Source organism: Zonotrichia leucophrys, chromosome 8 (genome assembly GCF_028769735.1).
Source record: "Zonotrichia leucophrys gambelii isolate GWCS_2022_RI chromosome 8, RI_Zleu_2.0, whole genome shotgun sequence".
NCBI lineage: Eukaryota > Metazoa > Chordata > Aves > Passeriformes > Passerellidae > Zonotrichia > Zonotrichia leucophrys.
The window spans coordinates 8,119,786-8,263,964 of NC_088178.1; the positions used below are offsets into that span (position 1 = coordinate 8,119,786).

General features: G+C 39.4%; 1 long non-coding RNA gene across 2 annotated transcripts; it reads left to right on the plus strand.

The window, feature by feature from the left end:
- The first annotated feature begins 6,171 nt into the window (after positions 1–6,171).
- On the plus strand, positions 6,172–75,815 carry LOC135451232 (uncharacterized). 2 transcript variants are annotated; one of them, XR_010441245.1, is made up of 4 exons: positions 6,172–6,364; positions 49,762–49,902; positions 71,296–71,456; positions 75,583–75,815. It is a non-coding gene; the product is annotated as an uncharacterized LOC135451232 (long non-coding RNA). The 2 variants fall into 2 exon arrangements; XR_010441246.1 differs by lacking the exons at positions 71,296–71,456; positions 75,583–75,815 and adding an exon at positions 50,139–51,078.
- The last annotated feature ends 68,364 nt before the right edge of the window (positions 75,816–144,179 follow it).

Sequence of the window (144,179 nt, forward strand, 5' to 3'; positions counted from 1 at the left end):
CTTCCATTCAGAGACAAAGCTGAACTTCCTGTTTGCTTTACACAGCCCAAGATTCTCACCTGCTCCTTTTGTCTAGTTTTGTTATTTCATTTTAGCAGGTTTCTGTGTGCCATAGGGAAGTCTGTCTTTTTCTTATCCTTACAAAGTGCCCCCACATTCCTGCTGGGCTTTTGTCCCTCTTGAAAAAAAGAAAAAGCAGAAAACCAAAACAGTTCCTAAAGGATTTCCTGACTGAAGGAATGAAGACTGCGAACAGTTTTGTTGTGGGGTCACAAGAGGCAGAATACAAAGGATACACTAATAAAGATTTATGTGAGCTTGCAAGGGCTTCTCTTTCTAAGTGCAACTTGCTCTGTTTGTGCTCTGTCAGAGTGGGGAGAAGAATGCCCTGGTGTTACAGCAGGTTGTGCTGTGCACTTTAGTACAAGCTGTGTTGTTTCACATTGTGGTAAGCAAGAGTGCTTTGCAGTGCTTGTAAGAGACAAGGATTTTTTTCTTTCTTAGAGCCTTGCCATTTCATTTCAAGTGCTGTTCTCTTTTCTGAGGCACATCTAAAATGGCACTGGGAGATTTTGTATTTTCTGTTTTACAGGGAGTTTAGTGTAACATGAAACTTTTCCTTATTGTGGGCTCTTGGGATAAAGAAGGTTCTTCTGATTTGGTCAAATGAGATCACTGTTGGCAGCACTAATTCCCTGGTCTGCACATTATCCATGATCCTATCTTATTTCATGATTCTAAGCCGATCTAAGATAATTAATGAATAAATAAAGAGGAAAATGCTGTACTTATGCAACAGAACTATTTGTCTGCATCTGTCAAATTGCATAAGAGTGTGAACTTATTGCTCAAATCAGTTTTCAGAGTTAGAATTACCCCCAGATATTAGCTGATAACCTTCTATGTGTGTCCTGATCTGTCATGAACCTGTAGCAGCCATGTATCATTTTTGTGTGGAGATGGAATTGATGGAAAAATATCAATATCCATTCAGTCAGGTCTGGAGAGGGAAAAAAAGGATCACTAAACTTCTCATACTCTCTAGTTTTCCTATTATTTTGATGATGGTGGACTCATAAAAGACAGATAGTTGGCAAATTCACTGGCTTTTTTCCAGGAGTGAGGTGTTGATGTGAATTGGAGTAGAAAAATAAAGTCATGCAAGAAAGTAGCGAATTGAAATTTTACAGGATGTGCATTAGAAGAGCCCTGTTTATGGGTACTGGAAAGCTAGAAGTGTGATTGGAACAGTCAAGGCCTGTGGTTTGTGACAGTTGTCTTTTTGTTAAAGTAACATGCAAACTTTTCAATTAGTGGGAAGAAAATGCAGGAAGGAGTTGGTAGTCTATAAACCGAAAACTTTCAAGGTTGTGTTCAGGTATTCAAATCAATGATTACAACAGATACACCAATGCAGTCTAGCAAAAATTAATAACACAAATAGATCATGGTACTGAAAGTTATGTGATTGCCAATTAAGTAAATAAATGAGCACAATGAGATGTTGTCAATGAGAGATCTGGAAAGGAAATAAAAATGACTGAGGTGGGAGAATGTGCATTATAGGAAAAAGGCAAGAACTTTGTAACACTGTCACACTGACTGATAATCATGGCACACTGGGATAAAGAAACAGCAGAGAGGACTACAAATCTGCAGCCAAATCCAGACTGCTCCAAAAGATATCTTTAGAAGTTAATTTATGCAGGTGATTGATACTTGAATTTTTAAATGACATCAAGTATTAAACATTATTTACAGGATGATTGTGACTCAGGTTGTCACTGGGGAGAATGATAAGCAGAAAAAATATTAATGTAGGAAGAAGGACATTTCAGTGAGGCAGAAATAAACACAATGGTAAAACACAAGAGGTTCAGTCTAAAATGTCATCTTGAGATGTTTCTGAGGGAAGTGGAAAAGGAATGCTTGAAACTTGAATACTTCTGCCTTTGTTCCCTGCTAGATTTCTGTCAGTTATCTAGAGATAACATCTGATTTGGCTGCAGCTTAACAGAGCTATTCTGGGTTCTGCCCCTGTGCCTGCCCCTCCTTGCCTTTCTTAGAATTTCTGCATTTTTCTGAGTGTCATAATCATTATGTTTTTACCCTCTGAATGCAGTTCCATAGGAGGTGTGCATGACTGAGAACTTCCTGTTTTCCTAATCCTTTTTTTCTCTCTTTTCTTTTTCTTCTGGCATCTTTATTCCCTCTCTATTTTGCGGAGCCTTCATTTCGTGTCTGTAGATCCAAATCTGGCAATCTGAGTAAATGTAATTCTGATCAATTATATTTTTCCCTTTTCTGTGGAGATGACTTGTTACCCACTTGTTTCATTGGTGAGCAGTGGATTAGGAGAGCTTTTACAGAAAAAATTCAAGAAGGTCTTACTACTTTTAACTGAAGCAATCTTCCTCATGAGCAAGCACCAGAAAATGTGCCATGTCAAACAGCTCTCTCCATTCACTTTGGAGAGAGCCACTTCTCCATTTCAGCAAAATCCCATCATTCAAATACAAAACATAAAGTAGAGCCTGGAATTTTTGAGTACCTGAACCACTTACAGAACAGTATTTGGGAAATGTAACTTTGCAATTGCTTATTAATTTTCTCTCTAAAGTCTTTTGCTGCTTGCTCAGTGTACTATTTTTAATTTACTTCTGGACTTACTCCCAAGTACAGTTTGTGTAATGCAAATACAGATTATCAAAAATACTTTGGTTTTGCTACTGTGGTATAAGTGATACCTCTTTTAGTCTTCTGACTTGTGTAAATTTTATTCAAATGTTGTAAAAAGACCATGAAAAATTCTTGACTTTGAAACCATATCAAAAAGACCTTTTGCAAAGTCACAATTTTATATATAATATCTTACATTTACATGGTAAAAAAAGGTATCTTAGATGTCTTTCCTTCCATCTACATTTTCATCATTTAATGATTAAAGGGTCACAGAGTTCCTGGCAGAATTTTAGGAGAATGTTAATTTCTGAACATATATTTTGAGCAAAGAAATGTAGTGTGTTCTTATGTTGTACAGGAAATCTGTCTCTCAGCAAGGCTGGAGAGACCTGGAAAGTTCCATCTGAGTGATCCAAAAGTAGCATTCAAAAGCTATTTTAGCATTCCAGAAAGATGAAAGTGCTTTTTACTCGCTTGCTACTATTATAATTTCAGAGTGACAAGTGATTAAAGCAGCAATGGGCTGAGAGCCTCCCACAGTGTTTAACAGCATATATGAACCATATGTAACACTCACCTCTGCACTCATCTCAATAAGGAAAGATGTCCATGCTATAAACAATGGATTTGTGGAGATTATGTTTGTGTGTGCAGCCTGATGTGCACAAAGAACACAGCAATTAGCTGTGCAGATACTGATAACAGAGATCCCTTTACTCACAGCTGCTGCAATGCCACTTAGTTAGAACAGATAAACAAAGATAATGATGAACTGTCAGCTGAAGTGTTTAGGAGAGCAAGCAGTGTGACAGAAGATGACAAGGAAGGCAGGAAATGAGCTAAAGCACATGGAGGAAAAAAGACTTATTAAAAAAAAAGCCTCTCATGTACTGACACCAGCTGACTTTGAAGTACATTTTGAAGAGGAGAGTTGCACAAGGAATATATGGAACAAAGCCACAGAATTTATAAAAGCATTAAAATGCTTCCATAGAAGTATCTGAAATAAATTTCTGCCCCAGTTTTAGAGGCTTAGCATCCTCTTTGTTTTTCCTCTGAAGTATTGTATACCATCTGCTATTGTTTGTCCCTTTGTTTATAAGACCTACTGATAAATCAGATCTTATACACAGTTCTATTCTTAAATAACGACTTTAAAATTCTCATCCACATTTTGTGAAATAAAACAGATTTCCTCAGTTGGTAGGATAAACAAGATATGGTGTTTTAGTGTTATCTCAAAGTGTGTGGTTTTGGGCTCCAGGACTGAATTTAATAATTAATCCAGAGGTTCCTTCTTTTGACACTCAGAGTGCTTTGAATGTGCTTACATGATTTTACCTTCTTTACAAGTGATTTCGAAGGTATCAACCCCTATAAGAGAAAAAGTTACGTTTATCAGTATTAAAAGTTTTTGCCTTTTGGGGCGAAAAAATCCACACTTCTCTTAGTTACCATAGATAATTTTCTGTCTTTGGAATAATTTTCTTCCTTTGTCCTAACTTGGAATTGTCCACAGAACAAAAATTCCAAGTTTCTCTCAGCTTTGTTAACTCTTCCTTTTATCTGCTTCACTCAGGAAATGGCAGATTCATCTGAAGTCTCTATTGAAGTATATTGTTATGGAGGTGTGACTTTGCTGCTTTCTTCTTGTGATAGTTTTGCCATTTCTTGGGAGCATCATGGTGTTAAAACAAGATTTTCAGAAATACTACATTATATTATTTAAGGCAGGGTAAAAGGAAAAAAAAATCCAAACCACCAATACTTCTATTTCTTTGATGTATTTCAGTTTTACATAGGAATAAGAATTTAAGTTGAAGTGTAATCCATTCCCTAAGTGCTAGGTTTAAGAGTTTTATAGCTATACTTCCATTACACTCATTTAAGTCTGAAATTTTGCTGAATAATTTGATGTAACATTGTAAAAATTATATAAGCTCCAAGTGAATATCATGCAGATTTATTTGTTAATGTCAGATATAATTGCTCATCTCATTTCCATCCATCACAATTTATTTTAAGAATGGAACATCAATTATTTCTTTTTATAGAAAGTTTTTAGCAAGCTATTAAAACACACTGGAAAGGGAAACATTTATTTATTCACATAGAAGAGGAAGACATGAGGTGAGGATGGGGACACTGGCAAATGTTAAAAGACTGAAGTGCAGGTGAAACTGACCCAGCACATGATGCCTGTGTTTAACAGTGCTTAGTGCTGGGCAAATATTGGGTGTTTCAACAGTCAGGCTTCTCTGTGAAGCTCCCTGCTCTTTATGGGAAATGGGATAATTCAAGTGCCTCCAGCTCAACTCTGCTGGCTCAGTAAATTTCTGGAGAAAAGTTCCTCTGGTGGCAGTGTAAAGCTGACAAGCATTCTGGGGACGAGGGTGACAGTCCCCTCCTGCCTCATGACAGTAAAGCCACACAGAAACAGCCCATGAAAGTTCATGTAACATTTTGGATACATTCCCTGATGGGGCAAAATTAGTCCTGTAATTAAAGAAAACTCCTCAAGACTGTACATCAGTTTATTTAAAAGGCAGGTATTGTTTTGTTACTTCTTGTTACCAAATGGATTTTTTTTAATTGTCTTGTGGTGCTCAAATGAAACAACAGCTCTGAAGGAGATACAGGTTGTAGGTGCTTTTCCAGCTGCCCAACTACAGCGTCACTGCTCAGAGTTCAAATTATTTCCAATACTATCAGTGAAATGCATTTCCACGGAAGGCAAAGACAAAACACCAGTGGGTTCAAAAAAAGGTTTCATTGCATAATTAGCAATATTGGAAACTGATTACAACCAGTCTTTCCTGAGTAAATATGTGTCCTGTTAAATTAGGAGCACTTGCACAACAGATGCTTTTTGTAGATTTCAGGTATGTTATGACAGCAATTCATAATTATCCATGCTGTCTTTGTGCCAAAAAATCATGCTGAGGAGATCCACTTAAATGTAATGAAGTCTTTGGGAAAAAAAGCCAGAGAATATCAGTTACACTTTTTCATACTGTTGCTACAGCATAGTAATAACTATTTTATGATCTTGCTAAATAGTAATTAAAACTCCTAGTATCTGTCAGGGATGATTAGAGTCATTAAGAGGCTTCCTTTCAAATTATCTTTGCAGCTTTCTTCTACCGCTGAGAACCAAACAAAGTTTGTTTTTATGGTCCAGTTCCAGAGCTGTTGAAGCTGGATAAGCTTTTCCATGCGTGCATTCTCATTTTCACGAAAGTTCTAGCCAGGTGCCTAGCCAGGTGCCTCACAGGAACTTTTCCAGCTTTATCTAAGACGTTATTTGAAAGGTGCAGGGCTCTGTCGCAGCCTGGCCCGTGTTTGGTGGGCAGTCGGAGGTCAGGCCCAGCTGGGGCAGGCCGGGCGGTGCGGGCACAGCTGCGGCGGCTCCGCTCATCAGTGCCCCGCACACCTGCGAGGGACCGCGGCAGGATTCACCCCGCCCAGCCGGGCATCTCCCGCCCCAGCACGGCTTTGGGCTGGATCCCGGGCAGCGCGAAGGGGCTCACAGGCACCCTCCAGGCGCTGTGCCCGTGTTGGGGACCCGGCAGCCCCGCGGGCTCCTCATCCTCCTGCTCGTCCTCCGGCTGCAGCCGCCGGCCGGGTGGGCTCACCTGCGCACCCGCCGAGCCTCAGGTGCCCGCCAGCATCGCTCCTGGGGGTGAGTGAGGTGTAAATTCCCATCGTGTTTCTGGGCGTGCTGGAGATTTTTGTAAGTTTTGCAAATTTTTTTAATGAGGTTTGCAAGTTTTTGAAGTTTTTTAAGCTTTGCCAGTTTTGGAGCCCGGTGCGCCCGGAGGGTCCGAGCCCTCAGGGCCCGCAGCAGCAGCAGGTGAGGGGATGCCGGTGCTGCCCTCACCTCTGACGCACTTAGAGAAACAAAGCAGAATCCCCAAATTTCGTACGTAATACTCGAAATAGCGGGAGTTCAGTTTTCTCCCTTTCAAAATAAGAATAGGCAAGTGGAAGTTTTTGTAATTCCTCCTTTTGCAAGGAAGGCAAGAAGAATGGATGGTGTCTCATGGGTATCTCCTGGGCGTGTGAAACTGAGGGTGTGGGAGCTCCCCGTGATGGGCCCGGGGGGTGCAAGGAGCGTCCTCCTTGGAACTCTGTTGTGTTTATTCTTAAAAAAAAAGATGCTTGTTGTCAATACACTCCTGTCTGGATTTTCTTATTTTATTTGTTTTATCTGGTGACTCCTTTCAAACTTGTTGCTTTCATATTGCAAGGGTTTTAGTGTATTTGTTCCGTTCTGTTCTGCAAAGCAGGCTTTGTTAGTATGAGCCGTTGTAACTCAGTATCTTTTTAAATCAAATGTCGGGTATTTGTTTGTTTGGGGTTTTTAAACATCTTTATCTTGTTGAAGTTGAGCATTGGATTTGTGTTGGTACTTGTTTTGAAAGACAAACTAAAGTAGCATATAGCCAAAACATTTCTTTCCTCCCTCAGAATGGCTCCTGCAGGTGTTGGGACCATAAGGCTGAATTTCAGTCGGAATTAAAGCAGTAAAGCCATTGACTGCTAGACAGCCTTTACTGCTGTCACCTGGATGCTGTCTGAGCTGAGAGAAAGAACGTGGCTGTGTAAATCAACCTGGTTGCTAGTGGATGTTTTAGAAAAAAATAGCTTTTCCTATTTTTTATTTCAGGTTTATAGCTTTTTAAAAGTGGATATCAAATTTCTCTTGACCTAAGTCGTGTGTTCATGTGTCTTACCTTGTGTTCTGCACCTTGCTAACTTCCAAAATTTCAAATGTGCCTTGAGTTTGCAGATGTGTTATTTGCATTTATTTGTAAAATGCATTGAGACAGAAGGGTCATCAGGTAACCTGAGTCTCCCAGATTCTGAGCTTTAACAATTGCTACCATTTCTATGTATCATATTTGGTATACCAATGATTCCTACATTTTTCCAGAGGTCATTGTTTTCCTTTTTGGGGGAATCCTCCACCCCACCCAGGTACATGCAGTATTGATATAAAGAAATATATGCATAGCTGCATTTTAAATATGATGGGGGGGAAAAGGTATTTTCTACTTTTTAAACTGTTTCTTTAACTTCTGGGAAGTGGGCAAATCCAGGGTATGAGAGAGGATTTTTCTAATGATTCACAATGAAGGTGAAAGGATGGCTCTGAGCAGAATTATTTGATCTCCACTTTCTGTTTTATAAATAAAATTATTTTGAGGAATCAGTTGCAAAACAATCACTGATGCTGTGAAGTGAATTTGGCTCCTGTGAAAGTTCCACTTGACCACTTAATGTGAGTAAAGCAGAAAATAAATGGATGATTTTGTGCTGCCTTTTAAACATTTTTTTTGTGTCTATTATTTAAAATACTTTCAGCTGTGAGACTGTGAATTGTACTTATTTACCAGGAATGATCTGTGCTTTTCCAGTACACAAAAGATACGTGCACATGTGGAAATTAAGGCATTTAAGACTGATTGTACCTAGACTGTATGCTAGCCAAATGTGTAAATGATATCAATGATTAAGTCTCACTTGAGAAATTAATAATGACTCCTGACAAATTACCGATTATTTTCTTAAACCAAAGTAGTGTTTTCACTATCTGTACCTGCCTTGTGTTCAACTTTGTGTTACTGTACCTTAAAAACTATGAAAAATATTTGTGCTTGGAAGCGGTAGGCAATTTTTTTAAAATCTCATTTCATTCAGAGAATCACAAGACACATGAGGAAATAGGATGGCTGCCTACATGTGTCTCTCTTTCACCTCAAATTTTCCTTTAGGCCTTTTTTGTTGCTTGCTTTTTCCCTCTGAATAATTGTTTTGTCCATCTGCTCCAGTGTGTTCATCTGGGGGCAGTACAGTATTTTCTTAAAAAACTCTGATCAGTTCCTTAAACTTAACTTAAACCAAGTAAGACTGACTAATACAAGAACTTCTGATTTTTTTTTTTTCCAAGAGCAAAACCAATCAGAGGCAGAAGTTATTTTGCTTTCCTGTCTCAGGAAAAATAGGAGCTTTGTTCTCACTTGCTTTATTATTATTTTATTCCAGTCATTAGTGTACAAAATGATGTTAATGAATCTGTTAACTTTTATGCCTACCTGCAACATTAGTCTAAATCATAATTCAGCTTTGCCAGTGCTTGTCACCACTTCCTTTTTTTTTTCCTGTTGGGCAGATGGGAATAAATTGTAATTTTTGGTATTGTGTCTATATTAGAGTATTCATTTTCTAGACTGCTCCTGCTTATGTCTGCATAAATAGTCACTGTGGTGTCAGGTTTCATTGGTTTTGTTCTATTTTCTAGTGCTTAATTTCTAAGCAAAAATGGTTGTTTATTTTCTGAAGATTTCAGGAAATTGAATGCCTGATTAAAGTTACTACCATGTGTGATTTCCTTTTCATGGCACAAGTGCACTACTGAGAAATGCACTATGTGGGCTCTCTTTCCTGATCTGCAGGAGCCTTAAAAATTCTTAAATACACAGGAAATTTTTAGTTAGCTCAGCTGAAGTCTTAATATTTGTGTTAGCTTCTTACTGGCAGACATTAAATGATATTTGTCTTTATTGCCCTTTTCAAAGCCTTGTGTTTTTTCACTGATGTCATTGAAGTGATTGTAAAAACAGCTTCTGCATGCAGGCCTAGCCAAAACTGCAGGATAATTCTGTAGGTGATCCTTTGCAAGGTATCTTGTCTGTGGTGTTGCCAGCTGGGACATGTGTGAGTGCTGTTTGTGAGAACAGTCTGTAGGAATTCAGACTCAGGTTAAACTGCTTTCTGCCTGTCAGTCTGTCTGACTGATGGCTCACAGCAAAATGTTTAAGGGCTGCTGTGGCCCCACCCCACTGGCAGCTGAGCCCCACACAGCCCCTCACTTCTGCCCCATGGCAGCCCACCCTGCAGCCATGTGGGACAGGGGACACAGCTGGAGAGGTGAGACAAGTGGCAGATGTAGATAAAAACAGTTTAGTGGGTAAAACAAAAGCTGTGCCCACAAGCAAAGCAAAATCAGGAACCCACTCCATGTCCCCAGGGAAGCAGGGCTCCACCATGCCCAACAGTGACTTGGGAAGACAAACACCCATCATCACTCTGAGCATCCCTGGTCCTTCCTCCCCAGATTTCCATGCAGGCCTGATGCTGGGCATTGTGGAATGGGTCACCTGTCCATGCTGGTGTGATGCTGGGCAGTGTGGAATGGTCACCTGTCCATGCTGGCCTGATGCTGGGCAGTGTGGAATGGTCACCTGTCCATGCTGGTGTGATGCTGGGCAGTATGCAATGTCCCCTGGGTCGCCTGTCCATGCTGGTGTGATGCTGGGCAGTGTGCAATGTCCCCTGGGTCACCTGTCCATGCTGGTGTGATGCTGGGCAGTGTGCAATGTCCCCTGGGTCACCTGTCCATGCTGGTGTGATGCTGGGCAGTGTGCAATGTCCCCTGGGTCACCTGTCCATGCTGGTGTGATGCTGGGCAGTGTGCAATGTCCCCTGGGTCTCCTGTCCCAGCTGGGTCCCCTCCCGGTTTCCTGAGCACCCCCAGTTCCTCACTGCTGTGATAAGCAGGGAAGGCCTCGGCTGAGTGTCAGGGCTGCAGCAATGGGAACAGCCCTGTGTGCAATCCCATCCTACAGATGGGGAGTTCTAGAGGAAACCCTTCAGTGTGCATTATCACTGCCCAGCCTATAGATTACATCAGCTGCTTCTAATGATATTTTCATTGGCATAAAGTTTGTGTTGTCTGAACAGATTAAGGTTCTTTTTAAACTTTTTCATCCCCTGAGGGCTCTTTGTGTTTGTAGTCAGCAGCTGCACCATTTTTGTAATTCTGTTTAATTATGTGCAATTAATTGGGTCATAGCTCTGCATGTTGGAGAAATGTTGGAAATAATGTTTGTACAGAAAATCTAGTATGGATATAGTGAGTTGCAGCACTTTTATTGTGCTTAATATCTGTTTCTGGCAGAACTGGGAGTACTCACTAGTTAAGTGTTGATGGATTTTTCATTGGTGTTCTGCTGCTTAATTTCAAAGATGGGATGTGTTTTTATCAAATTCAGTTTGCCAAAGCAAACATATGCACACTTTAATTGAAATAAAGCAATAATAACTTTATGGGCTACTAGAAATATGGCTGCTCTGCATTTATGGAAAATATGTCAGAACAAAGATGTGCATTATGGAGGATGCACAAAAACACACAGTGCAGTCCTGCTGTTGAACACTCATGATCTTAGCTATAAAATGTTGAGAAATAAAATGAAGCTTACCTGTCTCTTTGAAACATATTGTTAATATTTCTGCCATTATTAGATAAGGCCTATAAGCATCATCTTGAGTGAGTCAGAATTTAAATTTTTAAGGAGCTGAGAAATTGCAGCAGCCTACAGAGCTGCAGCATGGTGTACTCAGTTTGGATGAGCAATCACTGCTGGGAATGCATCTCAGGTTTGTAGTGGTGCTTGCAGCTGGAATGTGGCTCATGTTAGGGTAGAGGGATGCTCACTAGGTGAATGCCATCTCTAAGAAACCTGAAAGGGCTCCTGGAAGGTCTTTATGTGCTCCTGCTAAGGCCAGTGCCAAGGCATGGTGCAGAACCTGGCTGTGTTCAATGCTGACTGCAGAGGTGCAATGTGCATTAATCCCTAGTTTGCAGCCCAGAGTGAATGACTATGAGAGATTGCAGTCCCAGCACAGGGCAGTGTCCTGAAGTATCAGTTGTCACTCAGTGATTATTTTGTGCACACATCATTGTTTGGGCTTTTCCCAAATGAACATTTAAACAAGAAATTGTCAAGTTTAGGAATTTAGTTTGTTATGATGGCATAAAAACTGGCATATGCCTCTCACGGCTCCCCTCAACTCTAGGCTGGGGAGCCAAGCTTCTGTGTCTTATTTTTGCTGCAAGAACCATCATGACATTCAGACTGGGATGGCTGTTTGGACAGCTGCTCCCTGTTCCATAGCAGTCTCCAAACAGGGGACCAGATGGATTTAGTCTCTGTAAAAGAGACCTTTGGGAGGCTGTGACAATGAAAGCTTGTAGTGATACAGGCAAAACCTTATGAGGACAAATGTTTATCACTTACTCATCGGATGTGTAGCAGGATCTTTCTTTGGTATGAACTCAATCAGAACCTTACAGAGAGTTTGATGCCTGGGTGTTGTAGCCACAGACTTCAGCCAAATAATATAAAAGGGTGGTGGTGTGCTATTAAATCTTAGCCCTTTTTTGAGGGTAATTTTGTATGTATGTCTTTTTAATGTGAATCTGTGAGGGAACGCACAGTGCTTATGAATCAGCAAGGATTGATGCAGTGCTGTAGTTAGTAACTATTGCTGCTGTCCACACTTGGGCAGGAGATGATGCTGCCAAGGTACCCAGCACTATGCCCCCAAACGTAATTAACTGTAATTAACCAAGGTGATGGAGGAGACCAATTCCACAACCAGCACAGTTGGCTATTTATAGCTCCAGTGCCATCTCTGGTGTTTAATCACTGCCATGGCCAAGCTGCTAAGTGCTGCTTGGGCATTTTGTGACTGCATGGGAGTGGATGCACAGAGAATTTAATTGTTAGATCTAATATAAATTTTAGCAAACAGCACAGCATGTGAGTAGAACCGTGTAAATTTATGCTGCTCTAAGTAACAGAATGCATTCACAAAAATGCTAGTGTTTGTAAATTTGGAAGAAAAAGCTGAAAAGCTGTTTTGAGGAATCACTTTCCAGCTTGTGTCCAGAGGGAAAAAAGCCCACTTTTATTTGACTGTTAGCTAAAATGCGAAAGGTACTGCCCTTAATTGCTAAATGCTTGATAAGTTGAATTTTGGAGAGAGGAACAGTGAAAAATTCAGCAAAAGGTGATGCATCTTGATTTTAGTGACCCTTGCATTGTGTAATAACACACATCCTCTTCTGGCAATTAAAACCAAAATATGTTTTCCCAACAGTTAATATGCCTTAACCTACAAAATAAAATTTGTGAATATTTGCAGCTATATTGTCTGTTTAATTTTAATTAAAAAGCTTCTTTTATCACCTCCTTGAGGGATTATTTGGGCAATTGTAACTAGGTATGTGACTGCTGGTAGTTTAAATCTGTCCTTTACACTCCTGCATTTGTACTTTTGTGTGTCTTTAATTATGAAGGAAAAATATTTTCGTTTGTCCAAGATATTACTTGAAAAAGCTGCTTTTCCATAAAATCTGCAGCTGCTTTTCTCTTTTCCTATTAAAAGTTTCCCATTTAATATTCTGCCTCTGCATAAATTCTGGTATTTTGAAAAAAGGAAGATAATCCTTTCTTTACCAGTCTTGCAACTGGAAAATTAATTTTTAAGCTAAAGCTTCCTGTTTCAACACTCTACCAAAATGTCAATAACAATAGTCAAATATCTTTCCAAGACTTGCTTTTAAAGGCCAGAGGTTATCATTAGATCACCTAATTTGAGTAATATGTAGCAACCAAATGATTTCCTGTCAGAAAAATTGGCTCTTGGCTATGTCCAAGTACAGAAATTATTAGGAGTCAGGCAAACATAATTTGAGTTTATTTGAAATAATTTGGAGATTCCAGGCTGATTGTCCAGATGCTGGCATCTCCTTTCCTTCCCAGCAGTTTCCAGTTCAGTATAAAAAGCTGTTCCTGTAGGAACCAGTGCCCATGGCTGGTGACTGTGCCATGATGAGACAAATTTTGGTTTTAAGGAAGAGAGGGGGGGAAATACAGAAGTAAGTTGTGGAACTGATATGAGGGCTCTAATATTTCACCTTCTAGTTTTGGGTTGACTTTAGACCTGATATTTACAGGGAAAATATTGACAGTTTGACTTCCAAGACGTTAGTAGGTGTTGCAGCTTATTTCCTGGTTGATTGGTGAGCTGCTCTAGCTGTGTTTGTGGTGCTCTTATGAAGAATGTCCTAATTTTATGATGTGCAGTATGTGTAGCAATGTTATCCAGCAAAAAGTGGAGAAAAATAGATGTATACATTAGGAATAACATAAAAGATGTATACATTAGGTGGCACATAAAGACCATTATAGTTTGGTTTTAGTGTAAGTAATGCATTTATGCCAACCTCAGTTTTCTTTGCCCTGTGAAATCTTTTCACATTCCTGAGTAAGTTTTGTTTTGTTTGGTTGGGGTTTTTTGTGTTTGTTTTTACTGAGTGTGTTGTTAATGCCAGGAGTGGTCCTCTAGCTATGAGATTCACCATTGTCTAACAGGAGGCCTAAAAACTCTGACAGTAAACTACAGATTCGGAACATGTATTCAACAGAGGCTTCTTCCCAGGCAGAGGGGGTTTATTTCAAAATCTGCAAAGAAAACTGAGCCTTCTGAAAGGCTGTTGTTATTCCATCTGTAGAGCCACGATAGGGCTGGGGATTCTCTTTCATGTCAGATTTTTGTCTCTGCAGATATGAATGCTATAATCAATGCATGAGGGAGCAGCATTTCATTTTCTCCTCTAGCTGAGCTCTGTATGATTGCTTCCAGACAGATGTGTGCAGTTCCAGTGCAAAAAATGCTCTATGCAGCCATTAGGATAACTTTTTTTTCTTTTAGTAGCAGCTTGTGCTTGAAGGCTGTCTTTTCAATCTGCTTCTGTGAATTTCCCTCCACCTTTATTCATTCTTCCAATATGGACATAATTTCAGTGTCATGGAATTGCTGCTGTGGGCTGCTATCAAGGGGATATGTGAAGACCTGTGGAAAAAAGGGAGTGAGGAAACATGAATTCATATTTAACTTGGTCTGCAGCTTTTTATCCCCCAGAAAAAGAGATGAAATTTGCTGAATTTTGCAAGTCTGGGAGCCAAAGTGGGAGATGAGTGAAGCTGGACCCCTCTCTGTGTAGTTTGTCTTGGGACAGTTCTTAGCTAATTCTTTAGTCTTTCCCATTCTGCCCCTAATCTGCCTGTCTGGTTTCGGAGGTAGCTGATTCTGTTTGTTGATTCTGTTTCTTTTTACGAGATGCTTCTGAGGAGACGAGCACACCCTCCTCCATTCCCCCTGCTGACACGTATTTGTACTTCAGTGAGAAAACAGGGGAATGACGTTGTGTTCTCCCTGGTTTTGCTGCGTCCTGTGATTCCATGTGCTGCCTTTGCTGCACTGTGGTTGAGCCCTCCTGCTCCTCCTAAGCCCAGTTCACCTTCTCTGCCTGTCCTGCTCGGGCTGCTCAGCAAGTCCCCAGTGCTGCTCACTGGGTTCATCTGCCTTCATGCTTTGCATGAGCAGATGGAGGCTGTTACCACTTTCCTTGTTGTGCACAAGCAAAGGCAGCCCAGCAGAGCAGAGATTTGCTCTGGTCTGAGCTCTCCCTTCCCACAGCACAGCCAGTGCAGCTCTCTTGCCCCCAGCCCTGCATTAATGCATTAACTCAGAGGCAGGCACTCGGTGAGAGGCACTAGACTTGCTCAGAGCTGTTCAGTGCAGCAGATTCATTATCTGTGCTCAACTCCCTCCACTTGGAAAAATGAAAAATTCTCCTTTGGAATGACAACGTGCTCTAGCTAACAAAACTTTAAAGCTCTCTCAGAAATATGTTTTGATGCAGAGGAAAGGAATTGGCAGCAGAACGTTCTGTTTAAAAGTGCAGCTTGCTTTTTTGGCTGGATCAGCCGCTGTCTCTTTCTGTGCCCTCTCTTGCTTCACTGCTCCTGCTATTGTCTTCTGACACAGTTTAAAAAAGTCTGATCACTAATGATAGGGAATTGTGAAGACATCAGGAAAAAATCTGGACGTATATATTTGGCTATACCAAATTATTTTTTCCACAGGTGACAAAAAAAATGTGTCCTTCTGTCCCTGGCTGCCCAGCAGCTTGAAATTAGCAGCTGGATGTCCTTTGGTCATCCTTTCATTGGTAATGTGTTGTACTGTGCTTGCCATTGCCAGTCCTAGGTCAGCCCAAAACCTTTGCTGTGGGGCAGTAATAGCTGTTTGTCTGTGCTTAATGTGTGTCCCTGTTTAGGGAGTAAAGTTTATGGTTTTCTGTTGGGTAAGGAAACATTTCTGTGAGAACTGATTATGAAAGTATTATGTTATAAAGATTGATTTTAACCCTGGTAAGGACCAACCATTAAGAGGAATTCTTTGCAGGCTTGTGAAGCCTCCCAACACTGACCATTAGTTTCCCTTCATTCTGTTCTAATTAAAGAAGAAGAATTTAGCAAAACCCCTTTTCATTGTTTCTTGCACAGCTCCTCTCTGGTTGGCCCTGGCAAGGGGAGCTGTTTGTCACAGAGCAGTTCTGGCTCACAGAGTTCCTGTTCTTGCCTGTTTGTTGCTGCCTCTGCTCTACAATGTTTTACAGGTGTACTAAACAAATGTTTTCTGCAGATCTGGCAGGGACTGAATCAGGGTACCCATGTGGATAAAGAATAGGCTCTTTTCTTTTTATTTTGTCCAGACCCTGGTGTGTTTCTCAATTCAGCCTTACAAACAATTTTATTGGCACAAGATGAGGTGGCAGAGTGCTGCAGAATCTGTAACTGCAGATAAGAAAAGACAATTTCTTACTCTGGCAAAGCTGCCAAAACCTTGTTTTGTGAAACTTCTCCCTCTGGTTATCTTTTCATCAGGCAACTGAGGAAATTGGGTTGTAGGCCTTAAAGACAAAAACCAATAAAACATCAAAGTCCACAACTTTGGGAAGGTCTCATGTGCAGCTTGATTAAGTCCAGACCATCCTACTGGAATCACTCATCATGCTTTCAGAGCCAGCTTTACTTGGCTGGTAGGCTGCTAATTTTTGGAAGTACATCATCTCTAATGATAAAGAAGTGAGTCTGTCTGCATTTTTGTCCTTTCACAAAGCAAAATAACAACTATGAACTTCAGGGCACAAGTTTAGATTGCTAGATAATACTTGCCTTGGAGGGATTTTAAAAATATGTGTGTATTTATTTTTAATATGTCTTGAAAGCGGTGTAGAGTTAAAAACAGAAGTCTAGGGTTGGAAAACCTGAGCAATTCCCCAACTTTATTTAACTTCACTAATTCCTGGATTATAGAAACTAAATACTGCCCTCTTGACATGAGTTAGTCACTACCATTGATGCTGCTGCCAGCTGTTGGTATTTATTAGCTGCTGCACAACCATCTAGAGTACAACAGACTAGAACAGTGGTGAGGAGTCCTGGAAAAGTGCCCAACATAGGTTTAAATATTAATCACATTACCTGGATATTGAATTAGTTGCTCTTGAAGAAATGTACTGTCCAGCTGAAACTTTTAATCAAGGCATTCTCATTCTGGAGTTATAATTGTTTGAATAAAAGGAAATACTAAGGAAACACTTTGTTTGCAGTTATGGCTGTTTATATCTTGAGATGGTTTTTTCTTTTAATATAATTCTTGGTGGTAGTTGAGAAAAAATACAGTAATGTTAGTGGAAATTTCCTCTTGGTAAGAAATTCTAAATGGCATTGATACCTTTCTCATATTGAAATGACAGGTCACTTAAAAACCTCTCTGTAATTTCTTTAGTTATATGCAGAATTTTAAATTTAGAGCAAGATACCCAACAACTACTTTGAAGGTGTTCCAGTAACATTACATTTGCTGGGACAGAATGTATTTAATTCCTTAATGCATGCAAGAAATCCCCAACCCATAATCTTTTTTAAATGTATGAAAGAAGCAGCTTTGCTTATTTCTGTGGCTTATTTCTATGTCTCAGCTGAAGTGCTGAGGAAAGAAGCATAAAGTTGAGGTTCTAGACACAGTTCCCCAGTCAGCAGAGCCACTTCTTCTTGCATGTAGTTGTTCATGTCTCAAGTTGTCTTAGTCATGCTGTGTTACCTTTAAGGACATTTAAAACAATCTTCTAAAAGTTGAAAAAAGATTAATTTTTCTCTATTTTACAGCCAAAGTGTAAATTCACAGACCTGTTCTAACTTTTTATTGTCCTAGATGTATTTTAAATGTGATTATTCCAAGGTGGTTTTAATTACTAATTATGTAATCACTGAGCTTTTGATTAACTCACAGGCACTATTAAACAAATTGAATTGCTGTTGTAAAGCTAGTTACAATGAAAAATTACTTCAGAGGAAGTTAAAGTAGACATATATTTATGTGTTTGTATTTATAAATGGTACAGATTTGCTGCTACTTCAGTGAGTAGGTCCAGGTAGATAGCCAGGAAATCAACAAAATTGGCATGTCAGAGGGAAAGATAATGAGTTTTCCAAACTGGGGCTATCATTACAGTTATTAGCAGTGTCTGATGATTCAGTGCCTATCTTTGTTCTTCCTGACAAAGCTGGATGATTTTTAGATTTCCCTTGAGCAGCTCTGTTATCTTCAATTGACTTTTTGGTTTGTTGTGCAGTTCTGCCTGGGAGAACCCAGTTTCTGGTAGGGAGAGTGAAATGGTCCTGAGGGGAGCTGAAGGTGGCTGCAGCTCTCCCTGGCAGGGAGAGTGAAATGGTCCTGAGGGGAGCTGAAGGTGGCTGCAGCTCTCCTTGGTAGGGAGAGTGAAATGGTCCTGAGGGGAGCTGAAGGTGGCTGCAGCTCTCCTTGGTAGGGAGAGTGAAATGGTCCTGAGGGGAGCTGAAGGTGGCTGCAGCTCTCCCTGGTAGGGAGAGTGAAATGGTCCTGAGGGGAGCTGAAGGTGGCTGCAGCTCTCCCCAGCTCCTTCAATTCCTGTGCTGTGCGAACATTGCTGGGTGAAATTTGCTCTGCAGTCCTGGAGCCGAATTGTGCATTCCAAAGACTATTGGGGAATAAAAGTGGGTGTTTTAATCTCCTAAAAAATGTTATGTTTGAGGTACAGCAGCAGAGTGACCTGAACTTGGAGGTGCAGTTTTGCCTGATGTGCCCTAGATCTTGGCTGGCCCTCTGTACCCCTCCAGAGCTCAGCTTTCCTCATGACTCCTCCTGTCAATGAGATGTGGAACCAGTTTGTTTTAGGGTAGGGGATGGCTCTGACTAGCAGTTATCTCTGCAGGCATTGCTCACCTCCCCTGTTTGTAACTTACACATTCTATTGCCAACAACTTTCAGGCTGCTCTTTTGCACAAAACCAACCAGCTCATTGTATGCTTATTTTACTCACTGAGAACCTTATTAAAAAAAAAAAAATAAAGAGTAATTAATTAGGAGTACAAATATGAGTAGGTGATACAGGTAAGTCTTAGTTTCCTTTTTTTCTCATGTTTGATGTATCTCTGCAGAAAGGAAAGCGAGCTCCTCTAAAGAATGTGTAGCTATGGATAAAAAATTTTGGGGTTTTGCATGCTTCAAAACAATGACATGACAAAAGCAGCTTTGAAGCTATTGAGTAATATGGCTGTACTTAGTGTGCACTATACCAGTGGCCATAAAAGTTGAATGATTTTTAAGTAGTAATATCTATTTCACTTGCTTCTTGGGCTGTGGGACATGTGTCTCTTATCCAGTGTGTTAAGATGAGATGTGTTGGTGTCAAACTAATTCCTGAAGTTGTATGTACAGACTGTGACCAAGAAAAACATTCTCATGATGCTCCCCAGTGCACTATTTGATGTCTGTTTGCTTTTTGCTGCAAGGAGATGTGAAATAATTTACTTTGCATTTGTAAGCCACTGTGTGCACATTGCCTTCCTAAGGGTCTAAGTGCTCTAGGCTGAGCCTTGCTGCTTGTGTATTCCAAACTGGGATATAAATGCTGGGAGAGCTGAAGGGGAATATAAAACTGGAGAAGAACTAGCAAGTGGAAAATGGAACAGGAGCCTTGTCATCACAGCATGGTGGCACTTGAAATGAACCCAAATACTGCACTTGGCCTTTGGATGTGGATAAAGTTTTTTGTCTTAGAAACCAGCTATTCCACTTAGTATCCACCCCTAGATAAAAGACTTCTCCTTTGATTTGAACAAAAGTTTTGCCTGCTTATTGGAAACAGCATTCCTGGGAGAGAATGTTTCCTGGCTGTCAGGAAAAGCTGTGACAGATGCAGTTGCTTTCACTTTTGTACCTGTTCACTCATATTGTCTCTCTCTTTGATCTCACTGAGGTTTAAAAATACCTCTAATTGTGGGATAGAAATTCCATAGTTGTGGGAAGTTCTGGGTTGGTGTGGGGATGAGGGGAAAAGAGATTGAGAAGCAGCAGAGTTTTCATCTGCTGAGCAATGTTGGGATTTCTTATTGACTGCTGAAGGGTCTCCGGGAAATGACCAGGTACAAAAGGGACCTGATGAGGGTGATTCCATTGCTTATACTGCAGAAATGGTGTGAACACTGCTCTGCAGTGATTGCTTTTGAGTGGCTTGAGAAATTCAGACTTCCTTTCAGAACTCTGTAAAATGCATCCGAAGGTAATTACTGTCATTTCTCCTGGAAAGACATTTCTGCTCCATGGTACAATTGTTGGGTTTATGGTATCCATGCCTGCCTCATGTCAGTCAGGGTTAGGCTGTGTTGCCTTGTCCTGGTGATATCCAGGTTTGACACCATGTGTTGTTAGCAGGACTGTTTCATTCAGTGCACATAAACTGACCCCCGTGTACAGCTCAGGAAGCCTCTGCAATTCTCTGGAATGAAGGGTGCTGGGTAAATATCAAACATCGAATCTATGCCATTTCTGTAGCTCTTATGTGTAACTGTTATTTTCTAATATGTATGTTTATTGCTATATTTCTACATACGGGTGTGTGTTTTTTAAAATTTGATTTCTAGATGGAAATACTGGCTCTTTTCTCACTGTAAAAGAAGGTCTCCCAGTTGGTAGTGTTGGTCTCCTGGTTTAGAGTGTAAAACACAATCTGAATACTCTGTAGTTCAGAATACATCCAAAACTCAAGTGATTAGCACACCAGCTAAATCCATTAACAAATTGAGAACTTGGTAGGGACAAGATGCTGCTCTTCATTTCAGTCATTCTTTATCCATCAGTACAAAGCGAGAAATTCACTGATGAATTATCCATTTCTGTGTTAGCAGCTGACTGGGGCAAAAGCAAGATCCTCAGGTTTTAGAGCTGTATGATTTAGTATGCAGCCAAAAGTATAGTACAGCTAGCAGTTGTGAAGCAATTGAACTTAATATTTTAATAGAAGGGCTAAAAATAATCTTTATGTAGTCAACATTATTCTAAATCGAGTAGCTGAGATCTATTTGGCAGGAAACACATTTCTAATTGTATGATATATGAGCATTTTTATTTATATAAATAATAGTATGTAGTGCACAGTTCCTCCTAAATATTTGCTAAATAGAAAAGGATTTCTTAAATTAGGTGTTGCTACATGATGATTTGCAACCACTGGAAAGAGGAAAAGGAAGGCTAAGGCCCTGAGATATTTGTTATTTCAGGTGTGATGAATCAGTGTTGAAACCTGTGGGTGGAACCTTTTTTTGGGAGCCAAATGTGCGTGAGGAAGGTGGTGAAAAGTTACAGAGGAGAAGAGGAGCTGCAGCAGAATTCCTGCTGAATTTCCATTGAGTTCCAGGTTTTAAGTGTGTGCTAAATGCCGACTTTGGTGAATCAGAGCCTAAAGTTTGGCCATTTGTTTTGGGGGAAATCAATACAATAGAGACAGGGCAGCTTCTGGTGTTATTTGGAGGCAGCCAGCTTGAGTCATGGCAGTAAACAAATTAATTTTTTATGGGAATTAGGACCTATAATCCTTTTTCAAATGAAATATAAGGAGCTCTGACAAAAAAGTGCTCCTAAGGCAGCTGTAATTTTCATAACAATAAATCTGTAATTTTCATAACAATAAATAAGAAAATCAAATATATCAGACTCTGTTACCTTTGAAAACATTGACTTTTTTCCCACCTAAAACTTTGATCAAACACCCTTCCTTTTTTATTTCATTCCTGCAACTTTTAATTACCTGCTGTCCCCCACATGACCTTTGCTTCAAGTAGAGCAAGTTACAGATTCCTAAATTTCCCTAAAGGGCTATAATTGTTATGCTACATGTGGGATAGAAATATTTGAATTGTTGATATGAAATGTCAAAAAATAAGTCTTCAATAGATTTGAACATTGAATTTGGTCCTGCTGGCATTGTAATCTACACAAGCACTTAGAAAATGGCAGCACAAAAATTAGGCTGAATTATATTCTGAAACTTATGCTTTTTTTGTTCAAAGAATGCCTCATTCTATGGAAAGAGTTGAGTCACCTGAGTCTTCATTGCAAAGCTGTTTTGCTGTAGATGTTTTGCACAGCATTTAACATGAACAGACAAATACAGGTTTAAAACTCAACATTTCTCATGTTATGTGGTGAAACAAAATGCTTAAAGCTCATGACATGCCAGTGTGCAAAGTAAAGCTTGCAGGGAGGCATTTGAGGGTATGGAGTGTCTGTTTTTAAAGTATTAAGATTAATCATTGATCTTTACCCCTAGCCTGACACAGGGTCAAATTTGGATAATAAGGAAGCTGTTAATGTTACAGAGCATCATTATGTGATTGATTTCTAAAAGCAGGAGTGTTCATGAATGTCATCAAGTTGTCCCATCTATATGAGTTGTATGAAATACCTGTAACTATATAATATTGGCAAGAACATAAACAGGCTACATATGTGATACTCATTCTAAATAATTATATTTCTCTGTAATTCTATCCTATTTTCTGACTTTGCCTAGAATGAATAAGCAGTCACATCTTCACTTGTCCAGCAAAGTTGTTTCTTAAATGCTCTATCTTCAAACGTGATGAATTCAGAAAACTTCTGTATTAAATTCATATTGTTATAACCTAAAAAATACAGCCATGTTATCTTTAAACATTTTCTTGGCTCCAAAATTGGAAGAACTTTTTGTAAGAAATCCTTATATCAGGAGTAATAATTGTTGGATTTTTAAAATATATTTTGATGAGGTTCATTAAATGATTCTTGTGTCTTAAATTCATCTCTGTTATTAGCTGATGTAAATCCTCATCAGTAAGTGGATGTTAATTGGTGTAGTGTAACTCTGGACCTCCCAGGAGATTTCTGTGTGCTCATTACACATTCATACCCGTACCCACAGACACATGATTGATGCTGCTCCACTCTCCATTCCTGACGGTTATCCAGCACTGACAAATGTCTCCACGTTTAGCAGTAAAGAGGTACCATGACTGTCTGAAGGGACACTTCACACAGAATTAACTCTTTCTGAAGTTCTTCCCCTTCAAGTTCTATTTCCTTTGAACCCAGGAGTGTAAAACAGATGGGAAGATGAGCACTTTGTTAACAATGGTCAGCAAGTTCAGACCTTAGGACGTATTCTTTTGGTTAAGAAGTGTTTTTTCTATGCAAACTAATTCAGTAACATTTTTGCAATGATTATGGTAAAGCTTGTTAAAAAACCACCAAGTTATGTATTAAAAGCATTTTATGCCTGGTGAAGGATTGTAGGAGCTGACACTCTTGGGGGCATGAGTAGAGAATCTCTAACAGTAAAAATAACTTGGGAAAAGTTGTAGATTATTCTCTGGAAGTTGTCACTTCTGTGTAAGCACCTTGTACATTCCAGTATGACAAGTTAACAAAAAGGCTGGTGTACTGGAAACTGTGGCCTATACAGAACCTTTTATCTGTGTTTAGTTTGTGGTGAAATGCTACAATGATGAATGACTTTCAATTCCCACACTTTCCCTCCTGGCACTAACAAATTTTCATTTGGTGCCACGCTTTCAAGTCAGACAGATTATACTTCTCAAAGTGGAAAGTCCCATTATGGAACTATTTGAAAACTGTGCTGACACCTGTAAACCTGAATAGATCATTATTTGCTTACTCCCTCAGCTTTTCCTTTGGGCTTTCTGCTCCTACAATTAAGTCTCCTGCTATAAGGAAGTCAGCAATATTTCTAGTTTTCTTGCTAGATCATGGGTACCTTTGTCTGTGCTCATATCCATATGAGTCACATACCCATATCACTCCTAACATGTTCTTGCACCAGACAGTAAATTCTCTGTCACACTAATAAAACTTAAGTGGTGCTTCAACTTAAGAACCACAAAGGGCAATGATTATTGTGGAAGCCCAGCAACTTAAAATACAACTTACACAGCTTAAATACAAATTCACACTGAACATTACTAAGTAATGGTATGAAAAAACCCTTTAGGATAGCAAAAAAGAACAAGAGGGAAAGTTGTCCTGAGTAAACATCTGGTTACATAGAATTTGTGCGCAAGTACGTTTAAAATTTCTTAAATCATGATGTGAAGTGTCTTAAAAAATTAAATATTGAAATGTGAAATTAATTTTGCAATTATAAATGAGATTTTTAAAAAACCCATCTGGAATCTCCTGTTTATTTACTGCATAGAGGGCTGTACCGTCTATTTTTATACCAGCAGAGTCTTACCCCATTTCTTGAGGCATGAGGTTCATTTTCTAAGTAGCTTTTTATTCCATCCAACTACTGCGAGTTGTTTTTCCTGCCTCTTTGTACTCTTCAAGAGGTAAGATGTGATTCTGTTGTCCTCTGCCCTGACTGCATTTCTGTGGCTCTTTGCTCTTCTATAAAAAGATCCTTGGAGCAGATGCAGTTTCTTCTTGAAGGGTCTCACCATCTTGTGAGAACATTGATAAATAAGTAGCTCTTCCTTGCTGGAGGTGTGAATGGACCTCAGTGCTCTGACAGGAAAACTGGAACCCAACCCAGGCTGGGCCACAATGGGACACCTGCTCTGCCTGAGATACTGTCCCTGCAAGAAAACAGATCATGTTGTGCCATTAAGCACTTGGAAAATTAAAAAATACTGGTAGTTTATTTTTATGCAGTGCTAGTTTAGTCCTTTTACAAGTTTATCACAGGTCTGTGGCACTGTATGAAGCAAAACCTTGCATAAGGAAGTGTGTTTGTCCAATCAATTCAGACTAAGTGGATACATACACATAAATTTATGTGAGCGTTAATTCAGCCCTGTGTAAATGGTCATTAGGATAATGGTGTGATTTCTGCCCTTCTCTGATGAAGTCTAGTGGAATATTCAACTCTTTAATGCCTAAATTTTTCTGGAGCTCTATCAGAAGTGATGCTATTATGTGATTTCTTTCACACAGTAAGGAAGATATCGAAGTATAAAATAATAACCTTGGAGGTTTTTGGTGGTCGTGGCAGGTGTTATGTTATAGGAATTGTATCCTACAGGTTTCCAAGTAACAAGAGAGTTCATAAGTATCCATAGTTTCACTAATTCCAAGGCACAAACCCAAATTGTTTTCAATATTAAAGCAATTGCCTGCTTTATTTTCCTGATATTTCCTTTGGGGACTTTCATTCAGGTAATTTACATTGCTGCCTTCTTTCAAGTTTTCCATAGCAGTTGACACAATCTATGAAACTACAATAGGTTTAGAGGCCAGCATATTCATCACAAGTCAGATTCAAGGTGAATAAAGCTATATATTTTTTGGTTTGTGGGATGGCATATGAGTGGCAGTAATTTTTTCTTGTGTTTATGAATTTTCTTGTGCACTGGAAAGCACTATCAATTCAAAGTAAGCTTAGCAATTATTAAGTAACATTTCTCTTGATAAGAAACTGAATTTTTTCTTTTTTTGAGCCACTGTTTGATTTGCAGGACTTCATGGCTGTAGGAGATTTTAACAGCCCAGAAACTTGCTGATGAGGAGGTGAAACAGAACACAATTCCTGAAATGTGTTCAGTGGATATTTCCTACAAAGAAAAAAGCATTTTAGGCATAGACTTTTGGGGATTTAATTGAGACTGGCAAGGAAAAAAAAAGTGTTAAAAATGTCAAGGTGAGGGAATACTGAGAGCAGCTGTCAGCAGTGCAAGAGGCGATCTCTGAGATAGGAAGGAGGAAAAATAGCAAAATAAAAACAATACATTTCAGTATGACAGACTCACTTAAACTCCTAGAATTGGTCAGTAAAATCCTCTGAGGGGCTTCCTAGAGGCACTAAAGCAAACTGCAGTCTCTCCAATTAATTATATCGGAGGTAAAAATGCATTTCCACGATGGAGGGAAAAGCAGGAGCCATGTGAAGGCAGTTGGTGAAGCTGAAGGTTTGTACTGATGGCTGAAAAGCAGCTGCAGCCCAGAGGGGCTCTCATTACCCCCCTGGACTCCCTGCCTCAAATGCTTCTGGTGCTCTGCAGCAGACAGTGAGCAGGCTTGGGGAGCTGGACTTGGTGAGAACTCCTGGGCTTTCTGTGGGCTCCTTAACAGCAGCTCACTGCTAATTCAGAAATTATGTGCAGTTCTGTCATGACGAGTGTGCGGATACCAGGCATGGCTTGCGGTGTCAGACTGCACAGGGAGTGCACACAAGGTCATCCTGCTAGAAAAGATGGTGAAGCCTGGCCTTAATCTGTGAAGGAAAAAATATTCTAAATGAAGTAATATGAAATGGTACAGAACCGGTCAGAAAGCTGTAAGGAGAAGCTCTTAATATTTTAATGGAAAATGTGTGGAGATCTCCTCATCTCAGTATATACTCAATTCCTTTTCATCAGTGATGGTATATATAGTCTTCAGTCAAAGCCAAGCTGAAAGAAACCTTCAGAGTAGAAAATATTGGAGGATATAATAAGAATTCAAAATTCAAAGCAAATACCTTGTTAAATGGTGAGTAACAATGGGGAAAGAAGGGAAGTTGAAAATTGTTCATCTGAATGTAGGGCTGGTGCATGAGAAGGAACAGCTAACTGGGTACTTGTTTTGCAAAAAAAAAAGATTTATTTTGTAAATAGTTAACTCATCAGTGATAAGACCTCTGAACTGCATCCCTAAGTTGTATAGAGTAAATGTAAAATCAACTAACTTAACAGTCTTCAAGTACTTGGCTGCTGCTGTGAGGAGGGAGGAAACCTGGTCACTGTGGTAGTTAGTCTACTGTTTCTCAGGCCTGAGCAAGGAAAACTAGATTGCATTTTAAAAAGAGATTAAAAGTAGGTGCAGTAGGGGAAAAATATCAGAGTATTGCGTAGTTAACTCATCCATTATCTTAAATACTCTGAGGAAGCTTAAGGAGAGGAGTGCAATAATGCATATGTATGCATTTGCAGCAAAGCAGGCCATTACCATGGGACTGTCTCTAATGCAGCCCTGTTGCCATCAAAGTGAGCACAGCTGTGCCTGTTCCTGCTCTGATAGGAAATGCTGTGAATGCCAATGGAGGAAATGCACAGAGTGAATCCTCATCCATCACTTTAACGCACTGTACCAGGGCTGAGCTGTGATAAGGGATCCTTGTCACACTGCAATTTCCAGCTTCCTGAAATACTTCTTTGTACTCTGCCTTTTAGGGGGGTGATAGAGGCTGAGGGAAGCACAACATGGACATTTGTGGAAACTTGAATGAAATTGCTGTGAAGCTGCTTTTGATGTAGCTCTTTGGACTGCACTTGATGTTCTTCAATGAGAGGACAAGCTTTATTTAAAACACAGCTTTTAAAAGTTTACGCCTCTATTTAGTTTTTTAATTTGCTATTTGATTGGTGGAATCTTTTGCATTTTCAGTGACTCTGTACCATTTTTTATGCAGAAGAGCAGTTCTGGGCAATTCAGGCTCTATTATGCAAAATGCTGCTTGCTGTTTACTGTTAATAATAAGCCAAAAACTTTGCTGTCCTTTTTTAGTAGCTGAGTATTTTATGCTGCAATCTGGCAAGTGAAATTAGAGAGCAGTATCTCAAAAAACCTTAATGTCTATGTATGCTGTGAATTTTTTTAATGGTATTTTTTGTAAAAATTAGTTTGAGAATGGAAGTGAGTATTTACATTCAGTTAGTGGGAGGATTGAATTTGTGCTATGTGATAGTTGCCCTGTTAGTGTTCTCAATTAGACAGTGAAACAAAACTCACTTAACTTGTATTTTGTATTAAGGGTGCTTGATTTAAATCTGTAATTCTTCATTTCTAAGAAGGTTAGGATAAGCAGGGTATTTTGCTCAGTTACTTCACTTGGAAGCCTTTTTCACTAAGTAAGTTTCAATACCTGAATCTAGAACGAATTTTTAGAAAATGGTCTGGAAGACTGAGAATGCAGGTACCTTGAGGTAAAGGTAACATATGAACTCCCCTGTGGCAAAACTCTTTTGGAGCAATTGTACTGTGTTCCTTACTGCTGTGTGTGTGTATTTAATACACTTTAGTGTTCTTCATCCCAGAACTCTGGGAGTGTTTTATTTCCTGTGTCTGAGCTCTGTCCTCCATGTGCTGCACCATGGGACAGGATGCTGGGGTGCAGCTGGCTGTGCACACACAGCCCTGGATGTGTCCTCTTCAGCTCCTGGAACAGAGGTGGCTTTAATTAATTTTCCACACCTTCACATCTGCTGCTAAAAAATCATCCCGCAATACTCCATATTTCCCTAGATGCTCTTAAATGCTTGTCCTGGGGTAGGAGAAAGGCTGATTTCACCAAGTGTCTGCCTGGGGTGTGTGTGTTACTCATTTATCAGTTCTTTGGTTTCTTTAGCTTCCAGAGTATCTTCCTAGCTTCCAGCTAATATCCTGCATTGGAAGTTATGTTTTATTTAACAGGAAAATACTGTGCTTGAAGTGCCTCCAGTGCTTCACCCAAGTGTGTTTGTGTGTGTGTGTATATATATCATATATATATGTATCATATATATAGATACGATTTTCTGGCCTTGCTTATACTGCATAATATTCTAAAATAGTCTTAATCCTTCTCTCACATCACTGATGATATTCTTTTGTTAACTATGTGGAACATATTGCCACTAAGCATTGTTGATAATTACGCTCCTAAAGCTCATTTCTGTAGGAGAGCCATATGGCATACATAATGATACATAACACTGATGTGGCCTTCAGTTACTCATAAGTGAATTACGGTTGGAGCTGAGACTGATGTTTTATTCATCCCTTTCAGGAAAAAAAAAAAAAAGAAAATTGTATATTTCAAGAAATGAAACATGGGGGGGAAAAAATCTCATTTTCTTGAAAAAGAATGTAGCATTTTTGCTCCTTATAGTGACTGGGAGTTACTTAGTGTTCAGTAAAGCTGAACAGAAAGTAATCTACAGCAAAGAAGTAAAAATCTCCTTTGAATCTCTGCTGAAATTGTCTGGAAGTGAGGCTGCTTGGCAAGAAGCTATCAGGACTGAGAGATGGATAAACCCCTTGTGATGAGGAAAAGGTGGGGCATGAACTCCTCTTGCCTGTTTGCTCCAGGCTTGAGCATGCAGAATTGATTGAACTTGGCACTCATACAGATGTTGGCACTAACAGATTGTCTTGTGCCTTAGGGGCTGGGAGGGGATCCTGCCTCGCTCACAAGCTGCAGATGTGCAGTCCCTGGTCACAATAACCCAGCTGCAGGGTGAGCACAGTCAGTGCAAACTGGGATTGACACGCTTTCATGTGGTAAAGCATACATATACACACACAAGCAGCAAGAAAAATACCCCCCAACTAAACAGATGAGGAAAAACAGCTCTGACTGACCTTCAGCCTTCTTTATTGGGACAGTGACTGTGGCCATTGCCTGGCTGCTCGTGCTAATGGCAGCACACACAGGAAGGAGATACTGGTATGAATTTCCCTGTTCACTTCCTCTTCACTCTATTTCACTGTAATCTGTCCATCCTAATGTGATGTATTCCAGATGAACGGAGCAGGAAAGTCATTAATTATTGTGAAAAAGGAGGGAGTTGAGTTAAAAGCCCAATTTGTCAAGTAAATGAAAATTGTCTTTATTCTGATCGCTTGCTTTTGGTGAAACACAGACAATTTCAGAATCCCTTTTTCAAAGAAAAGAAAAAAGGTTCACTGTTCCAATTAGAGCTCTTTGGGAAGCACTAATTATTGTCCTTTGCAGGAGACAAAAAAGTAATGAGCATTTCCATATTGTCCCTACTAACCTTGATTAGTCCTTCAGATAAAATTCCAAGAAATGCATTTTACATTGCTGTAATACAATATTCATTATACTTCTAATTGGCAGATTTTAATAATTTAGAGCTGATTAGTACCTTTAAAATTTTCTTTATTCAAGTATTACTGCCAAAACTGTCTTTGGCTCAGAGAAGGTCCAGTATAGAGATCTTTACACTCCAAGGGATAGAGTGTTCTCCTCTCTGTGTATTTGCTTGCCACAAAAGAAGCATTCCAAGGAAGAATCCCTAAATTCAAGTTTTGAAATAAGTGCCCTAATATGGGACTTGCCTGTCTCCTTGGGAATGCTCATCTGCACAGACATTCAGGAAAATTCCTCACAAGATTCCTGTTATCTGCAACTAAAGGGACCAAGTTTTCTTTGTTCTGCTGTAAGTGAACTTGCAGAACCTAATTTAAGCTTACTTGATTTTTAAAAGTATTTATTTCAGTATTTGGGGACAATCTACCCAGCAGAAGAGCCCAATACCGCTTTAAAAGTACTGTATGTAGCACATCCACAGAAATTGGGGCACAATAATCAGAACAGAAATTACCTTTTTTTTGGACAAGATAACTCCAATTTGGTGAGTTCTGCAACTGCTGGGAAAAATGTGGGCAATTTTGACATCCTTTCAGGAAGAAAATTGATTTTTTTCGAGGTTCGGTGTTTGTTAGATCTTGTTATTACTCTGTAATAGTAGTAATTTTTGGCACACGTGCACAATGCATAATTTTTAATATTACAATAGAAACAAACTGCTATTGATGCAAGATTGCCAAAATTTCCATAAAAGCATGCACTGAAAGAAAAGAGAACGATGAATAGAGAAGCTGGATGCCCTTATTGCATGCAAGAAAACTTGCTTAAGTAAAACCAGCTAAACTAATCAATTCTGAACTTTGTTTAATTCAAGCAGCATAACTATAATGCCAAGATTTTATCCACACCTGGTCTGAAAGTTGATAATGCTGTTAAGACACTTCAGTTAACTACAAAAGTAATTAAGCACTCATTACCCAACTTTATTCAAAGTGTTATAGGTTTTATGTGGTTTTGACTTGTTTCATGAACTTCAGTTTTCAAGTAATTTTCCACTGACTGCTTCTTCTGTTCTTCTATGACTTGGTGGTTTTACATCCTCTTGTATTTGCTTTAGCAAGCACACTCATTTAGGGTCTGTAAATGGAGTATACATTGCCTCATCTTTTCTCTTCACTGTTATTAGGTTTTACTTGAGAGAACAGAACCATTAAGCTATTTCCAAGGCATAATTTCTGTTTCAAGAAATGGGATGGAGGGAGATGGAAAGCTGGGCAGAACCTAAGATCAGGGAGTTAAATGCTTCTGATGTTTTATTTTCAGCTTTTAAGGTGCCAGCAGAAGCCCTGAGCTTCAGTACTCCTTTTAGACTGATGCAGGCAGTGATCCCATCAGCATTCTGAGATGAAATGGTGACCTTGCCTCCTGTAAAGGAGTGGGCTTGCCTTTGTTGCGTCCCTGTAATTTCAAGAAAAAGTTAAAAACCCCTGTGAAGTGCCACTAGATTCTAAATTATCTTCTGCCTGAAATGTGCTTTTATTTAAATCTAGTGTCTAAGCCTATCAAAGCAGATATGTTTGTGCTAGTGCACCCTCTATTTAATGCATAACCTGCAACTTGAACCAACAACTTCTGAGAGGCTGATTTGATATGTGTTATCTGGAAACAGCCTGGTACAGAACAGTACAAGAGATGGCCCAGTAGAGTGTTTAAAAATGTACAGAAAATCCATATCATCTCATTGATATTTTTTGTTTGTTTTTCTATGTTTGGGGGGTATCAGATATGTAAATCTTCTTCTTCCCCCCTGTATTTTCTTTCAGTAGACAAGCTCCATAACCAATAATAAACTTTTTTGATAGAAAAATTATATCTCTTCAATCATACATATACTAACTAATAAATAAGATGAAATGTATTTAATATTTCTGAAGGGAAGAAATAGCAGTTCAACATCCCTGCTGAGCTCACATATTTACATAATATATTGTCTGTGAGACTCCTGTGATGCAATGCCCATGGTTCAGTCACCAGTTCTCTGAAAATCACAATTTCACCACTTCTCATTTCTGATTTATCCCAACTTTGGAATTAACCATTGAAGCTAGTTACTCTTGAGAGTTCAAACCTCATTTATGAGGGGAAATAAAAATATATCTACTACAGACTTGACCCATGTTTAAGATCTTATCGAAGGACTAATCAGTCTTGATTTGCATGGAGTATTTTGCTCCTTTAAAGGCAGAGCAGCATGGGAAGGCTTGAGGTGGAACTTGGGGTGTTCCATGGCTCAGCAATAACTCCTGTGTTGGGCTTGTCTCAGGGATTATTCTTATTTTCCGCCCATCCTCCCTTCATGGAGTTCACCATTGCTGTTGGGAGTAGATTTCAAATTTAAATGTAGAATTCTCTTTGAAACTTTGAATTCTTGCTGGAATTTGGACTTCTGAGTTGATTCCTTTTTGTGGCAAAAAGACCTGAAAGGCACAACGTGGTTTGCCAGTCTGCTTTAAACAGTGTTTTATGAGAAGTGGAGGCTTTCAGCAATTCTTAAGGAACAAGGCACCCCTGAAACCTGAACTTACTAGACTGTACAGATAAAGCTATTGATATTTTTTGGACTTTCAAACAAAGTGCAGGTAAAGTATTCTCAATTGAAGGGGATTGTGCTTTTGAAGTTCCTTTCATTTCCTGTATAAATGAGTACAACATGCCCTCTTGAGCACAGGCATGGGGAGCAGAAATAAAATGATCAAAAGGATCTCCAGCTCTCAGATGGCTAATTCTTCTTTTTCTGCATGAAAATCTCTAATAAATTCAAGTTTCTGAGGAATCTGTAGACCTGTAATCTCTAAAAGTTATCTATGTCTGTTACATATTTGGTTTGTGCCTTGATACCCAACTTGTTTTTCTGGAAAATGAAGGGTAAATGAAGCACTGTGTGTCTTATGCACAACATAGGCTGCTGAGGAATAAAATAAGACATAGTTGAGCCAGTCAAGAGAAATAATAGCCAGTCTAGGTTTAATTTCTAATTCAGTTCTATTCCTATAATTAATTTGTAAGTGATTATATCAAGGAAGTGAAAGAATGATACTTACAGAATTAATCAGAAATTCTCCTTTCAAGTATTATTAGCAAATAAAGATTTCAGACCTGGTGCTTACGTGTCTGGTTGCACAGCTTTGAAGATGGGGAATATGAGAAGATAATTGTGCCTTTGCCCTCCAGAGCCAGGGGATTGCCTACCCAGGGAGGATACAAACACTAGCAGTAACTTTAAACAGGTTTTTAACCTTGCAGTAGTATAAAAGTTACTTTGAAAATGTGAATTTCAGGCATCATGTATTTGTGAAAAATCGGACTATAGAAGAATGCAAGAATTGTTTAAACTGTTTTTCAGCCACTGTGGGACCTGTTTGGATATTTGGGTCGGCTCAAATTTCTTTTGTGGTGCCATAAGAATCTGAAAGGAACAGTTGGTTTTTAAACCTGTGGTTCATTTTCATTTGGATTCTTGAGCATAAAACTCCTTAAAGGGACTCAGAACACCTCCAAACGTATTTCTCTGGTCTTCAATCTTTCTTACAAAATAGAATGAGTTCTAAGTCTTTAATTAAATTCTGGAACAAAAAGCATTGTCTAAACCAGAGCTCCTACTGTGAAGCCTTAAAAGACTGTATTTATTATGTACTTAATAAAAAAGATAATGATTGGATATGCTAGTCTCTAATTGTGATCTTAATCATGAGTTTTCTATCCTTCCAAAAGTCATTCTTTTGAATTATATTACCAACATCATATGCACACACCATTTGAAGGTAGAAAGGATTTAAAATCTGACTTTTTTTGGTATTTTATCTTGTAAGGAAGTTAATTTCATCTGAATAGGAGCCAGACCTCCACAGTATATACAGAAACACTCAGCTGCCTTGTCAGACTAATAAAAACATCTGGGGTTTAATGTATGCAATGTGAAATGCCAATACATGGAAATACAGCAGGCTCTCTGTGAAATATGAGTGTTGCCAGATTTATTTCTTCAGTATTTCTTTTCTTTTTTCCTGTGTTTATTTTGGTATTGATTTTTGCTTTTATTTCAATCTTTGCATCATAGAACTGACTTCAGTAATTCTGTTTAGATGATGCACTTCTGGTAGAATTCTTGGAATCAGACTTACCAAATTGCTTTTTTAATGATGGTTTTCCTCTGGGATGTTAGCTGGTGAGTTTGTGCAATATGTTTTAGAAACTATATTGCTTTCTCTGGGAAATGGTTTATTCATACAGCAATAACCCAAACACATTTTATTGTCAGAAATTGCATAAAATTCAGTTGTGGTGCCTCTGCAAATTTTCTTCTCTAAAATGAATGAAAATATCTTGCTGTGAAAGAACATGACTCACTGGCATTGGTGATTACACAGCTCTTTTAAGTTTAAATATTAAAACTATTGTCTACTACCTAAAAATGACATTTTTTTCATTTTATCTCACAGTAAAAAAGAGAGCTTCAGTAGTTTAGGAGGATGATGATGATGAAATTCTGCCAAATTTGTAGACATTGAGAAAATTCTTCCTCTGTTTGTTCTGGTATTTAAGAGAGTGTGGTCATATCAGATAATACATGGTCATTCCATTGAGAATATGAACAGGGTAAAAGACCCAAAAACTCAGTTATTATTGATGCTTGCCAGCTAATAGTACTGCCATATATAATATTGTAAGATGATTTGATGAACAATGCCTATTTTTGTGCCTCAGACTTTTTACACATCTATTTGGAAAGGTCATTGGAAAAATCTGATTACTTTGATTCACTGCCATTTCAACAAATACAGAGCTCATTTTATTATAGTATTTATTATTTATTATTCAGTTTGTTTTTTTCTCTAATGCTCTCTCTACATTGACAGAATCTACCTTAGCCTGACACCTTACAGCAACTCCTCTATTTTCAAAAATATTCATTTTAATTTGAAAATGCCACTGGTAAATGAAAAATTGTCTTATTATATTACCTGAATGTTTTATACTTATAGTGATGTTCCAGTAATAATAATAATAATCTCAAACTATTCCTATGACTTTCTTACCTTGGTGTATTTGCCGGAATGCAAAATCAGTGGGAGATTGCTGTCCTTGATGCGTGTGTAAAGACTTGCTAAGAGATTCTTACTGGGAGTCTTTAACCTTTGCTTTTTTGGCTTTCCCACCAGCCTGTGGGTTAGGGGCTGTAGGGAGCAGCAGCATCGGGAGAGCTGCAGCAACCACAGCTGCCAGGAATGTGTGGGAATGGGGAACCTGCCCCTCTGCGAGAGTGGGGCAGTGCCCCATGGCTGCCTTTAACTTGAGGGGATTGCAGGTTTTGGGGATTAGCTCGTGAAGAGTGCTTAGAAAATGAGTAGGTGTGTGTTAATACCTTGTGAAGCTGAGGTTTACGTGTGTGATTGCTGATATTGATTCTGGACATTTCCTGCCTGTGCTGCTGATTGTGCTGCTAATAAATCAGACTGCTTTGATCGTGAATTGATTGGTAGGTTTTGAATTGAGTAGCTTTCCTCCAGACAAGGTACTTAATATTGATTAGTGCATTCAAAAATTTTAGGGGTAATCCAGCAGCAGTTTAAGTTCAGTTAAACCAGTTTGCTGATCCTTCTCTACCATTACTCTGTGTGGCTGCTCCTAACTGGTTTTGTATCACACCTAAAAACCACCCTAACCTCAACTTCATTAGTGACCCCCAAGGCATACAAGGCAAATTTCAGATCTTCATCATAAGCATTCAGTTAAGCAGTCATTGTCCATAAATCAGCTAAGTGTTATTGCCTTTATATGTACTTCTGTCACGTGCAATTTGTGTTAAATAAACCAAAATAAAACCACACACACACACTCTTCCCCTGCAGCATTACTGAAAATATTTTCTAGGTAGCAAACTTGGGGGAAAATATAACCATAACCCCACCCAGCTGCTTGCTTTGGGCAGCTGCTTCTCATTGTGTCAGGAATTGCCTGCATGGAGGTGCTGCTCTCAGGGCTGCAGTGAAATTGCATGCAGAAGGCCTGACTAAGTGGTCACAAGGGTCTATTCTGGCTTTAAAACCTAGGAAACTACTGACTCCTGAAGGTTGCTAAGCCCATTCAGTTTCTATTGAATGAACTGGAATTGAATGTACTGAGTTCTTTGCAAGGAAGCACTTTTTATAAAGAAGCCTTCAAAGATTTAATAAGCTATAAAAGGTGAGATTGAATCTGCTCTGATTAGCACCTGTAAATGAGCTTGAACTGACTACAGTGATCAGATGCTGACAGCCCCCTTCTGCATAAAAGTAAAGATAATTACCCAAGAAGTAATTTCCTGGATGGGTTTAGCCTTTCAGAGTGTGGTTTTTCTGCATGTATTGCTGGCTGGAAGTTCCTGTCATGCTGAAACTCAGCATTTGGCTTTGTCTCTTAATTTTCTACCTACAGAAGGCAGCAGGAAAATTTCCAATGACTGCAGTGAGTTTTGAGTTGGGATCTGATCAAATATTCTGTGGTATTTTTTTATCACTAATGGCAAGTACATGATTTGGTTTTCAAGTCTGTGTGAAGGGTGGTGGATGGGGGAAAGGGAGCAGATGGCTTTAAATTTTTTAATCTGTTTAGAAAGTTTCAGGTTCAGGGTGTCTTGGAGCCCCTGGGATGTTTACAGCTCATGAACTCATTTCCAATCAGTTTTCCAGGATTTTTTAAGCAATACCACAACACCCTGTAGCTTGTGGTTATTTTCCAATTGATGAACTGGTGCTGGAACATGGAGAGTGTAATTCTGAGTCTGTAATTGAACATAAAAGTATTTGTAAGGAGTGAGGGAAGGAAAGAAGCTTCCTAATGGTTCTCTCCACTGTAAGCCTCCAACTGGTAAGACAGAGCAGGGCAGCTTGCTAGGAATGTCTCTCACCAGGGTTTCCCGGCCAGCCAGCCCCTCTGCACTCCCCAGAGAGCAAGCAGGCCGCTTGTGTCCCCACTGTGCTCTCTTACAAGTCCAAAATCCTTTCTGAAACACAAACCTCAATAACATTGTGGCAACACGATTGCAGGGAAAATGATTTCCTCATGGCCATGATGGGTGTGATTCAACACAGGCTCTCCAGAGTGGCACCACAGGTCTTGAGTTCTGACACACTGGCAAGTCTTCCTCAAAGAGCCCTGTAGCAAGAGCAAGCTGAAAAATGGTTCCTGTCTATTGAAAACAAAAAGTGTGTGTTGCTTTTTTTCCCTCAGATTATAAAGCTGCTTGTATTTTTTTTTTTTGTGACAGTAGTACTTTAATGGCAAAGGCCTGAGTAAAGTGAACTGTTTCAGGCATATCTCTGTATATCAGAAGATGTGGCTTCTAATAATTTCCAATATATCTGCACAAATTAAGTAATAAACTCTTGCCTTGAGGTTACTTGAATTAGATTTAGTGTTGCTTTGGATGGTGGATAAAAGCTGCTTGGACCTGAGCTATTTTCAGAGAATGTCTGTAATCAACTTCTAAACTTCTCTCTTAGGATTGTGTTGGACTAACAAAGCTTTAGAACTGGTAAAATAATTTACTCATTGAGGGTTGAACTTTCTGTACTTAGATCTTTATATCAGTCTTTTCTGAAATATATATTTTTTTAAACTTTTAAGAACTAAAAAATATTTTTTCTTTCAGGAATGTTTCCCACTAGGATATTTTTCCTGTTTGACAGTGGTTCTTCTAACTGATGACAGAATTCAAAATTATTTGTATACAAAGAAAGAATTTGGAATTTATTTACTGATTATATGGAGACAATTTTCAAAAGCAAGTGTTATCTGATATTTGTTTTCCCTAATAATTGTGTAAAGTTATTGCTTCTTATTGAGTAAACTCTGTTACTAGAATAGCTTTGAAAAGTGTGCCAAAAAAGAACTGCAATCTTGTTGAACTACATTCTGTATAGAATTTAAATGAATCCAAATTTGAGAGTCATCTATTTTAAATTGTCTTTCATTGGGGCAGAACAAACAACTGAGTTTTGAATGTGACACAGCTGCAGAATCTCTCAAACCACAAAAAAAAGCCCCAGACAAAAAGCTCTGTAATGCTGCATTTGGAACATTGGATGGTTATCTGAGCCACCCTCAAATAAAGGAGAAGTAAGGTTTATTTACATAAAACAAAGAATAATAATATTAAAAAATACTAAAAGGGAAGTGTTTCCTCAAGGGTCAAGCAATGAAATAAAGTAATAATAGGCTAGTGGATGAAAAAGTTCCAGTACAAAGCATTGCCTGTGCTTTGGCTCTATTTTCACTGGGATTTTCCTAGAAAATTGGAGGTCAATCTAAAACTATATAGTGAGAAAGCATCCTTTGCTCTTCCTCCTTGCAACTTTGCCAGGTGAAAGGAGCCTATAAAAACTGCACATATTTCTGCACTCTATAGTAGAATATATGAATTGAAACTTGTTTTTGAAAAAAAAAAACAAACCTAGAAAGCTAGTGGGATAATAATAACTGAGTTCTTTGGATCCTTGTTTTACTGTTTTCAGCTTTGGAACATGGATATAGTGGTGGGGGATGTGTGTCCTTTTAAATATAATTCCTTAAATTCCTGATCCTAATTAATTTTCTTAAAATCTTTTCCATAAAATAAAAAGTAATATGTACAATAGGATCTATTTGTGATCAGGATTTATGGTACTAGGAGCTAATAGACATATTATCAATAAATGAAATAATTAGTATTCTTTAGAGGGTGTACCTTTGATCATAGTTTGAACTACTGACTTAATTATGGGTTGGAAGATATTTGATTAATTTATTCTTCTTGTGAGGTTGAATTTCACTTGGAGAAAGTGAAAGTTATTGCAGCTTTAAAGAAGTTTCAGGTGAATGTCTTCAGGCATTCAGGTGTAATGCACCCTGAATTAACTCTTTTAATGCTGGGAGGCCAAAATGCTGCCATGGGAGCAGGGTGTAGGTGGCCCTTGGAGGGTGCTGCTGTCCCCTGAGGTGATGAAGCCACTGCCAGCACCTCCCCACCACATCAGCCCTGACAGCCTGGGAGCCAAGGAACAGCTTGGACTTTGACTGACTGTTCTACCACTTGTAAGGAATAGGGGAATCTGGCTTAAACAGCTCCTTTTCCTGCACTGATGGGCTGGGAATGGTGAGAAGGCAAAGTGGTTTAGCAATGAGAGCTGAGCCTTGTCATGCATGCACTCAGTGTTGGAGATTTCAGTCCAAAGGTTAGTTTAAGGCAACTGTGAAGTTTAATTTTAGAAATGAATTTAGAATTTAAACTAATTTTAGAACTTAGTTTAGCAGTAGCACTTGTTGGTGCTAGAGCTGGGACAGAACCTGAGCCTTGCTGCTTCTCTGCTGAGTTCTGGATCTCTCTGCGCTCTGAATCTCTGCCTCACCCATGAGGAACCTTTACATCACACACATAAGGCAAATATGAACTCCTGTCTATTGTCCTGATGCTAAAACCCACTGGATTGATATAATCACACCAGTCAGAGATAAGTTAGGCTCATGATTTACTTCAGATGATTCCATGAACCTTTTGTTCGTCTGCACACATAATTGAAAGCCAGGCCCCTTTGTAAATGACATTTTAAAGAATCTGACATTTAGTCAAGGTGACCACCAGCCGGTAACTTTTGGAAAAATCAATAATGCAAATAGTGGTCTGTTAGGAGAAATACCACTGTGAGGTCATTTCTAGAATAAAGCTCATTCTGCTTGCCTCACTGTCCCCCTACCTTTGCAAAAAGGGAAAAACTCTCTGCTTTAATTACTCTGTGTGCTGTGTGACTGCAGTGAGTGCCTGTACAGGCAGCCTACCAGAAATGCTGTTCTTTGGCCATGTTAATGCAGGGGAACAGTCTGGTTTTAAGCTGCACACTCGTGTTTTGTGACCAGCAAAACTGTCAGGATAATAAATGAAAGCAAGACTGATGATTTTGAAATGTATGCTCTGAATCATGTATCAGCAGGCGTTCTGGTAATACAGTTATGCTATTTAACAAGACTGCCTCTAGTCTAACAAAGAAGAATATGTTGCTTTTGTTTCCAAAAGTTAAATCCTAGATAAGACTATATTTAATCAATGAAGAAGACTAAAAAAGACTATGGAGTGTATGAATAATTTTTTTTTCCTGCTGAGAAATTACTTGGTCTTTGAGTAGAAGTGATGCTTGAATTGCAGTTTGTATTTTTGCAATAACATATTTTAATGCCACTACAATGTTAAATGTAAGTTTGTTCTATACCATCTATAGGAAGCCCCTTTCTGAAAGGAAGGAAGCTTTTCCAGACTTGCATGAGGCAATGCATCTGTGCTAAGTTCTTCAGCAGCACCTGACAATTCTAGTCATGGTAAAGAAACATGGAGCTGAGAGTGACATAATACACTAAGGATGAAGCCAACAAGTATAGGAAATATTGTCTCGTGTCTCAGGCTCCATGAAGAGGAGCGCTGTAAGAAAGGAAATATCACATTTAATATTCATGTACATGTAATACCTGCATGCAGGAATATGGCAGCAGGAGAGGGTTGAGCAGGAAGATGCCCTGTAGGATGCCCACCTTTTCTGAGAAGGGAATAAAATGGAACTTGATCAAACCCAAGAGATTCTAGAGGTGTCCTGGAAAGACAGAAAGCAGTTCAGCAAACACCTGGCCTGTCCTGGTCACCTGGCTGGCTTTGCCTTCTGCAGGCTCTGCAGTCACAGGGGGAGAGCTGGTCCCAGCACCACCTGTGAACTTACTCCTGCCCTTGGGAATGGGTCTGGGCATTGCACATACACACAGCACAACATGAAACACACAAGTGCTCCTAACCATTTGTTGGCTGGTTTTTTTCACTGCTGGTTTTATTTCCAGATCTTTGTTTGTTTGTTTGGGTTTTATTTGTTGTGTATTTTTCCATCTATGTAGTGCTGAAAAGGCTTCACAATGGCCCTGATTTTGGCATCTCTTTTTCTGGAGGTCATAAAGACAGGGAACTTGGTTATTTTGCAAGCTGCTGCTTCTCAGAAAAAAGAAATCTGACATTAATATCTGATGACTAATCTTGAAGGATGAGAGAAATCATATAAATATTCATTGTAATACTATAGTAGCTGGGTTCACTGTGTTGGATGATCATGTTCCTGCAGGAGCATGTTTACTTCTATTTGGAGATATTAAGATACATATAAAAATAGCAAACAGTCAAGCAATCTCTTAGCACAGCAGGCAGGCTCTCACTCTGTGAAAATGCAGCTTCAGGACCTGCTTACATTGTCTTGGCTCACGTAAGCCAGGAGGAAAAGACATTTGGCCAGATTTTGCCATGGCCAGACCAACAGTCTGCTCAAGTGCACGAATGTCTTCTGGGGAGTGTTGTCACTTCTCAGAATTGGACTGGAAATTATAGAATATGACTTCCTCAGTAGATGGACGCCCTGGAGGGGGTTCCGCTTGTCACACCAGATGAGATGTGTCCTTTGCCTTTGTATTAAAGTTCATCTATATTTATTCAACTCAGATAAAATTAGGCAAGGGAAGTTTTAAAAAACACATCAAACTCAAACAACTCAGCCTAAATGAAGAGCTCTGTCATATGCCACAGGAGATAACAATATTTGATATCCATGTCAAAATCCTTATTTTGAAATTTTAAAAGAAAATATTAATATAAATGCAGTGGTAAAGGCAGTAAGTTTATTTTCCTATAGTGTTTAGTATTGTAGCACGGCTCTTGTTCTGTGATAGTCTCTAAATAGTTGATAGTAATTCCCTTTCCTGGTAATTCAATTTTTTATTGAAAGCAGAAGTGAGCCTTGTATTACTACTTTTCCCTTCTCATTTTACATTTGTACCAACAATGTTTAGGAGCTGAGGTTTGCTCTAAGAGTTTTGAATAATACAGTCTTGTTTCTTTTTCTACCAAAAAATGGCAAATACCTTTCTCTAAGCATCCTGTAGATTTGGTAATCTTTTTCTTAACGCTTGTGCCCTGCCTTAGATCAGTGTATGCTGATTTCTGCATTCCTTTAGCAATCTTTTGTGTTTCCCAAGTTCTTTTTCACTGTGAATTGGAGTTCAGCAAGTGCATTGTGGGGTCTGATATTTTTATGAGCAGAAGTTTATTGCACCACTTGTCCCTTCTCTTCAGCATTAGTGGCTCTAACAGGGTCAGGCTGTTCTTTGGTCTGTGCCCCTGTCTGGTTTTCCTCACACATTTCATTTGTGCATTCAGGTGTCACAGTGAGCAGTTCATGCCTCAGCACTGACACTGGCTGGTGCTCATGTGGGTTTTGTACCACATGTCCAGCTGCAGGCAGTTCCAAAGGAAAAATGCCCAGTACATGATAATTAGTGATACACACAGGAACAGGTCTTTTATTCTTTGAAGAATGGTTGAGTGAGAGTGAAGCCTTTGTGGCCTTCCAGGTGAAGGAAGGCATTTTCATCAATAACATTCTGCTTGTGCCACCCCTTCTGATAGCTGGATTTGGACACCTCTATAAATAATAATGATTAGATGGTGCTCATCACCCAAACCATTCCATGTTTCTGTGATGAAGTGCAATTTGCTGGGTAATCTTCAGTGTCCTTTTTAAACATACAGCTGAGGGCTGTTGGGAGGTAGATTGTTTACTCAACTTTTTCTCCTCAGCACTGTATAATTATTTTTCCATTGGCACTCTGAGTCACAAACTGCTGTGTTTGGTGGTGCTCTGTCATCAGAAGGATCAGCCCTCCTCCAGAAAGCCTGATGTGAATGGAAGTGATTACTATTTCCTAGAATACATTGCAGACAAAAGAAGATGTAATTGCTTCAGACTGGAAAGTTAACCATAACAAATGTTGTCATCTTTTATCAATGATAACAACAGGTGAAATAAAGAAGGATGGGAAGAATTTTCTTGAGATTATGCAGGGTGTGTTGTAATTGTCTGTGACAGGCTGAACCCGAGGCTGGTCCTGACCCTTTTAAAATCTATTTATTCTTAGGAGACTAGAAAATAAAAGCCATGACTTTGCCAAAGTGCTACCACGTGCTTTGGGGCAGTCTGGTTTTGTTTGCCTTGTTTCATGAATAAATTTTCATCAGGAAATATCTCTGTTGGGTTCAGACACAAACATTTATTTGCTGATGATCTAGTCTACTACTGTATAAAATTCATCTTATATTAGTCTGCAGAAAAATATATTTATATGGTAAAATAATTATGGTCACATAGAGATATAGTATACAAAGGGCTATTTTTTTGTGCTTTTCTAAGGATAGCTGGGTGATGGGAAAGAGATGATTTATGAGCTTGCTGCACTAAGCAGTAGCTTGAAGGCTTAAGAGACTAAATAATGCATACAGGATGCAAAATTTTTATTTGAGGGGAGAAGGACAAGAAATTACTTTTTGTGTAACTTCCAGTAACACAGTAATCTTGCATAACTCTTTTACTAACTTGTCAAATGTATAAATTAAAGAAAACAGTTGGAGAAATTCCCTAGCAACACTGCTGTGCTTTCTTCCATTCTTCCTTATTAAAAAGTGTCGGATCTCAAAATCTCAGCCCTGAGATGCTGAGCCTCCGAGACCAGCTTGGGGGTCTCGGGAGTCCTGGAATGTTGCCAGAAGTGTCTGGTAGCTGGACTTTAACCCTACACAGGAGACGACAAGGATGAGGGCTTCACAGGGCCTCACCGGGGTGAAGGGTGGAAAGATTAGTTAATTAGAGGGTGAGACACAAGGTTTAGGATTTATGTACAGGGGGGTTTAGAGGAGTAAGATGGAGGAATTGGGGTGTGTCCTGTCCTCCTCCTTCTTCCTCCTCTCCTCCATCTTCTTTGGCCACGGTGGCACCTTTCTATTGGTTATTACTAAGAGTACACCGAGTTATAAGAATAGATGGTATTGGGGAAAAATGATAAATATTGTATACGTAGCAAAGGGTATAAAGATAGGTGCCTGCCCCGGAGGGGGACGGAGTGTGCCCATGGCTGACTGCTGTGCGGATCTCTGTCTGGCTGAAAGAACATCTTTTAGATAAACAATTAATAAACATAAAACCAGAAAGAAGAACTGAAGCCTCTTCTCGTTCCTTGAACACGCGGGTGCCCCAAGGCCACCTCCGGGCTCTCCAGGCCCTTCAAACAGCCGAGATAAACCCAGACTTGGCGTCCCTGGGTGGGCCACGAACCACCACAACCTTTCGGGGGAAGATAAACCGGACATTTGGCTTCCACTGGGTGAGCTCTGCCACCACCACCTTCAAAGCCCTGAAGAAAAAGAGAGAGAAGAAGAGAAAAAAAGCCAACAGAGACTGCAAAAAAAAAACCAGCAGCCACTGAGAATTCCACCTCTCAGTTTCTGCCGAAGAATATTCGTAGCAGAACAGCCCGGACTGGAACCAGAAGGCGCCCTGGGTCCACCTCTCGTGATCTGCTGGACAGATCGAGACGTCCAGACTGCTCTGGCGACAGATTTGGTAAGAAAGCCTGAAAATAAGAACATGGGAGGCACACCTTCCCAGGAACAACGGGAAATTTTGTCCACCTTATAAGGTGTGACACAAACATACAAAAATTAATTAGCTCTGGCCTTAAAAGGCCAGGAAGACCCCCGAGACGCACCAGACGTCCGGGGGGGGGGCCCTCAAAAGAGGGGGGAGCAATGCAAGACTCCGGAAAAAATTAGCTCTGGCCTTAAAAGGCCAGGAAGAAATAACCCCGAGACGCACCAGACGTCCGGGGGGGGGACTCTCTGAAAGAGAGAGGGGAGCAAGGCTCCAGGAAAAAAAAAAAAAAAGACGCGTGTTCAGATACGGCTTTGCTAAGCTCAGGGCCGGGGGGTGCAGCGGCCCCGGGGGCCGGCAAGGTAGCAGAAACGCGCGCGGCAGGCAAAACTCGCAAGAACCCGGGGCAGAAGTCACATGCCAGCGCAGCCGGGGCGTCTGACCCATGCAGCGAAATTAGGGGAATTGCGCAATCCCAGAAAAGCTGCGGGAGACGCAGAGGGCGCGCGGTTGTGACGCAAAAAAACCCGGTGCGAGTCGCGGCGGGCGCGGGTGCCGGCGGGACGGCCGCACACGCTGACGAAAGGCCACACACACACACAGCGTCGGAGGAGGAGGAGACAGTCAGGGGCAGACCGAGGGGGGAAAATTCAGAGGCGGAATAAAAAGGGAGAGAAAAAAATTACCTCGGGAGAGACACAGAGCAGCTCGGAAAGCACGCATGCGCCGAGCGCGGGCGGGGGCGGGCCAGACCCCCGGTGACGTCTCAGGCGAGGAGGGGCCCTCTCCAGACTTGGTGCCTTTGGTAAAAACCCTCGGGGTCCCAAGCCTCTCCCCTCCTGGGGAGGCTTGTGTGTTTTCTAACCCTATTGTCAGTTGAATCAAAAACTAGGTAACCCCTGAGTGCACGACATGCCAGATCGGTTCAGCAGAGCTACAGCATCATTTCGTAACAAGTCTGCAACTATCCAGCGATTTTCCTCAACAAGATGTAAGAAGAAACGAATACTCAGACAAAAGTCGGGACCCAGACTGCAAAGGACAACTCAGAAGAGAAACAAGAGGAACGGAAAGACTCTGGGGGGATTTTTTTCTCTTTGGGGTCTTGAATATTTCTGTATAAGAACGAAAGACTAGGGAGTTTTCTCCTTAGGGTCTTGAATTGCAATAGGCAATAGAGTAAATTTACCTATTATAGGGAAAACTGACAAAGGATCATATATTGATCAGCTGGTAGATTTCTTTGACACTTCTCCCATTTGGAGAGGAATTTTAAGGGTAGATTTCTTTGACACTTCTCTCATTTGGAGAGGAATTTTAAGGGCAGATTTCTTTGACATTTCTCCCATTTGGAGAAGAATTTTAAGGGTAGGATTTCTTTGACATGTCTCCCATTTGGAGAGGAATTTTAAGGGCAGATTTCTTTGACATTTCTCCTATTTGGAGAAGAATTTTAAGGGTAGGATTTTATGTTTTAATAGTTTAGGATTTTATATTGTAATAGCTTTCCTAGTCCTCATCCATGTCGTCCCAGATGCCATGAATCGGATTGTAAAAGAGGTTTTCTTGGGGCAAACAGAAGGGGGAGATGTCGGATCTCAAAATCTCAGCCCTGAGATGCTGAGCCTCCGAGACCAGCTTGGGGGTCTCGGGAGTCCTGGAATGTTGCCAGAAGTGTCTGGTAGCTGGACTTTAACCCTACACAGGAGACGACAAGGATGAGGGCTTCACAGGGCCTCACCGGGGTGAAGGGTGGAAAGATTAGTTAATTAGAGGGTGAGACACAAGGTTTAGGATTTATGTACAGGGGGGTTTAGAGGAGTAAGATGGAGGAATTGGGGTGTGTCCTGTCCTCCTCCTTCTTCCTCCTCTCCTCCATCTTCTTTGGCCACGGTGGCACCTTTCTATTGGTTATTACTGAGAGTACACCGAGTTATAAGAATAGATGGTATTGGGGAAAAATGATAAATATTGTATACGTAGCAAAGGGTATAAAGATAGGTGCCTGCCCCGGAGGGGGACGGAGTGTGCCCATGGCTGACTGCTGTGCGGATCTCTGTCTGGCTGAAAGAACATCTTTTAGATAAACAATTAATAAACATAAAACCAGAAAGAAGAACTGAAGCCTCTTCTCGTCCCTTAACACCCGGGGGCCCCCAAGGCCTCCTCCGGGCTCTCCAGGCCCTTCAAACAGCCGAGATAAACCCAGAAAAAAGCATCTGTGGAATTTTTTAAATTCTTAATGGGGTAGCTGAAGTTTTATGCAGCTGTCTTGTTTAGCCTCTATTTATATTAGACAAATATCAGATGTTCTAGATACCAACCACCTCTTGTGGGCTAAATTAGTGTTGTATTTTCATTTCTGAAATCAGTTACTGTATTCTTAATTATTTGACTTCTTAGATGAACATTTTTGAACTGTCAGCCACTTTCTGAAATGGAAAATATTTAAGATGTTATTTTGCTTACATCATCTTTTGCCATCAGTGTTATGTTATGCTTAATTAGAGATCATGGAAACCAGGTTTTCATCATTTATGGCATCCTTTTGATGGACTTCTACACTGCTTTTCAATTTCTGCATATTTCTGATTATTGCAAGCACAATTCTAATGGTTTGATGGTGTTTTCATTTTCCAATAATTTTCACAGAATCACAGAATGGTTTGGTTGGGAAGGGATCTTTCAGTATCATCTCATTCCAACTTCCCAGCCAGTGCATGACTTTTGTTACCATCATAATGGTCATGGTCTTTAGGGACACAGTTTATTAAACTCATTAACCAACAGACCTGCAAGCTTTATCCCAGGCAGTATTTTAGGTGTTGAAGGGGGAATGTAAATTTAAGAAAATGTAATGTTGCTCTGTAGCCATAATTTAAAACAAGTAATTACTTTTACACTGGTTTAAGTTTTCTTCTTCAAAAATCAAAAATGAGAACTAGTGTATGTAGAATAATAGTAGTATGAGTAAAAATTATATTAATCTGTAGATATACATTTAGACTTATCCTCCATAACTGATCAGGATCTCATGAGGTGCTCCACTATGCACAAGAATTTAAACAGACCATTTGTGTTAAATGAGATAATACTGACTGGAGGACATGCATGGCGTTTTAGGTAGCCTACTCAGGAATTTCTGGTATTTATGTTCAGTCAAAATTCCCAAATTTTTAGGAGAAAAGCTCAGAATTTCACAGGAAGTCTTACCAGAATTCAGTGCCAAACAGAAGTCTCTATCTGTGGAGCAGTTAGAATGCTTTCTTTTAGATTTCTTGTCTGATGTTATTGAAATCAGAGAGACTAGAGTTTATAGCATTGAGATTTAGGGGCCAAGCCCTGCTGGGCCTCCCCCTTTTTATCAGGTGAATCATGTCCAAGATGAGGCACAGCTTTCCCTCCCACTGAATTAGCTTTACATTGCTGTGAGGGGCTGGGACGTTGTTGCAGCACCCTGCCAGAGTGGCTTATCCCACTGCAGTGTAATGTTACCAGCAGAACACTCAGGTAATTTTCTCTAATGCACAAAAAATGTCCCATTTGCTGGTCAGCTGGGGCATTTTGCAGCAGATTGTTTTGGGAGTTTTTCTTCCCCTCAGATTCAGGGTTTTTCCTCCCCTCAAATTCAGTTTATTTTTGATAGAACGGCTTCATGCATAGGAGATAATTTGAAGAGTGCTATGAATGCTTATTCAGTCAGAGACAATAAAAGTGCAGAGAGAAGTATAAAATAGACAAATTTCATTTTCAAATTCATACCACTGATAAATTTCAACAGCATGAAAATGATTTGTAGATTTTCTGTTGAAATTCAAGCAAATGAAGTTATGTGTGAAGATTTTGGGGAAGACAGACCTGGATACATGCAGAGGAACTTCCAAAACACTAAAGTGCGTGACTTGAGGAATTTGTGCTCTGATTCTGATGCACTTGCTGCTGTCTCACTTCTTGAACTTTCCTCCTCTGACTGGAACAGATGTATCCAGTCCAGGACTAAGATATTATTGCTAATATTTAATCCTGAGTGTATACCCATGTATTATTTGAAACAGGCTTGACACGTGGCCAAGGGTAAGCACCAAGCACAAGTGTGTGGATGCTCTCTAGGTGCCTTTGTGGGACCATTTGTGTTCAACAGGGGGGGAACTACAAAGAAAAAGCAGCATTTTCCAGAGTTAAAATGTGTCTGCTCCACAGTATTTGACAGGAGAAAAGATTCCTAGAAATGAATTAATAGTAGATTGAGGAAATAAAGCAGTTTTTGCTTGGAAGCCGAGGTACCTGCAGGCTGTTTAGGGCCACATGCTTTTCCTGTAGGTGCACAGTGAACCAGGAAAGAATGAAAATATTGATAATGCAGTTTGCTGCCTCCCTTGCTGGTTAGTCAAAGCTGATGCTATCTGCAGCTGCAGGATAATTTCTAACAGTGTGAGATGGGGAAATAATATGAAACATTAAATTTGAAATTCATGTCACAGTGAGACAGGCTGCAAAAACAGCTCTAATTTACAGGCTAAACTGAGGAAATAATTTAGACAATTTTAGCTCACTTAGCAGCAATAAAATAGACAGGGAAATATTGGGGAAACACTTCACTAGAAGCAGTGCTAGATGCTAATGGGAACTGCACAATGTATTTAAGAAAGTTTGTCCAAATATGACAAGACTGTATTTTGAAGTCCCTTTTTCTTGATAAACTGTCCAGGAAGAACCATCTACCCATGGAAACTTTGTCAATGGTTTTTTTACTGATACAAATGTAGAAGGTATTTCTACTTATCTCTTGGCTAAGCTCACATTCTCCACTCTGAACTGTGAAAATATCAGAAGAAAAATTACTCAAACACACAACATGGCCCAAAGCTGGGTAACCATCTTTTCTGGTAATGTCTAAAGTGAAAAAACGAAGTAAAATATGTCTTGTTGGCACATAAAAGATACTACTCTAACTGGGTTGCTGCTGCAAGGAAAGAAAAGTGGTTTGGATTTGCACTGAAGTGTTTTTTCTCTTCTTTAATGGAAAAAAACATATTGGTTTAGGGTTCTAGAAGACACTTCTGTCCTTCACACAATATCCTGTGATACTTTGCTTGTCAATGGTTGTGCTGCTTGCTTGGCAGTGAAATGGCTCCTGACTTCTCTTCCTTTGCCATTACAATGGTTTTTGCCTTTTCATATTTTTAAATGAGAAAATAAATTATAAAATGAAAAAGGGTGTGTATAACTCAGACATCAGACTTAGCACATTGAGCATGAGTGAGTACTTCATATATGAGGAATAGAACTCTCTGAAGTTCAACCTTCCCTCTTCCTTCCTGCCAAGGCTGCTACACAGTATTTTGCTCTTTTAATGTTAATCAAGATGAGGTTTAAAAAATTACTGAGAATATAATTAAGTGTTCTTAAGAAATGAAAATATATAATGAAAGCTAAAACTAAACTAAACTAAAATTAAAAAGTGAAAAAGGAGTTTAATATGGAAATAATTTCCAAAAAGCAAGAACAATTTTTTCTTAAAAGCAGGATCTCTGCTATTCAGCTGTTCTAATGGTGTGCTTTTAAATATATTAAGGAACTGAACTAAATAATGCCTATACTTCTAAACCTTTTCCAGTAAACTCACACTGGTGCTTCAAGATCCTCAAGAAGAGCTCCAGACTAATGATAGTGTGCTAAATCTTGTTTCAGTAAAAGCCAGAAGATAGCCAGCCTGAACAGAAGAGTAGAATGAGGTGCGGAGTGCAGGTGAAGCACAGAAAGGTGTCTCATTTCTGCATGTACATCCTGCAGTGCTGAGCTCCCCTCCAGGGACCTGCTGGTTCTGCCATGGTAAGGGGCTGCTTTCTTCTGGCCAAATGGAAGAGCTGGGGCTGCTGGTATTGGGTAATGGGCACACAGTGTAGGAGGATCAGCATTCTGTGTATTGCAAAAGTTGTGAGATTTGGTTTTAGTGACATAGTGCTGACCTCACAGTTCTCATTGTAACGCCACTGCAAGGTACTTCACCGATATTTCTGTATCTTTACTGTGATATTTCTGTATCTTTGTTGCTTTCTTGCTTCTAGTGTGGAACTCACCTGCCTCATATGTCTCTGCTGACCCCTGTTCTACTCCTCAGACCACTTCATGACCACTTGCACACTTGTGTCAGCCACAAAGTGGATAATACACAGAAAGCCTTGCTGCACATTGATTTGCTGTATGGCAGCAGCATTACAGGAGTTGATTTGTTTCAGCTTATCAGTGAAGAAATCCTATAAATCACTGGCTGAGGATAAAAAAGAGCATAAAGAAGAAATAATTGTATAGGGTAAAAAAGTGTGCAGAGCAAACCCTTACTTTGCAAAAGTATGGTAACACTTTGACCTATAGTGAGCTGGTTAGGTGTAAAAGAACCTGGGGAAAACTGGCCTTACATATTTATGACTTGAGAAAACACTGGCTCTCCCAGTGAATATAAATGTGAATGTAAGTCAGAACCTTAAGTTCCATTATGTTTAATCCATTTTCGCTTCAAGGCAGGGTCTTTTTTAAATGTTGGCCACAACAGACAATTCTATCTATAACTTCTTGCAGATCTAAAGAATAAAAAGCTTTCAGAAAAACAACTGAAAACCCCTAGCAAACTGATAAATGTCCAGTCCTAAATTAATGCCTAGCGCAGTATTTTAGACTAAAGAAGGAAAAAGCACCCTAATGTTTTCCAAACTTGTTCTCAGCCGTCATCTAAAACTTTTGTATAAGTTCTGTGCATAGTTTGCCAGATGGCAAGAGTTGATTGTAATTTAATTGTGAAATGTAAAAACTGTCTAGAAAATTTTCCACTTCTTGCAATATTGTTCTCATCCAGGTAGGGCCAGATCCCTCAAACTCAGCTCTTCCCTCAGGAAGGAGAAAGAAAATAGAGAAATTTCTTCCTCTATTGTACTGTACTCTTTAGTCATCAAAGCAATGCTGTAATACAAATTCATAGTGATTTTAGACCCTGTACCTCTTCATGTTCCTGTATTTAATTTGTTTGTTTCTTTACTCCCTCTGAAACCAGCTATAAAAGGCAATTTCTCAGTGTCTGTGGGATTCAGCAATATTCATGTCTAGAACTGGTCATGTATTTCTTTTACCATCCTGTGGTGGCCTTATTGTTGGTTTCTAAAAAAGAGTGGCTTCATGGGCAAATTTTCCATGTTAGATGTGTAAGAATTATACTAGGGAACTCGTGGACATTGAAAAAGTAATTTCCTAATAGTCACTAGTTCAATGAGGATTTAAATGTATTTAAAACATTTGCATGCTTTAATCTCCTTAGTTCTTTAGGAAATTTGGTCTTGTACCCTCCCTTTTTGAGTAATTTTTGGCAGAGCTGAATGCATCTGGAAAAAGAGAATCTGTGAGCAGAAAATGCATAATTTGGATACAAAACACTTGCCTTTTGGATGTGCTAGCCAATGAATAGCTGGGATTTAATGATCTCCTAAGCTGAGCATTAGTGCGCTCCCTGCTTTGGATAAGGTGCCCAAAGAGGCTTTGCTGGCAGGCATCACTCACGAGTGGAAATGTTGGCTCTCCTGCTTTCTGAAATAGATTTGTGATGTTGGTGACTTACCACATTCTACTCTTGTCTCTTAATTCATTAGGACTTCTATACCTCACCCATGTTGCTGTTGTTTTTCCCTGCTGAAGCCCAGAGCAGGTACCAATGTCCACTTAAGCAGTTCTGCCTGTGAAGGGGATTTTACCCTTTTTTTGAGTGTTGCTCTGCCCCTCAGGCTGCCACACAGCTTTCTGACAGCACAAGGGTTTCTGTGGGTGTCCCAGAGAAAATCCCAGATGGGGGTTTGGATCCTTGGAAAAGGGGCAGTACTGCAGCATGTGCAGCTGCCTCATGCAGGACTCTCCCATCAGTAGTCTGATCTCTTATCTGAAGTGCACTAAATCAAGATGTTGGAAAACCTGCAAGTTTTCATGTTTCTCAGACAGACTGTTTAGAAATTAAATTAAGGTTATGGAAATGGATAGAAAACGGTTCTTTTCACTTTCACAGATATGATCATGTGTAGTATTTGGTATTCAGAAACTGCAGAACAGCTGGTGTCTTGTAATGTGCTTGTTGTGTTTTACCTGATTTTGAAAAATTTACCTGAACTTTCTGGAAACAGCCTTGGCTTGTAAGGCAGTTTATTTTCCTTTCTATTTGAATAAAATTCTGAAACTCTTTAAAGGTGTTATTCAAATTTAAGACTCTTTAACTGCTGTTAATTATTGCCTATGTTTTAGAAGTTTAGGAGAGCTCTAAGTCAGAGATGTTAAAACCCATAATTGGCATGTAGTCAGGCATCAAATGTGCCATGTTCTGTTACAGGTGGTTGCTGATTAGTTGTAGTAATAAAATGAAATTCTGGTATTTTGTGGTTGAAAGTTAATGATTCAGAACTGACTGAATCATTGAAGGATGATGCTTTCAGATCAGCTTGATTTAGTAAAGGTGTTTAGGCCAGAAGACTCTATAAATACATGGTCAGAGTAGCCAGCCCCAGGTCTTAGGATAGAGTAGAGTTTTCCCTGTTTGAGACTTGAAGGAAAAGGTCCTGAGATCTCAAAGTTGCACTGAATCCATATTCTCACTCTGGTTGGGTGTCTTTGGCTTTTAGCTGTTGCCGTTTAGCCTGTTTTGTCTTGTGCTGCACCTGACCTTCTCTCTTTGTTATATTCTGCAAGCTTCAAAATCTCTGTAACATCCCTCTATTAATTTTATACATGAAAGTTTTGCAGTTCTTTTATATGCATATTATCAATTTCATAGAGGTCATTTAAATCCCAAATTTCCCACATTGATTAAATAGCAGTTGTTCCAAATATGTGCAGCTCTACTTGCTTTTGACTGCAGATATGTGGTAGGAGCTGTAATGTGAATTTCTGGGAAAGCAACACTGGCTGTTCTGAGCTAACTTGGTAAAACTGTTCCTTTGAGGTGACTCTTGGATTTGGTCAGTACTTTTTAGTCATTATAGCTATAAAAGAGCCTTTTATTTAGAAGAACAATTCAATTGACCAATGGCAGATAAAAGAACCACACTGCTGAATGTTGATTCCCTTCAGCATGTTTAAAAACAGCCTTCCCTGGAGATGTAATTGCTGAGTCATGGAGAAAAGCTGCGAGGAGACTGATACAAAGCAGGGAAAATCAGGCAGCAGGTAGGAGCAATCAAAGCAAAGATGTACCATCGAACAAAGAATAAGAGGAAAAGTAACAGATAAATTTGTTTTTTAGAGAATTGAGTGGGAAATTAATAAGTATATACAGTGCAATTAGATGTACTGGTGTGTGTACTCTGTTACCTCTGGAAAACAACCTTTTCAGTTGAGAAGATGCAACTAATGGAGGCTTCCCTTCTTGCTTTGATTTCAAGATAATTATTATGTGTTCAAGTCCAAAGACCCAGTGCTGAGTCAGGAAGTCTACAACTTTCAAATACAACCATCGTTGCTAACAGTTTATTGTTTTATATCCTGTCATCGTTACAATGAGCTTGTGAGCATTTGTTCTTACCTCTTCTTCCCTCTGATGGTAGCCTTCTTTGAGTCCCATCACTCAAAGTGGGAGTGATATTGTCTACTTAAAATTGTCTTCAGTCTTTTCTCTATATCCAAGTACAATATTCTTCTTTCTCTTCTCTATATAATGATCTGTAACAAGTTCAGTGCAAGGAAGAGCGACAGAGACAATGCAGAAGAATGTTTTTGGATGCACTTAAAGACTTGAAGAAAATCCCCCAAACCATTTTATTTTCTCTTAGGTACTGAACAGGATGCAGAATCTCTAAGTCAGCAGCCCCCATAAAGTAGAATTTACCAAGATTGTGATATCTGCTGACCTCTGTTTCTATTTTGCATAATTAATAGACCAAACTATTGAGAACATGTGATTGTAGAGTATAAGGGACCCACGTTTCCTCAGATAAATAAGGTCATAGCCCTGGAGAATGTTCTGTACACGAATAAACATTTTTATGAAACTAGAATTTAAAGGAAAATTTGAGACGTCAGCATGGACTTCAAAGAAGGGGCAGCACGGCAGCAGCTTTTTTCTGTTGGTGATTAATTTTGCTGCAGGCATTCTGTATCAGCTGGAGTTTTCCCAGTGTGTTCTGAAGGAAATGGAGGTCTACACTGCAGCTCCTGAAGTGACAAACAGTCCCTAAAATATGTGTATAATGATCTTCATCTCATATGAAAACAATTTGTTTTTTCTTGAAAACTTTGGAGAAAAAATTTTGAATCTGGTGCAGGTCAGTAATGAAGCTGTCATTACTTGGTTTTTTGAGGAGGGCATTATATCAGTATCTGAAAAGCATTCTAGTGTTATGTGACTAATAATTGGGTAAAGTTAATGAGTAGCATCTGTTCTGCTGGCACAGCAGCTTAATAAAGCTGTCCACTCTTGAAGATGAAGGATGTTTGCAGAGGAGTGGCATGGTAGCTGTTGAGGGCTGAACCAGCTATTAGTTTCTTAAAAGGGGTAACCAGGGTTCAGCAAGGGCTTCAGGGTAACCAGCAAGGTTCACTGATTAAGAGTAGATTCTGTCATTGCCCTATCCTAATGTCTCAGCACATCAGGTTGGCACTCTACGCTTCTGTGGATGCCATGGGACAGAGAGAGAAATGGCAAGCATTTCTCACAGTGGCTTGTGAGAAGTTTTAGGGAGCTGGAAAGACGTGATAACCTGTTGCCTATAACCAATTTGCAGATGGTGTTTTTCTACTTTATATTTCTGTTCCTGTCTAGGACAGTGTGTGAAAAAGATGTTTCTGTTAGTTAGCCAATAGAATAGAATCTATCGTACCGCTATAAAAACCGCGCAGCTCTTTTGAATAAAGCTTTCTTTGCCTTTCCTGCAATCCTGCCTCTCGCCTGTTCCTGCCCCGACCTCGGCACAAGAGCGACATGCTTCGATCTCGACTCACACAAAATGAATGAGCAGGACTTGCTGTTCATTGTAAGCTGGGTGGATCAACTTGGATATTTGCCAGGTCAGATCACTTGGCATTTTACACGGGGTGACCCCGCAGTTAACAGAGAGCGCCATCGGTCCGTGCTGTTCCAGCAGCGCCGTGAGCGGGGTTTCCCCAGCAGCTCCCGGTGCGTTCCCGCTGTGCCCGGCTCCGGCAGCGCTGGCTCCGAGCGGGGCCGGGCCCAGGGGCCGAGGGCAGCGCGGCGGGCACATCCTGCCGCTGAGCGGTGACGGGCGTGTGCTGCAGCCTCAGCGCTGGAATCTGTGCTTCTCCAGCACAGGAGAGCTGCGGCTGTCCCTGATTACCGCTTCTGCCTTTGCAATCGCTGCTTTTGGCACACAGTGCCTAACTGCTCTGGCTCTCTCCGCCCTGCATTTCTTGTATCTCCTGTCCGTATCCAGATGAACTGATTTGATTCTCTTCATGCACCTTGGAACCTGCAGAAGGGTGACCAGCAGTGACTCAGGGTGATTTCCTTTCACATCACACAATAGCCATGTTCTTCTTTGCATAAGATGTTGGTTCTTGCTTACCCATCTTAGAAGCCAGTTGCTTCTCTTTGTTTTTATCCTATCTCTTTCAGAAGAACACCAGAGTAGTTCATCACAAAATTCCTGTAGCAGTAAGTGGGTAGCACCTTCTGAGGCAATGCAGATGGGAGCCCTGTGCATCTGGAAATGGCTGCTGCAGCCAGAGCACCCATCCACACAAGGAGCCATTTCTGTGGAGTGCTGTGCTGGCGGAGAAGCCTTTGCTCTAAAAAGGAGATGGCTCTGGAACTGTGGCCTGTCATTCTAATATCAACTATTGCAAGTATTTAGTGTAAATATTTTTTAATGCTCCAGTGATGTAAGATTCATCTTAGGTTTGAGTATGACAACAGTCCTCTTTTCTTTATTTGCTGGTCCTCCAGCAGCAACAGAAACTTACAATAATTCCTCAGACCTTTATTTTGCAGTCCTGTTACCAAACCTGTTTTTTCTCAACTCTGCCCTCTTGCATATTATGCATATTATGTTTCCCTTAGCATGTAAACAATAAGAAGCCATTTCAGTCTTTCTGTAACCTGCTGTGAAAAGCCTCTCCCAGAAATGATAAATTCCACTGCAATCTATGTTTTGCAAGCTACAATCACTTTCTAGCTTTGTTTCATTATGTTTGATTTTTGTAAATGCTCAGTAGTTCCAGACTAAAAATCAGAAAAGCCTTAGGAACTCTTCCTGATGTATTTTGTGGTTCAAAAAATGTGAGTGATGTACAGGTATTCCTTGTGCTGTGAGTACTGTTGGGTGGTATTGTAACCATGGAAGCTTTATGTTAATCACAGATGAGCTTTTACTATGTATGAGTTCATTCTAACAAAATCCCAATTTCAAGCAACTTGTTAAAACCCTGCATTTTAGTTCAATGATCCATTCTAATTTCTAGCTTGATTTTTAAAGCTTCTTTCTGTAATTATATTCACAAATGTGCCAAAATATGCACATTAATCTTAATAATTTCTGTTAATGAGTTACAAATTTTATTTCCTATCATGGGTAGGTACATCTCACAGGGCTGCTCTGCCTGTTCAGTGCTGGTTCCTGGAGCTACTCAAGAGATTTTAATAGAGGATGCTCTCTTACCTTCATCACCAAAACAAATGCAGTGCTTGTTTTGCACAAAATTTAAATGTGCAGGCAGCACTAAAGACAAAGGAGTGAGGAGGCAAGCTTGAGCAGCTCTCTGCTTGATTATGAGATGCTGGGGGTTGAGGGAATGCTGTCTGCCTGTGTGAAACAAAAAAAGAAATTTGCTAAATTCCAGTGCAATTTTGTAGAAATTGCTGGTACTGAGGCACATTCATGTGCAATATTAATTTGCAGGAACTAGAGAGAATAAATATCCTGTGAAGCCTGAGTAGTGGATAGGAAAACTATATGAATAGGAAAACGATGGGGATTTCAAAGGATAGTGCTTATAAATTTGTTACAGCTTAGGTTTAGCTGTGGTAGATAACAGAGATCTAAATAACACTTTCATATGCATAATCTACCTTCAGAGTGTAGTTGGAAGTAAATTTGTGAATAGAAAACTGCAGGATTTTATGTGCATTTCCTGGAAGGATTTTAATGCAATCCAGGTATTGAACGAAGTTGGGAAATCAACTGATTGAGATTTTACTTCCACCTTTGGATACAAAACATTTTAGGATTTCTGTACTTTGATTTAGCTATTCAGAGTTGTTTTAGACCAGAAATATGCAACTTATTTCATTTGAACTATATAAAAGATAGTTTTCTGCAAATTTTTGGTGTAACTCAAGGCATTTAATTGGAATTTTTAGACTTGACCAAAAGCAAGAAATATTTTTGCTAATCAGAAATATGCTTTTATCTTACATTCCATACTTCATGCATGATTCAGTCTATCATATCTTCTGTTTAAATTTTTATCACACATTATTATGCATGCTTATAAAACAGTATTTTCACTGAACTCAACAGCTACTTCTTATTAAAAGCTTATTTGAAAGAAAAATATGTTGATAATATAACCACCCGAGCTGCAGTTGGTGAAGCAAACAGGAAGGATTTTCCTCACAGGTTAAGATAAAAGCTGTCAAGAACAGAGAGAGAACACCCCCAGCCTCCAAACCCTGAAAAAGAGCTCTCACTAAAGAAACAGACTTTCAGGCCTCTGTTGCAAGTCTAAGGTGTTTTGGATTCCTGGTGTTTCAGGTTTCATTTGGGTCACATTTTCCTTTTGTTTAAAGAAATAAGTCATGCAGGAAAGCTGTGTTTACTATCTGTAGTCGAGACATTTGCTTATCAAAGATATGTGAACTGCTGCTTACTACAAGGTGTTCTATTCTAACCACTCCTGCTTTTGTTGGAATTCATCTACAAAAGAGGCTTTGGTAGTTAATGCCTTTCTTTACATGAGGGAGGAAGTCCTAGCTGCTGTAAACATAGGCTATGACTTTGATGAGAAGTTTAATGAGAGAGGTTGAGGGTTTTTTTTGAGTAAAGCCTTACTTCCAAGGATTCTGTGGAAAACCCATTGAACCCGAGGAGGCAAAGCAGCGGAACAGCAGCAGCTGTTCTCAGGAAGTCCTCGGTGCTAGAGCTGTTATTGGAATTGAAGGTCAGCAAAAACAACTGTGTGCACTTGCTGTCATGTGTGCTCTCCCTCCAGTGTGAGTCAAGGAGCTTGTCATGCCCACTGCACTGCAGAAAGTAAATAAGGTTGCCAGAATTTTATGTCCAATGACATTATTTGCAGTTAGAATTTAAGTTTGTTGAGCAGCTACCAGATAATGTAATATTTTACAAAAAATGTGATATCAGATGTATTGTGATCACCTCAAAAGACATGAGAAACTAAGTTTTGCCTTTTGGGTGAGCACTGCAGGAGAGAGAAGGAGTTGCAGAGCTCAGTCCTGAGGAGAGAGCACAGTAGCAATGTTGGCCAAGAGAGGTGGAGCTGGGAGGGCAGACTGGGCAAGAAAGGGTTCATCAAGGGCAGCTGAAACAGAAGCTTTGGGCTGGACAGGGAAAGTCTTGCTGATGAAGGATGCTCAGGAGCCCCATGTAAAGATTTGGTAGTAACTTCAGGGGCTCTACTTGTAATGCAATTAGAGTTGTTTATGGGGAGCTGTCAAGATTTCATGTTGCTTTAATAGTTGGGGTGTAGGATGTATAAATAAATTACTTAAGAACTGACTTTAAAAAACCCTAAAAAAAACCCTCTTTATCTAAACTTGGAGCCTACTAAAGAACAATGTTGTTTGTGTCTGAGATCTGAAGGGTGACAGGTTGTTGAACACACATCAGTAGAGGAGCTTGTCTGTGGGAAAAGATGTGGAGAACAGGTCCTGTGACACAAGGAGTGAATTGCATTAGCTGCAGTTCTGTTGCCAGCGCAGGCAGTGCCTTCCTGTGAGACTGCAATGCTTCTGTTTGAAAACCTGCTCAGGGGGCTTGCCTTGGCCAGGGGACATTGCCCTTGTTTATTCCAGAATTCAGGTTTAGTTACCCTTAGAGCAAAAATTGTCAGTAAATGGTAAAAGAGTTTAGGTCTTTACTTTTGTTTTGCAATATAATGAAATAAATCCTCGTACTGTTATTAGCTATTAAAACCCTTGTGATTTATTGGTAATGCATGGAGGATCTTTCCAGTACTGTTTTTGAGAAGTTATGTTTTAAATTTGAATTGCATTAAGCATGGTTTCCCCTCCAAATGTGACCAGGGACTTTGACTTCTGCTGCTATAATTTATTTATAATTTTTTCAATGACCCCTTTCTATGATTTTATGAAAATAAACAAAAGTGCTTTTACCTTTGAAGAAATTTGCTTGTTTAAACACTTTAAACATGCTCTGTCTTTATTTTATATTTATTTTGAATATTTTATTTTTGAGTGTTGCTCCAGTTTTAATGTTTCATAGGAAACCTTTTCTTATTACTTGGAATTGATTTCACTCTAACCTTGGCCGTGACCTTAGTGACTTTGTGAGGATGTTTTGCAGCTTGCAGTGATCTAGTTAGTAACAATGGATTTAATACCAAGTTTGTAGTTTTTTCCATGTAAAATGACAAGGAGATAAATTCTGTCTTTCTGGGAATTTTTTAGAGATATCTGAACTAGACAAAGAGAGTCTTTCCATGGAGCCTAACAGGAACTCCAGAGGCTTACAGTGACCAAAGTAACACCCAGGCCTCTTCAGAATGTCTTTCTGAGCACTGTGGATGCAGCAAAAGCTGCAGAAGCCTTCATTATTTTAAATTTCATGTGAGAAGCTGAATAATAGGGGCTTGCCACAGAATAAGTCAGTGATTTCAGTTCACATTTAATGCTGGGCTCACAGGGTCACACAGCTTCTGGTTAACTTGGAGCCTATGAACAGTCATGAGCCTGTACTCTGGTGTTCAGCCTTTGCTCAAGATTTGAGGTTAAGTTTTTAAACCTGATTTCTAAGAAGATTTAGGAATATGGTTGATTACAAATCTGAGATTAGTAGCTCCACACCCACATTGTAAAGGAGATTACTTGTGTGCTTAAGATCTGCCTTTAATCTTGACATTTAACTTGAGTGCTGGGATTAAAACAGAGACCATGGGTACATAAGATTTGTATGGGTACCTACAGGTACTGAAGAGTGCACTACCAAATGATTTAGGTAAACAGTACAAAATCCTCTAATACTTTAAAATGTTATCTGCAGGGAAAATAATTTCTTGAGTTTTCCTGAATTTAATAGTGGACATAAAAATGATGAAAGTCTTCTAACACTTACATTTTGGGGTTTTTTTTCTGTGTCAGTTCACCTTTTAAATAAAACATACAGCACTAAATTCTGGCTTTAAAATGATATTTTTTTGAAATTCACTGCTGTCATTTTCTCATAAAGATGAGTATTCATTTGATCTGTGCTTCAATTTGCCTCTCATTATTAATTTTACAGGCAATAGAAAGCTCTTTGGTTCAGGTGTTCTACAGATCACCAGACAAGAACGTTGAATGTAAACTTGTGCACTTAAAAATATAATAAGAAGCATGAATATTTATGCTTTTATAGTTCTCTGAGGTGCAGGGAAACATCAGCTTCTGTAAACCAACCTTGACAAACCTTTAGAATTGGGCCCATTTACATTTGCAAACATGCCTGAGTGACCTGAAACCCCCCCAGCAGCAAAAAGAATGAATCCATACAGATTCTGTTCCAGACAGATGTTTGCTTTACAGAATGTTTGGGTCAAATTAATGATGGGACTAATCCTAAACATTCCAATGCAATTTCCCTCCTTGGCTTTACTTCACTTTTAGAAAGCTGGTCACAGCTCAAATAGGTGTGACTTGCTAGTACAGGATTGACATAAAGTAACAGCAAAAGCCCTGAAAGCTTTTTTTTGTCAAGGTCATACTGTGTTTCTTTGCTGGGTATTGTACTTGAATAATCAGCACAAAATATACATACTGTATACATGTGTAATATTTATAAGAAGACGCAGCTGGGACAAAGATTTAGATTCTTAATTTCAGTTCTATTTACCCACTATCCTCCCTTTCATGAAAAAAATTGTAATCATGTATATTGGAAAAAAAATCATCAGCAGAGGATGAGAATAAATTCTGCTACCAGCTGTGGATGCACTAGAATTCAGTATCAAATGAGTAGTTTGGCCACAGAGAGACAATGTCTTCCACAGACAAAATGTTTACAGACAGATTCGTGTTGTTTTTTGAATAGGCATTGAATGTTAGAAAGTTCAATACAAGCCTGGATATCTCAGCAATAACAGCCACCTTAACACTGTTTTGTAACCATGGTGGAAGCTGTGATGGCCTCCTGAGCTCACATTCTGTCCCATTATTTGCACTAATACAATTTTCTAGCACAGAAAATGGAGTGGGATGTTTTTCTGAATGTGCATACTTAGCATAAAATGAAAGCAAAAGTGGGTTTTGACTATGAGATATCTGGAGAGCTTCTGCAATGCCCACAAAGGCTTTCTTTGTGCCCTCTCAGCTGTGGCAGTTGCAGTTAATTACAAACCCTTTCCCCAGAGGTGCCCTGGCACAGCACTCATTGTGCTGCTGCAGCAGCACTGCCCTGCACTGAAATGGGCAAATTATCCCATGTGCTCCTAGGAGAAAGCAGGGATAAAGGGAAATCACTGCTAACCAAAGGCAGACGTTTAAAATCTTGTGCGGAAGTTGCCATCTGGCTTTCAGAATTCTATGGGAATACTGCTGAAGAAAACGTAGAAAGTAATTTAAAAATTGCTAATTTTAATGGGGGGTATGAAAAATTTTTCAACAGCAGCACTGGACATTGTGGGTCCTGAAACATGAACAAGCTTGCAGTCAGTAAGAAATGTCATTTGAGAATTGTGGGGATGTGAAACAACCTCTTAAATATAAACAGTTCAGGGTGAACATGTTAAACAAGGGACTTAAATGTCTTTTAAAGACTGTGAAGTGTTTTTATCTGGTTTCAGCTGCCACACTCTGGCCAGGGCTGTGCCTCACCAGATTGCATTCTAATTGCTTGTGCTGGGAAGGAAGTTTGTGTGGAGTTGTGGTTCTCTTTGATTCCTGACCCCCTGACAGATGGATTCCTGTCCGGCTTCATCATCCTGAAATCTGTTCTCCAAGGAAGTGAATGATGGCCATGTCACAACCATCCTGCCATGAAACTGCTATTAATGGGCATTTCTATTGGTAGCAGCTAGCACTGATTGTTTTCTCTTTCTTTTGCTCTGCAGCTGCACACTCTGCACACTCTATCCAAGGACAAACTGTCCCCAGAGGCTTTTTAAAAATATTTTTTGATAATGCCAAGGACGTTCCACCCAAAAAAACCAAAAAAGGAGTCCAATTTATTTTGACCAGTATGAATAATACTTCAAATTGTTTCATGAAATGGGCCTGGGAAAAAGCCAGTCCAAGGAAAAGAATGAATATATGGAAACAAAATCATAGTGGATTGGTAGAATTTTTGGCATGTTTTCTGAACAGATAGAATGCACTCATTTCTTGCCAGAAATGCAGTTACCAAGGCTATACCTGAAGGTTTCTTTGAAATCATACTGATGAAATGCAGATCCAGCAAAGAACTCTGAAGTCCAAGAATATCACACTATATAAACAATGTTTATGTGGATGTTGTTTCCTCTATCTTTCCAGAAAAGCAGTTTGAGGGAGAAAGTCTGTATGGATATTTATAAAGATATATTTGAGAACGAAAAAGTATGTATATCTCAGCTGGAATGAGCTGTTGATACTTAAAAGGCAGAGTGATTGCTGAATTGGAACTTTGAACTGTGTTCACTTTCAAGTAAATAATTTGGGGCTGAAAAGTTCTGTTATGAAAAAATATCTTCTTTATTTCCTATGTTCTGGAATTTGTGAAAGGAGTATCTGAAACCTGAATACCAGCGTTTTCTTTAGTTTGCTCTAATGGCACAGCATTTTATTACCTAATGTTAATATTTAACTACTAATATTTAGAATTCATAAGTGTATTCTAGGTGCATCTGATCTGAAAGTCAAGAAGCAATACACAATTGTCTCCATAGAACATTATCTCAAGGGAAAGTCAACAAAAGTCACAAAAGTTTAACGTGTTCTTGTCTTGCATTGAGTTCATCCCCTATAGCGTAACATAAACTAGAAGGGATGAAAGCACGACTGGTTTTAGCAATGTAAGGGATGTGTCTCGTATATGTTTTCTTTTTTAACTAATTTCAGCAACAGTTATTTTAAAAAATGGTGGATTTGGTGTCATAGTGACTTTAGGACAAGTGAAGTGAAGTTAAATACAACCCAACAACTGCCACGAAAAACCAGCAAGATGGTTTAATGCTTGAATAATTTATTATTGAATACATAGGAAGATTCTAATTCAAATGAATGAGAGGCATAAAAAGACTTTTTATAAGAGTAACTGTTTAGATTTGAGGGAGGGACCACATCAGTTACTTGGACAGTAAAAAGATGTTGCTATTTCAATTCAGTTTGTATATTCTGAATTTTAAATTTGGCCACAGAACCAAAATCCTGATTTTCTGTTGAGAGATGGAAATTGAGGGCTTGCTTTTATCTGCCACAGGAATTTTGCTTATTCAAATGACTTCTTAATTTCATCTTTGCTGTTCCACATTCATGGTGGTATCTGTCTTGTGCCTTTTTGGGTCAAGGTTTTCTGAAAGATAGTTCAAGACATACAAAGAAATAGAAAGAAGTTTTTAACTTCTTTAAATATGTGACCTTCATTGGCAGAGTACAGTTGTGTCTGAATAATTTTGGCAGGAGAATGAATAAGAAAGTGGTCAGAGTGCCCTGGGAAGAGCTGCAGACTCCGGGAGGGAGGCAGGGGGTGTGATGTGAGGCAGTCTGTGCCCAGGTTCTATTTCAGTCCTGCGGAGCCTGTGCCTTGTCACTCACGGCCGGGTGCTGCCGCCTCTTGTCACGGACGTGTCAGCCCCATTGCCTCCAGCAGCCCTGGCACAGCAGCACTGCAGCAATGACTTCCCCAGGAATAGATGGAGGAAGCTGCTGGGAAACATTATGTATGGTGCTGTATGGGATTTGTGTTGCTGGTAATTGTATTAAAAACCTTTCTGTTTCTCCAGTGATATGGTTTTTGTAATTGGTGTTGGTACTGGGACACAGGGCATGACCTCCCCCTGCTTTAAGTGGGCTTCAACTCTTCCTTTTGCTTTGTTTTCCCATTCCATAGTTCAGCTTAACTGGAATAATAAGAGAACAGTTGGATGTGCTGGGTCCTTAGTGCCTTTTCTCTTTCTTGCTGTGAATTGAGTGGCACTGTCAGAGAGGAGGAGGCTCAGGGTTCTGTTTGCTTGCTTTAAATTGGATGTCCTTGAGCTGTATCACAGTCAAAATACTGTGAATACTGAATGCATCTAATATCCAGATAAAAGTTTGTGTTCTTGAAATTAACAACAAGGTTCCTACCAGTGGTGGCAATGTTTTCACAGAAAATGAGACAGGAACAACAAAGTGTATTAGTGGATCACAGAGTGACTGAGAAAAACAAATTTATTACCTATTCAGCAGGGGATTTCACTGGGAAAGAAGCACAGTTGCATAAAGAGTTGGTGAGAATTTGTCTTGGGATACTGTGTCTGTCTCTGGTTGCTCAAGATCAAGCGAAGTGCATTCAAAAAGATGGAGTGTAAAGTTCTGTTCCTTTGAGGTTAAGGGGGAATATACCACAGGGAGGATGGGGGAATGGGAAATGTCAGAGGGAGGGTGCCTTAGGGTTTTGAAACATCAATGAAGTGTAAATTGTGTTGTGCCTCTCATTGAAAATTAAAAGTGGGAGTCTTTTCTAAAAGAAAAGAACAACATTGTTACATGATACCCACACAATATGTCATGTTTGGAATATTATGGCCATGGAAATGAATTTCCTAGATTTAAAAACTTAAGCCAGAATTAATTATTATTCGTATTCACATTAAATTTTCTGCTCATGAACCTGCGAAGTGACTTCAGCTTTTGAGAATACTTTTATACTCCCATATATTTGGTAATGTTTTGAATAAATCATCTTTAATCTATTCATTTGATCACGAGCTCTTTGATTTTCTCACATTTTATTAATTATTTTGCAGTATGTAATTGGTTACTTAAGTACTTTCACCAAATTGAAAGCTTGGAGATACTTTTTAAATAAGTCAAAAATGAATATTAATATATTTACTGAATATTTGAGTATAGCCAATAACCAGTATTTTTATTTGCAGCTATGTGTTTTGGACAATATTAATGTGATTTGCATAAAGTGAAACTTCTCATCCTTAGTGCAAGCAGAACAATCCTTTGAGCTTCTTTTTTAATACATAAATTCTGTGCATCTGTATTGATCGAAACAAAAACCAATTAATTTCAGGGAGCTCAAGGTCTAAGAGCCCAGTTCCTATAAATGTTGTGAAAGTGAGTAGCCTGAAAGTGGGAGGATCCCAACACAGAAGCAGCTGGCAGCTCTGAGGGACCTGCAGTTTCAGCCGAGGTTGTTGCTGTCGAGGGGCACAGCAGCTCCAGCTCCCTCTCCCAAAGGCTCCCCCAGGATCCTGCAGCTCTCAGCAGCTCCAGCTCCCTCTCCCAAAGGTATCCCAGATCCTGCAGCTCTCAGCAGCTCCAGCTCCCTCTCCCAAAGGTATCCCAGGATCCTGCAGCTCTCAGCAGCTCCAGCTCCCTCTCTCAAAGGTATCCCAGATCCTGCAGCTCTCAGCAGCTCCAGCTCCCTCTCCCAAAGGTATCCCAGGAACCTGCAGCTCTCAGCAGCTCCAGCTCCCTCTCCCAAAGGCTCCCCCAGGAACCTGCAGCTCTCAGCAGCCCCAGCTCCCTCTCCCAAAGGTTATTCCAGAACCTGCAGCTCTCAGCAGCTGCCTGCATCCATGAGGTCTTTCCAATGAGAAGGAAATTTTGGGGAGAACAAGAGAAGGGAGCTATTATGATCAGAGGTAGCATGGTGCAGGAGGTCAGCTATAAATAGCTGTGAGAGGTTAGGACGTGCATTTCCACAGAGGGAGGTGTTCATTTGTTCTGCTAAGGGATGATAGTGGAGCTCCTGTGTACCAGATAGCATAAAAACACGTTCTGAGGATTTAATCCCTGCTCAAAGGAGTTGATATTTCCAATGGGAGAGAAGAAACACAGCATATAGATACATGATGTGAGTTACAGTTAGTGCAGTAAGAGATTTAAATGCAGAGCATGAATCCCTGTGTACAGAGTCGAACTGTAAACAAGGTCAGGCTACAAAACTGCAAATTCCCAGAGCAAGGAGACAAAACTTGCTGCTCTCCCATACTTATTCTTTCAAGGAAATTCTTTCACTCAAGAATAGAATAGGATTAATAGAGCTGTGTTTCTTAGCAGGAAGTTAAGGATCAGAGGATGGTAGGTGTGCCCGTAGTGCAGAATTGCTCCCCACTTGCAAGGACACCGAGGTGCTGGAGCCTGTCCAGAGGAGGGCAACAGAACTGGGGAATGGTCTGGAGCACAAGTCCTGTGAGAAGTGGCTGAGGGAGCTGGGGGGAATCAGCCTGGAGAAAAGGAGCCTCAGGGGAGCCTTTAGCACTCTCTACAGCCCCCTGAAAGGAAAGTGTAGTCAGATGGGGTTTGGTCTCCTCTCAGGTAACAAGTGACTGGTTGAGAGGAAATGGTCTTAAGTTGCTTCAAGGGGAGATTTAGATGGGATTTTAGGGCAAACTTCTTTTCTGAGTGGGTTGTCAAGCTCTGGAACAGGCTGTCCCTGGCAGTGCTTGAGTCACCATCCCTGGAGGTTTGTTAGATATGTGTAGATGTGGCACTCAGGGATGTGGTTTAGTGGTGGACTCAGCAGTGCTGGGTTTGCTCTCAGACTCTGTGGTACCTACCTGAGATGCCTCTGCTAAAGTGAGCACAGCTGTGGGACCAGGGAACCTGGGAAGGACAGGAATAGTGTGTGTGGATGGGCTGTTTTCTTTGGGGGAATTTGGGAGGGGCACTTTTCCTCTGTGCAAGTTAACAGAATTTGTTCTGTGGAAAAGCAGTTAATATGAAAGTTGCAATTTCTCTGCACCCACGGTACTGAAAGTAAGTTCCAAGCGAAGCAGGAGCTGCAGAGCAAGAGAAGGCAGAAGTGAACACATTGCTCTGTGTTTTAGAGGAACAGAGTCACCTATTGTTTAGGTATTGAGGAATTCCTAGCTAAAAATCCAGCACAATTTCCCAGGCTGATCCTATGATTGCAGGTGGTGTGGTCAGTGCTGTCAGCTCAGTCTCTTCAGAGTTGTTTCACATGAAAAATAAAGTGTTGTAATACATTTGGCTGATGCACAGCTCTGAATTAGTTTTGTTATCAAATAATGTTGTGAATATTCTTAGGGTACTAAGCCAGAAAACAACTTTGCTGTGTGCACCAGGGCCAATGCACTTTAAGTGGTAATCTCTAGGCAATAAATACTGAATTTTAAATGACTGTTGTGTAACGTCTCAGTGCTCTGAAGTTACTGTCCAAGACCCCCATTCCAGATGCTGACATGAATGAGTGTGTCAGTGACAGGTCATGAGCTAGTGTTGTTCATGGGAGTTAACAGCTCAGCAAACATTTGTTCCAGGCCAGAAAACTCCACGAGGTCCTTGTGTGTTATGCTAAATTTCCAGTAATTACTTTGACTCATGCTTGAGCTTCTCTCAGCCTGATTCTTTGGTGCATTAATTTGCAGGGGAACATGGTTTTACAATGAAGAGAATGAATGTGATTTGGCAAAATAAGGAGTAATTTGGTGAATGTCATTCTCAGCAGCCCTTCACTCATCTGCATACCCTTTAAATACGGTACAAATGCAACCCATAAAATCTAATATTTATTTTGTTCTTAACTTATTTGAAGCATGTGAAAGAAGGAAATTTGCCCAGCGATTGTGAAACAAATCGCCTCATTCTGTGCTTGAGTTACTGTACATCTAAGAAAATATCTGTTGCCTGATATTCACTGGGTGGTGAGCATGTTTGTGCCTTTGAAAACTACATTTTCCTGTATTTAAGCTATTAATCATCTGCTTCTTATGCTGATTGTCAGTATTTGCTGGATTCTATAACTGCATGTATTAAACAAATACTTCAGAATGAGGAAAGAAGAGTTCTGAATTAAACTGGGTCTTTCATCTCCTGCCATTCATCCTTTCTTATTTGACTTTCTAATGGCGCTGGGTGTGCTGACAGTACCTATTGCTACAGCGTAGCTGATGTGGAAAACTTGCCAAACTCTGCAGAAGCGCTCAGCCAGCAGCCACCCTGAGCCTTATCTCTGCCTTATCTCTGCCTCGTCCATCTCCCCATCTCCCATTGCCTCTTATTCATCTCTTCCACCAGCTGAGAAATGAGCTGAGCAACACAAATGCCTTCTTGAGCTAAGCAGATTTTCTGTCACCCACAAAATCCACAACTGCCTGAATTTGATGTTTTCCTTGATATAAACGCAGCCTGAGTATTTTAATACACATTTGTAAATATCCAGAGAGAAACTGCTGAAAAAATGAGAGACAATACACTCAGCCATCCTGCATTTAGGTGTGTGGCTTTTTAAGAAGTTTTGAGGCTTGGCAATTAAAAAACCCAATAAATTAAAATAAGCTTTAAGTGGTGGGTGAATTTTACACAAGTCAGAGCTGAAGTCCACCAATGACAAAATAAAATCTATAATGAGGAACTATGTGTATATCTGAGTGGAAAATAACTTGCAAACTTATTTTTTTAGCAATTCATAGAAACTTGGTTACTTTCTGTTGGTAAGAACAGGGAACATTTGCCATTAAATGATAGTTTAATCTTATGAAAGTAAATATTCACATGCATCTCTGGTTTAAAAGAAAACAATTTCATTGCTTTATTTTCAAGCATTCGTGGTTTTACCTACTCTCTACACAGTTCTGCCCAGGCTCTGTTTTTCCCAGTTATTGGTGTATTCATACGTGATCTTAGTCCTTGCTGTGCTCTGTGTGATTTCTGGCTGATCAGAAAAGTGTGTATTTATGTGTTTTTAGTGCAGTGCAATTTCCTTCCATATGTCTCTAAATGCCCACTTTTACTTTGAAATAGAGAGCATTTTCAAAGGGAGATTCAAGGCTTTTAGGAAAGCTTAAAATCGAAGCTGTAGATTTGACATTTTAGTAGATTTCTAATACAGGATATTTTGAAATGATTATTTATGTTTTACTGTGTTCATACAGTATTGTGAATTTTAACACAGTGGTTTTAATGTGAATGCTGGGGATATTCTAAGGGTTTTTTCTTTACTATATGTAGGGGATTATGTTATTGGTGGATTAATTAAAAAAAGAGGGGCAGAAGAGCAGTCCTCTTTTCAGGGCTTTGTCCTTCTACTAAAATCTTATGTTTAGAGTCTTGCATACATTCCCATATCTAGTTAATAATATAAAGATGTAAAAGCAGTTTTTATTTCTCTTCTGTGCTCCACATTTATTCTCAAGCCAGAATTACTGAAGGAGAAGATAAGAGCATGAGGTGAAAAGCCCAAGGTTGAAATGAGATGGCTCACAGGTGGGTTGGCAATTTTCTGGAGCCTAGAGTAAACATGAAGTAAATGGAAATCTCAGTAGCCAGGGAGGAAGGAGCTCTCCAGAGGAGAATTAAATGACTTGGGACAAAATTCATTCATTTATAGTGGTACCACTCTCAGCTGGACCAAACACCTCTGTCCTCAAAACCATTTGGATTTGGCATTTAAAGTTTTTCCTTTTTTATAAGATTGCAAAGTAATAAATTGTAGGCACACAGTGTGTGGTAATTGGCAGTGGGGCTGGCCCAGCCTCATCCCCAGTGGGTGCAGCTGTGAGCAGCAGGTGAGCAGCACTGACAGCAACGAGCCATGGAGTGCCCAGGGGCACTGAGCAGCCACCAAAGGGAACAGAGGGCACACAGGGGCAGGGCACCAACAGGAGGGGATAAAAGGCTGGGCTGGAGAACAAGAAGGGTGGATGCTTGCAGCTTTCTGGTGAGGTAGGGTGTCGCTGTGTAGGGGTTGAAGCTTTCTGAAATTGTGTGGTGATGCTCTGTGTACTGTGGCCATCTCAACTGCGACATGTGCTGCAACAATAAGCGTCTTTAATCTTTAAATTTAATTCATTATCAATCTTGCAGGATATTAATGTTGACTTTGAAAATCCTCATTTCTGTAACAAAAAAATTCCAGATATATTTTTGGTCTTTCTAACCTCAGCATTTTAAAACATGTCTGGCTCAAGGTCTGGTTAAAAAACCCCGTAATTCATGATCTGATATAAATGTCCAGCTCTGGTTAAAAAAAACCTGTAATTCATGGTCTGATATAAAGACATCTTTGTTAGCAGGCAATAAGTTCTGATAGTGAACACACACTCCCAGGCAGGATTCCAATTTAATTTTGCTGCTGTATCTGTGGTTAAGTGTTGTACATAAAATAATTACATTTGTAACCGAAACTTTGCAAAGCTTTTTCTTCATATTTTTCTGTTTGACTGCTTAAGTGATGGTCCTGCTTTCTTGGGGGTAAAAACTGAGTGTCTATGCATTTGTGACTTTTTATTATAAAAATCTGGACGTTCAGAGGTTTTGTTGTAACAGTCCTACACAGGAGGTAGATTTCTAGTCCAGTTATACTGGGAATATTAATAATTTTAATGCCATGTGCTGCAAGATGTTTCTCAAATATCTGATTGCAAATCTGCATGCAGGTTATAGAGATACTTGAACCCAGTTCTTGAAATATACCAATTTATTATTTAATACTGGTTTTGCTGCTTGTAACAAGAAACTGAAGCAAAAGAAAAGAAGATTGAGAGCATTGAAGGACCAAAGTATTTTGAGAACTGGGAGATGAAAATATAATGCTCCTTTTTTGTGTTTTGTCATGTTGCTTATACATTTTAACTATAACCTGGGAAAGACTACAATGTGTGTCAGTTAAAGATCAAAGTTTTATCCAATCAAGGCACCCTTTTAGGCAATATCCACTTACCCAGCTTAAGGAGACCTAGATGGTACATGCAGATTTCTCCTTGATTAACAAAAAAACCAAAGCACTTTTATTGGTTTGGGGTTTTTTTGGGAATGATATTAACAGTTGTTCTGCTGTGTGTGGGGTTTTTGTGGTGTGGTGTTTCTCTTTGCTTGGTTTTCCCCCTTTATAAGAGCACGATGAATTTTAACAGGTGTGGAGATGTTTGGCTCTGGTGGATGCTCTCTCCAGGAGATAGAACTCACTTGGTGTGAGCTGGGCACAGATTTAAACAGCGAGCATTTTATGAAGGAACTGGACACAAACCGCAGAACAGGAGCCCCCAGAGCAGTCCAAGACTGAAGCCTACTAAAGGTGAGACATTTAATTTTTTTCAAAGCCTCAAGTGCACTGGTTGTAACCTACATCTGATAAGGAGTAGCAGAGAGAAAAGTGAGGTTTCTCTAGGGTTTTTATTGCAAAACATGGCAGTTAGGATGTGGGATGGGATGAAAATGACAAAATGCAGTCCGGTTTCCTGGAAGTCATACAGTAGTGAAGTCCAAGCTTTCATGATGCACAGCCTCAGTAAATTTTTATTTGAGCTGAGACCTTTAGCACGGATTACTCTTTTTTTTATTTATAATGTTTTGTTCCAGAAAAAATATTTATATATTTTGTTCCAGAAAAAATGTAATTTTTTTTTAATTTTCAAAAGCTGTACTGTAAATTTTCTATTGCATCACTGCTGCAATATGGGGCCAGCACACTTTTGCCAATGACTGTAATATTGTAATAAGGGGAAACAAATAGATCAAACTGGGCAAAGTGCTAAAGGAAGTGAAGAGAAATAGCTCTCATGGGGAGGGGTTATTGGAAGGAAAACATTCTTTTCCAAGCAGTTATCTCTGGCTCATTGCAGATAACCTTTTACTTTGACAATACAAAGGAGCTTTGTGTCCCACAGGCAGCACTGTTCTGAAAGCTTTTCTGAGCTCAGAGGCTGCTGAGATGCTCTCAATACCCAAGTTAATGATTTTTTGTTTAGACTGGAAGGGGGGGGACAAGATAGAAAACCCTTATCAAGAGTTTCAAGGAGAAGCATGCAGGACCAGGGAACCTCCTCAATGTGTGGTCCTTAGTGGCATCACCTAAGGAAGCAGTGATGCCTTGGCCTTTAACTTTCCAGCATCCCTTCAGAAAAAGCCCATTTAAAATACCAGTGACATGGGCAAAGTAAAAATCTGGACATGTTCCTACCTGAGAATCAATTTGTGTGCTATTGATTTATATGTGTGGCACATTTGGCTTCAGTTTCTTGTTCTGTCTATGGAGGACAAATGAACACTCCCATAAAAAGCCTTTGAGTTCATAGGTCCCAGTAATAAATAATTTTATTGGACTGATAATAGACCATCATGATGAGGTCTGCTCAGCTTACCAGCTCCCATGCCTTGGCAAAGGCTCTGTGTAATTCTTCCTGTATCATTGGAATATTGAACTGCAAATTGACTTGTATCAAAAAACATCTCACTCAGGATCCTGCTTCTCTGGGACTATATCTTCTGCTTAGATCTCTTCTGGCTTAGTAGCAAGCCCATGCCACACCTGTCTGGGGTCAGCTGGAGTAAGGCTCCATGAGAAAGCTCCCAGCCATCTCACCTGTCTGACTCTCTGGACTGCAGAATTCTTGGCTCTGATCAGCTCCTTTAGCAGTTGTTTCCTTATTTAGCATTTGTGGAGATCTGTATTTGTTTTTTGGGAACTGGAGAAAAAAATGCTAAATGTGGCTGTTGAGGGAATCAGAAGTGGCTGTGGCAGATATGAAGAACAGGTCAAAATTTTTATATATTCTTCACTTAGAGTAAATTCTCACTTAATTTAGAGAACTTTTCTCCCAAAGTCCTAAGATCTACCACCCTGGATTCTATTTAATAACAAAGGAAAAGGCTGTAGTTAGAAGACCTGATTATGATTTTACTGCAAAGACCTAAGTTTAGGGAGTTTAAAAGAGTTTATAGCTTTTGCATTAGCCATTGAAGCTGCACCTTCTGAGCTGCAGCACAGGTTGGTTTGTGGTTTGTTTTGGAAGTCTCATGACTGTGTTTGGAGGAAAAAAAAAAAGATGAAAACTATAGTTTTCAGTAACTTTTTAGGTGGAAAAAAGGCTGAAACTGTTCTTTGACCAAGCAGCTGATCTGAGTCGTGCACCTGCCTTGCTGCATATTCATGAGACCAAGGTTTGTACCTTCCATAATGTCATCAGTGCTAAGAAGGGAGACAGCTGATGCTGTGTGCAGCTGTGCTCTGAAATCACACATTTGTCACCTCAGCAGCACTTGAATACTTTCTTTACTCCAAAAGAATGGCTCCCAGTTCAGTGGTTCTGCATGGGAAATAAGATATTGCTCATTATAATGGAGGTGAAACTTGAGCACTCCAGCTAAACAATAAAAACGTGAAGATCAGCCTTAGTCCTGGGCTCACTAACGCTCAGCTCTAGTCTAGTCCTTGAGCAGCCACCTGAAAGCCAGCTGCTGTTTGAAACAATGTGCTCTGCTTAGACAGAACGTGGTCTGTCTGTCTGTCTGTCTGATGGAAATCCTCTGGTTTGCATCTCTGTTCCTATCTAAAATGTGATGGTTGGGTTACATCCTAGTCTGTGGGGAGACACTACACATGTAAATACTTATCTTTTAAAAAAAATTGTCACGAGACTACTGTGTATCAGTGACCTTGCATTTCAGCTCTTGGGATGTCACTGCACAGATTTCATAATCAAGTTAATTGAATTGTTTGTTTTTAGAGATTAGGTAGGTGGAGAAATAAAGGTGTTTATTTGATGTGTATAGATGAACAAAGCAATATGAATTATCATTTGAATCCTAGTCTTTTTATCCTTATAAAAAGGAAAAGCTGGATTCCAGTAAGCACAAATTGCTTTCATAGATATTTAATTAGCTTAGGAAAACTGGCAAATTGGAAATAAACTACTTTGGTCCTTGTAGCACTTGTGAATATTTCAGAAGCATAAAGACTAACAGAGTGCTGAGGCTGGTGCCAAAAGTGTTTGAGCCAAGCACAGCTCAAATTCATAATGAGAGCTTTCCAAGCTGCCCAACTTGTTCCTTTTCACATCCTTTGACGTTTTGCTGGCTTGCCTTTGTTCTTGCATGCAAGTCTCCTGTGCAGCCTTGAAACTGTCGCTGTCACGCCATTGGCAGAATAGATGTGGTGCTTGCAGAGTTGCAGTTCAACCAAAACATTTGGACAAATGCAAATCACACCCCGACCTTGTGCAGCTTCTCTGCAGAAAGCTAAATTTTCTCCCAGAGGGTGGAATAATGAACTAATATGGATCCTGCCATGAAATGATTCCCAGCAGCTGGGACTGCAACCCAGTAGGAGAAAACTATTATTAAAGGGTTATTTTAATTATTTCTTCTTTGATGTATAAAAATGCCATAGGAGAGCCGGGGATTACAAAGTTATGTGCATATAAATTGCAATAAATGGTTTTTTTAAAAAGAATTCTTACTTAATGTTTTATAAATGGATCTGTGCCACAGCTATCATGCTTCCTGCAAGAGACTTGATGCTGAGTTTGTAGTGGTGTTGGTATGTGCCCTATTTTCTTTTAGCTCAACTTGAAAATTACTTTAATGTGGTTTGTACTTGAAGTATTTTCCTTTTTTTTTTTTTTGTTTAACCTGAAAGTTTAATTTTTCAAATGTGATTTAGAGACATAAACTTTTATTGAACTTCGGGTGTTTTTTTGACATTGTCCCTAAATGAGTCCAATTGGTGCCATGAACAACATTGAAGATTTTCGTCCTTGATCTGTTTTGTGGACAGGTATTCACAAAAAATCATCTTCAGGTGCTCTTTATAAGTGTGATACGTGCATTTAATAACTACAATTATTAAGCTATTTAACATAACTGAGGCTTTTAAACAGTGTTTCTATAGATAGTATTTGTTTTAAAATAAAAAACTGGGCTTGAGTAAGAAGTTCAAATTAAAACATGTTCATGTATCTATCTGAAATAACTGGCATATTCAAGAACTACCTAATAGGGCTCTGTTTTCCCTGTGTCTCTTGTTAGTGCCTTCCAAAAAGTCAGGAACAGTTCCTCAGTACTGTATTTGAACCACCAGTTTGGCCTTCCTGACTGCTGTGATTCTCTAAGATAATTTAGACTATTTCTAGAGCTTTGTTTTTAAAATGTTTGCTGTAGGACGTTACTTGAAAGAGAAATTTTTATTACGGATGCTGATAAGCATCTTGGACTTCCCAAAACATGAAAATCCCCTCATTTCATCCTTGCTAGCCTGAGTAAACTCTAAGTAAATGACAACATGTGCCATTTAACAATATTTGCAATTTTTTGTGAATTTGGGCATTGTTCACCAGATGACTGAATGAGAGTTCACTGAATTGATTTTTACTCCCATATTTATGGTGAAAGCTTGCTGTTTTCTGTGGTTTTTTTCTGCTTAGACTATGAAAGTATTTAACTGGATTTACTGCTTGGCTCTAGAAGAGGAGTTCCTGCTGTAAGCCATCTATGTAGACCAGTACCTTTGAGACTTCTGTCCACTAAACTGAACCCCCCAGGCTTCCTGTCATATATCTCCATAAGAGTTTGCAGTATTGGTTCCCTGAGCTGGAAGTCCCACTTTGCCCTTGGTGGAATTGCTGGGTTCTGTGTTGAAGACAGCCCCATCCATGGCATCGTTGTGACCTGACCTGTGAGGGCTGTTCCTTCAGTGCAGGATGGGTCCCTGGCCAGACACTCAGCCTGGAAATGGATCAGAAAAGCAGCTTTCATAGCAGCTTTGAAAGGGTGTTTCAGGAGTGCTGGATGAAGCCATCACATGCAGAATTGATAGCAGCTCCTTGTCAGAAGCAGTGCTGGATAACCTGTGTTCTGTGCACAGATTCTTTGTTGGAGCTGCAGATTCCAGTGATCCCTGGCCTGTCTGAATAAATGACCTGGGAATAAGAGCTTTATCTGCCTCTCCCCTGCACACTGCTCAGTGTTGCCCAGTTCCTTGTGTCCCTTGGGGCCCAGCAGCACAGGCAGGGAGTTGGTCCTGGAAGATGAAGGACACCCCTCTCAGCAGACACTCGGCTGGTTTTCCTTTCACTGGGCTGAACTTCCCACTGAAAGTCCCACTCACTCACCTCCCACAACTACTTGATGGTAGAATCTTGTTAATGTTCATCTTGTTAATCTTTTTAGAACCATATCCTTATCTATTTATCATCTGTCAGAAGCTTTTGGGGTTTTTTGATCAATACAGAGAACTAGCGGGTATGGGCTCCTAAAGCTGTAGGGTTTGAGTAGTTCTTTATAGCACATCAGATATAGGAACAGCAGAAAAGAGTAAAAAACAAAGAATAGCTTATTATATGTCACTTTTTAAATTAATGGCTTAAAAACAAAGCTACCGAAGTGAATAATTTACATTTAGATATCAGATGAGACTCCACCAAATCAATAGAAAGTTTGTATCTTTCTGTATAAAAGATTGATTATTTTCCTCTGGCATTTCCAGAGAGGCAGTATTTTGGGAAAAATCTTAACTGAGGAGAATGAGAAGTAATGCAGATCTGAATTTTAATATTTCAGTGCAGAACTACGTCCTCTTTCAAGTTATAGTGGAGCAATTTTAAACTTCTGATGTTCCATTCAATTAAAAGCCACAAATGAAGAATGCAGGGAAAAAAATAAGGGAGATGTTTTTATATGCAGCATAGTGTAAAAAACCCATACATTTTATAAAGCCCTGTGACACCTATTAGCATTAAGTGTCAGTGATTATTTAGATGAATTTTGTTGAATGTTTGGGAGGACAAAACCGTTCCGTTTATTGATAATGAACCTCACATTACAGAGATTTAATCTGGTAAACTCGGCTCTTGCTTATCTTCTGAAGATGTCAGAAATTTCTGTAATTATCTTGATTTCAAAACTACTTTAATATAAGTATTTCCTGTTGTTGATTTCTATTCTGGATCTGAAGGATGAGTGAGAATAATTTGAAAGAGCTTTTGATTAATTGCTGTGTAGTTGTGCTATGTACTTTGTATAAATAGACTGTCTTGTTCCTTGAGCTCTTCAGATTTGAAAAATGCCAGTAAAATAGTGTTGAATTATATTTAATTATTAAATAATACAATCATCAAAAATCCATGCAGAATGATTGGTCTCTGATAGATAAATTATTTGCTTGCAACTCGCATTTCTATGATTATTTTAAAGCAGTCTACAGTGAGGATTCAGGAGTGAGAAATTATAGGAACATATTATTTTCTAAGGCTTGATTTGAATCAAAAAATTAGGGGTTTAAGGTGTAGCAATTCAACTTGGTTCTAATGATAATGAATTTCCTTCTCCTTCTAAAGGTTTAAACATATATGAGCTCTAGCACCATGATATCTTTTTGGTGCAGATGTGCTTTTCCTACTGAGCCAGTAAGGTCACAGGAAAGCAGCATCAGTCAAGGAAATGCTCAACACTGGGCTGGTGCTTTTTTGTCATTTAATCTGCTTTGGGACAAGTAAGAAACAGACGCTACCCCTTGCACAGAGTGGGGTGGCTGTAGGAAGTGCTGCTGCAAGAAGTGGGAGTGTGGAGAGGAGCAAGGGCAGGCTGTTGGTACCCCAGCCCCAGGCTGAGCTGATTGCTGTGCCTGCTGTGCTTGCTGGGGCTGCCTCTGCAGAGTGAGTGGGAGTTCCAGTGGGTCTGCCTGAATTGCACAGGGAGCTGCTCCTGGCATTCACAGAGGGGATTGTGCAGGCCAGTCATGTGAACCTTTCATTTATCATTGGGAGATCTAAGGCAGTGCTGGCTGCACTTGAAGATAAGGCATAAAACTTAGTGGCCCCCATATATGTGCTTATAAAATGGTATTTTACTTTCTTCATCTGTTGTCCTCATTGTACAAACCAGTCTGTTTAGCCAGGCTTCTGTATGGAATGTGGTGGCCAAACTACACTTTGTGTACCATGTTTTATAGATCACAGAATATATCAGAAATGTTAAGCGTGTTTATTGTTTGGTTTTTTTAAACTCTTCTGTTGTTAAGGCTGGGGCAGGTTCCATTAATCTTTTCTACCATGTGGGGAATCTTGTGTTGTTAGAACTTGTTATAAGCAGTATGGATAGTTGTCTTGTTTGGTTTTCTTTGCATAACACAACTTCCAGCAGCAACTTCTGCATGATCTTTTTGAGGACTGAATCTAATAATAATAAACTAACAAATGTGTTTCAAAGCAAGCAGAATAGTTGCTCAAATTGTTTATTCCACATCAAATTTATACATTGTGAGTCAAGTTATTATCCACTGATGACTGTTCAAAGTGTATCACCTTGTTGATTCTTTGGAATTACTGCTTCTTTAACCCAAGTAGAAAAATAGAAAATCTGAGAGAGATGTGGGGTTCTGTGATTACTTCATATGTACCTCATATGTTGTTTTATACAGCCTTATAAGCCCAGTGTTACACCCTTTCCAAAGTATACCTCTAGAGAAAGCTACAAAATGGAATCCAGGATGGAATTTGGCACTGTAAAATGAAAGTAGTGTAGATTCCAGAACAGGTTGTGTCACTGCTCCACACACACAAAATCTTGGCAGCATCTTGGGGTTAGGATGCAAATTGTAATGAGGGCCACTTGAGTGGAACTGCTAAGATGAAAAACCAAAGCCTGTGAGATTGCAATTAAGGAAATTGGCAAACTGTGAGATCAGAAATAAGCTACTGTGACCCCAGAATCCATGGAATGGTTTAGAAAAACATACTCTGGAAATACTTCAATATTCTGTGTCCTATTTAAAAACAGCCTCTTTGAATCTGAAAAAAATATTTTACATATGGAAGCACTGGACCAAAGCATGTGGAGATGCTACACCTGAACTTTTTGTTCTGCTACTTCCCATGAAGTTGGAAAGTTCTCGTGAGCTTCTGAGCAGTCCCAAAGAAGTAAGGCATCAGGAGTGTGATGCTGCACTCTGGTGAACTCAGTCTCTGGCAGTGTGACTGTCAGATCAATATCTGAGGGAGAGAGGGGCTGAGACCTCCATGACAAGGGAAGCAAGCAGGGAAATAAGGATCTCATCTCCATGGTGCATTCTGGAGTTTGTTTAGATTTTTTTGTGGGCCAAAACCAGTTTTGTCTGTAGAACCAGAAGAGCCAGTGGTGGCTTTTCCAGCTGAGCATTAATGGTGGCTGTCAGTCCATCCCACCTTGTTGGGGTGGGTGCTGCTTGCAGGCTGCCCGTGGGCAGCCCTGTTCTCCCCCATGGCTGCAGCTCCTGTGACCTGCATTGGCCACACAGCTGTGTACAGCTCTGGCAGGCACTCACAGAAAATACTGCTGCTCCCCCCAAATCCATACACCTGAGGGGATCTTCGGGTCCATAACCATCAGAACAAACTCACAGGTCAACCTTCATATGAGTAAACCAGATTTCCAAAGGCAGGAGGAGAGGATACCATCTTTTAGAGTGCAGTCATGGGGTGCTGCCTGCCCTGCTCTGAGCAAGGAGAGTCTGCCCCTCTCCAGCTCCTTACTGAGCTGGGAGGACAAGCACAGGTCATGGTTATGGTGGAAGCCTATGTGAAAGCTGTGGCCTGCAGAGATCCTGCTGAATATTTTAGGTTATTGAGGCAAAAAGGCACAGGTGAACCTGTAACAACTCATCTTTTGTGATGCACCTGGGGCAGGAATTGAAAATGCACTGGTGGGCAGGCTGCTGGTGGTGTAGAAAGGCATAAAATATGAAACTGTCCAGGAGCTGATGGGACTGACAAGGCCATGGGCATGTGCCCCCCAAGCCCACATTCCTGACACATCTGAGCCAGTAACAGAAATGCCATGGGCAGCCCTGGGCCACCTGCCAGGACCCTGGGATTCAGCTGGGTCAGGAGTGACTGGCCCCCATTACTGTGGGTCCATGCCATGCTGGGTTAAACTGGGCTGGAGGGAAGGAACTTTCATTGGTAGGACTATAGTTTGTGTGTTTTTGATGGAACAGAAATCACTGGCTGCTCCCACACAATCGTGGTTAACAATGACAATGATAATACAGTAATGGCATCAATACAGCATTTACTGTTGCACAAATACTTGATTTGACTCCGGACCTGCTTGTTATATATATTTCTTAAGATACATTTTCAATATAATCATGTGCTGCTTGCATTTTTCCCGTGAAAAGTGATGAGAGGAGCAGGATAATGGGCCAGATGACCTTCAAAAGTCTCTTTCAACTTGACTGATTCTGATGTTTTTAGTGCGCTTTTTCTTTGTATATATGTTCATTTGAACTTTCAATAGCAGGGTTAGTGTATATTGTTTTGCAAGCAATAGACCTCATGCTTTGTGAGGACCTCTGAGAGAAAGGACACTAATTGAAATGACCATGAAATGGATTAGAAGTGGATTGATTTTTGCTGGGTTTTGACATATTTTTCATGCTGCTAGCATGAGAACCATGGCTGCTTCTAGTAACTGTCAAGGGCCCAGGCTCTGTTAGAGCTACTTTGAGAGACTCCCTTTGACCTCAAAGACAGAAACTCCCAGGGAAGAAAAAAAAAGTAATTTGGTCTTCAGTTTTATACTCATTAGCCAAGAGTGAATCCTCCCAAAGCAATTTATGAAAGATAATGAAACAACTTAATTTGCCATCAAGATGCTTCAATTTGCATTCTTCTCAGTTGCATTCAGTCTCAATAAAATTGGATCATTATTTATCTCTAATTTTAATTCTTAAACTAAATTGTTTACCAGGAGGAATTTTTACTGTCTCTCTCCCCAACAACAATCTATTAAGCACGGCATAAACACTGAAAATAAATCACAAGTAAATTGAGGCTCCTGCTAACTTATTGAACTTGTGCTTTTTCCATATAACTCTTCTTATGCAAGGCAGAGAGACTCAATTATTTGCAGTTAATTGTATGCCACTGAAAGAATTTAACCTCCCATGAGCCCCAAGGTGGGGAGACACTGGATGTGGAGGACTCGTACCTGCTGGTACAGTGAGCCTTGGCTCATTCTGGTGGGTTGTACATAATAACCTAAAGACAAGGAAAGCAGAGATGGTTCAGATACCTGGACTGAGAGGGGGAAAATATGAATGTGATGGCACAGTGCAGCCTGAGTGGGCTATGAGAAGTGGTAGGGATAAGTCCTTTCCTGCTTTCACTTGTCCTCTGTCCTGCACAACTGCATTTTTTGTCTAGGTCCAGTAGTAATGTGGGCTTGCAGCTTAGTGCTAAACTCTCTCTGTCTTCCTGCTGGTTTATTCCTGCTAAATTTTTTCCTTGAATATTTGACTAGGTAAAACTGCATCTGATAAGGAATATGTAGGCTGTTTCCTCAACCTATTGTTACTCTGTGATTATGTGTGTGAGGCGCTAAATTTATGCCAAAATTCAGAGAACTGTTATGCAGTGAAAGGTTTTTAAACTATACAGAACAACTGTACAGCTTTTCTCCTGACAGTGGATATGGTGCAAGGAAAAAAGACTTGTGGTACCCAGTTTCAGTATCTAAATACTGATTTGATACAAATCTCTGGTGTAGGCTTTACCGCTTTACAAGTGGTTGTAAAGTTCAAAATGTAGAAACCTTTAACATATTAAAAAAACAATGAAACAATAACATAAAAACCCTGAAAAAAAATCTAACTACAAAATCCCTTTACAAGTTTACTTAAATTAAAGGAATAAATGAGTGAACATTCAGAAAACAGTGAATATGTGAGTCAGAGAGCTTTACATATCTGCAGTAGATGTACCATTCATAAAGATGGGGTTCCCAGAATAGAGCAGTAGAGGAATTAGTACTTTAGGATTATGCATGGGAATTACCAATCTTAGGGGAAAATGCATGGGGTTGAAATGTTGGAGTGCAGAGCCAGTAGTAAATCTGCTGCATTTCTTTACTTGATGCCCAAGACAGCTGTGTTGCTAGAAAATAAGTTATGTTTAGGAAAAGGGATGAGGGAGATAGAGTTGAGACTTCGTGTTGGAAGTCTGTTTCTGGAGTCTTCTATTGCCTTTTGTTCATTGATGGGCTAGACTGTCAGAGCCATAATGTGATATGATCACTGCTGTTTTAGTTATATTGAAATCCTTTTAAAAGAAACCTGCAGTGAATAAATGAAGATAAGTGCTAAGAAATGTTTTATGAGGGTAAAATTCACATATTATGCAAAATTTCCTCATTTTCATTAGTCAAGTTACATACATTATTTTGGCACAGTATTATAACTAAGGAAATATAAACAGACTTATCTGTTGCAGATTAATATTTAAACGTACTGGTGATGCATGTGCCTAAAAACCTACATTAATAAAAATAAGCACTCAGTTATTACAAAACTAAATGTTTTTAATATAAAAAGTAAACCAAATCCTAAAACCATTAGAAATAGATACGAAAAATTATATGCATGTTTTATAATCAAATTCACTCTACATTGTTTTAAAACAATTTATTTTGTACACTTGCATTGTCTTCCTCGTTTCTCTTGCTCTCAGTATTAATCTTGCTCTGGATACAAACTAGTTGATAGAAAAAAGCAAACAGCTGCAAAACAAACTGTTTCAAGTCTGGAGAAAATGGAAATATTGAAATCATAGCTCCATTCTGTTTATACTGTTTTGTTTTAGACATGTGGGCCCAGAGAGAGCAAAGAGCTCTCAAGGGCTTTTAAAGCCCCCCAGAACTGTAATTTAGAATAGGAGTTCAGCATGAGCCGTGATTCCTTTCTGCAAATGCAAAGCAAATAGAGCTTTGGAGCTGCAGCTCTTCATTCCTTTGGAAACTTCTTCCTCTCAATTCACAGCAAGTGGGTGTAGTCCATGAAGGAGTACATGAGCCTGATGGATGAGTAATTTTAAGCAGAACTTAAAAAAGATCAAAGAAATAGATCCTTATGATGAATATGAAGTAGGGGATTGTTTATGCTTTGTTACTTCAGTTCAAGTGTTGAATATGGTATTTATGTAAGTATTTGGTCATAAATTCCTTCTTCTAATCCCCACATAAAACCTCAGCAGAATTTGGGTTCAGTTTTGCAAGAGATGATTTAAGGAGAAGCTCAGAAAATCAGTTCATTGATGTTAATTTCTGAAAATAAAGATATTCCATAATAACTAACAGTGAGAATGGCTGAATTGAATCTTATAGGGAAGAGAATTTCAGTAGAAGGCTAGAAGGACAAGTTATGTAATCCCAGGAGCAAGTAAATCACAATATAGTCTGAGAACATATTTTTGGTCAAACTACTGATGTCTAAAAAACCAGTCAGCCTGATCATTTCAAAATAGAAAACTCGAGCTATTAGGACAGCTCCCTGGGTGAAACTTAGAGGGGGAGTGGTTTTTGTTCCACCGTTAAGAATTCAGAGCTCTTAAATGTTTGCGGAGATAATTTTAGTGCTAGCCCTAAATCCCTTTTCTTTTAACTTGATCTTTCCACCAATTTTGTGAAAAAAACTTTTTCAAAGGCTTCAAGGAATACTCTGAACAAAACCTGCATGAAATACGTTTAAAATTTATTTTTATACCCTGTGGTTTCTGAGATCAATCTGTAAATAAATCATTAACAATGTTTGGTTTTTTCATCAATGAGAATTTCCTCATTTAAATCTGAAACCTTAATATTTTAATAATTGATTCCGAGTTAAAGACACTTAAATTTCATGACAAGTTTTCACAGTTTTTTTCCTTTGCATTTAGTTATTTACAGAAGTCAGCAGTTCACACGCGTTGTGCAGATCTGTATATCAGTTTGTGCTCTCAACATGAACTAGGAAATGAGGAGAACAAGTCTGAGGGTTTTTGATGGATTCTGTTCAACACTTTTTTGATCTGAGTTTTTTCAGAATGTTGCCTTGATATTGAGGCTTTTGTTTCTGTGCTTTATCCAATCCCACCCACGCTGTTCAAGGATCAGCAATGTGATCAGGTGCAAATGGGCAGTGAAAAACGTGTGTTGGTGCAGTGCACATGCAGAGCCCAGGTGTGAGTGCACCTCAGCAGTCACTGCATATCAGGCTTCCTTAAAACAATGTGGAATTCCACAGGGAATAGGTACTGGCACGTAATTACACCATTAGCATGAAGGACACTTGGCTTTATCTCCTTCTCATCCCTTTTCGTGAAGGGGCAAAATGATTCCCTCATAACTGCCTGGCTTGCATTGTCATATCTTGTTACTTGACCAATTTAACAGCATGCAAGGCAAATACACTACAAAGCCAAAGCTCTCAATGCTAATTAGTCAGAAGTAGATAAGGAAAAGAACATTTTAAGGCTGAAAGAATTTCTATCTCAGAAGAAATACTTTTTCCCATTCTGCAGAAATGGGATATTTCTTCTTTAGGAAGCATTTGTAATATCTCTGTATTGCAGAAAGAAATACTGACTTTTCACTGACTTTGTGCAGGCGTGTATATTTCCTCCAGCTCCTTAAAATCTCTAACAATAATTTCTGTGGCAAGATCCATTTTTTACTCCACTGCAACTCCCTCTGGTAATGATTAGGTACCTTCATGGCAGTGATAAGCACAGCAGAAGATAGTACTTTGGAAACAAATATATGTGAGTACACTATACATGTATTTTTTGGCCTATGACCATTGTCATCTATCTTAAAATACCTAAATAAAGCACTAAATTTGGACCATAGTGCCCAAAGAATTTTTCTGTTCAAAGGAAAAAGTTACTTCTAGTTAGTGATCCAGGTCACTTTACATTGGCCTTTGTTTCAAGAGTTGTCCACATAGTGTTTCTTGAATCTGTTATTGTTATGTATATTTTTCAAGGCTTGATTTTCACTCGAAAAATAACTTATCTATCTATGAGTAATCTGGATTTGAAACAAAGAAATTATTGGGGGTTTTTGTTGGGGTTTCGTTTCTTTGTTTTTTGTTGTTTTTTCTTTTTTTAAAATTTGGTGAATAAACAGAATACTTTGGTAAGCTCCTAAACTAAAACTTTTTTTTTAATTTTTAAATTTGAGTGAATTATATACCTTTGTGATGTGGGATTTGCATAAATTTATTATTAATCTCTCAAGTTTTTTTGCCATGGTTCCCTCAGTATGTTTAGGGCAAAGCTTTTGATTCTTTCTGGGTGGTGCACAAGGAGAAACAACTAAATTCTCAGGAGGAACAATAACAAACTTCCTATATGTTTAGAAACCACTGCTAAAGTGCTCTCATTCTTTACTTGTGGGTACACCAATATAAATCATTTTTCTTATCAGGGCTTTAAAATCAAGGAGGTCACCATTAAACATGGCTTTGTATGAATTGTCCCAGGATCTGCTGGAACAAGGGTGAATGCTCCTAGTTTCAAATAAAAGTGTATTGGAAACTAGAATAGAGGCACTATGAGTCTCAAGAATTTATCAGAGGACTTTCACATGAGTCTTCTAAGTGGCAACTACACTGTCAGCTAATCTAAAGAATTGTCCAGCTTTGCAAGGAAGTGGTTAAATACTTGCAGAGGAAAAATAAAGCTTTCAAGAAAGTTTTGATGACTGGTGAATTCGATATTTGAGGAAATATAAGAATAAAGAAAGTTAATTTAGCTACTAAAAAAACTGTTAATGGGAATATCTTATAGGGATCACTGTGATGAACTGAAGTTAGAAGGTCTCTGAACTATCTTCAGAGATCTAACTAGCTATCTAACTAGCACGATCTGGTCAACAAAAATGTCATTCTTTTATTATGAAAATACTTTTCACATGAAAATATTTTCATGTGAATATGTACATTTGTATCATTAAGGCCGCAGAAGGAGATATCTACAAACATTTTATAAATGCATTTTAGATTTGCAAGCACAAGGAATTTACAGTGAATATTATATGTGCTGGACGCTGAATTAATCTTCTGCTGTGAAAAGGTGACAATAATTAAGGCAGGTGTGCCATGGCCATCCAAAGATCATGTGAGCAGACCAGTGACAACCAAGTATCTCTTGTACATTTCTGAGAGGGGGAGTTTGGGGTATGTGATCTGTCACTGGGTTTAAAGCATTCCATGTCACACGGCCATGTGAGTGTAGAAAAGGAAAGATTTAGACTGAGATTAGAGAGATTGGGCAAATTATTTTTTGAAGCACTTAAATCGTTTTTCAGGCAAGATTTTGAGCTTCTGTTTTGCTTCTCTGAACTTCATAAATATAATAAAATACCCCGTGTCATAATCTCAGTCCAACTCAATTAATTTGGAACCACTGAGCTTAATGGAGCTGTGGTAATACTTATAACAACTATTTCTGGGATTCCATTCCAGTGAAACAGCCAGATCTCCATGCTGTGCCAAATGACAAGTGTTTTCAAGCTGTGAGTGATCTCTTTTCACACATCATGTAAAAGGTGCACACTTTTCTCATCTCAGTGTATTGGATATTGAACACCAGTTTCCAGTACAGTGGTGTAGATTTAATAACTTCAAAAGCATTTTAATCTTGTGCTCCTGTTTTCCTTGCTGCTTGTTTATGTAGAGCCATATATGAGTGAAGAGAGCTTTGGAAGAATATATTTTCTGTCAAAGGTAATTTAGAAGTGCTTTCACAAGTCTGAATGGGTGCTGGATAATAGAATCAGTACATGACATTAGACAGGATTATTTCTCTCTTGCACTCTATTCAATACCTGTACCATAGCATATCTGGTTCGATTTTGACTTCTAGCACTGGTGTATCTTTGCTAAATGATTTTGACATTGTTGAGGTACTGACTGGAGCTGTTTCAGAGTGGAAAGAGAGGCCAGAGGCTTTTTCCAAAGTCCTCAGTTATATCGGGCCTTAGATCCAGGGCTGGAAGTTGTCCTTCTTGCTGAGGCTAAGTACTGCCATGCATTCCCATAGGATGGCTTGTCAGTGGAGGAAAAGATTTTCAACATTCACTTTTAGAAGGGTGAATTATTGAACCTGACTCTAACCAACTGAAGCAAATACTCCTGGGAAAAATACTATTGATTTAGACTTTTATTTTTCTTAACCAAAACAGATTTTTATCAACATCTTTTCCACATGAAAGCCAATGTTTTTGAATTCATGTGTAAGTCAACTGACTTTAGTATGAACATTAATATTAGTAATCCTTATTGCCAGAAGGAGATGATAGGTTTATTTTCTTGATTCCTCAACTTTGAAGTTTGCCAAGAAAGTAAAAGTATTGATGCTTGGGAGGAGTGTGTGCAGTAAATGAAATTCTGTGCTATTAAATTAATTGCAGAATTAGTAATGGTTATGACAAAGTCCAGGAATTCATTGTATATAAAGCACTGATTAAAAGTGATGGAGAAATAAGGTGTTCCCTTGTGGCTTTAGCTTTTTGCTACAGAGCTGCATTGCAAACCATCTTCAAATAGAAAGAAATCTATAACATGATGACAAGCAAAAATACAGTTCCTTGGATTTGTTTAACCTTGATAAGATCCTTAAGTATTTTGATTAAGTATCACTAAACTGTATTCCACATTGTTGTGGATTATTTAATTGCATGTAATTCCTAGAAATCAGAGTATTGAACCAATAACTTTATATGCATATAAACATACAAATAGGAGGCTGTTTGATATTTTGAATTTCAATTAATTAGCCTTGAGCAATCCTAATTCTTTGGTTTAATAAAATAAAAGCTTCATTAAACAAGTCACAATATATTAACAGATCAATACCACATTGAGCAGTAGTGTATCCTTTCTGTATTTCAGTCTTCTTATGTTACTGCATCAGACCTTCTAGGGAAGGACTGGTTTTGTGCTAAAGGGAATAAGTTCATTGATGCTAGGTGAAAAATTCCATCTAACAGCAAATCAAATTGTGAAATGGAGCAAAAGCAAATACAGACAATGGAGGAGGACTTTGCCTTCATAGAAGTCTCAACCAACTGCAAGCTGTGCCAAACCAAACATCCCCAGTCACTAACAGTCATCTGATATAAAACCATGCCACTGCATGTTGTGAGACCAAAACCAGAAGCTCAGAAAATGTTGCTTAGCATGGTAACTAAATGACTATTTCTGTTCTTATTACCATTACTTTCTCAACTGCCTTGAGAACCAGTGCAGACATGATTTTCTCTTGCTGTCTATAAGGAAACTGTTTTGAGTGCATTGCTACAGAAACAAGTCAAGATAATAAAGTGGGGAAATATGCTAATGTATGATCAGAATAATTGTAGTTTTATTTTCTATATTAGTTTAATTGTTTTATTATTCCCTGGCTGATGAGCTATTTTGTGTTACTGGAAGTGATTTTAGAAGGTATTATATTAACTACTTTGAACATCTCATTCAGATTGCCTTTCTGCTGAAAGGAAACAGGCTATTATTTAGTATATTTCAGAACTTTTTCTTTTTTTGTTATCCATATTCTCCATATACTGTGGTAGCTCCCAGTTTGTTCTGGAAGGGTACACACACACAGTAGCTGCACCAAGTCCTATCCCAAGGGTACAGTGAAGGCTCTTGTCACTTCTTGTGTCCTGTTAGTTTTGAGCACCCTATCTTATCAGACATGTGTTTACAATACTCCTGCACTCCTGTTTCCCTGGCCTCCTAATTGCAGCTCTGCAATAAACAGGTTTTGTTTGAGCTCTAATAAAGTGTGTGTCACGGTGTATCACCTATCTGCTAAATACAGTCAGTACAATTTTGTTGTTCTGATATAGAAGATGTTTAATCAGTCAAATTGCTTCTAGATAGCTGCTTTTCATTTTCTCCTTAAAGTAAAAGCAGTGGGGTTTTTTTCAGGGTTTTGTAATTGCTTGAATGATCAGTAATTAAAATAATGGAATCATTTAGGTTGGAAAAGACCTCCAAGACCAATGAGTCCAACTCATAACCCAGCACTGCCAGCTCCACCACTAAATCTAAATCATGTTCCCAAGCACATTTACAGGTCTTTGGAACGCCCCCAGGGATGGTGACTCAACCAGTTCCCTGCACAACCTGTCCCAGTACTTGACAGCCCTTTCAGGGAAGAAGTTACCTCTCACATCCCACCTAAACCACCCCTGCTGCACCCTGAGGCCAATTCCTCTCATCCTGTCCTTACCTGGGAGAAGAGACTGACTCCCCCTCTTTCCACAACCTGACTTAAGGGAGCTGTGGAGATCTGTAAGGTCTCCCCTGAGGTTCCTTTCCTCCAGGCCAAACACCCGCATGTCCCTCAGCTGCTCCTCATCAGAATCGTGCTCCACATCATTCTCCAGTCTGTTGCCCTTCTCTCAACTCATTCCAGTGCCTCAGTGTCTTCCCTGGAGCCACCAGCTAGAAAAGTTGTGAAGGTTGTGTTTATGTTCGGGGTCAAAATCTGCTTTGTGCACTGATGTTGGGGTGCAAGAAGATCTAGCAGAATTAAACACTGATGTTCTAAACCAGTGAATTCTCAGAGTTGTGTCATGGCCGAAAAGGATTGTCTCAACTTTAACTGTGAAAGCAGATGAGTGAGAGAGTCTGCAGAAGTAATTTTATTTCTCTAGATTACAGCAGTTAGCCTTTTAACTAAGCTGTGTGTGCAGTTCTGGTGTGCTTGAGAAAAGGTACAGAAAAAGCTGAACAGTCCAAAAAAGCTGCTTCTGGAATTATTTTCTAGATAGAGTGCCTCATGTGAGACTTGCCTTTCAGACACTGTATTATCTTTTCTTGCAGCAGCAGAGTGGGAGGTAGGAAAAATACCCTGTAACTCTGTCTGCAAGAAAATGCCACAATTGTCAGTACTTGAAGTGAAACAAAAAGCCATACAAGGTTTCTGTGTTATTGTTGTCTGTAATGGTGTTGGTGACTAGCCTTTGGAAAAATTCCCTGAGGGCACTGCTATCTTCTCTTTTAGTTAAAATTTAAACTATTCATCTTTGGATGATTGCTTTCCTTTAGGAACAACTTGATAATCTGAATACAAGTAAATGAATTAAATAAGGTAGTTTTGAGTATACAGTAGGTTAGACTTTCATGTGCAGTAATTACTTATTGATTCCTACTTTTAAGTTAAGTGCAATTGCCTAATTCAATGGATGTAAATTGTTAAAGAACGCAGGTCGAACAGGAGTAAAATATTCTGAAAAAGAAGTTCAAGGTTTTAAATACTGCGTTTCTGACAGAGGGAATGTTTAGTCATAGGAAGAAGCTAAATATATAACCAAATAAAGAAATGGGAGAAACATTTCACCAGATCTATCTGAAATGTCATGAAGATATTACTATACAATGTAACTAACAGTCTATTATACTCCTGAGACTTTTGGGATAGTTGAAAAGCTGTATTCATTGGTAAAAGAGAGGCAAGGTAGATGGTAATAGCAGATAATGGGCTAAAACCAAAATAAAACAGTCTGGGTTTTGAATAAAATGTTTAAAACCCATGGAGGAAAGCAGTAATTGAAACAAAACCCATTTCCAACTTAGACATTTGAATAGTGGAATAAAATTATGCTAATCTAACATATCTGCATTATTGTACTTCTCTGTTCATTATGCTGCATGCATAAGTATGAGATGGTTATTATCCCTTTGATAATGGTCCTTACTTATCTGCTCCAAATTGGTGTGCTCTTTCTGAGGACAGCATATGCTGCCTTTTGAAGGATCTTGTTTACCAAATGAGTTTTTGCTGCTTGTTATATTGTTTTTCAGTTTGGTTTTGTTTACATCACGTACAATGCATTGCACATGATATTCACTAAATTGTATTATGGATTTTTCATGCCTATATATTTCTGGGTACCTCCCATATCAAGTCTGGAGGATTCCATATCCATTTCCTAAGAATTATGCTGCAGAATAAGAGGTGGTCATGACTGGCATCCTCTCTCTTGTCACGAGGCAATGCTGGGCTCTCTAGAGAGAGAAGCATTCTGTGCTTGTAGCACACCTAATTATGGTCCTGGGAGGTAATAGCGTTGGGAACTGTAGCTGGGGATCATTTAATCTAAGTGGTATTAGTGCTGCTGAGATTTTCACATTATTTATGACTGTGGCTAGTATTAGTTTTTTGGCGTAGGATTTTGTTTTCCTGTTAAATATGAACTACTTCAGAACACTGTCTGAGTGTTCAGCATTTTTCTACACTTCATTAAATACAGAGCACACCATGAGACATGACTCGGTGTTTGCAGTGGGTTCCAGAAGCCTCCCAAAGTATTTATTGTGACATGTTTTGTGCCCTGAATTTAAAAATCACCTGAATTTAAAAATCCCCTCATCAGTCTAATGCTGAGCTCTTGTTGGTCTGGCCTTGAAGAGTTGGTATGATCATGTCTCAATGTAACACAGACCTAAAACCAGCAATTCTGTAAAGCTTGAATTATCCTCTTTGACTAGAGGACCATAGAATTGTTTATGTTGGAAAACACCTTTGAGACAGTCCAACTGTTACCCTACCACTGCCACGTCAGCCCCTAAACCCTGTTGCTAAGTTCCACACCTACTTTTAATCCCACCAGGGACAATGGCTCAGCTCCTTCCATGGGCAGCCTGTTGCACTGCTTGGCAATCCTTTTGCTGTTATTCAGTCAGAGAATTTAAAATAAGCTCACTTTTAAAATTTAACTAGGCTGCAGCTGGATAGGTTGACAGAAATGTTGCCCTAGTGCTTTCATCCCCTCTCCTTTTTTACTCTTGTCCTTAGTTTTTATGTATTTCTGTACCTGCTGTAATACCTTTTCTAGCAGAGTTTGAGCATGAGGCCTTTCTTTGCCTCCCATGTTAAATTAGCCCCAAGACATTTGGTCAAAGTCCTCACTGGAGAGACAGGAATCTGAGCACCCTTGGGCAAAATGTAGGTAGGCACTTTGATTATTCTTTCCAAAGTTTACTGCAAAACCCAGACTATTACACAAGAAGTTTGGTCTTTGGTTGTTTGGGGTTTTTAATCCATTTTAAAAAGGTTGCATTTGTGTGACTGTGTAGGTGTGATTTATTTACATTCTGAACAGGAGTAGTAGGTGAACATTTATCACCTTAAGGAGAAACTGGGCACTAAATTCCTGCATGAAACTTGCCAGAATTGAGTTTCTCTGTGCATTTCCAAAATTAAATTTTCAGATCTAGAGGGATATTAAAAGCTTAAGGACTGTAAAAAAATCAGCATGCATGCATTTTAGGTATGACAAGGGTAGACAACATTTTCCTGGGGACAAAATGGCAGGGGCTCACTTTCTCTATTTTTAAGGTGTGCCTAGAAGTTTATTTTAAATCACCAAAGAAAATTTTGTGCAAGGGAGAACAGGACTTTGGTTCCATGAGTTGGATTTCTGCCAAAATTTAGGTACGCACAGAAGTTACTCCTTGGGTTTTGTGACTTACTTTTAGATTTAGGACATATAAAGTTTTCTTCAAACATATGTTAGGCTATCTAAAGATCCATGTTTTGGGTGTCGTCCTCAGCACTTTGCTAAAGCACAAGCACAGTTATTTTCAGAGGCATTAATGCTTTCTCACAGATGCCTCATGACCATTTTTATTCTTTAAACATCCAATCAAATTTGGCCCTGAAAGTCTAGCTGGAAATTTGGCAACCAGATTCTTGGAGCTATAGGTTATTAAATGAAATCTACAGCTGCAAAGTTCTAGTGATTATCCTTTTGGAGCGGTATCAGAAGCTCTGCATTGTGTAAATGTGCATAAAAGCCTTGTTGAAATGTGAACAGTGATGCACAGCCCAGATTTAATCAGGGCTGGCTTTCTGCAGTGCCCCAATCCCCTGCTCAGTGGGGATGAGTGCTGAATCAGATGCCATTTAGAGCCCTTTTCTGCAGTACAGACCAGTCTCAGGGTGGTGAGGGAATCTTCTCATTTAGTCTGACACAGGCACTGCAAGCATGGAGCTTTTAACAGGGTTGGTTTGAGCACTGAAAACCAGAGATTCCCTCCCAGGTGCCTTGTGTTTGGTTTCAGAGAAACACAACCTTCATATTCACCTAGTCTGTAACTTCCTATCTCTTGCACCTTTTCAGATCTCTCAGTGCATTATGCTGAGTGTACAGCCATCAACTTACCACAGTTTGAGGTCAAGTTTCTAAGATCTTCTCTTAACATTTGTTTAATTTTATTTACTTGGTTACACTTCTGTTATATTTGATGGAAGAGAAAAAAGCTTAAAATTTGAAGTATTTTGTTGGAAACATCTTTGAATTGGAAGAAAGCAGTAAGAATGGACTCATGAAAAATTTCAAACAAATCTGATTTTCAAACCAATACTGTCTCAGTCTTATGTTGAATGGGATTTTTAAATCCATGTGGGGTAGTCCACAGATTCCCAACACAATTTCAAGGACTTCAACTTTGACATATAAATAACTGAGAAAGATGGCCCTAAAATAAGGTAGGTTTAAATAATCCATCTATACTAGCAGTCTTACTTGTAGGATCAGTTATCATAAATTATTTATTTTGCTATTGAGCAAGGCAGATAAAAAGGGTAATACAGTGAATATTGTAGTTATTAGGTCAGCTGTGATGGCAGGAAAGGCCCTCCCAAGTGCTTTTCTGTGCAGAAGGAAAGCAAGGGATTTGAATGGCACTAACAAGAATTCAGGCATGTATGTTTTCAGATTACAGGTTTTGACTTGACAGTAGGAAAAATTTATGTCATCCACATATTTAGACCACCTGAGAGAACTAAGGGTTTGGAATTGGAACATCATGCCATGAATACAGAGGAGCCATGAGTGCTTTCAAGCAGAAAACACTGTGTTTGCTAATTTGCCTGGATGCACTGCCTGAAGTGCTTCATGGCTTTCTAGCTTGAGCAACAGCAAAGGAATAGAAGATGCAAAAAAGTAAACATTTCATTTATAAAATATGGAAATGTTGAGACAAATCTGATATAGCTTCCCAGGCTGTTTTGCTTGAAGATATGTATTTTCAAAAAGGTTTTGTGCATATAAAAGTGACCTGCATGACATATTCACAGGCAGTTATTAATTCTCTGTCTTGGAAGAGCATTAAGAGCAAATAAAATTTGTCCTTATATTTTGTATGCTCTCATAGAAATAAATTCCTGTCTCTGTTTGCCATAAAATGACTGAAAGTACCTTTTATTCAGACAGCATGAACTTAAATGGGAGGAGTGGTGGTTGGCTTTTCCTTCTCTTGGTAAATGTAATGAATCCCTACTCTGTGTCTGAAATATAAGCAGAAAAAAAATGTTACTAGACTTGTTTACACATCTTTAATTTTAAAAAATATCATGACAGGCCAATAGCAGTTCATTTCTGGTTTATTACTGCTGAAAACTTTCAGGGGGCGTGTGCAGGATGAACGTATTAGGTTAAAATCATTTATGTTCTAATTGTGCTACCTGGGGCTTTGCTATGATTTGTGCATTTAGGACCTAAGCAAAAGTGCCTGTAAATTCTCCCATTGCGTCCAGTGACTTTAAATCAGAGTAAATATCTCAATGTTTGATTGAAGCCAGAATTTTATGGAAATATCAAACTTTCTAAATGTTCAAAATTTTTTTTATTCTATTGACACTAACACCTTTTAGCTTGGTCCTAGAGAATACTAACTGAGCAATCTACAAGAAATTTAATGAAAATGCATATTTATTAAAAATATTAGTAATACTATTTTTAATTCAGTTTTACTTCAGGTTAGGAATGGAGCTGAAAGAGATGTTAGTGAATGTTGTTTGGGTAGGTGAAGAGAGAAAATATGCTTCTAGTCCTTTCCACTTTCAGTTCTCAGTCTTTTCAATATGCCAGCTTTAGCTGGACAGCAAAGAGACCAGCCAAGGATGGCAGTTTCCATCATTATTTATGGGTGTGCTTTTTAAAAGGTGGTGGCCAGCAAGCCTCATCTCTCTATCCATTAGCTCTGCTCTCCTGTTTGGGAAATAAGTGCAGGGTGTGAAGGAGGAGGTGATTTACTCATCTGTGAATTGCAAACCTGAACATGTACACCAAGATCTTTGCAGAATTTCCTCCCAGTGTTTCCCACTGGACTATGGTTCCTTAGAGGAAATGCATTGATACAAATCAGAAAGACTCTGCTGTATACAGCTGGTTCACAGTAAATGCTGCATGTGTGGAGCTGTTGCTCTGGCAGGAAGGTCTGCTGGAACTTGCTTCACCAAATATGCCTGAACTCAGCCTCACCAGCAAGGAATTAACTCAAACTGAATTTATAGAGATTTCAGAGGTTTTCTGTTGTCTACTCCAAATGGATGCTCACACATCACTGTGGATGTGAAGGGTTTTGTCCTTGTGTGGCATTTCTGGTGTTCTAAAGACTGGTGCAATTGGAGTTTAACAAATTATTCTGACCCTGAAATTTTTGCTGGATTCTCTTGTTTTATTGTCACCTTACCTTGAATTCTAGGACTTTATGCACCTACTCAGATGCTTAACTGTTCAAATTAGTTAGAAACTACAAAGGTTTTCCTCATTACTTTTATATTTTTGGTAGATAAATAATCCAGTAAGGAAAACATCAGCACTTAAGGAGTTAACTGGGCTAACATCCAGCCAGATGAGTTGCATGAATTAATACTGCATTGAGATGAAAGGAATAATATCTACCTTTCCACGTGACTGTTTCAAGCTGCCTGCAGCCTTAGGCAGACATGCTACACGTGCCACATTTAAAAGGTTAGCTCTGTATCTGGAATAATGTTTAGAGCCTCAGGCTCAAATTTGACTATGTTTTGCTTGATATCTACTATTGCAAGGATATAAAGCAGCTATAAACCTGTCCAACCAACCTGTTAATCCCAGTTTATAGCTCTTCTGCAGGTCTAGAATGACATGAAGTAGTGGGAATAAAGGAAAAAAATATGGCCTTTCTTTTTGTTTGTAAAAGCAGGGTTGTAGATTTTTAGAGCACAATTATGTAGAGATTGAAAGATAATCTGTGATTTATGAGGCAATCTTCATGCTTGCTTAGAGAAATTATACAGCAAACACTGCGTGCACTTTACTTTTTGGAAAATATTCTGAAGGTGCCAAATCCACTCTCCTCTTATAGACAGGTACAAAGGTCCATTTTGGTGCCATAAACTGTTGAAAACTGTACCTATTGTGTACTTCTTGGGATATTTTATAGTCTAAATGTTTGAGTAAAGGAAGCCTGCTGCCTAAAGAGACGTGAATATTTGCTTGTCTAAAATATTGGTTTCATTTTTCAAAAGCGTATCCAATTTATAAGAAAGGGATGTAGGATAAGTGTCTATGCTGACTTAAAAACATCCTCCAGTGAGGTTTATTCTAAAATTGATACCATTGGAATGTAATTTAGTTATATGCTAGGTTGATAAAAAACTTTATCTGACTCAAGAATGCTTTTTCAGTTCATTATGGTAGAATTTTCAACAGAATGTGCTAATCATATCTGGTTTTAAGCCCTTATTTTCATATTTCCTAGTAAGAGGAGATTCTAGAAAGGAGTAACTTACTAAGTGGGATAAAACTAAAGGGAAAAAACACGGTGGAATTGTAGGTCAGTGTCTTATTCAGAATACTGTATGAGGAACATTGTGATGCTTTTTGAGTTATGGATTCAGTAATTCTAATTCCCATTAAAATTGCAGAAACCTTAATCAATAAATTTTAACTAACTTTTGAGGGACTTGGGGAGATCAGGTCTTCATTTTTGAAGGTATAATGGCAAAATAAATGAGAACTCTTGGATGGGAAGTGGATGAGGACGTTTTTGTAGGCAGTGTGTTGTGTTCTCAAGTGTGAGCAGGTCCTCTCAACAAACTTTAAACTGTTGGAGCAGTTGAAATCCATGGTGATGATGGATGGATGGATGGATGGATGGATGGATGGATGGATGGATGGATGGATGGATGGATGGATGGATGGATTGCCCCACTGCCAGGTAATTCTGTTTTCCCACCTGAACCTTAAGCCTCATTAATCACTCATGCTCACTGAAGTCAATGGGAATGTAAGTCAGAATTTTCAAAGAGGAGTGAGGAATTAGGTTCCCTAATAAAACTGGGCTTGGAACAGTCTTGGACATCTCACTAGTAGTGGGAAAATCCAAAGTGAAAGTGGAACCTGACTCCTCAAATTCTGACTAGGCTCCAATTACAGCCAGTTGAAAATTGAGGGTGAGGATTCATCCCCTGTATCTTGGATACCTATTCCAGCCTAGAGCTGTATCAAACCCATTAATGAATTTAATGAATAATTGCTGCACAAGTAGTAACAAGGGAAGTTATTTTGGAGACATGCTGCTTGTATTCAGGCAAGGGTGTGCACACCTGTAGAATTTCTGGCTGTGGATTCTTTATATAATAGTGAATACTGTGTAAAGACTAGATATTGCATATGAGGCAGGTTATATATGTGCTGTTAAGGATATGGACTATTTCAAAATGCTTATCTCCCTTGATTACAGTTCTTCATTTTGATATTAGATATTAGCCAGAATATGTTTTTAATAACCACCACTTGAAGAAGTCAGAATATTGTAGCAGTGAGAGATTGTTTTACCCCAACACCATTTCAGTAGATTCTTTAAATCAAAGCAAGTATGAACTGCCAAGAATATTTCTAGGTGCTTTAAGCTAATATAAACTGTTCAGAAAGATGAAAGCTTCCACTTAGGATGATAGGTACTTTGACAACTAAAATATAGGCAGAGCTTTTAAAATTCCTATTTCACCCTATTTCTGGACAGTCGAGTATATGGCTTTACCCTCAATGTATGATATAATATTTTGAGTTTCCATGTACAGGCTGTGGGATCGTATGTTAACAGCATACAATGCAATTAGGGGTTTTATTGAAAATAACGTGAATGAATATTCACTTCCAAGGGAATTTCACTGTTATTTGACATCAACTAATTTGACATAAAAATCTTTTGTTACAATTCCCATGTAAAGTGGAAATATTTATCTTATGTGGCAAATTACACTTAGCTCCTTTGATTTTCATGTTGATGTAATTTCATTCCACTGTAACTAATTTAGCATTAATTAATGTCCAGATTAGCATTTCAGTGCTGCTACACCAACATTGGGAATTGCTAGGATTTTCCTTTCAGACAATTTAGTTGGCATATTTAGTTAGGACTTTGGGAAAGCTGATGGAAGTTCCTCTCTGTCACACTCTGTTCTGAATGACAAATTGATGGATTCCTCCATGGTCCACCGGTGTTCTGGAAAGCAGGTGGGAGTGTCTCCTCTTCCTTGAATGAAACTTGAACGAACACAAACGTGTGATCCTTTGCTAAGACCCTTCAAAAATTCAGTGTTCACTAAACAAGCACAAGTACACAGCCAGTCATTGTGTCTTCTTGTGGCCACTGAGCTTAGTGACTTTATGTAAAGATTTTTATTCTTGAAGGAAATGTTTCTGTAGTCTTGTTCAATTGAAAAGTAGCCATCTGGGGACTTGCATTAATGTAGACAACAGAAAAGCGATAGAGGAAAAGATGTGTTCTATCCACCTCAAATTCTTTAACCATTTAACTTCTTTTGTGTTATGGATTAAGTCATCTAAAATGTGTAAATACACTTTAACTTAATTCAGGAATATTGTATTAGAAGCATATCCTGATTGTGCATCTTCAAGCAGTGGAATTCCCAATGACTTTGCAAAACCAAACTGGACATAGAGCTGATGTGGTCTTAACTGCAGAGAAGGTAATTCTCATTTCCTTACATTATGCCAATTCTGGACTTATTATTTGCAATTTGCATTTTGTTTTGTGATAAAGCAAGTACAGGCCACTGCAAAAGGACATGAAACATTGACCCAGGGATTCTTGTGTAAGTACAGGAAATATTTTATTTATTGGTGAAATAGTGAAAACAGTCTCCACACAGGCTGTTGTTTGTTGCACAGCTGCTTGAACAAGCTGTGGTGCCCAGTTGTCTTTGTCCTAGTTGTGAACCTACTTTTTGTCTTGACTAAGAATAGCCTGTGAACATGCTGCTGCTTTGAGGGCTGTGTTTGCTATTCAATGAATTTTTTATGCAGTCAGCAGTTTTTTTACCTTTAGACTGCTCACTGCTTGTCCAAGGAATGACTTAGGGTATAGATAAATTCCCCTGGAAATTTATTTCTCAGTGATTCAAGGGACAGGGATGAAGGAAGCCATATGCAAGCTCACATATTCCTTATTTATAATACAGACCCACAGGTAAGGTCCTAATTTATGAATTAAAAATTGCTTTCCATTCTTACACTGATGGCTACCTGAAATAACAGGAAATGTGAGGCTGAAGTATCAGGAAGGGGGATGATGGCAGAGGGACTCATGTTTCTAAGAAGTAGAAATTTCCTGTTAGTTTCAAGTGTTCCCTTTAGGAATATTTCACATTTTCATAAAACTGAGTCATAGGAATGCCTCTCTGATTTCCATTTGAAGGTCTCTATGGCTGTTTAATTTTTCCTAGCCTTTCAGTTTGAAGCTCTTGTTTTTGTCAGCGTAATTCATGGATTGGGTGAGCAGTGATTCAGCATGTCCTGGGCAGTGCCTCTCCCTGCTGTCCTTAGAAGTCCAGCCCTCTAACTGCAGTCCCAAAATTCCAGCCAACAGCTTGGGAGCAATTACAGTGAGTTCATGGATACAGTGGTGCAGAATTCCACTCTATAAAATATGACAGAATTCTTTAGAACTGATTAACCACAGTATTACTATGTGGGAATTAAATGGGAGTCAGGTCCTGGATGTCTGAGGAAGGAGTCGAAAATTAAAATGTCCCAGCAAGGCAAATTACAGCAATCTGGAACTTACAGACCAAACAATGTCTCTGGACAAAAAGAGGTTTTATGAAGAACAATGAAGAGCAAAAAAAGACTGTAAAAGAAAACAGCCTTTGGGAAATCTTTAAAGATTAGCCATGGAAAAAATATTCACAAGAGAAAGGCACATAAGGGATGACTGGCACTTATAACTTGATTTAAACCCAGAATTTAGTAGTGAGACTTCAGTTTGAAACTGGTTCTCCTGAGTAGAAAATGTCACTATCTTAAACAGAATGTGTTCCACTTAAACAGGATCCCAGTACTTGACTCAAATGGGAATTTTCTACTCATCTCTCTATAATACCTTTCTTTTTGCATTTTTTATCTAGTACTCCTCTGAAATAATCAGAGCAATTTAGGAAAAGAGTGCTCTTATCTTCACATCTTTTGTTATTACTCCAATGATGCCAAATTTTGAAATGGCCGCAGAGACCCAGAATTTGCCATGGAGCACAGTCTGAAGTCAGTGGAAGTGTGGGTTTGTTTACATGAGGCACTTCATGGCAGAATTGTAAATACAGTGAGGCAGTTATTGCTGAGACTATGCATGTCTTTATTTTATGTGATACAAGAGTTTATTGTGATTGTTGTCACCCCTGTCCCACTGTCACCACATGAACATATGGGTTCTGAAGGGAAAAGGCATTAGGTGCACAGTGGCTGGCAGTGCTAAGCAGCCTTATGCTGGGGTGCTTTAAAGGAAAGCCTCTGCTTTGCCCCCTTCACAAGGATCCAATTGCATGCACTCAGAGAGCCATGAAAGCTGAGCATGACACATGGAGGAATTTGGGGAATCTTCTATCTCCTGTGTGTAGGAGACTTTGAGCCTGCAGTGCTTCCCCAGCTCCCTAAGGACGGCACAAGCTGCATGTTCCTCCTGCTGATGCTGTTGTGCTGTGAGCTGGCATTTTCACTGAGACCCGCTGAGGAGTGGCTGAGCTGGAGAGCAGCACCCTTGTGCTTGGCCCTTCTGCCAGGAGCTCACACTTTTTCTCTCAGTGCTGTTCAGCAGAGGTGGCTGTGCCCCAGTGGGTACTGCTGGTGACAGACTTGATGGCGGAACTGCTGAATGCCAAAAATTTATTACAGAATTGTAACTACTGGCATACAGTGGCTGAGGAAGGAATACAGCTCTTGCAGTTATGTGCATCCCATGAGTTTGCTCCACTGGGATATAACTGCTGCTACTCAAGGAGTAAATTACTCATTGTTCTCAGCCCTCCTGTCAGGTACTGCACAAGCACTGGAGCAGTCACTCCTCCCAGCCAGGGAGATGCAAAAGGGATTTCCATGACATTTCAAAACCAAGCAGTAGCAAAAGGAGGAAATAAATTCCAGACTCTCCCATTTTTGGTCACAGCCTCAATCAATAGCTATTCCATGCAGACTTTCCCTGCAGTGCTATATATCTTCTGTTATAAAGCTGTTACATAAAGATTTTTGGATAGCCAGAACTTTTGTCAGCCTGTGCAGCAGCAGAGCTCTGGGATGCACCCATGAGACTGTTCTGAAAGCCATGTGGTATCATGTGCTAATGATATTTTTGCAGTGCTAGACCCATTGAGGAAGAAGTAGCTTTGTCTTTGTTCAGTGTAATATCTTGTATTAAGAAGTAAACAGCCCATGCAAGCTGTCATTCTGTGACAACTGGAAAGCTTTGACCTGCAGGAAGGTAAATTGTATAGCTAACTAAAAGCCAGTCCTGCTACATGGGCCTTTATTTACCTTGAAATAGGATCTGTTGGAAACACAGGCTGTTTCAGGTAATAGGCATTTAGCCCTCTGTGTGCTTTGGTCTGGTCTTTTTGTACAAAACAGTTGCGTTGTACTGTGAGAGATGCAACAGTGAGACATTGTGTGATATTGCAAATAAAACCAGCTTAGATAATTTAAAATAAAATTAATTTAGTGGAACACATTTAAATTACTGAAATAAGTAGGACAAGCCAGCAAATGCTAGGGAATTCAACATGAAAATTTGATTCAGATCACATGGATAATTCATGTTTCACATTCCTTTTCCTTCTAGTTCAGGATAAAAGTCATGCTAAAATTCTCATCAGGACTACTACAAATTACTGAATTCAGTTCCCTCTTACTAGAAATAGTTTTGTTTTTCTCTGTTCCTTATCCTTTATCTGTGACTATCTTTCCACAAGGACATTTTTTAAACTGCTAAAACCTCCCTTGTGCCGTTCAACTGTTGAGCTGTTCTTGTGCTGGTTTTCAAATTTCTCTTGTTGTTATCTCCCCTTAAAAATACCAAAATGGTAATTTTTTTTCATCCAAGTCTTCTGTCATCCTTGAGGCTTTCCAGTATCCCTTAGGGCTTGGTCCAAGGTGCTTTGAAGTCAATGGGAACAATCCCATTTTCCCCACAGCTAGTTGAGGAAGAGTCATTCGATTTCAGTGCACTGTATAACCAGAAAACTCTTGGTGTCTTGAGGAGCAGCTCTGGTCTCTGTCCTTGAATAGTTATTTAATTTGAATAAAGTGAATTTACTCTCCTTGTAGTTGAATAATTCATGTCACATCAGTGTTTTCCCTCTTCTCCACAGCCATGGTTTGTTTTAGAAAGGAGAAGGATGTGACTTTTACACACTGTTGTGTATGAATATGTGGCACTGAGATGTGGCACAGAAGTGTGAATTGCATGAATTTGAATGACTTGTTAATTATCCTAGAAAAGGTCCTGTAGATCTTTTGTTCTGCCCAGTGCAACTGGCATGTTCTGTTAATCCACAGAATATCTTTTGTGAAATATTTTGCACAACTACAATCTTAAACAACCAGAAAATTTATTTCCCAGATGACATTATATCTGCAAATGTCTGTTCTCCTTCCTCATAATTTCAACACTGTACACACTGGCCTAGTATACAACTGGTATGTGGAATTGAGGGCATTTTCTGCCCTCAAACTCTGCTTCAAATCCATTCAGTCTTTGAAATAAAATTAATTGTGTAGCCTTATATCATTCTTGTTCAGCACCTTCACACAATGCTTAAGCTTAGGAGGAAAGTTCCTTGATGTGTTTAAAATAATAAATAATTCAGTAGAAACAATTTATATTCCCCCCCCCACCATTTTCTAAGTGAGAAAAAGTGAAGTGAGTCAAACTCAACCCAGAAAATATACAGCACATGCAGTAAAAAGCAAAGTTATCTATAAAAACACCTGGAAAATGAACCTTGCAACACTTCAATATCGCTTTTGAGTAAATTCCTATTGTACAGCATGATTTAAAATATATTCATTATCTTGCCTTTCACAGTTCTTTAGACTGAAGTTTGTTCTCTTGCTGTGCACTATTAACCTAACACTTCTTTGTTTATTCCTTTCAATTATGCTTTATGCTCTAGAAGAAATAAAATTTTAGGGTTGGTGATAAATTTTTAATAGACAATAGGGGATTTCTGTTAGTGCTTATAAAATAACTTTATAGCCTATACAGTGTTCAGGTTAATGTTGCTTTTTTGGCAGCACAAATTATTTCAAAACTTTCTTTTAATTTCTCTTATTACATACAACTTTCTTACCTTCTGTAAGAGGGAGGTCTTTGGAAAACATCATTCAAATTGTAGGGTTTCCACAGAAGTTTCCTTTGCTGGGATCTGTGATATGAATCTGTGGGGCTGGCTTTGCAGTCAGGTGCAGAGCTGTAAATGTGAACCGTGGCTTTGAAGAAGGCTTGGCAGTGAATGCTCAGAATTTGTTATCTGCATGTAGGTGCCCGGAGTATTGTGCATTGCTGGCTCAGTTTCCAGAGCACCATCTATCTCCTGTACTTGAAATATTACCTATTGATCATGGGATTGCTTCAGGCCAATATATATTTATCTCACAACAATAAGGGAGTGGCAGCTTTCTCTAGCAAATTCAGTCCTTGCCAGGGTTACCCATGAGGACTTAAACCAGAGCTTAGTTTCATGGAGAAGACCTTTTGAAGACAGGAGGTGCTTCAGAACCAAGGGACCCTGGAGAACTGTGTGGTAGAGTGAAATTGGTGGAACAAAAGGAAACATATTCTAGTGAACCGCCTGGATTATCTGTCTATTAAAAGCTATTTCTGACATGCAGTCAAACTCAGCACACGCTTCAGGCATTGCCCAGTCTTGGAGCAGTCCTGGTTTAACCACAGGAGGAAACTCAGCTCCACAGAGCCTCTCCCTCCCTCCGTCCTTGGTGGAATGGTGGGGAGGGTCAGAGGAGCAAAAGGGAGAACCTGTGGGTTGACGTAAAGACAGTTAGTAAGTAGAAAGCTGCCCCCAGAAGTGAAGCAGATGGAGGAATCCATTCACCACTTGCTGTGGCAGGCGGGTGTTCTGCCATGCTGAGAGAAGCAGGGCTCCACCACACGTAATGGTGGCTTGGGAAGAGAAGTGCCATTGCTCTGGATGTTCTTCCTCCTTCCTGCAGCTCTGTGCAGTGAGAATGGTGCCATGTGTTGTGGAGCATCCCTTGGGTCACCTGGGATGTCCTCTGTCCCCTCCCAATTTGTTGTGCTCTGCCAGCTTCTCACTGCTGTGGCTGTGTGAAAAGCAGGAAAGGCCTTGACTCTGTGAGTGCTGCTCAGCAATAACTGAAACAACTCCTAAATTATCCAAAACACAGCACCATGCCACTATGAAAAGAATTAATTCTGCCTCAGATAAAACCAGTTCTAGAGTCCACCTAAAAATAGCAATGGTACGTTTTATGGTGGCTGTACCTCAGGTTTGTTTAATGCTATAAGCAAACTCGTCTATGAAAAGAAGCACAGCTGAGGAAACAGGAGCAGGACTCAAAAGAACCAAGGAGAAATTCTTGGTTTGGCTTGACCGGTTAGCAAATCCTACTGCCTGTTTTCTTCTGCTTTAGTAAACTCATTTGAGGAAAGCTCTCACTTGTGTATGATAAAAATACTGGATTTGATGCTGCTGATAACGTGGACACTTATCTGTCAGATTTAGTCACTATTCCTGCCTTGATCTCTGTTTACTCCTCCATTACGCTGTTCAGGCTGACTGTCTTTAAAATGTCTTTTTAAATTGTATTTGGATATGTTTCTTATTTTGTTCACAGAGATCCATCAAATTGACATGAAAATGAAGGAGGTATTGCTAGAAATTTAGGGGTGTCTCTCAAAAACTGTTTACTATCAGAGAGCTATCACTTACTGTCAGCAACATAATGGGGGTTTGCATACTAATAGCAAGTCCTTGAAATATTGTTCATATTGTTCAGTCATGACTTCATGTTATCATTATGACACTGACAGCTGACTTCTGAGGAGTGAAATATTACAATAATTTTGCTCTAAGGACAAATCAAACAGTTAAATTGGTGATTCTGTTAATCCCTGTAGAAATTTGTAAATGAAAACTCTTTCACTTTGGCCCTTTTTATCTTCCCTGGCCTAAACAGACTGGATTTTCAAAGAGATCTCAGAAATCATATCACACAAAATATTACAGAAAAAAACCTCCTCAAACAATAGCTCAGCAACATTTTCAAGGCTAAAAGTAAAGGTCTGATATTTTATTCCATGTGCACTACTCATCCCAGTTGCTTTTTGCTTAAGTCATTGGCTAAGAATTTTCCCTGAATTGTCTGGTATCTGTTGCCTTACTGGGAGGTACTAAAGATGCTCAATAAAGTAATTTTTATTAGTATTTCCCCTAAGGACCTGGAAACAGTTCTATCAACATGTAAGCCATAAAATAAAGGGTAGGGAAATTATCTGTACTATTGCAGGGTTTGATACTTAATTATTTTCCTGTTTGGCTGTTTAGGAGCCTGTGTTCTTCGTCTGGGGGATGGAGTGGTTTAAAATGATGTGAAATTTCATGGGTAAAACTCTCCTATGTTTTGCAGTTAAAGTGTAATTTTAGAGTCAAGCTGGCTTCTCTTCAGATTTCATCCTGAAGTATTTTGCCATTGAGTGGATGTGTTTTATCACCTTCCCATAGTTTAAGCCAGAAGCAGAACTTGAAGCCTATTTCCTCATGTACAGCCTGCTGGGAAACACACTGAACAGCAGGAGAGTATGGTTCTGGTTTCAGGTGTTTTTCCCTGTTATTTAGGAGTTGGGCCCCTAGCAAACTCTGGAATATTTTCCACTGCTTGAATGTGCCACTTCTCTTCTTTAAAGCCTTTTAAAAACTCTCAGTCTCACCAGCATGTGTGTCTGAAGCATCCTGCATCTGCATGGAGGCACAGCAAAATGAATATGGATGATTTCAAACTGCAGCGTGCTGCCATCTTTTCCCCAGGTTTATTTCCCAATCCAGGAACTTTACACAGGCAGGAGCACATATCCCAAATGCTGCCAAAGCCAATTGCCAGCCCTTTGGAGCTGGCAAACTGGCAACAAAGTTTTACCTGGAGTGTCCATTTCACATAATTGCCTGCCATTATTTCAGTGGCAAGCTGCCACTGGGTGAAACTGCACTGCAGTTTCTTCTGTTCCCTGTTGTATACAGAGTTTTACTTCTTTCCAATCAGTTGATTGTAGTGTGAGCATAAAAAAAAAAATTCTCGCATATCATTTCCTGTTACATTTACAAAGAGCTGTTTACAGCAAGATGTTCAGCAAAGACAAAAATTGTATTTTGGATATTTGACCATTCTGATGAATGCTGTGACAGAACGAGCTCCCCCTTCCAGTGTAGTTTGGCAAATCTGAAGATGGGGAGCAGTCAGAAGCTGTCACTGCAATCTGCAGCTGGTGTTGAACACTCAAGGTGTAAGAAGTGTTAAAATCATCTGATCAAGGATCACCAATTTCCTTCATCTCTTCGGCATTTAGCAGTTTGTCCCTGTCCTTGTCCTAGGTGCTGTGACAATTTAACTCTGTTTTAGCAGCAAACATGCCATGAACTGCAGCTTGCAAACTGGCTAGGAGGAAGATCATGGCTAATTGCAGTGGTGAATAATTCCTCATTTTGCTTTTCTTGTTATAAGCATTTAGAGTCTCTGTTTTTTTTAGGCAGTTATCTAGACAAGGAAATCCCATTAAGATTCCCCAAATCTGGGCACTCAACTTATGCTGGCAACTCTGACAGTCAATTAAATAATTTAACTGCCTGTAATCACAGGCACTTCTGAATGGCAATGCACTTTCTTTCTTCATGAGTAATTTTCAATAATTTTGAAATTCAAAATGTGTCTAAGTTATCCAGTCCTCACATTGCTTCATTATTTTATCTGCTGTATTTGTTATTGGGCAACTATAATCATAACTAAGCATAATTCCTCACTGCAAAGTAGGTAATAAAATCAGGATTGGCCACAAAGCTGATCAGTCAGAGAAAGCTGCCAGAGCACCAGTCTGGGGTTCAGCATTTCAGAATTCACTCTGCTTCTCATCTCAGCCTGGGCAGGGTTGAATGACAGGTGCTGGTGGCTGGGATTTGAAATGAGACCCTTCTGTGTTTCCTGTGAGTCTGCATTTTGCTAATTTCCTTCTCATTTTTCCCAAATGCAGAGAGGTTTCCAGGGAAAATATGAAGTATGTTCTTAGCTCTGTGTTCTTGCAGGTTTCCATGGCACTATATAGCAATAAGAAATGAATTTTTATTTCACCTCTAATTTATAGCTACTTGTAGTAACTTCTTCAGAAACAACCCAGTTTTCCAAATCAAGGTTCAAAAAATGTAATTCTTCTCAAATAGAAATTGTACTGTCTTGTGTTTTGTGGCATGACAGTCTTTTAGCAGTTCTTGCCAGCATTAATCTGCATTTCATATTGAAATTCATAAGAGGTTTGTAGGGTGCTGGCTACAGTGGATAACTTGGAAGCAACTCTTCTTTAGATGTATTTCTGGATCAATTAATCTCTATCATATTTCCATGTAGGAATTTGCAGAATAATAATTTAAAGTATGAGTTCTTAATCTGGAATGCATTTAAAACAGGAAAATAAGTGATTCTCTCTTTGGCCAGGTTATACACTACAAATATTATGCAGGTGATAAAGTTTGGTGAGGACATGGTCTCTCAAAGACAAATGTATGGTAGTTTAATAGATGGTGTCTCTGGCAAACATCAAGTGAGCAATGGCCTTATGGATTTACTGTGCTATGGAACTAACAGCCCAGTTTAACTCATATGAACACAAATGAATATATTCTGAATATCAAGCACAGTGGTTTTGAAAGAGTCTTTCTTTTTCTGCTGCTAACCCATGATAACAAATTGCACAAACAAGATATTCCTTTCACTGAAAGGCAGATATTAGGTGCTGTATCTGAGAGTATAAAATCAAACTTCATATATTAACAAAATGGCTCTAAAATTGCAAAACTTAACAACCCTGACCAAACTGTTCAATAAGAGTCTCTTATGTCTGGAAAATCATGGGTCTAGTGATGAAATTACAGCATAGCTAATTGTTGCTGATTTTCCTGATAGGTTCAACTAATTTTCCCCCACAATTATAAAATACCCATGATTTTTTTGAAATTAGGATCCCTAAAATTAGAATTCTAAACAAAACAGGTAAATTAAATATTACTGAGCGGAGTTATGGATTAACACTTCATGGGGATTTTCCACAGGGAATAATTAAGGTTGGAAAATCTCTGACATTCATCTTGTCAAATTTCAAAACTGAATCAGGTTAGCAGGGCTCTGCTTTTCCATGTCCTGACTGTCTCCAAGGCCACTTGTCTCTGGGCAAATATTTATGGGAATTGAGTGAGATCAATGTGAGTGTGGAGTGTGACTCCCTAGATTTACACAGATGTGCCCACCCTACCTGATCCTCCAAGCTGCCTGCAGAACATTGTTGGGGACACCATGACCTGGAACACCTCGTGCATCTCAGAGGGGCATTTTGAACCAGGTCACACCAGGGTGTTTCATTCCTGACACTTCACACTGGGATGGCTGTATAGATGTGTACCAGGATAACTCCACAGTCCTACAGATCCCCTGCTGACTGCTGATTTTCCCAGCTGGTATTTTCTTTACCAAGAATCCAAACCCGTGCCAGGAAGTTCAAGGTGCCAAGAGCAGATTTTTGGCTGTGTAGTATTTAAATTGAGAATTTTATGCCTGTTTGTGTAATTGTTTAAATTAAAGGTCTCAGTGCTTTAAATGGCAAGAAAAACAAAAATCTGTAGGATGAGGTTTTTGGCCTCATTACAATAAGTTGGAATTCTTTATTAACATGCTTCTAGTGTTTTCTGGGTTTTTATCTGTAATACTGGAGAGTAAAGCACAATTCTGAGGCATAAAATCCAGTCCCTAGGTGTTTACCTTTGGGTAAAGAAAAATTAAAAAACAAGGTCAAGGATAATCAAAGGTATGACTTTGTTAGTGTTAAACAGGAAGGAGATACTGAGAAACAACAACCATAATAACCAAAGGCAGTTCTTTCCGTCTCCAGTGAGCCTTAGAGTCAGCCTCCTTTCCAATTTAAAGAGTGCACATTATGTGTAGACAAGGATTTAAGGAATATGCTTTGAATAAAATCCTAAGCCCCCTTTCTCCAAAAAGCATTAAGTACAAGGTATTAGGAAGAAAGTGCAATTTTAAAATGGAAAAAGCTTTTTACAGAGAGATATCTTTTATAAGAAAGTAAGTCCATTATGAGCTGGAAAAGGAGTAGCAATTATTTATGGATCTGAAAGTGTTTGTAATGTTGTTATTAGAAATGACTTTGTACAAAGGAAACTCTTTTGAAATATGGCTATGAAAAAGACAACATTAAAATGCAGGTCAGGTGTATTTTTGGGCTTGCACCTGTCATATTTTGAGCCACCCTGCAGCAATGTGTACATAGAATGAAATAGTTCATGAGAGAATGTTTTTGAATTTTAATGACAGCTTCAGGGGTTTCATGACCTATCAGCTCTGGAAATAATACTACTGGTTTGTAAGAATTTTTAGTAAAAATCATGTGACAATAACAATGGTGGACTATCTGCAGAAAGAGAAAATTGATTAAAGAATTATGAAATGTTAAGCACAGACCTTGGTAAGACTCAGGCTTCTGGCCCCAAATCAGGGAGATTTGCAGCAATTCAAAGCAATAACTGTTGGACAAATATAGTGTATTTTACAGCTGTAATTTGAAAGCAGCATGTGGCAGACTGGTGTAATTTATGCCAGAGTGTATTTTTATTGCATAACTCATTACTCTTTCCAGTGGGAGCCAAGAATGTAACCTGCACAGCAACTACTGAAAATCGAAATTGTTTGCTAACAATTGCCTTAGGTACATAAACCGCCACGCAGGCTGAGCCATTGGATGTTATTTTCTTGTGACAAGGAAAACACTGTTTACTTTTGGAGCCTGAGTGGATATGTGCACGTTAATGGCAAAACTAAATGAGAATAGGTGAGGAGATGATTTCCTCTCAGAAAAGTTCTTGGCAGGTGTTTGGGTGATTTCCAAGTTGTGTGTGGTTTTCTGGTTGTCAGTTTTATGTGGGGTTTTTGTTTTGTTTTTTGAGGGTTTTGTCCTCTAAGGGGCCCAACAGAATAGAGATGTCCATTTTGAAAGATAAGATTTGATGTGGCCCACAATTATTTTTCTGCATTAATTGTCAGGAAAGCACTTGTCTGCAGAGAGACAAATGATGACAAGAGTGTTTTGGAATCAGTGCTAGATGGCCACAGCAGTAGGTTAAAGAGTGAGATGGAGCAGGTACACATTGTGCTGGCCAGGATGTGCTGGAGCCACCATCCCTGGAGGTGGCACTCAGTGCTGTGCTTTGGGTGACAAGGTGGGTGTGTGGTTGAAGGTTGAACTAGACCCTGAAGGCCTTTCCCAACCTTCATTATTCTGTGGATGAACCTGCACTTCTTGATCATTGGCAGAGTGTCAAATGACTACCCCACAATTCTGTTGGCTCTTTAAAATCATCATCCGACTTCTCTCAAGCAAGTTCTCCATTGGGCTCTATCAATTCTTCTGAGTTATCCTTTGTTTTTTGGGGTTTTTTTTGAGTAGTGGAAGGAGAATTTGTCTCAACTAAAGTTGATCTTGAATTGAGCTGAATAGTCAAAATATTTTCTTTGCCAGTCACTAAAGTTTGTGGGTCGTAGACTAAAAAAAAAATCAGTCTCTCTGGCAAATATAACCTTTCTGAGTAACTAAAGGTATGAAACAGGACTTTGCTAATTAGAGATGTAACAAATTCACAGTTTTCTGCACACTGCTGTCAAGAAGCAGCTGCAGCTCATTGCACTGGTGTGTTCATTAATGCTCTACAACATGTTTTCAAATAAAATCCCGTCAATTACTCTCAATAGACTTATCATGATATGAAATATCCAACAAGATATTTTCTCTCAGATGAATGAACAGGCTTTAATTGACTTGAAATCTGTATTTTTGTCAGCAGAAAAGAATGATCAGAGGTACTCTGCTTATGTAATCTACATATTTAATTTCTTTTGTAATTAATAGAGGGTCTTAGAACATAATGATTTAAAAACTATGCTTGAGGTATTCAATGGCAGCAAAATACAGCCCTGATTTTATGATGGCAGTCACTTTTGGAAGTGTAAATTAATGTTTCCATGAAAATGGGACTAAATGTGGCACTTTTAAATGGACTGGTAGTAGGAATTAATCTATGTGGACTTCTGTCTAGAAGTGATTTGATGCACACATTCAGGAAAATAAGGAAGTTAATGGCACTATTTAGAATTGTACCTAGGTTCAGGATAATGTATTAATTAGTTAATTACCTGGTAGTTTCTTGAAGCTTCGTTGTGCATTAATCCTGAGTTTGGGATAGAAGAGTTTTGATGATCATTCACAGAGAGTCAGCCCTGTTCCCTTTCCCCAGTCTTGTCACCGTCCTGTAATGAATGGACTCTTCTCCTTTGAGCTGCAGTTTATCAGTGCAACTTTATAGATGTTTGCATGAAATTTGCAAACTCAAAAAAGAGGGGAAGAAAGGAATAGATGAAAAAAGTTGGATTTATATGGAAAAAAACCCCAAAGCTGGCTGTTAGAATGTAATTGAGTAATTGTCTGTTCTTTAGTTGTCTTTCATCAAATACTCTGAAAATTTGCTTTCCAGTATTTGCTGGCTTTTCTCAAAAAGTTTATCTAGTTACAGCCTTCAAAGATTCCTTTTCTCTAGTCCACACTTTGCTGTCTAGAATCCACTGAAATATTCTGGGTTTCTAAAACACCTTTTCAAGGCAAAGGCATGACCTTAAGCTCAATCTAATGCAGGTACTGGATGGGAAAAACTGTTGTAAATAAGAACTTTAAAAGAAACTGAAGGAGTAAACTGGGAAACTATTGGACCTCCAATTTTGAGATGTGGTGCAGTAGATATTGTTTCCTGCCACCAGCTAACAGAGTGGTTCTATGGTGCCTGACACTTGCACAGTGTTTATTCATTTTAGTTCTTCTCCCCCTGGGGCTTCTAATCAGCTTATCAGTGCAGCAGCCACGGAATCCTGCACAAAACTGAAGCACAATTCATGTGGGTTTAATGAGAGTTCTTCAATGGTGAGATCCTGTGGGCCCTGTTCTCTTCAGGTGCAGCATGATCAATTAAACACCAGCATGTACAATTCACTCCAGTGGGCTGCTTTGATCTACTCCTGAAAACACATTTTTTCAGTCTCCTTTCTTGTCTTTGTCAGGCCTGTCCATTTTGAGGCATTTTTTGTATCTTTTCAAGGGAATCACATACATCAATGATGCAAGATCAAGAAATCAATATATCAGTGTACAGCTGGGCTAAATATTCTAAATTATCCATTAAGTTGTACCAACTTGCATTTTAACAAAGAGTAAAAGACATCTGAACAAAAGTTAATTTTGCCTAAGTTTCTAACTTTGCCTCTTCAGTGAAAAATCAGACCATAATTAAAGCTTGAAAAGCATTTATCCTCAATGGTCAGGACAAGGAAGAGATAGTATTTTTCCTCAGAAAACATCAACTTTTTGGCTGGTATCCAACAATTAAAATTGTTTGAATATTTTATTTCAGCTATCTTGGGAAATCTGTACCTGCCCTTTAATTTTTTTTTGCAGTCTGTGACAAAACAGACTACATGGAATTACATTTATATCAGTATACTAAGTATGGATGCATCTCATGCTCTGTATTCCATTGAGTTGCAGTGGGGGCTTTTAGGATATTTGCAATTTACACTGAAAACAGTGTTTTCATGGACTTTTCTGGGAGTTTACCATAAATATTTAGGCTTAATGTGCTTTTAACTAGTTACCCTGACATTGGCAGTTTTTGGGAGTTTAGCTGTTCCTCAAGTGATTTAATTATTGGTGAGAAAGATCATAGAAAGGTGTCTGCTTTCTAAGTGATCAGCTAAGGCAATCTATCTGAGAAATGCACGGTAGGGATTTTACAGAGCTCTACCTGTTACTGCGAGAATTGGGAGGCTGCAAACTCAGCAGCCCAACAGGCTTAGAGCAACTTTCTTATACAGCAATGAAAACCTCATGCTGATTACAAGGACAAATATGCAGAACAGCATAAGGCAGAGCAGGACAAGCTGTGGCCAGAACTGGTCTCACACTCTCGGAGTGCTTGGGAAGCAGCGGGCTGGGCAGAGCTCCTTGGATGGCACCTGCAGCACCGCCGGCTCCTTTCCAGGTGTTCCTGCTGCTCCCACACCCGCCGTGGCCTGCTCCCCATCCTCTGCCGGGCTCCATTCTCCCCGCAATCCCTGGGAACCTCCGTGCCCAGCCTGTTCCCCATCCTTTGCCATCGGCTCCAGGATCCCTGGGAGCCGCCATGCCCGGCCTGCTCCCCATCCTCTGCCAGGCTCCGGGCTCTCTGCAATCCCTGGGAGCCGCCATGCCCGGCCTGTTCCCCATCCTCTGCCAGGCTCCGGGCTCCCTGGGAGCCGCGGGTGTTTCCCGGCCTGCTCCCCATCCTTTGCCAGGCTCCGGGCTCCCAGTAATCCCCGGGATCCGCGGGTGTTTCCCGGCCCGTCCCCGCCGCTCCAGCCCGGTCCTGCGGCGCCGCCGCCCTCTCTCGGTGGCAGCGCTGTGCGAGCAGCCTTCCAGCCGCTGCCTTTTACCTTGTGCGGACAGCCGGTGACTGAAGCGCTGTTTAAGCTGTTCACGGTCACGTTAAAGCCAAAATCTCACTGCTGTCACTCCTGCCCTCAAAAGTTCCTGCTCGTGTCTGAAAACAGCGATGTCTGGGCCATTGAAATTGTGCTGGCTTCTGTCCAAGGGGGCATGTTCATCTTGAAATCAATTTCATGTAAATCGAGTATTCTTAATAATATCAGTAACTTGTAATGAATATTGAATATTAATTCTAAGATGAATGTTATTTACTTACTACAAGTTTTAGGTCTTATCAGGAGTAATATGTACAACAAGGCCCAAAATTCACATTAATATCAAAGCAATAATGCAGGACATTTGTAATAACTCCAGATTGCATTTTCACCAGGAAGCAACCTAGCAAATACACACTTATTAAAATTACAGCTTTTTGTTTTAATCTGTTTATATTGTCAAGTATGAAAAAATTCTTGTAGGGAAAGAGTGCACAGGATGTGTTTCCTTCAGGAGATGCATCCTTCGTTGTGAGGTCTCTGTTCTGAATTTCTGACTTGCTCTAGGTCATGAATCAATAAGAGCAAAACGGAGATGCCCACTCTGCATCAGAAGTTGGTTATTAATTTTCTTATCAAAGAAAAGCTTGAAAACTCATCAAGATGGCTTCTGAGAGGCTTTGTTGTAATGTAGTTTCTTTCCATCACTCTTTTGTAGGGTGATACAGTTTCCTCTGATTATTGGAAAATGCATTGATTGATCAGCTTTGTTAAGAAAGTCCTTCTAACTGTCTTCTCTGTGGCTTTGAATATGTATTCTTTTTCTGATCTTTCTGGAGAAAAGCCAAAGTAATAACAAATGCTTGCATTAAATGGATTTATTTTTCTTCTTATAACAGGCATGCCAGCTGGTCACTGTATTTCTAAACAGACTGTTTAGAACAGCAGAAATAGAAGACAAAATCCTAGAGCTCACAGTATCAAACCCATCAAAACAAAATTGAAGTACTTGTACTGCTCTGCTTAATGCTGAATTCAGAACAGAACATTACTGCTAGTGGGTGTAAATCACACCAATGGACTGATCTGACCATCTCAGTCTGTAAAAGTAACACATGTCCAGAACATTAATAAGAACTTGAAGCCTTTGACTGAAGGAGCAAATAGCTTCAGACCCTCCACTGAACTCAATCTCCTTCACCCATAATCCAGGTTGAGTCTGGATTCACCTGACCTGCAGTCATTTTTCATCAGTGCCTTCCCTGTCAAGTCATAGATATGAATTGGTCACAAATGGGAGGGGAAAAGATGTCTACAGGAAAGATCATAGCTCTAAGACCATTTTTATAGTTTCTAAGACAAATAATTCAGCCTTCAGTGTATTTTGTATCTGATCCTAACTGAGGAAGAGCACCTTTGGGAGTGACTCCAGGAGTCAGTGCAGCCCCTGCAGCAATCAGCACTCACATCTCCTGTCTCTCCAGAGCTGGGCACTGGCTGAGCCTGCTCAGACAGAGCATGGTGGAAGGCAGCCAAGGTTTAGCATCCCGTGTGTTCCCGATTCACCAGGTCTTTCAGGTCTTCCACTGAAATGTGCTTTGTTTACTGGCTCTCTAGATATCCTGTGTCCTGAAACTTTTGAAAAACACAAACCAGAGTGTTGCAGCCACAGGCCTTGAGTCACTTTCTATTCCAGTGTTATACAATCTTGTATCAATCTTCCCATGATTTCAGAGTGGGCTGTTACCTGCTGTGGAGAGAATAACATGAGCTGTGCCATAAGGCTTTCCAGCACTTCACTATGGCTAGATATTGTGCTCCATGCACAGTATTTTTTGCAAGCCCAGTTTGCAGGGATCTGATTTCCTCTCTGTTGTCCTGAGCATAGAGACCTTCAGAAGGTGGCATTCCACAAACTTTCTTCTGTTTTGTGTAGAGTTCTTAAGTACTGCAACTCTTTTTGGTAAGGAAGGCCCTTAGGCACACTGGCAGATGGTGGAATTAAGGTTAAGCACAAGAGCAGTTTTTAAAGTGGGTTTAGTGTTGTGGTTTGCACAAACACTTGGTAAGGTTATTTGTTAACCCAATTTCTACACACTGTTTTGAAAATAACTTGTCTTGGTATCTCTAAGCTGTATTTTAGTCTGTGTGTTTGTATCACTAGAACTTCCTAATACCACACATGTGGTTTTTAATTATCACTAGAACTTCCTAATACCGCACAAGTGGTTTTTAATTTTTTTCTAAGTTTTATTTCATGTATATCATAGGGTCAGTATAAACGGTGATAGATCAATTCCTTAGCTGTCTGATTGACACATCTCCATGAAAGGCAGTGGTCTTTGCCAGCTCCCATCGGGGAATAGCAGGACAAGGCAAGGTTAGTGAACTCTTCCTGTTGATTGTCCCCTTAATCCTCTTATCTTTCCATTTACTTTGTTATTGTTGGAATTTTTTGGCTGAAGATATTAATATTTTCTATTCTTATATAGTAGCATTTCTCAAAAAATCTACTAGAAGTAATCTAGCTACTTTTATCATCTTTGTTGCCAATAAAATCCTAATTCAATCTCTAAAGAACTGCCTCTGGAGACATGAGTTTATGGTAGCACAGACATTCAAACCTTGCAAGCTCTTTTACATTTTACTACTCACCAGCCAAGAAGGGAACAGAAGAAAGCCAAGAGTCACCAAGTTGGAAAAAAGCTTTTTTAAAATGTCACCACAGGTGTAATAAGTGCACTGTGAGAGTGATCCTTAAAAAACTTTTTTATGTAAAGTTCTAATAGGTAGGAGAATCCATCCCCTTGGTCACACTCAATGTACAGGGAAGGTTTGTGCAGTTTATCCTGAATATGTGTGGAACACATAGGAAGGCTGAAGTCCCCCCTCTGTATGTGGCTGCCGGTGTCCAGCTCAGTCTGTGTGCAAAGGCAGTGCAAGTACTGGGCGTCTCTACCAGCCAGGCTCACCATTTTTTTTAAAATAGGCACTTTGATAGAAAGGGGAAAAAAATTACTAATAAATGTGACATTTTGATTTTGTTTTTTAATAGAGTATTTTCAGGAAAACTAAACTAGAGATGATTGAACAGCAGCATTGTATGCAGTTTAAATCCTCCTTAAGATGAAGGTCAACACAGGATTCTGAGATAAAAAAGACAGATTAAATATTTTGAACATAAAATGCAGTTGATAATGAAATCTATAAATGGAAACCTTTTCTGTGTTTTGTAATGATAACACATGACATTTTGCTGTCCATATAAGCTTTAGCTTTCCTGTCAATATTATTGTGCTGCACTGGTTTCAGAAAAGGCATTAAACACTGTCAGAATGAAAACCATGTTTTAATAATAAAGCAATTATCATCCACTTATGATGTGGGAATATAATTGGATTTTAATGTATTGAATCAAACACTATCTGCTTCAATAACAGTGTTGCTAAAGCTATCATCTATAATTTACTAGGAATGGAACAAAATTTGACATCAGGAATGTAAACTAAGCCCTGCAACAAATGTTTGTTGCAAAGATGCACAGATATCCAGCAAATTATTGCTGAAGGGTTCGAGAATTAGCATCAACCTCAGGTTTGATGTGTATTTTATTTTTAAGATGAAAGCAAGCTAAACTTTTAGATTTATGAAAAATAATTGGTCAAGCAGCAGCAGCAGCAGAAACCACATACTGGTGGTTGCCTAAGCATTATTTAAGAGAGATTTTGTTCAACAATCTCTGTTCCACTTCAAAAAAAACTTGTGATACAATTTCCAAACATAAGGCATGGTCTCTGAATAATTGAACAAAATCTTTCCAAGATTCAGTAATTTTGTCTTTAGGTTTCCTTTTTCCCCCTTTTTTTAAAATCTTAGCTTCCAATTTGTCATTTGGATGCCATTTTGTGAAAGGATATTAATATTTGTGAACTTGTAGGGCCAACTTTGCCTATGCAAATGCTTGTGGCTACACCTTTTATTATTCAGGAATATATGACTGTTCATGTCTGCAGCTGTGTATTGTGTAGCTTGTGTGATCTGTTTTGAAAGTTTTGCTAAGAAATGTGGTAAACAGTGGAGAAAAAATTATTTCTTGCCATTTTAGATGCCTTTTAAGAAAACTTGCTTCTGTGTTGCTGATGCCTCAGTCCAAATATGCAAGTATAGTAATGCAAAGTGTTTAAAAGGCTGACTGCAATGATTAGTGGAGTCAGGAGCTTTGAAAGCCCTGTGTTTGTACACAGCAAACTTCAGCTTTGCTGCAAAACCAACAATATGGCATTTTGTGTTGATTAAGCTATCAAGACACAACAGAATTCTTCTGGAAAATAATGATCCAGACTCTGTAGTGACATGAATCCTGTGTGCTGAAGAAAAACCAGACCAATTCCTGCTTTTTGTTCCCTGCCTAGTTTTAGCAGCCAAGGTTTAGCATCATAAGTTTTGTAAAAGAGTAGAATATTAAGGTATTATTTTCAATAAACACACATTTTGTATTGTTTTTCAGTATTGAGGAATATACTGAACAAAGGATTGAACTGATTTTAGAGTAACACTCCAAAAATAAAGATAAAATCTCACCAGGCCCTCTCTTGCTGGGTGCTCTGGTAGCAGGAGGATGGTGTAAAAAGCAGTGGCAGAAAATCACTCTGAGGCTTTGTGCTGTCTTTCTATCAGGGATGTTTTTATTACCCTGCAGGATAAGATACAGTGACCTTGTTAGGTTCCCCTCTCATTCCTGCTGTTTATTTGAACATAATGGACAGAAATGGAGCTTGCAAAGACACAAGAGTAAGTCCTGATTTTGTCATCTAAGCTGTGTAGATACAGGAATGTGCCAGGGCAGCTCATCTCCCAAAATGAAGCTCTCTGATAAAACATCTGAGAGTGTTTGCACTGTAATGTACCGGAGAAAAAACTAAGCTAGTGTTAAATGACTTCCTAATGAGAAATAGTCCAGCTGTGGCACGATGGTAAATCATCCTCCCTCAGAGCTGGGCTGTTACAAATAGATTTCTGCTCCCAAACCCAACCACTGCTTATCTGCGCTGTGGGGAGGGGCAGGATGCTGCATCTGAGCTTGGGGCAGGGCCACTGTGGTGAAACATCTTGTTCTGTCCTCAGCAAGCCCTAAAGTCAGATTTGGCTGTGGTAGCACCTGCAATGAAGCTGTTAGTGCTGGCCTTTACCCTGACCTCTTGGCCATCACAAAGTGTGCAGGTATTGTGTGCCCTCCCCTTAGTGCACCAACCCAGCTTGGTCTAGGAGTAATCTCCAACAGCCAGCACAGCTTTATCTCTAGGAACAATTTTTATATTTGTCCCTGATTAATTTGTGTACACCCTGATAAAATTTCTTACTAATCCATGCAATAAACTTTAAAATCCCTGAACATGCTGTTTTTTAAAGAGAATACTGCCCAGCTCCTTTCTTCTAATTGACTTCTTTGCCTCTGGAACGTGTCCGCTAGAAATTATAGGGTGCTAAACATTCCCCTTCCTTCATAAAGTACTAAAATATGAAATGTTAGAAAATTCAGGCTTGCAGCCTCCTTAAGAAGTGACAACCAGCATAGCTTATAGCATCACAAAGTCCAAGGATTCACAGTAATACCCTTCCTAAACATGAATAGAGGAGATGCATATTCAGATGATTAAATGATTAGAGATGAGGAAAGCGTTCCATAGGAAGAGGATTTAAAAGATTGAAAGTGCTTACTTGGAGAAAAAATGCAGAGGATAAAGAAATATATAAATAAAATGTAATGCTGCAGAAGAAGTAATTACTTTTGTTATGTACCAGTGATCTGTATTGCCAGACTAGAAAAAGGATTTAATGAACTTTAGAAAGGGACATGCTTAAAATGATAAATGCAAATTGTTGTTCTTTTTTAAAAAAAGGCCAAAGAATAGTTGATTTTAGGATTGTCATACACTTTCTGTGTTCTGTGCATAAGTTGGTGTGAAGAAGCCTGCAAGGCTGAAGCCATTCACAAATGGGTTTGGTTTTTGTTTGGTTTAAAGTGGGATGTTCATCCTTGGAGTTTAAGATAAAAACCTTTTGTTGGCACAGGTTTTTTGTCCCACCAAAGTGTTACCATTGGAGGCAAATCACAGCACGTTGTTTTGTCCTGAGAAAGTAATTGTTGTGTTCCGAAGCCATGCCTGTGCTGTTCCTGCCAAGGAACAATTTCTCTGTGGTATGCAGCTCGGGCAGTCAGCACGTGAGAGCAAAGTTCCAAGGGTCATGTTGCAGACCCTTTTCACCTTAAATTTTCTCTTGTTCAAGTCCTTGTGGTCCAGGCAGCCTGAGCAATTTTTGTCTTTTCTTGCTAATTGCTATGCACCTCAGCCCCAAGCACATGCACAATGAATCACTGCAAATGTTCCTGGAAGGTCAGCTGAAGGTGGAGCTGCACCTTGTAGGAGTTTTGGAGGTAGCACCTGTGTGGCAAAGACTTATACCTGTAACACAGGCTGTTTGAGAGAAATCTCCATCAGAAAGAAACCCCCAACTATTTCCAAGTGAAAACTGTTGCAGTGGTAAAACTTCAGCTTTAAACTTTGAGCTGTTTCAGTTGTAGTGCTGTTAAGAAATAAAAAAACAACCCACAAAAATCCCCAGCAGTAGAATATTGTTATAAAGACATACATTTTTCCCAGCTCTAAGATGTGGTTATTTTTGGTGGAACTAATAAAGTATTCACTTTCAAGCTCATACTGATCGCAGGAAATATCATGCCTTTTAATCAAAAGCTGAGGAAAGAGAAAATAAAAATAGTTCTGTAATCTCAACTATAGTATTTGCTGTTACTCCTATATGTAAATGCAGACCTTTGTGTGAAAGAGAGCAGTCTGGTTAACAAAAGAAGGCATATTAGTAAGAACTTAAATTAGTTGGGCTTTAAAATGAGTGAATGTTGTCACAAGGTGAAATTTAATTAAAGCTGACATTATTTCTAGCTGCTGTCATTCCCTGTGTTAGCAGGAAAACATTAAGGACCTCAATATAGCCAGATTGAGAAGATGTTTTATATAAATCATGCTACATATTTGGTTAAAAGGTATATTCTGAATTTACACTAGACATTGGAATGTTGTATCATGTAGCTGGGGATAAGTGGAGCAAGATAAGAACCCTTTTCTGCTTCAGAGCCAAACCTGGATATCTTCCAGAGGTGCCAGGTTCTGCAGATATTCAGGATATGGCCAAGAAGAGCCCATTCCTGGGGAGCACACAGTGCTGTCCCCAGTGCCTGGGAGCCAGTAACTTGAGATTCCTTACTCTGCCTTCTCTTCCTCTTGTGGGCAAACCTCAACTTGATAAATAATTTTCTCCTCTGCCATTATTTAAAGAGAGAAACAAAAGGCTTGAAATACCTCAGATAAACCTGCCAGGATGCAGTAGTGAATGGTCACTAGAATAAAAAATGCATTCAGTACCTAATTGTAGGCTTTCTGCAACCTTAAGACTAACAAAAATTGATTACTACATCTGTTCCCTGTAAAAATGACATTTTGAAGTATTTTATTTCCAGTACAACCAATTCTCTTTTTTCCAAAATTTCACTTTTGAAGGAAATAAATTTTGAAGGGTTTGAAATTCTCAAAAGCAACTGAATTTAGGAGTCAAAATGGTAAGGTTCCTGGCTCATAAAGACCAGCCCTCAGATCTTGTAGTCTGATACAGCCAGCAAGATTTTATAGTCATGGCTGGACAGAAAGATTAATGGCTTGGGAAGATTCTCAGATGCAGTTCTGTAAAGCCAGGAACAAATCCTGTGAATCCTTGGAGCAGATGAGACTGTGGGAGCTAATGAGCTCACGCCTGCACAGCAGGGCTGCTGAGTGGTAGCAATTCCCTCCATGCTTTTCATCTCTAAATCCTTCAGTAAAGTTTCCAGGGCTTCCAGGCAGCCTGAAAGTTTTGAAGGTCCATCAGCTAAAGGGACAGAAAGGGGAGGCATTTTGTGCCATGGATCTCTGGAGAAATGCTTTCCCTAACTCAAATTCTGTATAATTTTTTTTTGTCAGGACCACAGGAGCTCATTCCTGTCTCTGTGCAGGTGCATGAGGGACCAGAGTGGTTGGGCACTCAGTGGTGTGGCTGTGCAAATGCTGCTGCCTGTTACAGTCACACCTTCTGTACTGATGCCTTGGATTTTAGCTTTTCTACTTTTCATATATTTGTAATCCTGCAGTTCTTTAGTGCACAGCTCTGAACTCCATACAGAGTGTGAGCTGCTGCTTTCCCATGTGGGTCAGACACAGCAATTCCTCTCCAGGCCTGGGAATCAAGGACACCTCTCTGCCTCAGGCCTCAGGAGATGGAAACAGAAGTGAGCTGGGGGGAGCAAACTCGGAGTAAATGATTTCATTGCCTGAAGGTGCAATTGGGAGATTAACCCCCAATATGCAAATAGGCCAAACTTATTGAAGTGTGAAAACCCATTGTCCAATTTTGGGTGTAGCCCCTGAGGGGAGCTTGGTCTGCCTGAAATGTACCTGGAGGCCCTTCAATAAATATAATTGCTTTTCATTCCCTAAATTTTTTCTGGCCTATATTTTTAAGCGCTTCCAACAAGGCATCATGGCCATACCAGACTTTGAGTTTGGGTTTTCACACTTGCACTTGTTTGATTTATTTATCAGTTTTAGAAAGGGTGTGTTCTGCCATGGAAATTTCAAATGGTACCATCATGCTTCCAAGGCTAACAGGTTAGAGACATCCCATCAGAGCGAATGTAAAAAACTTGATTTAATTTTTTGCTTAGAAATTTAAATGTCAAGCTTCATATCTTGCTGGAGAAACTGTCTAGGCTCTGAAATTCTTGATGCAGTGCTGGTTTTTAATCAGGCAATAAGATGAACTTCAAGGTTAGATGAACTGAAAACTCTTATTACAGAGTCCTTAAAAGTTAGTATTATTTGTAAAATCAGTTGTGTTATAATAACTCTTACAGGTCTCATTTGAATACCTTTGAAGCTGATGGGATTTGCATATAAATCCGTATTCTTAAAGTAACATAGGAGCTGGTTTTAGAGCTCCAAACAGACTTTGTGATAAAACTTTCTCTGAGTTTGAAAATTTAAATGGTAATTGTGTCCACACAATCCCCTTAATCCTCACCATGGAGAGCATTGGAGGCACTCCCTGGACCTGTAATTACTTCAGGGGTGTGAAACAGAGTCTTAAGATCAATATAAAAATGTTCTAATCTTCTTAGCAATTATCCCAAATGGTGAAATTCAGTATTGTAAGTGGCCTTATTCTGGAACAGCCCTTTCCTCCTGGAGCCCCTGAACATGGCAGCACTAAAGGGTTTCTTCCCAGGGCAGCCACAGGGCTCTCCTTGGCAGAATTCCCCCTTTTCTCCTTGTCCAAGCCTTCCTCCTGGAGCCTCCCACCTCTCTGCAGATCCATCTTTGCTCCCCAGAGCCTGCAGCACCCAGAAGACAATGCTGTTTTCTGCTCAGTGTGGCTCCTTGGAAGGTGTTTGTTAATGCGGCAGTAATCTGTTGTGAGTCACTTTGCTCAGTGCTCTAGATCTTGACTGTTGTTCTCTATTTATAGCTGAATTCCCTCAAGGTTTCTAAAGACCTTTTTCATTCAAACACCATTCATACATTTTTAAAAAATAAGGTTTTCTTTGTACTTCTGTTTGAAAATGTTCCCATGCTAAAATACAGAACAACCAAGAATATTAAAAAGTTGTCTGATGAATGCTTTTCTGAATGGAAAAAGCAGTTGATACAAGATTTTACTTTTTTTTTTTTCCTGTTTTCTAGTGATGTTCTTTTAGATGCAATTTAAAAAAAATCTCCAGGGGCTCCTCAGGAGTTAGGCCTTTACCTGTTTTCCTGCCATTATTAACTCCTGCATCCTGGCAGCTCTTGCTGGAGAAGTTATCACTAACATTCACTGTCATCGTTAGGAGACAACTTTAAACTGATTGGGGTATTTATCAAAGGTGGTGTTGGCACTCTCAGCTGAACTATAAATCATCCTCACTGCCTCATGCTTTGTCACTCTCTGAAGCCTGACCCTTATTTTATTAATCCACAGGAGAAAATACATTAGAGAGGAGTGTATTGAAAGAACAATAAATTAGCTGAATGGTCTTTAATAGACATTGCTGTCTGCAGAGAACTGGGTAAATCTCAACAGTAAAAAAGCAGAGAAGTTTTGCATGTGGATGCTAAGGAAATAATTATTTCAAATGATTATGTCTTGTTCCATAAATGATATTATTTAGTCTACATGATTTTGTAAAGTGGTTCAAGCTGTCCCCCCAGTAATCAATCTGATCATATTCCCAAATATACAAATTAGTTTTATGCCATTAGTTGTTCTGTTGCAATTAGCAAAGTAGATTTGCATTCTTCATGACCCTGAGCTCTTACTTAAAATGCTATTCCACATAAATCCATAATTTTTTCTGAAAAAGAGCACAAAATATAGGAAAGTCCAATGTCAGAAATCTCTCATCCCAGAATAAGAATTAAAATAGAAAACTTTGCAACCTGTCTTGTGTCTTTTTAATACACTTGAAATATATCCTCAGTTCCTAAAGGAAACTTCATGGAAATGTTGGGTGGCTACAGTTACAGTTTCATGGACTTGCAACAGTAACTACATGTACAAACCATCAGTTGGATTGCTCTGTTCATTCATTCCATTGTGAAAAAAAACAGCATTGAAATGAAGGTAATTTAGGTTTCATCTTCCTTACATCCTCCTGTGAAATACCTTCTAAATCCAACAGTAAAACAACATAAAGGCAGAAAACTGGCATTTGTTTCAGCATGTGTATGACAAAAAAAAAAATCCCATCTCAGTCTATAATGAACAATTGAACACGAAAATGTGAAATGTTCTTAGCTGCAGAACTGTGTTACTGGAATATAACACAGGACAAAAAAGCTAAAAATATTTTGTGGGATTATTCTCCTAAGTGGAATTATGCCAGGTGGTGCAGCATAAAGCAATCATTCTGCCTGATGTGCATCCACACTGCTGTAAGTGCACAGGCTGGCTGGTAAAGAAGGCAGTGGCAGCTAATGACAGCTCCTGAGGGTCACAGCTGCCCAATGGCCATGAGGTGTCACTGAGGGGGGAATGACAGGGAATGGGAGCAGGGAGCTGGTAAATGTGCCTGCTGCTGAGAGAAATGGCAGTGTGGATGCCGGCTGGAAAATTAAACTTGTACCTTTCAATTAAGTCAGTTGGTTTCTTTCAATTGAGTTAGAAACACACACAATCTGTTAGAACATCTCTGGTGAGAGCTTAATATCATGAAGTGCAGTAATTTGATCATCTGCGGTCATCTGAGCAGCACTAAGTTTATCCCTTGGGCAATGCCATTGACTTCCCTGGAACTACTCCAGGGAGCAGTTGAGCCCTGTGCTCAGGGGAGGAACAAACATTACACAGGTTTGATCACACTGTGTTTGTAGCAGAGCAGCTTTAATGTTCTAAACATCTTCATCCCGGTAATTTTCAGCTATTTACTTACCTGCTCATTTCAGAGGCAGAATTGGAATGTGTAGACTTGGAGTTCATTTATTGCGTGGTTACAAACAGCTGAACCAGCAGCTTCAGAAAATGCCCACGTTTTCAACCACAGATAATATTTATGTTCTTTTGTGTTTAACTGGGCTTAATTAGCGTTCTCATGCTGGATGAAAACAATAATTTATAATAATTACTGTTGCTGTCTGATCAAGGTTTCCTTTCACCTGCAAATCATTTGGAAAAGTGAGGGGCTGCCCTGAGTGGTGCTGGGGGAATGGAGCTGGCTGGGAGGGCAGTGCAGCAGGAGCACATTGCTCAGCATCACCAGGTGGAGCCTGGGGACCATCAGAGGACACCAGAGCAGGGCAGAACTCACTGTAAACACCTCCACTCTGAGGTTGGCAGGCAGGTCTCTAACGAACTTCAATTAACCCCAAATCTCTTCAAAGATGAAAATCTTTTAAGATTATGACATGAATTGCTCTTTTGTAGTGCAGGTATTCTAACCTGCCCCATCCAGTCATGTTTTGACTGAGATAAGCAAGAGACTCCTCAGACTTTTAAACTGCTGCCAAATTTAAGAATAAACGTGGTTCTTTGTAGTAATAATAACTTTATCATAGAAAATAGGCAATGAGGCTGAAAATTTTAAGATATAGTTGCACCAAAACCAATAAAACTCTTATCGTAGAGCGAAGATTTTAATTAAAAAATGAATGAAACTGGCACAAAGTGCCCTGAGAGAACAGTATGAAAGTGCAATTTGACAGAGGTCTGAACAGTTAAACTGAGTCTTTCAACAACCTATATAAAATATTTTTGGGCAGATACGGTGGCAGCTAATGCAGCATTTCCAGGGACCAGCTTTTGGAATCTGCTTCCTTTCATCTAATTTGCAGATGCAACTTTTGATGTAGAAATAGTGGAAAGTTTATGTTCTCCTAAAGGAATAAAGTTTTACTTTGGGAAATATGGTATATATACAGGATAGATTGAATAGAGTTTGGTCGGTGCCCAGTTCACTTGGTACGAGCCTGGTGAGATGTTGGACTGCAGCTAAACAATTATTCAAAGCTGGTTTCCAAGGGGAAACTGGATTTTCATTCTTTTGCCAGTGAATATTTATGCAAAGTGAAACAGGATCTCCAGGACTAAATTTAAACCCTTTAATTTTGGGATATTTGTGTTGTATGCATTCAGACAAGTATGTTCCTATAGCATCCAGAGGGGGAAGGTGAAAAGTGCAGGGCTGCAGAGGATCCAAGCTCTGATTCACACCAAGTGATGTCTCACATCTCTCCTAGTGAACCTAAAATCAAGGATTTAGAAATTGATGTCTCAGATTTCTAGGCTGAGCACTTTAAATGCCCAAATCCTGCTTGCCTGAAAAGAAAATTAGGATCTCAGGAGATGAAGTGCCCTGAAAATGGTGCTTACATGTACAAGTTACCTGATAGTTGCAAAGTACTTTGCCTTATGATAATTTACCTTAAAGTAAATTTATTGTCTAAGCATAAGATTAGAAAATATTCAAAGATGGTAATTGAGAATTCATGACAACTGAGATACATTTAAACCATTTTAAACTAAACTGAATATGTCCTGAACTTAGATTTCCTCAAAATTTATTCACAATTACAAATCACTGCTGGAGGATATTGAATCTCTTCTATCAGTACTAAATCCCATAAAACATATAATAAATTGTGAGTGCCTAGGTATTTATTTAGAAATGTTTTTCTTGATGTCCTGCTAAGAAAGGCTATAAGGAATGAAATAGAAGGCAGCCACACACACACAGGCGTTCAGCAGGCAATGCTGTTGGCTATAAGGGAAGAGAAAGTGAAATGCTGTGATTTTCTATGAAATATTATCACCACTTCCAGTGGAGGACATACACTGATTTAGAAGCTCAGGAATTCAGCCACCAAGTGGGACATGGGGATCAGGGTTCAGTGGGCACTCACTCCAGATGATAAAGGAAAAGGTCAAAAGTTATTTTCAGGGGTGTTTAGTACTGCTATTTGTACCTTGCTTCTCCCTTTCAAAGACGGGCAGCTTCAGAGCATCTGGAGTAGTGGCACTGCAGACTACACTACTATGAAATAAATAAATTGAATCATAAGGGAATTTTTCACTGCATATGGCTTGCCGGAGGAAATTTTCTCAGTCAATGACCCACAGTTTATTTCAGAAAAATTTGACATGTTGCTAGGTCTAAATGCAGTGAAGTATGACAAAGTTGCTTCATTTCATGAAGCATCAAATGGAGCACTGGAACTTTTTTTTTCAAACCATTAACCAGAGAATCTCACTAACAATACATTATCAGAAAACTGCAGTCAGTTTTCTTCTGTTTGTTTGTTTGTTTTCATTTGGTGGTATTTTTGCCTTTTTTATTTTTTTCTTTCCTTTTTTTTCAGTACAAACCCAATGCTTTGTATGTCACAACAAAAGAAACATTTAGTTTTTAGTTTAGAAATACACTGAGAAGTCCTGAGGCTTGTGCTGTTCCCTTGACACACTGCTGGGGGCTGTGGCAGCTGTGTGAGCTGAGGTACCAGAGCCTTTCTGGCTGCAGTCACAAGAGCTGCCCTTCTCCTAAAGCTCAGCCCTTGGCCTGGAGGACAAGGGGTGCTTTTATTCCCTTTGTCCTCTCAGCCAGATCAGAAAATTTTCCAGAATTTGAAATTCTGTGTAAAGAGGAAGCCAAGGTGAGAGCAAGGAGAGCAATGGGCAAGTGTGTCAGACAAGTTGTTTCTTACAAGGCTTTGAAGAGTTTGTTTTCCTGCTTTCCTGGGGAAGTTCATGGCATTACTGTTCAAAGTTATCACAGAGACTAAAATAAATGAGGAATAATGATTGATATTGAGAACAATGGGGTTTTGGTGTCCTATCGGATGAATTAATTCCTCAGCTGACAATCAAGTTATCAATACTCAGCTGGCTTTCCTACCACTGATTAATTATGGGGCCAGTTCTGTTGGACATACAACAAATATTTTGAAGTGTCTTACAATTGCTGTAAGTTTAATACTGTTTAATTAAGTAGAATGGCAGCAAAGATTGGTTCTTACTATTTGCCTGTGTGGTGTGCAGTACCATGGCCTTACAAAACGATTCTATTAATAGAGTATATAAAAGAAATTAATGCTCTGTCCAAAGATGCATGCAAAGTGTTAGGAAATTTTAATCAACCCACTTAAGGCTTTGTAAATTGTAAGTTTGCTTGAGTGAATCTAGTAGAGCTGAGAAAATTAGTTGGCCTCACAATGTGAATGATAATAAATGGTGTATGAATATTTCAGAGGTACAACTTAAAATGTGAGGGTTTATTTTATTTTCAGGGAGCATTTTCATTAGTTTTTAACCTTTTCTGGGTTTTACTTGTGATTTTTCTTCTTGTATTTTGGAATTGCTTATGACTTGCGTGACTCAGCAGTGAAAGGAAAAAGCTGGTAATCAATTTTAGAACACGGCAGGTGGGAACTCATCTGGTTTAGTTTATCATAACCACACAGAAGTGAACTTACCTGAAATTACCTTTGAAACACAGAGGGTAGGTCTCAGTATAAGTTATATTTTCCTGTGTTAAGGGGTAGATATGCTCAGGGAGGGGTTCACAGAGGCCAAAGCCAACCTCCCCTCCCTTTCTCCCAGGTGGGCACATCTGTTCCCCATCACACCGTGTAGCTGCTCAGCTCTGCAAAACTCCTTCTTCTCTGCTTCCATTCCTGCATCTGTGCCTGCATGGAAATCACTGAAAAGCTCAGAGCATTTTTGCCAGATGATGTGTTTGAAAATCATCTCAGTCTATCTGTACTTTGACACAGACAACTCAAGGAACAGTCTGAGCTCCTCGGGGAGGACTCTGTCAGTTCAGAGCTGTGGTCAGGGCACAGGGACAGGGTGTGAAATGACAATGTCATGAACTTGCCAAGTGATTCCTGCCAGCTCGCTGGGGGTCTGGCCAAAGCCCTCAGCGTGATGGACAGCACAAGGACAGGGGAGCCTTTGCCCTGTGGCAGCTAAAGGATGGCTGATGATGAATGGAAATGACTCCCAATCCAGTGGAGCACATTAGATCTTACAAACACAGCTGAGCTGGCTACAGATTACTTGTGGGCCTGAATGACTTTCCTTTAAATAGGTGTTCTACCATGCACACCATGCATGTTTGGTTGGTTGGGGGTTTTCCCCACTGCCTCCTACTTGCCAAATATGGAGATTCTGTGTTGGCTTTGATTTGTGGATTGTTGTTGTTGAGGTTCTTCTTCGTACTCATTACCTCATTTTTTGAGGCGACTTCAGCTTTTAGTTCTGTGGGATTTTCTGTTTTCACACTACATGGGTTTTCCCCACATTGTTTCTCTCTGTATTTTGCATATAGAAAAAAAAAACCAAATTTACACAGACCATTGCAGGATACACTCAGGTCAAACAGTTCTAAAATGAAATTACAACATTTGAAAGGAAATCTCATTCTCTGTTTTTGTAGTCCATGTAAATAAACTCAGAAGAATACAGACCTGCTACAGAATAACATTTCAGGACTTGGAGAGTGATAACTTTATAGTGCACTTTGACCTCCTTCTAACTGAAGTAATTCTCCAGGGAAAATTATGGACACACACACAGTCTAGAGATTTCTTTTTAAATAAAATGATTTAATAAAATGCTGAAATTAATGCTATCTCTCTCTTAAATCTAGGAATGTAATTTTTGTTAATATTACATTGTGTGGGCAGGAACTGAGGACTCCTGTATCTCATAGTGCATAATCTCTGTATTTGGAGTTATTCTTCTTGCAAAGGATTTAATATTAGGACTGTTCAGAATTATAACTTGACTTTCACAAGTAATGTTGGATATCAATTGGGCGTTACTTAGAAAAGGAAAGTTACAAGAAAAGTTTGAATAAATAAAAGTCATTATTGTAGGATCCCTGCTAGATTTCATCCTTGAGATATTCTCTAAATTACATTAAATGGAAGAATCAGTTTATCCATGCTTTTTCTATTATTTCAGGAATTCAATTTTTAATGGTTTTCTATTGCTCTCCAATACTGAAAAATCAGCAGATAATTCAGGTCAGAAAGGACGTTTGGAGGTCTCTTGTCCAAACCCTTGCTCAAAGCAGGGTCAGCTTTGGGCTCAGACTCATATTTCTGGGACCCTGTCCAGGCACAAATGTTCACATTGAGAACATTTCCGAGGCTGGATGCTGTGACAGTGCACACATGATATCCTATGCCCATGATAGGAACCTCAGTGTGACAAACAGCTGCTCTGACCGCTCCAGACTCCTCCTGAGCTGTGTCCGTGGAGCCTCAGGCTGGAAGGCTCTTGGGGAGGATCTGTTGGAGAGTGGGGGGCCAGTCCTGATGTCCCAGGGTGCTGTGAGTGATGTGGGGAACGTGAATCACCGGCCACTCTGCTGGGTCCTCCCAGCTAATGACCAGGGATGTGGCTGTGCACAAGTGAGAGCAATTAGACCTCCCTCTTCCCCTGAAGTTCAAGTCAATTAGCATGTGCTCGGCTTGTGCAGTGGTGAGCTGCGTGCAATTTAGCAAAGCGTCAAGTGGTTAAATTGATTGGGTTTGGCACTTAAGCTGCCAGGAGGAAGAGATGATTTTCTTCTGTGCCTGATGAGGGCATATTATACTTGACAAGCAAATATCAATACTATTAGAACTACCAAAACAATCCTTATACAGAAGATGTTTATAAAATATATTTACATTAGTGCCAATAACAGTAAAAATGAGGAGAATGATGAACACAAACTCCATCTGTAGCTGTGAAAGAGTAGCTATATAGACTGGCACTAGTTCAGCTATCTTCAGAAATTTTAGTCCTTTCATTAAGGATGCCAGAAGCAGACTCATAGAAATATTTACATTTTTATTTCAGAGCCTCACTTTGGAGATGCTTTTGTTGTCACTGAAGCGTGAGTATCAGCAGAAGTTATTTAAACTTGTTCATTTCTAGAAATTAAAGATCTGATTATATTGGAGATATTTTAGGTTCTTTTTAGGGTAAGCTACACATTGCAGTGCTGAGTTCTGCAAATCTTTGTCTGTATATCATCATCCTCTTACTGCTTGACTTGATAGAGAGCTGGGTCAAACATTTGTCTCATTTATGGTAATAGAGTTCATGACTGTTTGCTGTATAGGAAACTAGCAAAGCCCTGGTATAGGCATCCAAAATGCAAATTAAATAGCCATAAATAACACCAAAGGAAAATACCTGCTCTGTGCTGTGCTGCAAAGATACAGAGCAGTGCTGTACAGTTCTGACTGGATTATGAACAGCAGGCATTACAGCACATTGTTACACTGCCCTTTGCAGCAACCAGGGGTTTTTCAAGTTCTGTTTATTTTACTTTCATTGTATGGAGGCTGCAGCCCACTTGAAAGTAAATAAAATTATGAAATATATTTTCTGTGAGGAGAAGAAAGCCAGAATGCAATCAGCAGTACCTGAAACACACACACTCAGTGCTTCTTAGCAGATGTGTTCCTGAATAGAATGCCCAGGCATTAGCATTTTTAATGTCCTCTTAACAGCATATGATAGATGTGTCATGAATAATTAGATATTATTAACTACTGAACAGTGCTTAATTCACTTACCTGCTGGTACATTTGCCCTTTCTATCTGACAGCTCAAGTTGAATAAATGCTATCTCTGACTCTGAACCACCAGCTGTATGGGGCACAAAGGTCAGCCTTTCACATCTCAGAGTGAAAGCTTTTACACTGAATAGTAATGCAGCTCCTGAGTCTGAACTGTTTGAAGGAGAACACCAGTGATAGAACTGGTGCTGGACCTTGCTCCGGGATTGCATGGTGTGTTAGCACATCATTTCAATCCTGCTCAGGCAGGAATTAATGTCAGTCACCTAAGAAAATAGCTTAGTGGGATTATACTTCCCTTTCTGCAACTGCATGCCAAGAAACCTCTTCTTATACCATAACCAATGCAATGGCCAGGTCCTCACCTTATGAGAACTCCATTTCATGGAAGAGACTCCTTGACTTACTGGACAGCATTGTTTGGAGGAATGTACTGACCTTCAAATCTCTAGCTGTACATAATATTATAACTACCTTAAAATATTGATGGGAATATTGTGGGTGGGGGTGGTTTTGAAGATTTTGCTGCATTAGTTTTAAGTTTGTAAGGCCAGGTTTATAATACTGTAGGGCTTAGAATATTCTTCTCACAGATCTGTAGGGCTACACTAGCCAATGAAATAAAATTTACAGCTGGAATAAAATTGATTACCTTTGCCAATGTTGTCAGCAATTGATGTTTTAGGCAGAAAATAAGGTCACACTAAGGGCCAAGGCCCTGCTGCAAATGCCATTGAAATCAATGGAAACTTCCACACTGACTGCAGAGTACTTAAAGGTCAGGCTCTGAAGTCCAGACTCTCCTGCTGGAAAGCTGCCCAGTGCTGGGGGTTGGCCACTGAACTAACAGGCAGGTGAGGAAAGAAACTCACCTCCTCTAATAGGCAGCAGGTTGCACTCTAAGGTTTAAAAGGAGGCAGGGAAAAGGCAGTGGGACAAAAGACAGGGAAATCTTTTTTTATAAAAAAATATAGAGATTAATACCATTCAAAAAAAAAAAACAACCCACAACCCAATGATACAGTGTGCTTGCTGTGATTATAGAGAAAACTGGAAAAAAACTTACAGGAAAAAAATAGCTGGTATGAATTAGTCTGCAGAAAGTCTGTGTAATTTAAACTATGCTGAATTCCATGAACGAAAATATTGCTGCCAAATAGGAGGAAGAGTAAAAGATAAAGTGAGTCCTGCACATGAAGATCATGCCATAGATTTTGTGTTGACTTTTTATATCTTCCACATCTGTGAGAAAGCAATTTACAGTCACTCCTGAAGCAAAACCTAACGTGAAGTGCAGGGGAGGTTAGGCAGTGTTGGCAGGTTCCTGTCCTTTCTGAAGCTCTGACAGACTTTGCTCTCTCAGCATGTGCTGTCTCATCTCTTTCATTGCTGCTGAGCACAAACGCTTGGTGCCTGCGATGAGAGATGCATTTTCACAATGAGGTGGGATGGGATGGGAGTTTTTGCATCTAAACTGAGGAAACAGGAATTAAACAGCATTGAAATGGGCTCTGAGCTTCCTTCCTGCTGCTGGGATGCCACGCAGCTGTTTCTCTTCAGGGGAGCAGAGCCACAGGAGGAGGAACAGTCTTTGCTGATTGCTCTTTCTCTAATTGATATGAATGCACTCAGTGTGCACATATATTTATATCGATATTTATGTTATACAACACAACTCGTGTCTTGTTGGTCTTGATCCATAAAGAAGAAAGCCTGGGATTTTGTTCCCATCCATTTGGTTACTGTTTCTCTTGGAAGTATTTAAAAAGTTGTAAAAATATGCTTATTTTTGGGTTTTATTTTCTAAGTCTGTGGGAGCTATCTACCCCCAGGATTATGTGGTACTTATATTTTTGTTTGTTCTATCTTAAGTGAGAAGTTGGGAGGTACTGTATTTATATTATGAGCGCCTAAAGTACAAAGACCAATTGCAGAAGGTATTAAATATCATTTTACATTTAAAAAATCACTACAAAGTTGTTATCATTTACTTTCTCGCAGGGCACAGTAATTGGTCTTAAAATTGCCTGTTTTGAGTTTGTCTATGCATACACTGACATATTAATTATAACACATTTTAACCAGTTCCCTAATTGTAAAGTATATGCTGCATCAATCTCGTGTCTATTGGATCGGTGAACTCCTCAACACTGGAATTATACTTGTCTGCTCAGTCCCTGCTTTTCAATGCTGAGTGATATTTTTACAGTTAATTAATTTGTTATTTTATTTCTGAAAACGTTTACAAGAGTCTGATCCAAACAGTAGTTGCTCAGCAATTTCATGATTGTTGTTATCTGGAATATAACTTTTTGTATGTGTTTTAGCCACACTTGACTCAAAGAATGTGAAGTGCACCCAGTGACCTTCCCCCCCCGGGTAGCTTCTGTGCATTCCCTGCTTCTGCTGGGTACGGCACCAGATGGGCTAATGTGGGCATGACCCTTCGTAGCGATGGGGAACAAAGACACTCCTTGCTTGTCCTAAGGAAGATAATTTATTGCAACAAACAGAACCCTTTTATGTTGTAAACTTAACCCAGAACAAGCAGGCATTGGCTGCCTCCCAGAGCGGTGTCGCCGCTCCCGCATCCCTCCTCCCAGCCGCTTCCTTGTGGCGCAGTCCCCACGTGCCTCGCCAGCCCATCACTGGCAGTCCCCACATGCCTCGCCAGCCCATCACTTTCAGTCCCCATGTGCCTCGCCAGTCTGTCACTGACAGGCCACATGTGCCATGCCAGCCCATCACTTTCAGTCCCGACATGCCTCGCCAGCCCAGCACTGGCAGTCCTCACGTGCCTCCCAGCCCTTCACTGCCTTAGCCCATTTTCCTTCTGTCTGACCTGCAGCTGAACCCATCCCAGAGTGCTCACTGGTGAACAGAAATGAACAGAACTGAACTGGAATTTACAAAGGTGAAAAAGTCCCTTAAGGCCTTTCTTATTTCCCACTATCCTTTCCTCTGGCTGCTTCCTGGTGATGCTGCATGGACAGGCTTCTGTCAGTTGAAGCTCAAGATCTATGCCTGATCTACTGATGAAAATTACAGCTGGAAACATCTCGTTTCTTTCCAAATAGCTGCTGCTCTTTTCTGCTCTAGTGTATGTCTGCTGGTCAACTTGCTGTGCTGGTTTTAATATCCCTGATGATTTTGTAGGGTTTCAGTGTCATTAGTATTTCCAGAACCCTTTCTGTCTATCATAAGGAGTTAACAACATTAACATTTTTCTCTGTACTGTGTCAAGGTAGTGTTCCTTTTTTTGGCAGTGGGAAATGATAAAAAGGCTTTCAGACAGTCTGTATATTCAGTATTGTAAATTATTTAAACATGTTTGTCTGTTATTTTATCAGGCATATGCTGGGTTCTTACCATATATATCATTATATTTTTCAAAATTCTCTGACATATATTGTAGTATCATTAAAAATTTTCAGCAGCATTGAAGGAACTGTTGCCTGTAGCTAGATGAAAAAGTAATATGGTCATTTCTTTGCATTCACAATAGATTTTCTGTGCTGCTCACCCCCAGGCTCTTAGTATTGAGGGAAATGCATTCCTTAATCAGACATGAGACCTCATTGTAATTGTAGATCTGCAGTGGAAAAAGGCCTGCAGACTACTTGCAATATAAGTGGAACATGTTCCAAGCTGAACAGTTACAGCTTGGTGTTTAGATTAGCGTGGAGTGGAGAGGTTTGATCCAGACCTGTGGAATTCAGAAACTCAGACTTGGGAATTGGAATGGGAATATTACTGTGGTTCTTACAAGTCCTCAAACTCAGCCTTTCCTTTGCTTACATATACATTGCACAACATTTAAGGTGGCTGTCTCCTAAATTTATGGGATAAAATATGTGGTTTAGGCCTCTAAACTTAAACTTCCAATTATTGAGAAGTTTGGCTAATGAAGTGATCAAGTCACTAAGGTTTCTCAGGCAAACAATCTCTTCTGCAGTATGCTTGCAGAAGTGTGAGGAGTGTTTGGAGTTGGAATGAGATAAGGTTTGAGGGAGGAAGGCTGGCTAATAGCCAAGAAAACATGAGTCTTCTTCTTGAACACTGCACAAGATTGTCTCTTAGCACTCTTCACTGCCGCATGTGCAGAATCTATTTTTTAAAAATCAGATGAAGATTTGTTAGCAATTGTTGCATTGTTCTAGTAGGAATGGTAAAGTTTTCAATATCTTGTTTTATGAGAATATCCCAGATCAAAACTATGCCCTCAGAGCATGGGAACTGCAGCTGAAGGCAGACTTTGGAATACAGAGTTGCACTGTAACATAAATTCAAATCAGGAAATTCCTCATTATGTGCCCCATTTTATTCAGCATAGTGCTAACCTCTGTGCAAGGGGAACATGAGCCATGTACAAGGCAGGCACAAGAAGGAATGGGATCACTGTACAACTAATCTGTTTTCCACACAAAAATACATGTATCATGATGAAATCTGGGCCTGAAGGAAGAAAGGAGGTTTCATCAGCTCTCAGATTTCTGTGTCAGGTTAAATAGCTTAAAATCACAGACACCCAACTGTTCACCAAATTCAAATTTCTCATCCATCTCCATTAATTATGAGGAACACACAGGTTATGACTAGCCAGGTATTTAGGTGGTGGTAACTGTGTGCAGTTTTACCAATGACTTAAATACAAGCATGCAGCACCTATGAAACCAAGAAAAGAGGTGTGAACCCAGCAGTAAATTTCTGCAACATTACCAGCTGTCAGAGTTCTCTGTACGTATTTATTTTGAGGAAAGCCAAAATTCACATGAACCATTCTGGTTCTGAAATTCTGGTTTATATTCTTCTTCCATCTCAGACTTCACTTTTACAGTGAGCAGTCTCCAATTAAATAGGACCAGTATCCCTTGAGAAAGAGATCAGAGAAAGGGAATAGGAACATATAAGCAAAAATCAGAAATAGGAAAATATAAGCAAATTGTCAGTGATGGGGAGAAGCACTTGATGAGCGATAGGGAAAAAATAAGAGGAAAATGAGAAGAAATAATTCTCCAAATCTTGGCTTTGTGATGCTTTCTGAACCAAAGGATATTGCAGAAATATATCTGTGACGAGAAAGTCTGAACTAAGATAGGGGGCATTTGGGGCCATAGCTGGTGCTGCTGAATATTTCTGACTAAACCTTTTCTCCCAAGAATAAGAACAGTGGGCACTGATGGTTTCCAAGAACTTGAAAAACAGCCTTTTGTTTAACTAAATGGGGCAAGTTCCTTAGTGAAGTTTGCTTGTTTGAGCTTAGCTTTGCTGCAGTAGAACTGACTGTTCAAATCCCCGTCATTTTTCACAACTGGGAGCAGTGGTGACCTACACAATCTTCATCTTGCTGTGATCAGGCAATTCTGAAAACCCTGCAAGTTTCTAACTCAGTGTTTGTCATTTTTCTGCTTTATGTTTTTTCTTAGCCCTTATTCTTCTTTAATGAATGTATTTCAAATTTCCAAATTATGACAAAAAGCTGGCATGCCTGTAATGACAGCCTACAAGTGCAGTAGTTTTAAATTGTCTTATAGAGGAACATGAACTGCCTCCATGTGATCTAAAGTAATTGAAATTAATTGTCTCTATTTCTTGCAAAGCAATTCTGCCATGCCTTTCCAGAGACACCTGCAGAAGGCAATGATGCATTCCTGAGACTGCACTACACTGCTAGAAATGAAAAATGAAAATGAAAGCAGCCCTGGGTAAGGGGCAATCCCAATGAAACACTGATCTGCTGCTCCTTGACCTGTTTCCTTTACCCCTCTCTTACCTGGAGCCCTGCAGCATTTGCTGTGGGGCATTGAGGGAGTTTATAGTGGCCTCTCTAACACTTGTGGTCAAGCTGTGGCCTCACAATCTTGTCTCCCTTATTTTCTTTTTCACTCTTTAAAAGATCAGTGGTGCCATTATACTCTTCATACTTTTCTTCTGTACTCTGCTCGCTCTGTAATCCCTGTATTTACAATAATCCAACAAAAACACTAATGGCACAGCACATAGTTCCCTCTGTCAATTATTATGTATTTCATAGTTGTTGATGCCAGCTGAAATTTTGGACTAATATTTAAAATGTACAAAATAGGTGTATCAAGAAAAGGGAGCAGATTGTGGTTGGCCTCTGAAGATGTGTATATATTGCATTGAATGTCATTCAAAGAAACTCTCAGATCTCTCTTGCTGTGGACCAACAACAGGGAAAACCAAAAGCCCTTAAACTCAAAAAAGTGCTAATCTCTCACTGATCTTGAGGCACAGTGGGACACAGGCTTTCATAGAGTGTTCTGAATACTGGTAAAAGACTTGGAAAAAGAAAAGCTTCCTCATTTTATGGCAAACACTGCCCTAAAGTGTGGTTTTGAGGAAAAGAATAGTTTGTGGAGCAAAACTAAATTTTGATTTTGTAGAATCCCAATAATTTGTGCTATCTCTGCAGACCTACAGCAGTGGGGATGTATGTGCCCTATAAGATCCCCAGCACAAGCCTGGGGTTGCTGCCAAAGACTGCACCCTAACCAAAACTAGTGGAAACATAATTAAGTTGATTTGAAGCACATAAATCCAAACCCCTTGTTAAAAGTCCCATTCTACCACAAGGAACTCTTAATATCTCATTGTTGCTGTGGTTTTAATGTACTACTTTTACAGGACAAATCAATCCATTTTACAGTCCACATGAAAGCACTCAAAGAATAGGCTGTGTCTAAGCACATTAGATAAAACTAGATTTTAAAGATAAAATTTGGCTGTGTTAAATATGTTCAATATGTGTGTGCTGTGTTTTTATCCCACAGCACATTGTGGTGGGTATTATTTCATGCAGACATAAAAACAGACTGGGCATGCACTGCAGCATTAAGGTCTGAGGAATTATCTGTAGATTTGACAGCTTTTCAAAACTTAAGACAGTATAATTCAAATTTTAATTGGCTTGTGATGAAGCTGTTGTTTTGAAATTTTCCTTCTTAGTCAATCTGTAGCACAGCTCTCAGAGGCTTAAGGAAAAGCACTTGGCCTATTCCTTATCCCCAGAATCTTCATGCATAGATATATGTCTGCAGCAATTGTCTCATCTCCAGACTAATTACCTCATTTACATTTTTCCTGCTCTCTGCTTCGAATGCTCATGGACAGCCAAGATTTAATCGTGTGCAGTCAGACACAACTGGTTCAGGGACACACTCATGTTGTGTGCATTTTATTTTGTTAATGTTGTTCTGAATTACATGGTACTTTTAATATTAAAATAGCATATTATCTAGTGCTTCACATAAAATATTATGTTAAAGATGATACTCCCATAACTTAAAACATTGTAAAATTAGGGGTTTTGACTAATTTTCCCTGATCACCTCTTTCACCCTCTGGTATTACTTCCTCTGCACTTTGAGTCTATTGAATGGAGGAGCTCTTTCCTTTTTTCCTATTTAATTTAAGGGAATAATAAGATTATTATACAGTTACATTTTGTAGCTGCCATTCTGTACAACTACAAGTTGCTTACAGTAGAGTGTCACTGATAAAATAGTGATCTACTGATGAGTGCAAATACAGCAAGTTCTCAGCTGTAGGTCAGTCTCAGCTAATTAAAGATATAATTGGGTCCTTTCATGATCTGATGCATAATCAGACAGTGTAGTTGGAGACTGCCTCAATTTGAGGCACCACCTATCTGCCTAGTACAAGTCCTGTCTTAAAAAACAGTGATCTCTTGAGGCTCCCAGCCAAAGCAGCGCATTGTGGCTGTTTTCTCACAAGATCAAGCATCTTGGGGCCATGTGTTGCTTTCACTTCAGGGAATCATGCGTTCCTAAAGTGTAAGAGCCTCAATGAGGGATTTGGGACTCCAGGCAGCTCTCCAAAATGCAGTTTATTCCATCCAAGACATTGCAGCAGTCCAGGGTTGTGGGTGACAGAGCCTGTGCCTACAGCAGTCAGCTCCAGCTGCAGGCAGGCCTGGAGACCCTTTGGTTTTGGTTAAATTGCATTATATACTTTTCTTTGCTGAGCATCATAATACAGTAGAACCAATCTATACCTTAACCTTTATCTATAGCCTATCATAACTGCTGTAATTACCATATTAATGTTACTATTCTCCAATCACTAAAAGTCAGTACATTACAGTTTAAGCTAGAAGTTGTTTTTGAGTTTTCTTGCAGTGGAAAATTCTGAGACGTTTTTTCTACTTGCAATACTTGCTGACTTGTTGGCCTGTGCTATCCTTCTGCTTGGTAAAAATATCTTGTTTGAGGTGGGTTTATCCTTTGCTCATAAAAACCCCTTCTAACTAACATACCCTTTGCCTCCTTGCTTATCCAGTAAGACTGGCTCAGCAATTATTTTCTTCCATATAAAAACTTGCTTCCATCTCCATTCCTTCACCAGACTCTACATTCAAAAATCTTTCAAAAAGCATACGCATCTGTGAGACTTGTCAGACTTTCATCCTTCCCAGCACTAAAGGTGTGGCAGGTGGAAGCCTTGGTGTCGTGCTCAGTGCAGGCTGTGGCTGTTCCACGTTGTGCTCCACAGCTTTGGTGAGTGAGTTATTTCCCATGCAGGCTACACAAGTGCCATGGGTCACTGGCTGATGGCTGCTAGCCACTTCCCTGCATTGCAAGATTAATTTGCTACAGAACCAGCCAAATCAGCAACCATGACAGGCAGGATGTGTGTGCTCTCAGCAGCTGAAACCAACAGTTTTCCCAGTTAGTGCTGACCTTTCAGTTCTGCTGAGAGGCAGCTTTGTGCTGTTCCTTCATTTGGGGGCAGGTATTGCTACTCTTCCTCTCCTAAGCAGGAATAAAAAATAGCAGAACATGGGCTGCAATGAAGTTTAGACCTCCACAGAGGTGGCAGGAGAACCTTCGGGGTCCTTTTGTGCTCTGAACTCCAGCATCAGTCATTTTATATTTAAGAGTTCTTTATATTTTACCATTGATCCCCAAAAAAGTCATGTGATGACAAATGAGCAGGAAATTTCTGAAGACTCCCTGTCTGCAGTTATAATGCATGCATTACTGTCCCTAAAAAACCCAAAATATGTGAGCAGCCTCTAATAAGGAAACCTTAGATTAAAATAGAAGGTTGTGATCTATAGATGCAGCTACAAAATCAATAGGCAGTCCCTGAAACCACTGCTCATAAGAGACATTTATTGTAGTGCATATTTGTCTGCAGCTCTGGAAAACAAATTCTGCTCAAAACAGCATCAGTCTGTCTGAATAATTTAAGTGATGGAAAAGAAAAACAACCAAAAACCAAAATGAACAAACACCTCCCCCCAGCCCCCAGAACATAACAGGAAAATATTTTGTGCCAGGAAGCTCATCCAAATGCCAAATGTTGAGAACTATTTTTGTTTTACTCTTGCCATCACTCTCTAGTGCTTTCTACTGCCTGTGAGAACCAAGAGGGCACTCAACTGCCTTTGTATTCAAGGTGTGTGCAATTTTTAAGTATTTCTTAGTGCTCATTTCACCTTCACATACAGCAGCTTTTTCACACAAAGCCCTAAGCAAACCACAACCCAAAAGAACCCCAACTACAAAAAATCCCAGTACAAAACCACAACACTTGAAGTGTTTCACAGCCACAAAATTAGAATCAGCAAGTTAGTAAAATCATGAAATGATGTGTAATAGCTCAGCTGTTGAAATGAGTATGTTCACTCCCTTCCATGCGCAGAAGAGCTAATGCTGTGCTCATTCCCAACCAGCTGAAACTATAAATACATTAAAGAAAAAGCCAGCTAATTATAATCTAGGGTGTATTTTCTTTTAACCTCTGTAGGGCCTTCATAGCTGCAGTGTGCTTGACTTGTGGGGTTCACTGTATTTCAGTGATTCTGTTTTCTCCATCCATATTTTAACCTCTTTACTGCCTTGCTCAGACTCTGTGCCCAGGAATTTGTGTCAAGAAAGAAGAAAGTGTTGCCAGGGCCTAATGGTTTTGACTTTAAATGTCCTGTTTAATTACAGTTTCCTAGACATTTGCACTCTTCCATATGTATATCTGGCAGTTCCAAGGAAAAGGAATTCATCTAGTAATAGCACTAAAAGGGCATTCTATTTTTACACCTAATTTTGGGGATTCCAACATCTGGACCTGTGAAAAGCTCTCTCTGTCCTGAGGAATTCTCATCTATATGTTTAATATTATTTTTTTAGTTACTATAATTCTGCTTTCCATTGGGTATTTTAACCTTGAGGAGGGACGATGTGCCTAAATATACTATTTTAGACCTTATTATTTTCAAATCTTATATGCAAATATAAGTATTTTTAAATTATCTGGCATTTCTTTGGACACATAGTGAAACAAGCTAAGATTTCCCTTCTCCTAGGCCTGCTGGAAATTATTTTCCTGAACCTGAAGGCTTCTAAACAGCAAATCAGTTCCTTTTCTTCTTTTTTCTCAGTCAGGGGGTCAAATTCCCAGATCCTTAATCAATTCATTGATTATATTCAGGTACAGTTTTCACTTAAATGCATAAAAACTAAATTTAGAAGGGATGTTAACATTTAGCCCAGCACTCTCTGGCCATCTCTTGAGGGAGTCAAACAATAAATTCATATTTTTTCTGAAAAGACAAATGCAAAATTACTTACCACTAGTTTAGCTGCACATTCATACAAGTTAATAGTAAATTTTGTACTGATTTTAATGTGAATAATTAGGTGAGTTATGAAATTCTGAGATTCTCAAGTGCCCAGCCTCTGTAATGCCCCTTTGTTTCTTCCAAAATAAAACCAAAATGCATCTGCAGTTGTTCCAAAGGCGTTGGTTCCCATGGCTGGATCCAGGCAGCTCTGGTTTAAAGTTCAGCAATCCACAGCTTTGAAATTGGTGCAAATATGGAGTTCCTTTAACAGAAGGAGGAGAATATGGGTTTGGAGTAGTTCTAAGCTGCTGTGCTCTGCTAGTTTGGAAGCAAATGATAATCACTCCTATTTTAAAAGTCCATATTCTTATCGTTCTGAGCAATTGACTAAAATCACATTGCCAGTAAGAAAAGCTGCCTAAAATACCACAGTAATAATCAGCTTAATAAAAATGCTTTGAGTGAATGTCATCTCACAAAAGCAAAATGTGGCATGGGGCTAATTTGTAAAACGGCCTCGTTAATGGAAATTATTTGTAGCTTGTCAAATATTAAATTGCTCAAATTGGTTTTTGTAATTGAATTTCAAGGAAATTAACAGTCTGTTGTAGTAATAAATTTAGTAGATTGCGTATTTGGTGCATTTTCTCCAAATTAAAATTAAGTAAATAAGTGGCTAAGACTTTTCACAAATTTCAATTTCTTTAATGGCTAAAAAAATAAAAAGTTAACTTTCTTTTACTGCATTGCACTCAAAATCAATGTAAAGCTTAAGTTAACTTGAGAAAACCAGAATCATTAGAAAGGAATTTTGTAGGTTTATGTGTATTGTCGTATTAATTTTGAAAATGAAATTACTCTGACAATAGTTTTCTGGTATTTGCTCATTTTAAATTGTATTTACTCTATCTTTCCAGCCTTAAATGAATCAGCGTGTTTTATTTTTTCCTGACATATAGAATTTTTATAATAGAAAGAGAACCCAATTTTATCACAGTCTTGGAAGAAAATGCTCAGTAAACTTCTTCTAAGTGTACAGCAAAAGTGGTGGCTGCTCATGGGCCCTGTACAATGAAGATTTTTCTGTGTAGTGCAGAGGGATTTTTTTCCAAGTGTAAATAAACATAAACCTTACATAAGATAACCCCGTTGCAGAAACATGGTCCCCTATTACTGATGGGTTTTGTTAGCATTCATCATCATCATTATCATCTATCCAGCGGATATAACTGGCTCACTCACCCAGTTGCAGCATTGTCAAGTAGTTAAATGCAACATTGTCAGGTTTTGAAGGATTTGATAAAAGCTGTAGTCCCATGTTTTGTGGCAATATCTATGGTATTCTTGAATAATTATCCAATTATCCAATAAGTTGCAAATACCTGTGATTGTTCCTGCAAGTCAATAAAATGTACATGAATCATGTCTCTGAGCAGTAGAGGGGTGAAAATGTAACTGTTCTTTGTACACAAACAAAACCATTTTTGTTCCAGTGGACAAATGCTTAGTCAAAATTTGGGACTTTTCTGCACTGTAAGGCAAAATTGAGGATTTGTGATGTTTATTCCCAAGTGGTGTGTGCAGG